Below are 144,061 nucleotides of genomic sequence, written 5' to 3'. Positions count from 1 at the left end.
TACTCAGAAGGAAAATCTCAAAGAGAAAGAAGCTTCCAGGGAAATTACGTAAGTCTTCCTCCAAAGAAGTCTATAGGAGTTTTGTGCAACTGGTACGAAATTACCAAGGAGTTGATTGATGATAGATTGGTGCTTAAGAGATCTGATACAATTAGTCACGGATACTGTGACATTAAAAAGTATTTGTGTACCATTCCGGATATTTCAGTCTCAATTGTTAACCTCCAAATATGCCTAGACCAAAAAATAATCTCTAAAATTAAAAATCTTAAATAAACTTTTGGATAGGCTTTTACTGAATATGCCAGCTTGCATTATTATTAGAAATATATTTTTGACGTGTGTAAAACGGTGTAAAATAATTACAGCATACAATAAATGAAATATTACATGCAAATTTAAATAATTTAATCACTGCCCTCCCCCCACAAAAGAGGAATTGTACGACGAAGATATCTTATATTAATGAACTTTTTCAGAGAATCTCTTCTCAAGATATAAATTTGCAGTTCCTCTTTCAAAATGACTTACCAAGTTATAATCTCTCTAGACCTTTTTAAGCTCCAAACTCTTAAATAGCTTATAACTATAAAATAAATAAGAAATCCACAAATCATCTTGAAATTTTGAAAAGCATGCACTTCGATAAACGTCAAGACGAGTATCCTGAGATTTGCGACATTCTTCGTAAAAACATATATGTCGACGACTATGTTGGAGGCACCTTCTCTGTGGAAGAAGCCTTAGAAATTCGGAGGCAATCCTGTGAAGTTATGAATCAAGCACGAATGAACCTTCACAAATGGGTATCCAGTTCAAAAGAAGTCATGGCCGTTTGAAGCAGAGAAGATGGTTCGGATCACATTACCGCCAAACAACTAAGTTCACCACTGAAAGTTCTTGGAATTACGTGGCACCCGGCTTCTGACACCTTTTCATTCGATAATATCAATTCATTAGTTCTCTTCTAAACCTCAGCTTCTCTACATCGCGACAAATTTTAAATTAAAAAAAAAAGGAGAAAGAATTGGAAACCAATAATAGCAATAAATCAAGTAAAAAAGTTGAAGAGTACTCTCGCCTTTTCAAAATGCACGGAAAAGTATAGAAACACCTTGTTCGTTAAAGGCTTTTTAAGTAGGCCTAAGTTATTTTAATTGCACAAATGTTTTTGCTCGAACCAAAGTGAAAACTACGTATTCTCACCATATTACTTTTCCCATTTTGTACAGGTAGGAGAGAAATTCCAAACAATGTATCTTTGGACCGATAGGCCTTAAAGAAAGAAGAAGAAAAACAAAAATGTTAAATTGATAAACATTATAAGAAGTCTTTCTTTAATTTGAAAATAATGCCCATGGTCACAAACTCTTTTTTTTTTTGGTGAAAAGTGGCCACTTCGATTTCCCGTACAAAAATTTACGGCTGCATTTTGCTGTAAAGTAGATTATTTCGAATCTGCAATATATTGCAATTAAACTGTAATATTCTGGAATAATACTGGAATAAACCTGAAATAGGTTCAACTTCAGACAAAATTAAGATGCATTCCAGAGAGCAATGCAGAACATTTTAGACGTTTTGCAGAAAAAAAATCTTCCGTTGGAAAACTCAGTACAGCAGTATACAAAATTTAGCTATTCTAGAGTCATAAAAAGAGCTACCTTACAGCTAGAAAACAGAGGGGAAATAGTAACTCCCGTAAGAAATCAGGATGTTTGAGGGCTCATTACAGGTACCTTCCAGATATTTTATATGCATGTTACAGTCGGAAATTGTTAAGTTTGTAGGATAATTGCAGGCGTGTTTCATATACTTTTTAGGATAATTGCAGGCGCGTTTCATATACTTTTCAGGACCATCACAGGCGCGTTTCCGATAATTTGTAGGATAATTGCAAGAGCGTTTCATATAATTTTCAGGACCATTACAGGCGCGTTTCATATACTTTTCGGGATCATTGCAGGCGCGTTTCAGATACTTTGTAGGATCATTGCAGGCGCGTTTCAGATACCTTGTAGGATCATTGCAGGCGCGTTTCAGATACTTTGTAGGATAATTGCAGGCGGGTTTCATATACTTTGTAGGAAAATTGCAGGTGCGTTTCAGATACTTTTCAGGATCATTGCAGGCGCGTTTCAGATACTTTGTACAATAATTTCAGGCGCGTTTCAGATACATTGTAGGATAATTGCAGTTGCTTTTCAGATAATTTTTAGGATAGTTGCAGGCGCATGTCAGATACTTTGCAGGATAAATGCAGGCGCTTTTCATATACTTTGTAGGAAAATTGCAGGCGCGTTTAAGATACTTTTCAGGATCATTACTGGCGCGTTTCAGATACTTTTAAGGACCATTACAGGCGCGTTTCAGATACTTTAATTTGTACAATAATTGCAGGTGCTTTTCAGATACTTTTTAGGATCATTGCAGGCGCGTTTCAGATACTTTTCAGGATCATTGCAGGCGCGTTTCAGATACTTTTTAGGATAAGGGCTGGTGCTTTTAAGATAATTTTTAGGATCATTGCAGGCGCGTTTCAGATACTTTTCAGGATCATTGCAGGCGCGTTTCAGATACCTTGTAGGATAATTGCAGGCGTTTTTCATATACTTTGTAGGATAATTGCAATTGCAGGCGTGTTTCAGATACACTTCAGGATCATTACTGGCGGGTTTCAGATAATTTTTAGGATAATTGCAGGCGCATTTCATATACTTTGTAGGAAAATAGCAGTCGCGTTTCAGATACTTTGCAGGATAAATGCAGGCGCTTTTCATATACTTTGTAGAAAAATTGAAGGCGCGTTTCAGATACTTTTCAGGATCATTACTGGCGCGTTTCAGATACTTTTAAGGACCATTACTGGCGCGTTTCAGATACTTTAATTTGTACAATAATTGCAGGTGCTTTTCAGATACTTTTCAGGATCATTGCAAGCGCGTTTCAGATACTTTTTAGGATAAGGGCAGGTGCTTTTCAGATAATTTTTAGGATCATTGCAGGCGCGTTTCAGATACTTTGTAGGATAATTGCAGGTGCTTTTCAGATAATTTTAGGATAATTGCATTAGCGTTTCATTTACTTTGTAGGAAAATTGCAGGCGCGTTTCAGATACTTTTCAGGATCATTGCAGGCGCGTTTCAGATACATTGTAGGATAATTGCAGGCGTTTTTCATATACTTTGTGGGATAATTGCAATTGCAGGCGTGTTTCAGATACACTTCAGGATCATTACTGGCGCGTAATCAGATAATTTTTAGGATAATTGCAGGCGCATTTCATATACTTTGTAGGAAAATAGCAGTCGCGTTTCAGATACTTTGCAGGATAAATGCAGGCGGTTTTCATATACTTTGCAGGATAAATGCAGGCGGTTTTCATATACTTTGTAGAAAAATTGCAGGCGCGTTTCAGATACTTTTCAGGATCATTACTGGCGCGTTTCAGTTACTTTTAAGGACCATTACTGGCGCGTTTAAGACACTTTAATTTGTACAATAATTGCAGGTGCTTTTCAGATACTTTTTAGGATAAGGGCAGGTGCTTTTCAGATAATTTTTAGGATCATTACAGGCGCATTTCAGATACTTTGTAAGATAATTACAGGCACGTTTGAGATACTTTGTAGGATAATTGCAGGTGCGTTTCATATACTTTGTAGGAAAATTGCAGGCGCGTTTCAGATACTTTTCATGATCATTGCAGGCGCGTTTCGTATACTTTGTAGGATAATTGCAGGTGCTTTTCAGATATTTTTAGGATAATTGCAGGCGCGTTTCAGATACTTTGTAGGATAATTGCAAGTGCTTTTCAGATATTTTTAGGATAATTGCAGGTTCGTATCAGATACTTTGCTGGACCATGGCATGCGCGTTTCACATACTTTGCAGGGTCATTGCAAGCGAGTTTCAGATACTTTTCAGGATCATTACTGGCGCGTTTCAGATACTTTTAATGACCATTACAGGCGCGTTTCAGATACTTTTAAGGACCATTACAGGCGCGTTTCAGATACTTGAATTGGTACAATAATTGCAGGTGCTTTTCAGATACTTTTTAGGATCATTGAAGGCGAGTTTCAGATACTTTTTAGGATAAGGGAAGGTGCTTTACAGATAATTTTTAGGATCATTGCAGGCGCGTTTCATATACTTTGTAGGAAAATTGCACGCGCGTTTCAGATACTTTTCAGGATCATTGCAGTCGCGTTTCAGATACTTTGTAGGACAATTGCAGGCGCTTTTCATATACTTTGTACGATAATTGCAATTGCAGGCGCGTTTCAGATAATTTTTAGGATTATTGCAGTCGCATTTCAGATACTATTTAGGATCATTGTAGGCGCGTTTCAGATACTTTTCAGGATCATTGCAGGCGCGTTTCAGATACTTTTTAGGATAATGGCAGGTGATTTTCAGATACTTTGTAGGATAATTGCAGGTGCTTTTCAGATAATTTCAGGATAATTGCATTAGCGTTTCATATACTTTGTAGGAAAATTGCAGGCGCGTTTCAGATACATTTCAGGATCATTGCAGGCGCGTTTCAGATACTTTGTAGGATAATTGCAGGTGCTTTTCAGATAATTTTAGGATAATTGCATTAGCGTTTCATATACTTTGTAGGAAAATTGCAGGCGCGTTTCAGATACTTTTCAGGATCATTGCAGGCGCGTTTCAGATACTTTGTAGGATAATAGCAGTCGCGTTTCAGATACTTTGCAGGATAAATGCAGGCGCTTTTCATATACTTTGTAGAAGAATTGCAGGCGCGTTTCAGGTACTTTTAAGGATCATTACTGGCGCGTTTCAGATAATTTTTAGGATAATTGCAGGCGCATTTCATATACTTTGTAGGAAAATAGCAGTCGCGTTTCAGATACTTTGCAGGATAAATGCAGGCGCTTTTCATATACTTTGTAGAAGAATTGCAGGCGCGTTTCAGGTACTTTTAAGGATCATTACCGGCGCGTTTCAGATACTTTTAAGGACCATTACTGGCGCGTTTCAGATACTTTAATTTGTACAATAATTGCAGGTGCTTTTCAGATACTTTTTAGGATCATTGCAGGCGCGTTTCAGATACTTTTTAGGATAAGGGCAGGTGCTTTTCAGATAATTTTTAGGATCATTACAGGCGCATTTCAGATACTTTGTAAGATAATTACAGGCACGTTTGAGATACTTTGTAGGATAATTGCAGGTGCGTTTCATATACTTTGTAGGAAAATTGCAGGCGCGTTTCGTATACTTTGTAGGATAATTGCAGGTGCTTTTCAGATATTTTTAGGATAATTGCAGGCTCGTATCAGATACTTTGCAGGACCATGGCATGCGCGTTTCAGATACTTTGCAGGGTCATTGCAAGCGAGTTTCAGATACTTTTCAGGATCATTACTGGCGCGTTTCAGATACTTTTAATGACCATTACAGGCGCGTTTCAGATACTTTTAAGGACCATTACAGGCGCGTTTCAGATACTTGAATTTGTACAATAATTGCAGGTGCTTTGCAGATACTTTTTAGGATCATTGCAGGCGAGTTTCAGATACTTTTTAGGATCATTGCAGGCGCGTTTCAGATACTTTGTAGGATAATTGCAGGCGTTTTTCATATACTTTGTAGGATAATTGCAATTGCAGGCGTGTTTCAGATACACTTCAGGATCATTACTGGCGGGTTTCAGATAATTTTTAGGATAATTGCAGGCGCATTTCATATACTTTGTAGGAAAATAGCAGTCGCGTTTCAGATACTTTGCAGGATAAATGCAGGCGCTTTTCATATACTTTGTAGAAAAATTGAAGGCGCGTTTCAGATACTTTTCAGGATCATTACTGGCGCGTTTCAGATACTTTTAAGGACCATTACTGGCGCGTTTCAGATACTTTAATTTGTACAATAATTGCAGGTGCTTTTCAGATACTTTTCAGGATCATTGCAAGCGCGTTTCAGATACTTTTTAGGATAAGGGCAGGTGCTTTTCAGATAATTTTTAGGATCATTGCAGGCGCGTTTCAGATACTTTGTAGGATAATTGCAGGTGCTTTTCAGATAATTTTAGGATAATTGCATTAGCGTTTCATTTACTTTGTAGGAAAATTGCAGGCGCGTTTCAGATACTTTTCAGGATCATTGCAGGCGCGTTTCGTATACTTTGTAGGATAATTGCAGGTGCTTTTCAGATATTTTTAGGATAATTGCAGGCGCGTTTCAGATACTTTGTAGGATAATTGCAGGTGCTTTCCAGATATTTTTAGGATAATTGCAGGCTCGTATCAGATACTTTGCAGGACCATGGCATGCGCGTTTCAGATACTTTGCAGGGTCATTGCAAGCGAGTTTCATATACTTTTCAGGATCATTACTGGCGCGTTTCAGATACTTTTAATGACCATTACAGGCGCGTTTCAGATACTTTTTAGGATAAGGGAAGGTGCTTTTCAGATAATTTTTAGGATCATTACAGGCGCATTTCAGATACTTTGTAAGATAATTACAGGCACGTTTGAGATACTTTGTAGGATAATTGCAGGTGCGTTTCATATACTTTGTAGGAAAATTGCAGGCGCGTTTCAGATACTTTTCAGGATCATTGCAGGCGCGTTTCGTATACTTTGTAGGATAATTGCAGGTGCTTTTCAGATATTTTTAGGATAATTGCAGGCGCGTTTCAGATACTTTGTAGGATAATTGCAGGTGCTTTCCAGATATTTTTAGGATAATTGCAGGCTCGTATCAGATACTTTGCAGGACCATGGCATGCGCGTTTCAGATACTTTGCAGGGTCATTGCAAGCGAGTTTCATATACTTTTCAGGATCATTACTGGCGCGTTTCAGATACTTTTAATGACCATTACAGGCGCGTTTCAGATACTTGAATTTGTACAATAATTGCAGGTGCTTTTCAGATACTTTTTAGGATCATTGCAGGCGAGTTTCAGATACTTTTTAGGATAAGGGAAGGTGCTTTACAGATAATTTTTAGGATCATTGCAGGCGCGTTTCATATACTTTGTAGGAAAATTGCAGGCGCGTTTCAGATACTTTTCAGGATCATTGCAGTCGCGTTTCAGATACTTTGTAGGACAATTGCTGGCGCTTTTCATATACTTTTTACGATAATTGCAATTGCAGGCGCGTTTCAGATAATTTTTAGGATTATTGCAGTCGCATTTCACTCAGATACTATTTAGGATCATTGTAGGCGCGTTTCAGATACTTTTCAGGATCATTGCAGGCGCGTTTCAGATACTTTTTAGGATAATGGCAGGTGATCTTCAGATACTTTGTAGGATAATTGCAGGTGCTTTTCAGATAATTTCAGGATAATTGCATTAGCGTTTCATATACTTTGTAGGAAAATTGCAGGCGCGTTTCAGATACTTTTCAGGATCATTGCAGGCGCGTTTCAGATACTTTGTAGGATAATTGCAGGTGCTTTTCAGATAATTTTAGGATAATTGCATTAGCGTTTCATATACTTTGTAGGAAAATTGCAGGCGCGTTTCAGATACTTTTCAGGATCATTGCAGGCGTGTTTCAAATACTTTGTAGCATAATTGCAGGCGTTTTTCATATACTTTGTAGGATAATTGCAATTGCAGGCGTGTTTCAGATACACTTCAGGATCATTACTGGCGCGTTTCAGATAATTTTTAGGATAATTGCAGGCGCATTTCATATACTTTGTAGGAAAATAGCAGTCGCGTTTCAGGTACTTTGCAGGATAAATGCAGGCGCTTTTCATATACTTTGTAGAAAAATTGCAGGCGCGTTTCAGGTACTTTTAAGGATCATTACCGGCGCGTTTCAGATACTTTTAAGGACCATTACTGGCGCGTTTCAGATACTTTAATTTGTACAATAATTGCAGGTGCTTTTCAGATACTTTTTAGGATCATTGCAGGCGCGTTTCAGATACTTTTTAGGATAAGGGCAGGTGCTTTTCAAATAATTTTTAGGATCATTACAGGCGCATTTCAGATACTTTGTAAGATAATTACAGGCTTGTTTCAGATACATTGTAGGATAATTGCAGGTGCGTTTCATATACTTTGTAGGAAAATTGCAGGCGCGTTTCAGATACTTTTCAGGATCATTGGAGGCACGTTTCGTATACTTTGTAGGATAATTGCAGGTGCTTTTCAGATATTTTTAGGATAATTGCAGGTGCTTTTCAGATATTTTTAGGATAATTGCAGACTCGTATCAGATACTTTGCAGGACCATGGCAGGCGCGTTTCAGATACTTTGCAGGATCATTACAGGCGAGTTTCAGATACTTTTCAGGACCATTACAGGCGCGTTTCATATACTTTTCGGGATCATTGCAGGCGCGTTTCAGATACTTTGTAGGATCATTGCAGGCGCGTTTCAGATACCTTGTAGGATCATTGCAGGCGCGTTTCAGATACTTTGTAGGATAATTGCAGGCGGGTTTCATATACTTTGTAGGAAAATTGCAGGTGCGTTTCAGATACTTTTCAGGATCATTGCAGGCGCGTTTCAGATACTTTGTACAATAATTACAGGCGCGTTTCAGATACATTGTAGGATAATTGCAGTTGCTTTTCAGATAATTTTTAGGATAGTTGCAGGCGCATGTCAGATACTTTGCAGGATAAATGCAGGCGCTTTTCATATACTTTGTAGGAAAATTGCAGGCGCGTTTCAGATACTTTTCAGGATCATTACTGGCGCGTTTCAGATACTTTTAAGGACCATTACAGGCGCGTTTCAGATACTTTAATTTGTACAATAATTGCAGGTGCTTTTCAGATACTTTTTAGGATCATTGCAGGCGCGTTTCAGATACTTTTCAGGATCATTGCAGGCGCGTTTCAGATACTTTTTAGGATAAGGGCTGGTGCTTTTAAGATAATTTTTAGGATCATTGCAGGCGCGTTTCAGATACTTTTCAGGATCATTGCAGGCGCGTTTCAGATACCTTGTAGGATAATTGCAGGCGTTTTTCATATACTTTGTAGGATAATTGCAATTGCAGGCGTGTTTCAGATACACTTCAGGATCATTACTGGCGGGTTTCAGATAATTTTTAGGATAATTGCAGGCGCATTTCATATACTTTGTAGGAAAATAGCAGTCGCGTTTCAGATACTTTGCAGGATAAATGCAGGCGCTTTTCATATACTTTGTAGAAAAATTGAAGGCGCGTTTCAGATACTTTTCAGGATCATTACTGGCGCGTTTCAGATACTTTTAAGGACCATTACTGGCGCGTTTCAGATACTTTAATTTGTACAATAATTGCAGGTGCTTTTCAGATACTTTTCAGGATCATTGCAAGCGCGTTTCAGATACTTTTTAGGATAAGGGCAGGTGCTTTTCAGATAATTTTTAGGATCATTGCAGGCGCATTTCAGATACTTTGTAGGATTATTACAGGCGCGTTTCAGATACTTTGTAGGATAATTGCAGGTGCTTTTCAGATAATTTTAGGATAATTGCATTAGCGTTTCATATACTTTGTAGGAAAATTGCAGGCGCGTTTCAGATACTTTTCAGGATCATTGCAGGCGCGTTTCAGATACATTGTAGGATAATTGCAGGCGTTTTTCATATACTTTGTGGGATAATTGCAATTGCAGGCGTGTTTCAGATACACTTCAGGATCATTACTGGCGCGTTTCAGATAATTTTTAGGATAATTGCAGGCGCATTTCATATACTTTGTAGGAAAATAGCAGTCGCGTTTCAGATACTTTGCAGGATAAATGCAGGCGCTTTTCATATACTTTGCAGAAAAATTGCAGGCGCGTTTCAGATACTTTTCAGGATCATTACTGGCGCGTTTCAGTTACTTTTAAGGACCATTACTGGCGCGTTTAAGATACTTTAATTTGTACAATAATTGCAGGTGCTTTTCAGATACTTTTTAGGATAAGGACAGGTGCTTTTCAGATAATTTTTAGGATCATTACAGGTGCATTTCAGATACTTTGTAAGATAATTACAGGCACGTTTGAGATACTTTGTAGGATAATTGCAGGTGCGTTTCATATACTTTGTAGGAAAATTGCAGGCGCGTTTCAGATACTTTTCATGATCATTGCAGGCGCGTTTCGTTTACTTTGTAGGATAATTGCAGGTGCTTTTCAGATATTTTTAGGATAATTGCAGGCGCGTTTCAGATACTTTGTAGGATAATTGCAGGTGCTTTTCAGATAATTTCAGGATAATTGCATTAGCGTTTCATATACTTTGTAGGAAAATTGCAGACGCGTTTCAGATACTTTTCAGGATCATTGCAGGCGCGTTTCAGATACTTTGTAGGATAATTGCAGGTGCTTTTCAGATAATTTTAGGATAATTGCATTAGCGTTTCATATACTTTGTAGGAAAATTGCAGGCGCGTTTCAGATACTTTTCAGGATCATTGCAGGCGTGTTTCAGATACTTTGTAGCATAATTGCAGGCGTTTTTCATATACTTTGTAGGATAATTGCAATTGCAGGCGTGTTTCAGATACACTTCAGGATCATTACTGGCGCGTTTCAGATAATTTTTAGGATAATTGCAGGCGCATTTCATATACTTTGTAGGAAAATAGCAGTCGCGTTTCAGATACTTTGCAGGATAAATGCAGGCGCTTTTCATATACTTTGTAGAAAAATTGCAGGCGCGTTTCAGGTACTTTTAAGGATCATTACCGCCGCGTTTCAGATACTTTTAAGGACCATTACTGGCGCGTTTCAGATACTTTAATTTGTACAATAATTGCAGGTGCTTTTCAGATACTTTTTAGGATCATTGCAGGCGCGTTTCAGATACTTTTTAGGATAAGGGCAGGTGCTTTTCAGATAATTTTTAGGATCATTACAGGCGCATTTCAGATACTTTGTAAGATAATTACAGCCTTGTTTCAGATACATTGTAGGATAATTGCAGGTGCGTTTCATATACTTTGTAGGAAAATTGCAGGCGCGTTTCAGATACTTTTCAGGATCATTGCAGGCACGTTTCGTATACTTTGTAGGATAATTGCAGGTGCTTTTCAGATATTTTTAGGATAATTGCAGGTGCTTTTCAGATATTTTTAGGATAATTGCAGACTCGTATCAGATACTTTGCAGGACCATGGCAGGCGCGTTTTAGATACTTTGCAGGATCATTGCAGGCGAGTTTCAGATACTTTTCAGGACCATTACAGGCGCGTTTCATATACTTTTCGGGATCATTGCAGGCGCGTTTCAGATACTTTGTAGGTTCATTGCAGGCGCGTTTCAGATACCTTGTAGGATCATTGCAGGCGCGTTTCAGATACTTTGTAGGATAATTGCAGGCGGGTTTCATATACTTTGTAGGAAAATTGCAGGTGCGTTTCAGATACTTTTCAGGATCATTGCAGGCGCGTTTCAGATACTTTGTACAATAATTACTGGCGCGTTTCAGATACATTGTAGGATAATTACAGTTGCTTTTCAGATAATTTTTAGGATAGTTGCAGGGGCATGTCAGATACTTTGCAGGATAAATGCAGGCGCTTTTCATATACTTTGTAGGAAAATTGCAGGCGCGTTTCAGATACTTTTCAGGATCATTACTGGCGCGTTTCAGATACTTTTAAGGACCATTACAGGCGCGTTTCAGATACTTTAATTTGTACAATAATTGCAGGTGCTTTTCAGATACTTTTTAGGATCATTGCAGGCGCGTTTCAGATACTTTTCAGGATCATTGCAGGCGCGTTTCAGATACTTTTTAGGATAAGGGCTGGTGCTTTTAAGATAATATTTAGGATCATTGCAGGCGCGTTTCAGATACTTTTCAGGATCATTGCAGGCGCGTTTCAGATACCTTGTAGGATAATTGCAGGCGTTTTTCATATACTTTGTAGGATAATTGCAATTGCAGGCGTGTTTCAGATACACTTCAGGATCATTATTGGCGGGTTTCAGATAATTTTTAGGATAATTGCAGGCGCATTTCATATACTTTGTAGGAAAATAGCAGTCGCGTTTCAGATACTTTGCAGGATAAATGCAGGCGCTTTTCATATACTTTGTAGAAAAATTGAAGGCGCGTTTCAGATACTTTTCAGGATCATTACTGGCGCGTTTCAGATACTTTTAAGGACCATTACTGGCGCGTTTCAGATACTTTAATTTGTACAATAATTGCAGGTGCTTTTCAGATACTTTTCAGGATCATTGCAAGCGCGTTTCAGATACTTTTTAGGATAAGGGCAGGTGCTTTTCAGATAATTTTTAGGATCATTGCAGGCGCATTTCAGATACTTTGTAGGATAATTACAGGCGCGTTTCAGATACTTTGTAGGATAATTTCAGGTGCTTTTCGGATAATTTTAGGATAATTGCATTAGCGTTTCATATACTTTGTAGGAAAATTGCAGGCGCGTTTCAGATACTTTTCAGGATCATTGCAGGCGCGTTTCAGATACATTGTAGGATAATTGCAGGCGTTTTTCATATACTTTGTGGGATAATTGCAATTGCAGGCGTGTTTCAGATACACTTCAGGATCATTACTGGCGCGTTTCAGATAATTTTTAGGATAATTGCAGGCGCATTTCATATACTTTGTAGGAAAATAGCAGTCGCGTTTCAGATACTTTGCAGGATAAATGCAGGCGCTTTTCATATACTTTGTAGAAGAATTGCAGGCGCCTTTCAGGTACTTTTAAGGACCATTACTGGCGCGTTTCAGATACTTTTAAGGACCATTACTGGCGCGTTTCAGATACTTTTAAGGACCATTACTGGCGCGTTTCAGATACTTTAATTTGTACAATAATTGCAGGTGCTTTTCAGATACTTTTTAGGATCATTGCAGGCGCGTTTCAGATACTTTTTAGGATAAGGGCAGGTGCTTTTCAGATAATTTTTAGGATCATTACAGGCGCATTTCAGATACTTTGTAAGATAATTACAGGCACGTTTGAGATACTTTGTAGGATAATTGCAGGTGCGTTTCATATACTTTGTAGGAAAATTGCAGGCGCGTTTCAGATACTTTTCAGGATCATTGCAGGCGCGTTTCGTATACTTTGTAGGATAATTGCAGGTGCTTTTCAGATATTTTTAGGATAATTGCAGGCTCGTATCAGATACTTTGCAGGACCATGGCATGCGCGTTTCAGATACTTTGCAGGGTCATTGCAAGCGAGTTTCAGATACTTTTCAGGATCATTACTGGCGCGTTTCAGATACTTTTAATGACCATTACAGGCGCGTTTCAGATACTTTTAAGGACCATTACAGGCGCGTTTCAGATACTTGAATTTGTACAATAATTGCAGGTGCTTTGCAGATACTTTTTAGGATCATTGCAGGCGAGTTTCAGATACTTTTTAGGATCATTGCAGGCGCGTTTCAGATACTTTGTAGGATAATTGCAGGCGTTTTTCATATACTTTGTAGGATAATTGCAATTGCAGGCGTGTTTCAGGTACACTTCAGGATCATTACTGGCGCGTTTCAGATAATTTTTAGGATAATTGCAGGCGCATTTCATATACTTTGTAGGAAAATAGCAGTCGCGTTTCAGATACTTTGCAGGATAAATGCAGGCTTTTTTCATATACTTTGTAGAAAAATTGCAGGCGCGTTTCAGGTACTTTTAAGGATCATTACCGGCGCGATTCAGGTACTTTTAAGGATCATTACCGGCGCGATTCAGATACTTTTAAGGACCATTACTGGCGCGTTTCAGATACTTTAATTTGTACAATAATTGCAGGTGCTTTTCAGATACTTTTTAGGATCATTACAGGCGCGTTTCAGATACTTTTTAGGATAAGGGCAGGTGCTTTTCAGATAATTTTTAGGATCATTACAGGCGCATTTCAGATACTTTGTAAGATAATTACAGGCACGTTTGAGATACTTTGTAGGATAATTGCAGGTGCGTTTCATATACTTTGTAGGAAAATTGCAGGCGCGTTTCAGATACTTTTCAGGATCATTGCAGGCGCGTTTCGTATACTTTGTAGGATAATTGCAGGTGCTTTTCAGATATTTTTAGGATAATTGCAGGCGCGTTTCAGATACTTTGTAGGATAATTGCAGGTGCTTTCCAGATATTTTTAGGTTAATTGCAGGCTCGTATCAGATACTTTGCAGGACCATGGCATGCGCGTTTCAGATACTTTGCAGGGTCATTGCAAGCGAGTTTCATATACTTTTCAGGATCATTACTGGCGCGTTTCAGATACTATTAATGACCATTACAGGCGCGTTTCAGATACTTGAATTTGTACAATAATTGCAGGTGCTTTTCAGATACTTTTTAGGATCATTGCAGGCGAGTTTCAGATACTTTTTAGGATAAGGGAAGGTGCTTTACAGATAATTTTTAGGATCATTGCAGGCGCGTTTCATATACTTTGTAGGAAAATTGCAGGCGCGTTTCAGATACTTTTTAGGATCATTGCAGTCGCGTTTCAGATACTTTGTAGGACAATTGCTGGCGCTTTTCATATACTTTTTACGATAATTGCAATTGCAGGCGCGTTTCAGATAATTTTTAGGATTATTGCAGTCGCATTTCACTCAGATACTATTTAGGATCATTGTAGGCGCGTTTCAGATACTTTTCAGGATCATTGCAGGCGCGTTTCAGATACTTTTTAGGATAATGGCAGGTGATTTTCAGATACTTTGTAGGATAATTGCAGGTGCTTTTCAGATAATTTCAGGATAATTGCATTAGCGTTTCATATACTTTGTAGGAAAATTGCAGGCGCGTTTCAGATACTTTTCAGGATCATTGCAGGCGCGTTTCAGATACTTTGTAGGATAATTGCAGGTGCTTTTCAGATAATTTTAGGATAATTGCATTAGCGTTTCATATACTTTGTAGGAAAATTGCAGGCGCGTTTCAGATACTTTTCAGGATCATTGCAGGCGTGTTTCAGATACTTTGTAGCATAATTGCAGGCGTTTTTCATATACTTTGTAGGATAATTGCAATTGCAGGCGTGTTTCAGATACACTTCAGGATCATTACTGGCGCGTTTCAGATACTATTAATGACCATTACAGGCGCGTTTCAGATACTTGAATTTGTACAATAATTGCAGGTGCTTTTCAGATACTTGAATTTGTACAATAATTGCAGGTGCTTTTCAGATACTTTTTAGGATCATTGCAGGCGAGTTTCAGATACTTTTTAGGATAAGGGAAGGTGCTTTACAGATAATTTTTAGGATCATTGCAGGCGCGTTTCATATACTTTGTAGGAAAATTGCAGGCGCGTTTCAGATACTTTTCAGGATCATTGCAGTCGCGTTTCAGATACTTTGTAGGACAATTGCTGGCGCTTTTCATATACTTTTTACGATAATTGCAATTGCAGGCGCGTTTCAGATAATTTTTAGGATTATTGCAGTCGCATTTCACTCAGATACTATTTAGGATCATTGTAGGCGCGTTTCAGATACTTTTCAGGATCATTGCAGGCGCGTTTCAGATACAGATACTTTTTAGGATAATGGCAGGTGATTTTCAGATACTTTGTAGGATAATTGCAGGTGCTTTTCAGATAATTTCAGGATAATTGCATTAGCGTTTCATATACTTTGTAGGAAAATTGCAGGCGCGTTTCAGATACTTTTCAGGATCATTGCAGGCGCGTTTCAGATACTTTGTAGGATAATTGCAGGTGCTTTTCAGATAATTTTAGGATAATTGCATTAGCGTTTCATATACTTTGTAGGAAAATTGCAGGCGCGTTTCAGATACTTTTCAGGATCATTGCAGGCGTGTTTCAGATACTTTGTAGCATAATTGCAGGCGTTTTTCAAATACTTTGTAGGATAATTGCAATTGCAGGCGTGTTTCAGATACACTTCAGGATCATTACTGGCGCGTTTCAGATAATTTTTAGGATAATTGCAGGCGCATTTCATATACTTTGTAGGAAAATAGCAGTCGCGTTTCAGATACTTTGCAGGATAAATGCAGGCGCTTTTCATATACTTTGTAGAAAAATTGCAGGCGCGTTTCAGGTACTTTTAAGGATCATTACCGGCGCGTTTCAGATACTTTTAAGGACCATTACTGGCGCGTTTCAGATACTTTAATTTGTACAATAATTGCAGGTGCTTTTCAGATACTTTTTAGGATCATTGCAGGCGCGTTTCAGATACTTTTTAGGATAAGGGCAGGTGCTTTTCAGATAATTTTTAGGATCATTACAGGCGCATTTCAGATACTTTGTAAGATAATTACAGGCTTGTTTCAGATACATTGTAGGATAATTGCAGGTGCGTTTCATATACTTTGTAGGAAAATTGCAGGCGCGTTTCAGATACTTTTCAGGATCATTGCAGGCACGTTTCGTATACTTTGTAGGATAATTGCAGGTGCTTTTCAGATATTTTTAGGATAATTGCAGGTGCTTTTCAGATATTTTTAGGATAATTGCAGACTCGTATCAGATACTTTGCAGGACCATGGCAGGCGCGTTTCAGATACTTTGCAGGATCATTGCAGGCGAGTTTCAGATACTTTTCAGGATCATTACTGGCGCGTTTCAGATACTTTTAAGGACCATTACAGGCGCGTTTCAGATACTTTAATTTGTGCAATAATTGCAGGTGCTTTTCAGATACTTTTTAGGATCATTGCAGGCGAGTTTCATACACTTTTCAGGATCATTGCATTTGCGTTTCAGATACTTTTTAGGATAAGGGCAGGTGCTTTACAGATAATGTTTAGGATCATTGCAGGCGCGTTTCATATACTTTGTAGGAAAATTGCAGGCGCGTTTCAGATACTTTTCAGGATCATTGCAGGCGCGTTTCAGATACTTTGTAGGATAATTGCAGGCGCTTTTCATATACTTTGTACGATAATTGCAATTGCAGGCGCGTTTGAGATAATTTTTAGGATTATTGCAGTCGCATTTCAGATACTATTTAGGATCATTGTAGGCGCGTTTCAGATACTTTTCAGGATCATTGCAGGCGCGTTTCAGATACTTTGTAGGATAATTGCTGGCGCTTTTCATATACTTTGTAGGATAATTACAGGCGCCTTTTAGATACTTTGTAGGATAATTGAAGGTGCTTTTCAGATATTTTTAGGATAATTGCAGGTGCTTTTCAGATATTTTTAGGATAATTGGACGCTCGTATCAGATACTTTGCAGGACCATGGCAGGCACGTTTCAGATACTTTGCAGGGTCATTGCAGGCGCGTTTCAGATACTTTGCAGGGTCATTGCAGGCGCGTTTCAGAAACTTTGTTGTGCTGAAATTTTGGATTTTCAATTAGTAAAATTAATAAATTTTTACCTCTCCGAGTGACGATGTCGTCACGGAGAGGTATAGCACTGTACGTGTCTTTTTGCGTGACTGTCACCTAGTTCGCAGTTGACAAATCGGAGCAAGCGTGTTCGTAGAGAGATACATTGGTTTCTACTCCACTATCGTCGTTAGGGTTGAGGAGTACGCGACGATCGCCTAAGGATACGAGAAACGATAGCTTCCAAATGGCAAGGCTTCCACCAAAGATTCACGCAATTGCGTGTTTTCTAATTTATTATTGTTAATCAGTCGCCTTATATACCAACTTTCCAAAAATTGCTAAAGAGGCTTACGCTTGAGTTCAAACATCAACAATAGCTATGTTTAAAATGATTTTAGGTATAAAGTTTCTTAAAACGATTTAACTAGAATTAAGGTAAATTAATGACGATTAAATTAATAAATATCAATTATATTTATTTAAATATTTAAAAATAGCCTCTTAATTGCGTCTCGACTTTGAGAGGTTTATTTTGGATTCCCAACTTGAACTCATCCCTTTCAAAAATATTAAGCTGTAATTCATCTGCATACACGCTTTTTTATCGCTCACGCTGCAATATGTATACATTAAGGCTACATTTTCTGCAGCTCAAAAAACGGGAAAAATTCACAGCATTTCTAGAACTGCAAATTGACTGCCGTTTTTACATTTTCTGTTTGTTAACTGTTAATTGTCTGTACTGGCAGAAATATGCAGCGCAATTCTGCAAACACTATGCAAAAGTAGAAATACCAGCTGCTAGTTTAAAACTGTAATTTGTCCGTTTTTATAGACAAGTTACAGGTCTGCAAAAGTTATGGAAATCTAAAAATCCAGCTGCTAATTTAGAACTGTAATTTGACCATTTTAATAGACATGTTACAGGTCTGCAAACGTGATAGAAAAGTAGAAATCCAGCTGCTAATTTAAAACTGCAATTTGACCACATTTATAGACCAGTTACAGGTCTGCAAAAGTGATGGAAAAGTTAAAATCTAGCTTAAAACTTAAAACTGTAGCTATTCCACATTTATAGACATATTGCAGGTATTCAATTCAAGTAAAATGTCCTACTTTTGAATACCTGCAATATGGCTCTAAATGTGGTCAAATTACAGTTTTAAATAAACGGAAATAAATGGAAAAGTAGAAATCCAGCTGTTTATTTAAAACTGTAATTTGACCACATTTAGAGCCATATTGCAGGTATTCAAAAAAAGTAGGACATTTTACTTGAATTGAATACCTGCAATATGTCTATAAATGTGTAATAGCTACAGTTTTAAATTTTAAGCTAGATTTTAACTTTTCCATCACTTTTGCAGACCTGTAACTTGTCTATAAAAATGGTCAAATTACAGTTTTAAATTGGCAGCTGGATTTCTACTTTTCCATCACTTTTTCAGACTTGTAACATGTCAATAAATATGGTCAAATTACAGTTTTAAATTGGCAGCTGGAATTCTACTTTTGCATTACTTTTTCAGACTTGTAACATGTCTATAAATGTAGTCAATTACAGTTTTAAACTAGTATCTGGTATTTTTACTTTTCCATAAGTTTTGCAGACCTGTAACATGTTTATAAATATGGTCAAATTACAGTTTAAAATTGGCAGCTGGGTTTCTACTTTTCCATCACTTTTGCAGACCTGTTACCTGTCTATAAATATGGTCAAATTATAGTTTTAAACTAGCAGCTGGTATTTCTACTTTTTCATCACTTTTGCAGACCTGTAACACGTCAATAAATATAGTCAAATTGCAGTTTTAAATTGGCAGCTGGAATTCTACTTTTGCATCACTTTTTCAGACTTGTAACATGTCTATAAATGTAGTCAAATTACAGTTTTAAACTAGCATCTGGTATTTCTACTTTTTCATCACTTTTGCAGACCTGTAACATGTCTATAACTGTGGTCAAATTACAGTTTTAAACTAGCAGCTGTTATTTCTACTTTTGCATCGCGTTTGCAGAATCGCGCTGCATATTTCTGCCAGTACAGACAATTAACAGTTAATTAACAGAAAATGTAGAAACGGCAGACAATTTGCAGTTCTGGAATTGCTCTGAAATTTTCGCGTTTTTCGACCTGCAGAAAATGTAGCCTTAATGTATACATATTACAGCGTGGTAGCGTTAAAAAAGCGCGTATGCAGATGAATTACAGCTTAAAATTTTTGTACGGGTTAAACTAGTAAGAATTGTCAGGGAATTGAGAATCACCCTTAATTATTCCTTTCACTGTCTTGACCACTCCCTTCGACTAAAAATTCAGTGAAGGTTTTACTAATAAGTTAGTAAAATACTTTGAAGAGCATTTTTACCACTCCATATGATCAGGAATAATTAGATCGAAAGTTTACGTTTCACATTTTTAAGCTCAGACTTTAGTTTTATCAGAAGTAGGATAAGGGACTAGAATTATTGAGGTAACCAAATTCTTCACTTGGCGAAAGTGAATATTCTTGATAACATACCAACGGTTGGCCCTCTAGTAGCGGTTTCTGAGTTTTCCCTCCAAAACGTGAGACGCTCGCGGTGGTAGACGGTCGAACTAGATTCAAGCATCCGCGACCGTGTTGAGCAGCTTTAGGTTGAGGGGAAGGGGGTAGGAAATGTTTTGGCCCTCGACAATTGTTTTTCTCTAGTGTATACGCGATTGAAGCGGCATAAAATCCTCAAATTTGTTAACTAGTGCCAGGATCTATTACCAATGCTTGAGCTCTTTACTTCTAGTGTCTTATCTTACTTCAGTTTCTAATAAGTTAGTTATGTCTCACAAAAGATTTTGAAGAGCATTTTTACCGCTTCATACGATCCGAAATGTTTAGTCCGAAAGTTTACGTTTCACATTTTTAAGCTCAGACTTTAGTTCTGTAAGTCTAATTTAGTAATTTTAGACTCACCGCTTTCTCCACAGCAGCAGCTGCAAATAGAGCAATTCCCTCGTAACCGACCATTGAAACGGACCAGAAAACAATCACGAGCTTTTGCACAATCTCCATTTTGACGCAAACGGCTTGATAAATTTAGAAGCAAAGAATAGGAGTGTGAAGGGACAAGACAATCAAGAGATAATACTTGAAGAACTGATCAGCCGCTTCAATGAACTTGGTGACTCGAAAATGAGCCTAGAGTTGATTGGTAAGAGATCGAAAGATTCAAGGCGGAAATTGTCACTGTCGAAGTTCTTTGATATTCCCTCTTCAATGATGTTAAACATGGCCCGACTTAGATAAGATAGGATCATGAACCATGATAGGCTAAGAGCCCATTGCGAAGCGGTGAAAAATCCAAGATTAAGTTGAAACTAAGCCAAAAATATGTCAAGCCATTTCCCTCTTGTTGAAAGAAAGCCACTAATGAAAGCGCCATTTGACTCATGACAAAAGCTATCACAAAGATGATTGAAACTCCAAGAACAATAACCTGAGAGAGTTAGAAAACGATCAATATAAAATTTCTTTGATGGACCAGCCATTAAGGGTAATCGGTGTAAGGCTGTACTTTCGAATGTACTAAAAGAATTACGTGCAATCTTTAAAAGCCCCGCCCTTGTCAGCGCTAAAATGTTTACGCCTAATCCGTAATCGGTGTACAAGAAATTCTCAGAGAGATTATCTACTCGAATATCTTTCATAGTCAGGACCCAGTAGTATATAGGTCAGATAACGTTAGACTTAGTTTTGTTATTTGAAGTCCAATATCTTTAGGTCATGTAAAGCTAGGCTAGATTGGTTTATTTGCACCCCAGTTGTCTTGGGTCAGGTTAGGTTAGGTTTGGTTTGGTTATTTCAACCCCAATAGTATAAGGTCAGGTTAGGTTTGGTTATGTGAAGCGAATAGGGCTACGTTCAGTAACTGGAAATCGGAAAAAGCCGTTACCGCTACCGATGTGTATTTTTCCGAACGCTACGTCAGAGTGACGTCAGACGTCACTGAACGATTTTTTTTCTCTCTGTGTTGCGTTTAATGATGGTTAACATGATGGCGTCTGCTAGAGATCTTGGATTGAATCGAAAACTGTTATTTTTGTTATTAAATGAAGTATCTATGATGATGAAACGGAATTAACCTTAATAGCAGTTGAATCGAAAAGATCTAAAAAAGAAAAATGTGTTATTGTTTCGCTAGGATGTCATACATGAACGCTTTTATTCTGCTCGAAAATAATAACCATAAAAACGTTTATCAGACAAAAGTCTGTAATTCAATTAAACCTGAAAGAATACAGTTAGGCAATACAAGATGGTTTAAATATTAGCCTCTGTTATGTTTAATATACAGGTCAAGGGTAGACGAGGTTTGGGTATCCTCCCAAAGAACCGGATTCCCAATGCGCCAAATAAGAAACAAAACTAGCGGAATGGCGGGTTTCGGACAACTAAGATTTAAGTAGAACGTCGATTTAAAATAATCTGCATTTAGAGTAAGTATAAGGAAACTGTAATTCACAATTACAATGAAATTTTTGCCTTGTATTTCATATAGGTTAGCGTCATTGACGTTCGTAATTGGCATTTAGTTTCACAATGTTATAATTTTATAATTTTATCATTTTCCCTATTGCTAGGTTAGGTTAGGTTTGGTGAACACGTCACTAAATTTTGTACAGTTCAGTTAGGTTATAATAACGAAGATCCATCAAAACTTGCAGAGGTTAACGGTAATAGTTAGCATAGGGCGCTGACGGTTAGCTGTGGCATAGGGGCTAGCCACCACTCCTCTACGCATTGTAAAGGCGTTAGATAAGTGGCAATAAGTCGCAAGATGACTTGGTCCAATTAGCTAGCTGAACTTAGATCAAAGAAATATATAGCAGCTTTCTACACGCATGGGTAAAAGACAATGTTTAAAAGTAAAGAACTGAAAAACAAAACCAAACAAAAAAAGGTAACCACATTTCATTAAATGAATCCCAATTCTAAATAGATGATAAAGTAAATAAAGAATAAACATTGTCTAATTTTCTAATTATATTTGTAATAACAGTTCCTCCTGTATAAATTTATTTTTAAAATGGTTGAAAAACGATAACGAATTATTTGTGTGGTTAAGATGTTTGGTTACGTCATTCAGCTACCATTTTCCAACATGGCGTCGGAGTCAAATAGAAAATCAAAAATCGTTCGCAAAGATCATTAACTAGTTCAGTCAAAACGGCCAAAATTTACAAACGCATCTCGTCAGTTTAATTCGATAACTTTCTAGTCTCCATCTTAAAAGATGATGGCATATCGTAACCCAAAAACTATGACGCTCTATAGTATATAATGTAGTGAACCATTATATTTAATGGGTTGCAAGGAAAGAATTTATTCTGCAAACATGCAGGTTCATTACATCAGGAGCAGATGACAAAGGAGTCTCGGACGCTAGCTTCCATAATGTAGAGGGCAATGGGATCCGCGAACGTCACGGTTATTAACCAAAATCATTACGCCAGTGCCACCTCTCGTAGGAAATTTGAGCTTTATTTTCCAACCAATAGCGTGGCTGCAAAGTCTCGAAAGGAGATCTGGGAAATCGCGTCTGGAGCCTCTCTTTAAAAATACGTATCGTCTGCTTATAATTAGCCTAGGCTTAACGAGTATTACAGTTAAAAAATGGATTTCAACGGCTTTTTAATCTTTTTTTTTAGACTAAAATTGATAATGAAAAGCCAAGCGAGTAACGTATGTACACTATTAAAAAACTAAAATGTGTTTCAGTGCCAAATTTTTCTAAATTTATTCTTGAATTAAATGATAGCTACAAAAGGTTGGGAAAAGAAATCACTCACGATCTTTTAAAACCCAAAAAGTAAGAGACAAAGATTTCGTTTCCAACCTCTTGTAGCAGTCAATTAATTCCTACCTTTAAGGTCACAAAATGTAGTCTTATCTTTTATCTTAATACCAACGATTACAGCTGTTTGAATAAAGTAATTATATTGTGTATATTTATGTCGCGATCGGGTAAGACGAACCTCAGTAGGTAGGATTTTACTTTACCTACCTAACCCAACCCACACTTGATTCTGATTAATTAGGCCACGGGGAGTTCGGAAAAAATAGTGAAAAAATTCTAAACCCGCCGCAAGTTGGTTAAAAAAATTTTTGAAAATTTGAAAATTGCATGTACTTACCGCCATTAAGACCGCTACGTGCCTAAACGCATTCTGCCCTCGATCTTGAAAAACTACTCGGGGGGGGGGGGGTAAATATAATAACAAGGACTCGCGACCGAAATCAAGGAGCACATACTGCTGAAATATAGCTATGAAATTTTAAACACCCACTGAAACATTTAGAATTCTCATACCAGGATAGAAAAATATTTGAAGCGAGCTCCAATTTTAAAAATAAACAACGATATTTTGCTAAATTGCGTAGATTATTTCGGAAGTAAATAAAGATAAACTTTAATATTTTGGAAAAGGCATAATATTATTTGGGAAATAAATGAAGATAAACCACAATATTTTGGAAAAGGCGTAACATTATTTGGGAAGTAAATGAAGATAAACAATAGTATTTTGGAAAAGGCATAATATTATTTGGGAAGTAAATGAAGATAAACAATAATATTTTGGAAAAGGCGTAACATTATTTGGGAAGTAAATGAAGGTAAAGCACAATATTTTGGAAAAGGCATAATATTGTTTGTTAAGTAAATGAAGGTAAAGCACAATATTTTGGAAAAGGCATAATATTGTTTGTTAAGTAAATGAAGATAATTAGCAATATTTTTGAAAAGGCGGCCAATTATTGGGAAGCAAATGATGGTGAACAACAATATTTTAAAAAGGCTTCAATATGTTGGAAGGAAGTGTATATTAAAAATTATACACTATTAACTGCAAAACTGTTTATACCGATGGCTATGCAGTAAAGTGTGGCACTTAGCGTTACCCGAGAAACACCACTTGGAGGTGGCCACACGTCGTTTCTCATGAGGAGTTTTGATAAGGCAGGCCCCCTTGCCTACTGCCGCTACAATCCAACCGGGAGTTTTGATAAGGCAGGCCCCTTGCCTACTGCCGCTATAATCCAACCGGGAGTTTTGATAAGGCAGGCCCCTTGCCTACTGCCGCTATAATCCAACCGGGAGTTTTGATAAGGCAGGCCCCTTGCCTACTGCCGCTATAATCCAACCGGGGAGTTTTGATAAGGCAGGCCCCTTGCCTACTGCCAAAAACTAAGAAAACGTTGCCTTATTCGTCAGTGAATTCGGCAGTGTTTTCTTCGTTTTGGCCAGCAATTAAAAATGCTGGTTCTGTCTCGGGATCGAGAGTAGCCAGCTCTTCCTCCGAGACCCCGATTTCAATTAATTCAAGGCCTTTTTTGCCCGGTCCAGGGTAGCAAGACTTTACGTCTTCCAAGAACCGAGCAAAATTGGTTCCAGGAGGAAGCCAGTTTCCATCCTGGTCCTTGAAAAATAGGCATCGGTACCAATAAGAAGCCATATAGCTACTTAATGACCTGTCTGTTCTGTGGGACTTAATGGCATCCTTCACGTGTCTATTTCGGTTCTCGATGTTGTTGGTATGGGCGCGAGAATCTTCCGAGTTGACAAACTCGTACTTATGAAGCACGGTAAGGTGCTCCCGAAAGCCCATTAACGTACAATTCATGTACATAGGGGCTCCGTCAGACACGATGATGGACCCAGGGGCTATATATTTTGCCATTTGCCTCCACAGAACAGCACGGGACTTATTTTTCACTTTCAAAAATAGACCATCTTTTGTATCCCGGCAATAAATTCCAAAGATACAAATGGTTTCCCCGGCTAACTCCGCCCCTCGGTTGTATTTGCGAGTATGAAGGTAGGTTTCGTCCACCTCCACAAACAGTCCTGGTCCTCCAATCTGAACTTTGTCGGCCCTATTAGAAATGACAATCTCCGTTACCTCACGACACATGGAAAAATAATCCACAACTGTTCGTGAGGAACATTCACTATGGGTTGTAGCGTCAGTGACGCTCATTTTACAAACCCAAAGGAAAACGAGGAAAAGATTGTCGGTAACCGACAAATTTTGATTATAGAACCATGTGTTTTTGGAGGGGACGAAAGCCTTCACACACTCGGAAACCAAATGATCGGGAACCTTTTTCTTCAATGCCCTTAAAGCCTTTCGCTTGTTGGCTCGAGATTGCCCAGTGGAACATCGGATTACGTATCCAAACCGACTTTGGTTGTTAAACACCCCCACAAGAAATCCATCGATAATTCCATCGTCGGATTTATTTCCGCAAGTACAAGCGATCTTTCTTTCATTGAAAGAAGTAACGCTTGGAACCAAGTCCAATGAAATCACCAGAGTTTTAGCGTCCCTTTCAGATTTGGCCCTTAACTCTTCGTTCATACATGGAAAAAATCCACCCCAATTTTTTAACGAAATACTGTGGAAAAACTGTTCCGCAGTTTCAAAATTAGGGTTTTCAAAAGTTGGATTTTCCATTTTTGAAACTAGGCCAGCCACAAAACCAAATGCTTCCCACCAAAAATGTGTTTCTTCCCACCAGAAATGTCTCTTCCCACCAAAAATATCTCTTCCCACCAAAAATATCTCTTCCCAACAAAAATATCTCTTCCCAACAAAATAATGCCACAAAATTGAGTTTTATTAAACCTCTCGCTTAGCTCGCTCAAACGCGTCTGATGAGCAATAAAGAATTGTCTTAAAAAGTCACCTGTTACCAAAAAACGGTTCGCGCATGCGCGAACGGTTGCCATGGCAAAGAAGAAGGTTGCCACGTTACCATGACAACCATTGTGCCGGCGGTGGGTTTGGATGTTTTAATTTTAGAACAAAAATTCATTTTCTCCACGTCAAGTGAAATCCTAAGCTATCCAAACCAAAAACCTAACCGAACCTGCTTCTGCCCACAATAAAAGGTAGATCTAGATCTTTTTTTTTTTTTCAAACCATTTATTGAAAAGGATTAACGGTTTGTAAAAATAAAAATTATCGAGTTAAAGTTGATAATTATGGCTTTCAAAAGTAATCGCGTTGCAGCGATGCGAAGGTTGCTAAATGGAAAGGATGTATCTGATTTTAGCAGCGTTCCTGAACATATTTTGTGTGCATTTTTTGACGAATGCACATATGTAAAAAGAATGCAAGTTGTAGCATTCTGCGTATTGAATGGAATATCGGAATACAATTTTTGGCGAATCATTCGTTGGAAAGATTGTTCAAGGCAGGACGAACGTAAGGTTGCAGATCTTTTCATTTACATGAAAAAAACGGAAAATCAGGGTAGACTTTATTCATATGATATTCATTCAGGACTTATAAAATATTTGGATGGGGCTACTAGATATTTTGGTTCTCGAATTGAGTCATCTTAATTAATTTATTATTTACCTATTTTTACGAGATTTGGTGGAATTTCAGTAAATATATACGGCAGTAGGCAAGGGGACCTGCCTAAACAAAACTCCCCATGAGAAACGACGTGTGGCCACCTCCATGTGGTGTTTCTCGGGTAACGCTAAGTGCCACATTTTAAGCAAATTGTATATAATTTTCCAAATAAGTGACCGCCTTTCCAAAATATGTTGTTTATCATCCCAAATAATGTTACGCCTTTTCCAAAATATTGTGGTTTATCTTCATTTACTTCCCAAATAATGTTACGCCTTTCCCAAAATATTGTGGTTTATCTTCATTTACTTCCCAAATAATGTTACACCTTTTCCAAAATATTGTGGTTTATCTTCATTTATTTCCCAAATAATATTATGCCTTTTCCAAAATATTATTGTTTATCTTCATTTATTTCCCAAATAATGTTACGCCTTTTCCAAAATATTGTGGTTTATCTTCATTTATTTCCCAAATAATATTATGCCTTTTCCAAAATATTATTGTTTATCTTCATTTATTTCCCAAATAATGTTACGCCTTTTCCAAAATATTGTGGTTTATCTTCATTTATTTCCCAAATAATATTATGCCTTTTCCAAAATATTATTGTGTATCTTCATTTATTTCCCAAATAATGTTACGCCTTTTCCAAAATATTGTGGTTTATCTTCATTTATTTCCCAAATAATATTATGCCTTTTCCAAAATATTGTTTATCTTCATTTATTTCCCAAATAATATTATGCCTTTTCCAAAATATTAAAGTTTATCTTTATTTACTTCCGAAATAATCTACGCAATTTAGCAAAATATCGTTGTTTATTTTTAAAATTGGAGCTCGCTTCAAATATTTTTCTATCCTGGTATGAGAATTCTAGTGTTGTAAATTTTCCGGAAAAATAAAACGCGGAAAATTTTCCGGAAAATTTTCCGCTAATCGGAAAAATATAAAACTAGCAATTATGTGAGCTTTGAGTCAATTTATCTAACTTTTAAAGGTTTAAAACATTCTCCATTTATTTTGCCATCTTTACTAGATCTATTAAACTACCACCAAATATTAGTGATTGATTTTCCCATAATTTGTGACTTTAAACAGGGTTAACAAACTTAATAACATTAAAAACATAACACCTCGTTTCCCTTACAATGACGCAGACGATCACTATCCTTTATGCCTGATAATTTTAGTTTCACTTGGGTCTCTTAACGGTTAGGTCTCGACTCTCTAACGCCTTATACCGTCATAAGAGCAAACAGTAACCCTATGCATGCAAGCGATAGCAAATGAGTGAGCTTTTCCTATAGAAAATAGGGGTCACTAGACTCTGTGCCGTTGGACAATTTTTTACCCCTCCGAATTCACCTAAAACAAAATAATGAATGTTTTGAAAAGAAAGGCAATTGAAAAATTTTAAAGTTTTAACTTTTTAATTGAAAAACCGGTAGCGGAAAAATACGGAAAATTTTCCGGAAAAATATAGCTCGGTCATTTTCCGGAAAATTTTCCGGGCGGAAAATTTTCCGACTTACAACCCTAGAGAATTCTAAATGTTTCAGTGGGTGTTTAAAATTTCATAGCTATATTTCAGCAGTATGTGCTCCTTGATTTCGGTCGCGAGTCCTTGTTATTATATTTACCCCCCCCCCCCCGAGTAGTTTTTCAAGATCGAGGGCAGAATGCGTTTAGGCACGTAGCGGTCTTAATGGCGGTAAGTACATGCAATTTTCAAATTTTCAAAAATTTTTTTAACCAACTTGCGGCGGGTTAAGAATTTTTTCACTATTTTTTCCGAACTCCCCGTGGCCTAATTAGTCAGAATCAAGTGTTGGTTGGGTTAGGTAGGTAAAGTAAAATCCTACCCCTCAGTAGCCATCGTTAGTCCGTTATTAAAAAAAATTCCCAGCAGACTTTGGTGCCAGATATAATTCACCAAAAACATCGTCTGCTATTATGTCTGATAGCGCCTCTATGGCAAACGATACCGCTAGTCCGCTACAGGTGACGTACGCGGGTCCCATTGCCCTCTAGATTGTGGAAGCTAGCGTCCGAGACTCCTTTGTCATCTGCTCCTGATTACACTTATGGTAGCCATTTTCAATGATAAGCGGCGATTGAGAAAATTTATTTTGATGGGCGCGTTTTACTAAACAGCAACGTCACAGCAAAATTTCAGCTTCCTAGGTAAAGCTGTATGAGCTGGGCGTTGATGAAAATGTCAGTCTAGACTTTTAATTTCGTAGACGTAGATGAATGCTTCAAGCGCGAAATATTGCACAAACAATCATTCAGAAAAAAATAAAATAAAAATTATAATAAGTCTACAGCGCGGAGTTAAATGTTAAAACAATAACAGAGGAATAAGCGAACCGAATAGATTGAAATTTAAAACTAGAACTGTCGGGCTTACTTTTCGTTCCGTAAAATACGTTGCCGCGCTTGCGTTTCTCTTCTATGGATAATGGAAATTTGAAAGAATGCTTTCAACATTAACCAAGGAAACCTAAGGACTGGTTTGACCCTCTAATAGGAGTCGTATTTTCAGTAGTGTTAAAGGAAATATATTGCACCTCATGTTATTTGAAATTATGTAAAGGTAATGTGTCCACTGGTAAAACCAATAATACTTGAAGCCACTTATTTTACTTCCAAAACTAACTACATTTCACCTCGTTTACTTCTGGTGAAAAGAAACCTTTACTCAATTGATCTAGTACACAGGTTCCCTACAAACTTGAAAATTTCAGAAACGGAGTCCCTTTAATTTAATGACGTCACGAAAAAGCAACATGAAATATTAACGTTTTTAAGTCAGTAATAGGGCGACTCCTCTTGTTTATGGCCGGAGCCTCCGAGATGATTTAGGCCCGTGCGTGTCGATTTTTATGTCCAGTTTCGTAGAGGAAATATTTTCACCCCATATGTGTACTAGAAGGCGCTTTTTTTACAGTTGCGAAGGGGGGGGTCTTTCATAAATTGTCGTTGATATTTAAGGGGCCAATTATCAAAATTTTATGAAAGAGAAAGGTTTCACCCTTAAAATAACGTAATTGTTTTAGGGGCTATTTACTTTTTTTACTGAATCTTTTGGTTAGATTGTGTGGACAACAAAATTAATTATGAGATTTTAACATTGCTGTTTCTTTTAGTAAAACAAAACTTCTTGAAGTTGCTAATTCACAGTTTTATTATACCATAAGAGGATTTTTTTACACCTTCGTAACCTTTTTTAACCTTAGCTTTTTTATCGGTTACTTCTTTGGCATGATTGTTTAATAAAGGTCTTCGGAAATTTTCTAAAACGTTCTTTTACTCTCCGCGACCTCGGCTTCACCGTTCTCGTCTAAGCCTTGCCCTAATATTGTAGCAGTCGACGGGGTCACGAGTCTGAACTTATTTTTATTTTACAATACTAAAAGCGCCCCCAAGCGAAAAAACAAGGCGAACTAAATCAGTTTAAAAATATTCTCGCTTCGCGATAGGCACGGGCCTAGATCATCTCGGAGGCTCCGTTATGGCATGCCAATCAGAACCAACTTTGACATAATATCTTAATGAACACGTCGATGAAATCGAATGTATACGTTAAAAGATGGAATATGTCTAACAAAGCAACCGGTGGTTTCATTCCATTTCGCACCCCAATCGTTCTATCAGCATTCTAATTTACCTGTCTAAAACATAGCCTCTCCTCTTAACTAAGTTATCCACGATATATAAGGGCAACAGATATTTAACAACTTTTAATCACCTACCGTCTGTTTAAAACCAGAGAGCTGGAACTAGAGAGTTAGTTTTCTAACTTCATATTCAGACAAGTTGATTTTAACTGTAGACGTGACTTAAATTGTGTCAAATACAGATAAACAAAAAGAAAATAAAAGAGTGTAAATATGATAATTTGAATAATATACCCATGGTTTTAGTTGGAAACTTGGAATCAGATAGTGAAAAGTGTTTAACTATTCTACATCATTTAAAGCGAGGGAAAAAATAAAACAACGTTATTGGTTAGTTACGCTTTTGGTGATTAAAGTCAAAATATCCTGAATCAACAAAGCTCCGTCTTCGAAACTTAACGCCTTCCTTAATTCCGGTAAGATATTCTCGTCTGGTAATGGGCTTAAGGACATTTTCACCAAAATGTTCACTTTGCGATTAGATTTCGGAATCTGCTTGTAGAATATACTTGTGTAGTTTTGTTTACGGACACGCGTTTGTGTTGATAAGATTATCTAAAAATTAATTATCGTGTGAAGAAAATTCCGATTTCTTAGAAGCTATAAAATATGGAGATGTGGAAATAATTTATTCCAAAGATCAGTTTGCACCAAAGAGAATATTCTCTTTTTTCGCACAACCTCTATGCTGGCAAATGACTTTGAACGGACTTGATTTTTCAAACAGACTCTTTTCAAGGGTCGGGGGTAAATGCAGTTAAGAACATTCGGTATGATATATGGCTTCAAACAAAATGACTTAGGTAGACTGGTAACATTGAAGCCCTCTATAACGTATTTGCGCCATACACCAGATGTCCCGTCTTAAACGTATATCAAGCTAACGATGCTACCACCCACTTTTAGAAAATGCTTATTTAATGTCTACGGCCCTTCTTCTGTAGTTGCCATAGTTTGATCAGTAAGCGTTGGACAAAACTTACATCAGAGATAGATTTAATTTTAGAAGAAGGAGGAATGGACAACAGAGTAATCTGGGCGCGCCTCAAGGTCCCGGACCCCCTTCCTCGGGACGGGGGTATGAAAGAAGAAGCGGGTCATAGCTAAAAAGGAATTACTCATTTCTCACCGTCCCCTCTCAGCAACGCCATCAAAACGTAGTTTAAGTGAACCGATAAATTAATTTAAAATTTTCGTTACGTGTTGGAGGGAGGTGCTATATACTGGGTTATGAGTCGGACTGAAGTAAATATAAACTGTTTTCTTTTCCTACTTCTAAAATTAAATCTATCCCTGCTTCCATATTGTTATGGAAGTACATTACTCTATTACATCAACGTATTAAATGGGAAGCGAACGCTATACTTTTGCCAATTTCTTCTTCCTTCAAAAATGGATGCGGTTCATCCATTCTATCAAACTTGTCTGCCGGATTTTACAATCGACCGCAAAAGTGTCGTTTCTGATAATTATAAAACCACACGTAACTTAATTCGAACCAATCTACTACGGAATAAACTGATTCTCGTGCAATGTGCTGTGAATACTGATTGCTTATAGTTAAAGTATTAGATCATAAAGCACGAAATAAAGAATGATTAACCAAGGAACAAAAATATTGCGTAGTAAAATGTAAAAGCAAGGGTTTTGAAGTACAGTGTGGGATTTAAACTTCTGACGAATAAGAATAAAATATACATCCATTAAATGATGTGACGTAAAATGAAGAAAAACTGTTTAGTACTGGCAGAAGATATATTTAATCACTTGAACAAAAAATTACTTGGCAAAATGACAAAATCGCACGTAAACAAATAGAGATATGTAGACCTTTACTTAAAAGACTCACTTTCATCTTCTCACTACGTTATTTGAATCAGAACTGTTTCTGGGCTATCGACAAGTGGTCCATCCCAACTTTGATTGCGAGTGACCATTCCGATTTGTGTGAGTCTTTGAAAATCTTAAAAGCATTGTCGGAGCTATCTATTTTTACCAAGATATATTTCAGTTAGTGGGTGAAATTATTTTATTTTCTAAGCGACTAAGCGAGCAGCATCTCTCTTCCATTCCAAGAAGAAGCCCTGAAACTTTTATTTACTCTTTAACGGCTTCGTTTACTTCTCGGTCGGACTCTTAAAACATTTAATGGTTTTTACCTGAGTTGGCCTTTGCACAAGTTTGGTTGTACCCTTCATAGCATTAAACCAACCAAGAATAGGTCTGTCGTTTTTTTGGGTGCTCTTCAAATCATCAATTGTATTCCCGAAAGTTTCTTAGGTTATCGGTCCAACATCTGTTCTATCATTGATCTAATAGACCCATTTCAAAGGAGTGGCTGTATCGTCTGCAAATAGGGGCTGCGACGGAACATCCGGAAAGTGGATCCAAAGACGTTAGATATTGCATCAACCATGGATTAACTAACGCTATGGATTGTTCACTAACCGTGTTTCCCATGTATTTCTATCGCCAACTACATGTTCCGAATTATTCCTTGATTGCCCAATTTATTGGACCAAAACGGATGTAGATACAGCGCCATCTCTAGGCAAAATAAATCGTTTTCGCGGATTTTAAAGTTGGCGGCGCCCAATTTAAGCGGGAATTTAATTTTGACGTCATAGGACACGTGAACTTCAGGTTAGGGATAGTAGCTGCTGCTAGAGGATGTTTGGAACATGCATACTTAATCTTTTAGGGAGAACGAACAATCCCTATAGCGTTAGTTAATCCATGCATCAACATTACCTCTGCGCCAAAAGCCTTTTCATAAAAAGCAATATCTAGCGTCCTAGGATTCTCATACCTAACGCCGCGTCTTAAGAAAACCATGTGGTCTCTATTTTACCCCCGACATTTGTAAAGAGTTTTGATGTTTTTTCGGAACTTCTCTGCGACACCATGAGAGTCACAGTATTTTGGTCACTGACAAAGCTTATCGTGCCTTCTTTGTCTATATATACATCTTCTGTATAAGTGGCGACATTACCTTACAGCGTAGTCGATAGTAGAACAAGTACCCTTGTCAACCAAGTGCATCGTCCCTCTAACAAGCTTTTTCCAAGGTGCTGTAAGTCATGTTTTCAACCACTTTCTCGTGGTGATGCCAGCACCATTACGGCACCTTCGATGAAATTTTAGACTTAAGGCAGATAAATCAAAAGGGAGGTATGGAATGGCACCGCAACAGCGCACGTAATTTGCGTATCTCTTTGTACAGAGAGAGTTTTAGCTTCGATAAAATCAGAGAGATCATTCATTAAATAGTCGCACAATGGTGTGTTTATGTCAATTACTGTTGCTTATTTAATATTATACAAACAGAACAATATGAGTAAGAAGGCGATCCTATCCGCCATTTGAGCTTTCGTCTGCTGTCTAACAACAGGAAACTACCACTCCACTGGGAATCTAATACCGTATTTGGCGTCCTATTTCCGACGTGAAGTTAATCCCGCAATAGAATTGAACAACATGATTTGGGTGCTAAGCATTTCCGAGGCTTCCCTGAATTTATTTACTTTTGCCGGCAGTTTCTTAATAGATATATTTTGCCCTAGAAAGGTGGCTCTAGCGGGAACACTAATTTCAAGGTAGATGAAAACATTTCAAGCATAAAATATTGTCCTTGTATAATATTCATTACCCTTTATTACTAGTGGTTTTCTTTTCATTTCCTTCTACACCATCCGAGTAAGTTATACATTGTGGTTATTGACTTTCTCGTTCCTTACCTGGATAGGAGGAGGATTTCTGTACATTGCCGCATTAGTCACTATTTCCAATGTAAGCATTACTCTGAAGAGTAGGTCTTCATTATCAAAACTCTCTTTCATTTTGGTCATGCTGATGCCGTATATGGTGTTTATATTTGAGAAAAACATTTACGCACGAAAACATTTTTTGCAAATATTTTCTCCCTACTAAAATCTAGTTTGTTTCTTGCCAGATTAGGCTTATATCATCTATTTTCGTAACGATATTTCATTGTTCAATTATCTTGAACAACCTGCGTTGAAATTTTCAGTGGTTTCCTAAAAAATTCGGTACCGTTTTCGGCGTAGTTAGCTCAGGATATGGACTCGGAGGTATAATTTGGATTGAAATTCAGACATCATTGATTAACCCAAGTAATATTTTACTAAACAAAACTTCGTCAAATCAAGGGTAAACATACTTAATTAAAATGAAACATTGTAATTTAAGAAAGCAAACCGTTTTCAGGTATTTTGTTGATGAAACACTGTTAGATCGCGTCCCAAGTGTACAATGGAAGACTGCGATTATAGTTTTTGTTTTAAGTGCATGTGGATCTTTGCTTTTATTTAACAACCAAACTTCAACGGTAATAAAGGCATTAAACAAATAATTGGTAAGACTTAATATGTCAAAAGTCGATATCATTTCAGATCAAGTCGGACAAGGATAAGAACGTCGTCCAAGAGTCATTTGCTTCATACTTGAGACGGAGAGAACTTTACATACTTTGGTTAATAAGTTTCTTCCTGACTCTTACGACCATTTACATTTTGGCTTAGATATATTTATTACTCGCCTGAAAAGTGTTTAAAAAATGGCATGTTTATTTTGTAACTAGCATCACAGGCACCTGGCGTTCTCCGTCAGACCATCGGTATTTTCTTTATAAATTTTCGTGTTGCCAATTTTCACAACGGTTGCAAATTAGACCGCTGAAGACTTAAGTCCATATGTAAGATGTTGGAATCCAGTGTACTAAATATTAGTTAAAACGGTTGAAACACGCGGACGTTATTCCATGAAAAAGGATTTATCTACATTTCAGGCCAGTTTTTTTTAACAATGGCGCGGATGGGTAAACATCTTTCGTACGCGTAGCTACTGCGTCCCTACAAATTTTCAAGCTTCTATGTAAAGCGGTTTGGGCCCGGCGTTGATTTCAGTCAGTCAGTTATATATTTTGACGATAAGTTGCCAAAATGGTATGTTCCTTTTCAACCGAATTCCCAATGGACAGAAATCCCATTCGACCGAATATCTCGCAATGAATTTTAGCCCAATGGCTATATATAAAAAGGACTTAATTTGCCCAAGCCTTAAAAACAAAATGATAAGAGTTTTTCCAGTTGACTGAAGCGCGGATATTTTTTTTTCATATAATTTTAAAGACAATCCGTATTTTACTACTCTTTAGAATTTCATTCAATCTCCTGATTTTACTGGTAATGGATTTAGTTCCTATAAATTAATTGAAATAAAAAATTACTTATCTCAGATTTTTCAACATCAAATGTTTTAGGAAAATGGAATTGTTGTTGAAAAATCTGAGATAAGTAATTTTTTATTTCAATTAATTTATAGGAAATAAATCCATTACCAGTAAAATCAGGAGATTGAATTAAATTCCAAAGTGTAGTAAAATACGGATTGTATTTAAAATTATATGGAAAAAAAATATCCGCGCTTCAGTCAACTGGAAATCTCTTATCATTTTGTTTTTAAGGCTTGGGCAAACCAAGTCCTTTTTATATAATATCTGTTAATTCAGTCTTTTTTCGAATTAATCTATTATAATGAAGTATAGTATTAGTGGAAGTTCCAACAATGTCTTTAGGTTTTTTTCATTCAGAAAATTAAAATATTAATATCTTGGTTTCGGGTAGAGTGGGTTAGGTTAGGGTTAGGTTCACCGTAGGTAAAACGCAGTAAAAATAAGAGCAATAATACAATTTCAACTCATATTAATAAATTGAAACTTTGAATAGCTTTTATATTTATAGAGAGTGAAATGAAGTTAAAAAGTCATGTTTAAGAAAATATTGCTTAAAGAATGGATAAAGATAAAAATACATTTAATTCAAAACCACATACTAGCTTTTCTTCCAGTTCATTAGAATTTCGGTCGAATGGGACTATATTATAACGAAACTTGCACCTTTTGGCTACGATCGGTAGATTGGGACACCACCAAAAACCCTTCTGTCGAATGGGAATTCGGTTGAATGCGACCAAAGCGCAAAAAGAGCCTCTCCATTTAACTGTACAAAACATGTCGTTTCTGTTTAATCTTTGTTCTGATTACGTTGGTGACGTTACGGCAAAAAACATGTATATCCTCTTTACCCTGAAAAAGTTACCCGTACGTTCTTTCCTACCTTCGTTCCGTAAAAGGAACCCAATGAGGATTGTTGTAAATTCTTGCTTATTTTAAATAAGTAAGTTCCTGATTTTGGTATTTTCAGTCTTTCGGTTTACACGTCGTGAATGACGATCATCTAATGACATATCTTGTATCTTTTGCCTCAATTGGAGTGATATTGGGGAAAATTGTTATTGGCATAATAGCTGATAAAACATCCTACAAGGTAAGAACATATTCATGTTACTGGTGCAAGAGGCAAATTGGTTTGTTAAATCGAAACGCAATTTCGTTTTCTTTACAGGTTGCTCTTGTTGTGATTTGTTTATGTTTGGGGCCTTTCATTCAATTGCTCACATTCTGCGCATACCTTTCTTCGGGACCTTTCTTAGTTTCATTTTCAATCTGTGGGTTTGTGGCATTCTCAGCGGCCAGTAGTACTTTTACTGTGTTTCCAATATGTGCAGTTGCACTGTTTGGTCAAGCCCATTCTGGAAAGGTTTCTGGTCTTTTATTAACTTCACAGGTGATTTGAAAAGGTTCCCTTGATGTTTGGTTCACAGAACTATTTTTGCTCAATTTCGTGGTTTTTAGATTCTTGGCAGCCTTGTATCGAGCGCGATAAGCGATCCTTTGCAAGACATATTAGGATGGAATTGGATGTTCTTTCTGCAGTTAGCGTTTTCTGTTACAGGTATGTCGTTTAAATAACCAGGAAAGGACACAAAGCTTTTTAGATTTTAGAAATCGAATGACTTTGGAATTTGGAAGAGTATATCAAATAGAGCTTTTACCGTTACCATTTCGCTTTTCGAATAATCATCTATGAAATTAAATTTGAGTATTTCCCATTTCTGTTAAGCATATAAATTTCATCTTCTGGGCCTTGTTGAAAAAAAGGGACTGTGTAAACATGACTATATACTAGACCTGCAATTTAGAGCCACCTCCCATCCGCGAGTGGATCACGTATTTGGAGACCAGCTTTTTGGCCAAGTTTGGAATCCATAACATGTAGTATTTGTACATATCCATGTTGTAAATCGCAGGATATCTTATTATTTTTAATTTACAACTGAACGTTCAGCTTTTAAGGACATTATAGATATGACGATTTTTTCTTCACTCTTTAGTACATAGTTTATCTTTAATTTTCAAGTCATTCAAATACTAAAGCGCTTTTCGATTCGTTTTCGCTTAAATTTTGGTTGTAAATTGATTTGTCGTTCAGGGCATGTCGATATGATACTAATGCTATTGATCTGAAGTTTGTTATAACCCTCTTAGTGAGAAAAACTTGAAACAAATGTTAAATCAGATAGAATTTCAGCTGAAAATTATTATTGAGAATAGATAGAAAAACTCGCGCTTACTTAATAACATACCCTATCTTTGCATAACTCACTCAACTGACAACTTTCATTTCTTTTTTCTCCAAAACTTTCAGCACTGTTCATCACCATATTTCTTCCTGCTCAACCGAAAGATACCAAATCAGCCATAGAAAGCTTGGAAACTCCAAAAGCCAGTGAAACGTTGAAAAACTATTTTCAAGCCATTTATTTTTCCTTTTAAACCATAGTTAATAAAATTTGGTAGAAATTTTGAAAGGATTAAATAAACCAACAATATGTCTGACGATTGTTGGGTGCTTTTCTAATCGTCAATCGTGTTCACGAACGTTTCTTAGGTTATCGCTCCAACATGTATCATTCATCTAATATATGTAATTTTCAAAGAGGAGGGCGCAGAATCGTCTGCTTATAGTAGGTACGAAGTATTATCCGGTAAATGGATCCAATGACATTAGATATGGCTTCAACGTTACCTGTGTACCAATTCCTTTTTACCTCTCCGAGTGACGTATGTCACGGAGAGGTTCTGTAACGATCGTGTGTGTCTATCTGTTGTTACACCCACGTGACTGCGTTCGCAGTTTCCAAATCGGAGCAAACGTGTTCGCCATTTCCGAACTGCATTCACAGTCACGGAAATGGCTCCTCTACTTGAGTTCTCACACCACCATCTTCTGGTCTTTGTCCATCCCACATGGACACCAGTCTGTACATACTGGCTTCTAATCACCACCATCTTCTGGTCTTCGTCCATTCCACTTGGACACCAGTCTGTACATACTGACTTCTAATCACCACCATCTTCTGGTCTTTGTCCATCCCACTTGGACACCAGTCTGTACATACTGGCTTCTAAACACCACCATCTACTGGTGTTCCGTCTATTCCAAATAGACACCAATCTGTCTCATTGGCTTCTAACTCCATCGTCATCGTTTGGTTTAAGACATTCGCGGCGATCAGCTAGGGTTACGAGAAACGTCTAGCCTCCCTACTACACGTATTTGAAACTAAGGGCTAGAGGTCCGTGCACTCGAGCTAAAAAACTCGCGGATATTTTAAATTCTGAAGATTCTGAAGTTTTTTGTCTCTTGTCAGCACGCACAAAGCTAAGTTGCATAGAGACCTAGCTTTGGGCCTGCTGACAGACGATGTTGTAACAGAGTATATACAGAATAAGCTGTCGTTCGAGATAGGGAGTTGCCTATCCTGTAGAGTGAAAACAGATTTCCTCGCGCGCATTCTTTATCCATGACTAAACGCTAAAACAATTGAACTAATCATGGGTATTTATTTTATATTTTCAGCTTAAAAATTTGGTCAACGCATTGTTTGCATCTTCTTCTGATCGTGCAAAAGAATTTATCATTGATGGCACAGAGTTTGGTTGGCAACAAATTATTGATTTGAAAAAACGAGACGATCAGCGTAGTGCCAAAAGCATCCCAAGATTTGTTCCAAAATTGCTTCAAAGCTATATCGACCGAGATGCTTGGACAAAACTTAAGGTCAAACCAGCCCGGATTTTACAGGTGAGGATTTCAAAGTCTAGCATGTAGCTCTTGGTTATCATCTCCATTTCCTTACTATATATTCTGATAAACTTGCTTTATTCCAGCAAAATGATGTTCTATCAGAGCTATATGAATATGCCAATCCGAAGGAAGGGAAACCTGATGACGCTCCCCAAGTTATGAGCACCCACGCATATTTGAAAGCTTGCCAATATTTATTTGAAGATGGAATGCTATCCAGAATGAAAGTTAAAAATATTACTAGCCCTACTCTCGAAAATCTAAACAAAGGATTGAATTACTTTACTGAATGGCTCAAACAGATTCTCAGTAAGATTGGGGGGTGCGATTGAACTTAATTATCGTAATGTTCGGTTTTTTGTTTTGGTAGATGATGGTCCAGAGTATAATCCGAGTAACCCTCGTCAAAAGAAATTTCTTTCTTGGCAGGTGTGTGATAGTTTGGTTAGTTGTTTTAGAGAAGGAAGATTTATTTTTTCAATTACTTTTCTTAGTTTCGGGCTTCATTTCGACATAAACATTTTACAATATTATGTTTTTAGACTTGGGCTCTCTTAAGAATAATGGTTTTTGGGATGAAAAGCTTGGCTGAAGAGTTTTTCAAAACATATACGGATGGAAACTATTATTTGTGTCCACTAAGAATCAATGGAAGTGCGGTAGAGACGTTATTTTCTCAATATAAACATAGCGCAGGAGGTAAATTAACAAGCGTTAACTTTAATACATCCCGAAAAAATGTTTTAACAACTCGAGATGTCAAAGGACATCACAGTGGAAAGGGTTATCGCGATGTTCCTTCATATGTACGAGAGGCTTTTGACCAGAAATTTAAGACAAACAAATAAATGAGGTGGATTTATTTCACTGTATCATTAAAATGAATTATCACATTTTTTGGAATATCACATTCTTTGAAATATCACATTCTTTGAAATATCACTTTTAAATGATCACTTGTTTAAATGAATACAGATTTTAGACATCATTACTTTAAAATTGTACATAATTTGATAAGTGAGCTGGAGCTCTTTTCTTCCTTTTTCCTAGAGTACTTCCAGACTTTTGTACTGGACTAGTTTGGTGGGTGACTAAGCTATTGGTACCCGTTGGGTTTTTCTCTGGAGAATTTCTAGTTGAGGAATTTTTAGAAACTGCTTTCTTACAGCTTTGTTTAGGAACATGCTTTTCAGGTACATATGTGGTTGAGGAGTTTTCAGGACGTTTCTTTGGATTATTTTTAGAAACTACTTGCTTACAGCTTTTTTAGGAACACGTTTTGTGGTTGAGGAGTTTTTAGGAACTTTCTTTTCATTATTTTTCATCCCATTTTTATCAATGACAAAAAGCTCGTCTCTTAATCCGTTTGCACCTTTGAAATTGTAATCCCTTGCTGTTAAAAATTCATTGCAAAGCGCGTGTGTAAATTTTCTTTGCAGTTCTTTCTTAATCAAAAGAGCTTCTTCTCCAGAAACCAGATTCTCAGCGCAACCCAAAAATGTTTCCGTTAAAATTCCATCATTGCTTGACACAAAATCTATAACAGCCTAATCATTAACAAGAACACTGGTTTAACCCTAACCTTAGAAAATTTGTCTACTTACAAATAATAAGTGCATCCACTATTATGACATTACTTGTACAATTTTGTGTCCGTGGCGTTTAACACCGGCTTCACACAACTCAGTCCTGACTACTCTGTTCAATAATATGAAATATGGATTCAGTTGAGCTTTTGGAATGAAGAGGCCTCCTCTATCTCTAATTTTTATCCCCTCGAAAGTTATTTCGCTTTTTTCTGCGGATGTTTGCCGTATATTTAGTGCGGCTTGGTATAATTTGTTCGATTCCTCCACTTGGTCATCAGATAGGTTTTGAACCTTTCCGGACATGACTCGCCTCTTGCTGGTACGCCATACTTCACCAAGTGTCAAAAGTGATCTCGCATAATCTTTTTCTTCCTGCAACTAAACATAAACCGTGTCAAACCGTGAACCTAGATATTAATTAACAAACTTACGGTGGTTTCTTTTAGTTCCGTAACAGGAAGTTCTTTACGATTATTCTTTTTTAAACACCAAAATTTAAACACTTCCTCTGCGTAGGTGTTAATTAGCGCAAAATAATCATCTTCGTTATACGTCAAGCCCTTTAATATTTCTTGAAAATTTGCGAAATTCTCTCGAACACTTTGATACCATTCGAACGTTGTTTGCGTGCTTTGAAATTTGGAATCTTTGGTGTTACAGTCTCTCCTTGGTTGGTTTTTCTTAATTATTTCCTCAAACTTTGAACTTAAATCACCTACAATGGTATCTAAAAGGGCCCGCTGATAATATTTTACTATGGAGATTAGTTTTTTTAGTTCCCTCTCCAAAAGTATTTATCACAATTGAATTAAAATTATCACTTATTAAATCCATAATAAATTCATTAATTCTGCTACTCCCGTATATCGCCGTTGCCGAAACTTTTTAAGCCTTGTTTAGGATCAAAACATATGCCTGAACCCTGAACTGTCAATCTAGTAGGCGGAGCTATAAGCGGATAGCGCGGAAGGATACTATTATATCCGTTTTCTTGACTGACGTGTTTTCGATTAAGAGTTTAGCGATTACGCAATTGCTCTGCGACAAACTATCATTAACAAATGGCTTGGTCTGACACACTTATCTCTTTATCCACTTATGGTGTTATTTAACGTTAACATTCATGTTGGCAAACTAAGAATATTGTTGAGGTGAGACGAGACGATAGTGTTTACACTGCAAACCAGTTGTGAATGTAGCTATCAGAATATACGGTTAACAGCTGAAGCGTAGACTTCATTTCCTGTTCTTTTCCCCATTAACTGATTTCCATGTGTCCAAGATTTATCCTTATTGGATGTAAAATGTCGTCTGCTTTACTGTATATTCGCTATGCTTGGAATACTGCTTTAATATTTCGTAAATTTTTACTTCAAAAAAGAGAAATAATTCCATATCTAGGTAAATAAGTTTGTACCCGTACAAAAATTTACGGCTGCATTTTGCTGTTAAGTAGATTTTTTTATAATCTGCAATATATTGCAAATAAACTGGAATATTCTGGAATAATACTGGAATAAACTTTGTAGGGTCATTGCAGGCGCGTTTCAGATGCTTTGTTGGATAATTGCAGACGCTATTCAGATACTTTGTAGGATAATTGCAGACGCGTTTCAGATACTTTGTAGGGTAGTTGCAGGTGCGTTTGAGATACTTTGTAGAATAATTGCAGATGCGTTTCAGATACGTCGCAGTATCATTGCAGGTGCATTTCAGATACTTTTCAGGGTCATTGCGGGTTTTCTTATCAATTATTGTGAATCAGTCGCCTTATATACCCTAAATTTCCAAAAATTGTTAAAGAGGCTTACGCTTGAGTTCAAACGTCAACAATAGCTATGTTTAAAATTATTTTAGGAATAAAGTTTCTTAAAACGATTTAACTAGAATTAAGGTAAATTAATGACGATTAAATTAATAAATATCAATTATATTTATTTAAACATTTAAAAATAGCCTCTAAATTGCGTCTCGACTTGGAGAGGTTTATTTTGGATTCCCAACATGTACTCATCCCTTACAAAAATATTAAGCTGTAATTCATCTGCATACACGCTTTTTTTATCGCTACCACGCTGTAATATGTATACATTAAGGCTAAATTTTCTGCAGCTCGAAAAACGGGAAAAATTCACAGCATTTCTAGAACTGCAAATTGACTGCCGTTTTTACATTTTCTGTTTCTTAACTGTTAACTGTCTAGCCTGGCAGAAATATGCAGCGCAATTCTGCAAACGCTATGCAAAAGTAGAAATACCAGCTGCTAGTTTAAAACTGCAATTTTACCACATTTATAGGCATGTTACAGGTCTGCAAAAGTGATTGAAAAGTAGAAATGCAACTGCTAATTTAGAACTGTAATTTGACCACTTTTATAGACATGTTACAGGTCTGCAAAAGTGATAGAAAAGTAGAAATGCAACTGCTAATTTAGAACTGTAATTTGACCATTTTTATAGACATGTTACAGGTCTGCAAAAGTGATAGAAAAGTATATATCCAGCTGCTAATTTAAAACTACAATTTGACCACATTTATAGACATGTTACAGGTCTGAAAGAGTGATGGAAAAGTAGAAATCCAGCTGCTAATTTAAAACTGCAATTTGACTACATTTATAGATATGTTACAGGTCTGCAAAAGTGATGGAAAAGTAGAAATTCAGCTGCCAATTTAAAACTGTAATTTGACCACATTTAGAGCCATATTGCAGGTATTCAAAAGTAGGACATTTTACTTGAATTGAATACCTGCAATATGTCTATAAATGTGGAGTAGTTACAGTTTTTAATTTATATTTAAGCTAGATTTCAACTTTTCCATCACTTTTGCAGACCTGTAACATGTCTTTAAAAATGGTCAAATTACGATTTTAAACTAGCATATAGTATTTCCACTTATCCATAAGTTTTGCAGACCTGAAACATGTCTATAAATATGGTCAAATTACAGTTTTAAATTGGCATCTGGATTTCTACTTTTGCATCACTTTTTCAGGCTTGTAACATGTCTATAAATGTAGTCAAATTACAGTTTTAAACTAGCATCTGGATTTCTACTTTTCCATCACATTTGCAGGCCTGCAACATGTATATAAATGTGGTCAAGTTGCAGTTTTAAACTAGCAGCTGGTATTTCTACTTTTCCATCACTTTTGCAGACCTGTAACATGTCTTTAAAAATGGTCAAATAACAGTTTTAAACTAGCATCTGGTATTTATACTTTTTCATAAGTTTTGCAGACCTGTAACATGTCTATAAATATGGTCAAATTACAGTTTTAAATTGGCAGCTGGATTTCTACTTTTCCATCACTTTTGCAGACCTGTTACATGTCTATAAATATGGTCAAATTACAGTTTTAAATTGGCAGCTGGATTTCTACTTTTCCATCACATTTGCAGGCCTGTAACATGTCTATAAATGTGGTCAAGTTGCAGTTTTAAACTAGCAGCTGGTATTTCTACTTTTTCATCACTTTTGCAGACCTGTACATGTCTATAAATATGGTCAAATTACAGTTTTAAATTGGCAGCTGGATTTCTACTTTTCCATCACATTTGCAGGCCTGTAACATGTCTATAAACGTGGTCAAGTTGCAGTTTTAAACTAGCAGCTGGTATTTCTACTTTTTCATCACTTTTGCAGATCTGTAACATGTCTATAACTGTGGTTAAATTACAGTTTTAAACTAGCAGCTGTTATTTCTACTTTTGCATCGCGTTTGCAGAATCACGCTGCATATTTCTGCCAGTACAGACAATTAACAGTTAATAAACAGAAAATGTAGAAACGGCAGACAATTTGCAGTTCTGGAATTGCTGTGAAATTTTCGCGTTATTCGAGCTGCAGAAAATGTAGCCTTAATGTATACATATTACAGCGTGGTAGCGATAAAAAAGCGCGTATGCAGATGAATTACAGCTTAAAATTTTTGTACGGGCAGACACTCCGTAAAAAATTCAATATCCCCAATATTGGAAATTTATGCTTCTTAAGTTGTAAAGAACTAACTAAGCGCAACTCTAATACCTGGTAAGTGGTAAGTATTATTAATCAAAATATTTAAAATCTAACCATAAATATTATTAAAGAGTTTTAAACAATTTTTTTAATCGGTCATGAATGTGTAAATGTGTTAGAAATTTAGAAACAAATTATATTTAAAGATAGCGAAGTCTATAGCTCTTTAAATAATTAACGCTTCACATCGAAGCTATTACAAAGTGACTTCAGTTGGTGGGATTAGTATATTTTTTAAAACTGAACTAGCATTAATATGCAGTATTGGGGATATTGAATCATACGGGTTTTCAAATTTAATAACTGTTTTAAAATAGTTTTTAAGTAGTAATTAAAATGTGGAAAATTGTAACTTCGAAATGTTGAGAATTGTTCCTGTTACGTGAATTTATTGATTACACAATGCAAATCTTAGTTAAATTAGTTTATTAAGTTAAAGCATGTTACTACTATAAAAGTCGAGGGAGAAGTGAGTTGCCTGATTAAACCAAACCTATTAGCTAACCTCCGTCAGGCCTATACATTGAGCGCAGCACCCCCTAATTTAAGTGTTATGACAAAGTTCAGTTTAGTTCAGTTCATACTAATTTCACTCCCCCTCTTTGACATAACAAGAAAATACATAAACAAATCAATCATTTAGTTTAAGTAAAGTTACACAATTATTAAAGCTAGCCTTTTCTAAAGTTTAGTTAGAATATCAGCAATATTATTTTTCGAATTAACAAATTTTAAATCAAACAGTTCTTGATCAAGAGTTTCTCGCACAAAATGATACCGGATATCGATGTGTTTCGACCGTTGATTTTTCTACACTATTCTTCGAGAAAAATATAGCTGATTGGCTATATTTTTTATAATAAATTGTTGGTTTCTCAATATTAACGTCAAAGTTCTTCAGTTCATCGATAATTGGTCGCAACCACAAGAATTCCTTCGTTGCTTCAGATAACGCGACATATTCAGCTGCCATGGTGGGAGTTGCCACCGACTTTTGTGTTGCAGACCGCCACATTTCTGGTGAAGAGCCAAGCCGTACCACATACCCGCTAACCGATTGTCGTGTATCACGATCTGTCGCTCAATCGCTATCATTATATAATGTTAGTCCAGGATTTTCGTTAGGATAATAGATGATTCCTTTATTAGCTGTTGTCATGACGTATCTCGCGAGTTGGCAAAGTCTACTCCAATGCGTATATCCTGGGTTACTGTTGTATTGGGACAGTGTGATAACCGAGAATAAAATGTCAGGTCGGGTGCGTTGCGCTATAAATAGTAGACATCCTATTAGTTGTCGATAAGGAAAGGACTTCATGCGTGCCTTTTCGTCTTCTTCCGTCGGTGAATCGTGTTTCGTCAATACGACACCAGCCGCCATCGGTAGGCTAACGGGTTCTTCCAGCGTTATCTTAAACTTGTCGCCACGTTGTGAGGCATACGTTGTTTGATGCATTTTCAATGATCCATTTTTACGAAAGTAAAACTCAACTCCTAGAAGTTTACTTATTGGTCCAAGTCTTGTAATGTCGAAACGTTGAGTTATGGTCTTGTAATGTCGAAACGTTGAGTTATGGTCTTGTATATATCGTCCAAAATACTGTCATTTTTCGTCAATACAATGAGATCATCCACGTAGACGAGTACAATTACTTTCATTGGTACATACATAATAGATACAATTGGTTCCTTTTAACTTGCTGTAACCCATGGCTTGGAAACTTTTGTCGAGTTCCATAAACCAGAGTCTACCACTCTGAGGTAATCCGTATAATGAATTAAGGAGTTTCAGGCAATGTGTTGAAGTGTCGGCAACTTCAAATCCAGGTATTTGTTTCATGTAGACGGCGTGCTTCAAATTTCCGTAGAGATAAGCATTTTTCACGTCCATATGACAGTGTTTCCAACCCAGACAAATGACAAATAGTGCGATGAACAACCTGATAAGACTGGTGCGAAAGCGTCATCATAGTCTACGCCTGCTACTTGATTGTAACCCTGGGCTACAAGTCTGGCCCTATATATATTAATCCGTCCTTGATTATCTTCTTGACAGCATATACCCAGCGACATCCAACGATCTTTTCCGTTGCGGGTTTTCCTACGAGTTTTGTGACGTTCCTTTCTGCCAGAGTATCAACTTCCTTTTTCATCGCTTACCTCCATTCCTTCGATTGTGGTGACTTGGTCGCTTGCTCGTACGTTTCAAACACTATTATATCACAGAAATGTGCTTGACCAAAATCTTCCTCTTGTGATTTTGATTTGTCCAGTGCTGTATCCTGATGTACTTTCTGCGCTGCAGGATACTTTTTCATTTAGGACCTCGAACGTACTCGTTGTCCATCTGGATTATAATAATAGATATCGTGCTCTCCTTTCGTTTTTCCCGCTTGCGTTATTTGGACTTCCCTTCTCCACCCTCCTGGTAAGTGCTGAACTTCAGCGATTACTTTATCAGATACTCTATCCTTTTCTTGACATGGAATAGTCTCTTTGGTCAGGTCTGCTGATGCTTCCGAAAAGTCCTTAATATCTTGATCTTCTGACGAAGTCTCTTCATCTGTTCCCTGCATGTTCTTGGTCGCAAAACGTCGATGGTTTCGGTTATTATCCAAGTGATATTTTCATAATGATCCGATGGATGCCACTTAAAATGTGTAACTCCAGGCATCCTTTTGTCAACTTTTACGTGTCTATTTTCCACTACGTTCTTCTCATCAGGATACCTGATTCTCAGACCTTTAGTTTTCATGGCATAACCCACAACAACTCCAACTTTAGCTCGTCTCTCTATTTTGCTCTTTCGTCGGGGATACGGAATGTGAACGTAGGCTATGCTTCCGATGCGTCTTAAATGTGTTGCTTTAGGTTTGCGTCCCATCCACAATTCGAGAGGAACTTTATCGCCGAGTTTTGCATGTTTGGAATGATTCTTCATGTTACGTCTACTCCACATAAAAAACTATCACTGTATAGAGTAGGAAAAAACTAGAATGTATATAGTAAAAAAACCAATGTATCAGCCAACTATAAATACTGTAGACGAAAGGCGATAAGGGGGATTCGGAAAGCCGACACGAACGATAACAGTTTTACCATAATTTGTAATTAGATTTTAATCAGTTGTATCGAATAAACATTAAGTGTATCAACCGGCAGTTAATTACATTATTCGGGAACACAACAGAATGTCGACGGACGCGAGATCTTGAGGACTTTGAACGCGTACGACATTACCGTGTGAAGTTAGTCAAGACAACCCGCACTCGCGTAAAACTACGTTCCGCGATGGCAGCAATCGGACGTTTAAATATCTTCGACAGTCACAATGAATCCTGGGAGCAATACGCTGAACGCCTGACCGCGTACTTCGTTGCAAACGCTATAGAAGACGTCGGAACAAGGAAAGCCGTTCTCCAGACGATACTTATTCCCGACACGTATAAGCTTTTACGGGACCGGATACGGCCTGCGACGGTACAGGACAAGACCTACGACGAGCTGGTAGGCGTTTTACATAAATATTTTAATCCCACACCTTTGCGGTGCATTGCCCGGCTACGATTCCATCGAAGATACCGTAAAGTCGACGAGTCAGTGGAAGCGTATATCGCCGATTTCCAGAACCTCACAGAGCACTGCAAATTTGACTAAAGGGACGAAATGATTGTTGACCAAATCATTTTTGGGATCGGAAACGATCCAATGCAACAACGTCTCATAGCTGAAGAAGAAGAGAAGAAGACAATCACCCTGACGCCCGCTACTACACTAGCAGTGGGGTGGCGAAGCGGTTAGCGCTTTCGCCTCGCAGCAAGAGGATCCCGGGTTCGATCCCGGACTGTGGCACCGGGTGAAAATCTGGGAACAAATCCTTCTGCTTAGAGTTTGCAAGTTCTCTCCCCGCTTGTTCAAAGGAGTTTTCCTCCGCGGTCTAACCCGGTTTCTCCTTTCCATCAAAAACTTGCAGAGGTTAACGGTAATAGTTAGTATAGGGCGCTGTTGGTTAGCTGTGGCATAGGAGCTAGCCACCAACCCTCTATGCAATGTAAAGGGACCCACCTGTAAACAAGCCACAGGCTTAGTGTGGACATCCCTTCTTAGACAAAGCCTAGACTATTATTGGCAATGGAGAACTCGAAACGGAGCATTGGCGAAATTAGATCCGAGGACACGGCTAAGGCATCCCAGATTAACGCCATCCATACCACGAAAGGGGCACGACCAACGAGGGATTGGCATTCTCAAAAGGAACAAAAAGGAAATCGACGGTCAGCAAAGAAGACCGATAACAAGAAGCGGTGGGACACCAGACCAACTCCTGATCTCAGCAAGTGTATAAGATGTGCAAGTCCTGACCACTACACCCGGAACTGTCCTTACGCCAATGCAAAATGCTCGAAATGTGATCGGATCGGACACCTGGCCCGGGCGTGTTTACATCCACCGGATAAACCGGTAACGAGGCACAATCCAAGGAAATCGCATCAAGCTAACTTTGTTCAGACGGGAAACCATGATGAGTCAGTCCAGATTCACCATTTCTCCGAATATGATGTAGACGTTTGCCAGATCCGGGAGCGACCGGGAAATTCAGGTCAAGTGGCACACATTAGAGAGGCCAAATCTCTAAATCTTGGAACAGACCAGCAAAAATCATCCTGGACTGTCAACGTCGTGCAAAACAGGATCGGAAACAGAGAGGAAGTACCACCACCCGTCACCATAACCCTGGGCGTTAATGGGACGGACGTCACGTTTCAAGTCGATAATGGCTCGGGACACACCATGATAACCCAGACAGAGTTTCAGCGACTTGTTCCTACCACTCAAGTCACACAGTTTTCCCGAAAACTGGAGTCGTACACAGGGAACGAAGTGAAAGTTGTTGGAATAACAGAAGTCCGAGTCAAGTATGGCGTGCAAGAGGAGACGCTCCCGATGCTGATTGTGGACACGAATGGACCGAATCTCTGTGGCCGAAAATGGCTCTTTCGAAGCTAAACATACTTCCATCCGTCCGATCACCTCGCAGAATGCCAATTCACGCAATCCAGGACGAGCCAAATATAGAGAGGATACTCGAGAAACATTCCGAGCTCTTCACACCTGGGCTGGGGAAAGTCAAGAATATCGAAGCCCATCTGCACATAAAACCAGAAGCGAAGCCGAAGTTTTGTAAAGCACGCACAATCCCATACGCTCGCAAAGACGCCGTCGAAAAAGAACTTCGTCGGATGGAAGCAGAAGGAATCATCGAGAAGATAGATTACTCAGCATATGCATCTCCGATTGTAACCGTTCAAAAACCAAACGGCGGGATAAGAATCTGCGCGGACTTCAAATCTACTCTCAACCCGATGCTGAATATCGACACGTACCCGCTCCCAAGGGCCGAAGAGATATTCGCTACGCTGGCTGGTTGCCGATTCTTTTCCAAGCTAGATCTGAAGGAGGCGTATAATCAGATACAGTTAGACGAGGAATCCAGAAAATACGCAGTGATAAACACCACACTGGGATTATTCCGCTTCAACCGCCTCCCATTTGGCGTAGCCTCGGCGTCGGCCATCTTCCAACGCATCATGGAGACCATATTCAATGACATCCATCAAGTCACGCCGTTCCAAGATGAAACGCTCATAGGCGGGCGTGACAAACAAGAACACCTCAGAGTCCTGGACCAAGTCCTTCAAAAACTAAGGGACTTTGGCCTCAAACTGAAGAAAGAGAAATGTCAATTCCTCAAGACTGAAATTGAATTCCTCGGACATACTCTCGACGAATACGGTATTCACCCACAAAATCAGAAGATGACCGCCATAATGGACGCGCCTACTCCGCGTAACGTGGAAACATTTAGGTCATTTCTCGGACTACTAAATTACTACGCACGATTCATACCGAAGAACGCCACACGACTGGCTCCGCACCATGGATCTGGAGTGAACGGGAAGCCACCGCATTCCACGAAGCAAAGGAAGCCATCAGATCGTCCGGCGTGTTAGTCCAGTATGACGTAGAAAAAGAAATTACCATAGCATCCGATGCCTCTCCAACAGGAATCGGGGCGGTCATTTTGCACGTCATCAACGGCGTTGAGAGGCCCATCGCTTTCGCGTCGCGGAGTCTGACAGCGGCCGAAAGAAACTATTCTCAGCTAGACAGAGAGGGGTTAGCCGTGATATACGCAGTAAAGAAATTCAAGGACTACGTCTACGGAAAAAGATTTATCATATACACGGACCACCAGCCTCTCATCACGCTCTTCGGTGCCAATAAACCAGTACCTCCTATGGCGGCAGCAAGGATTCAAAGATGGTCATTGATCATGGCAGCATATTCGTATGAGATACGATTCCGGAAAGGCTCAGCCAATGCAAATGCTGATGCCCTAAGTCGGTTACCTCTGCCCATTGGGAATATCACGGACACTCCAGCACCAGTGGAATAATTTCGCCCTCAGAGATACCACGATCAACGGCCCGGTCACGGCTGAAGAACTGGCCGAATCCACAGTTGCTGATCAGACGCTTGTTACCCTACGAGGCTATATGACCCTCGGATGGCCGAGATCCAAAGCTTCGTCAGAACTGGAATCCTTCCGGAAACGCAAGAACGATCTCTCAACCTTCTGAGATATCATCCTAATGGGAAATAGAGTTGTCATTCCCCAGGCGATGCGAAAGAAGTTCCTTCAAGAACTACACAGTTCCCATCAGGGTATTTTGGCCATGAAGACAGTTGCGAGATCCCGGTTCTGGTGGCCCCAAATTAACAAAGATATAGAAGATCTCTCGAAATCATGCGCTTCTTGTCAGCGTCACGCCAGCATGCCCGCAACTCACTATCATCCGTGGCCGCCACCTTGCACGCTTTATTGCGCTAGCGTCATTTTTAAAACACCGATGACCGGAGAAAAACTATGACGACAGATCTCACCGGTAAACGTTTTCCAAAATCCGCTGTCATTTTGGGGAGCTCTGCTGGACGCAGCCCAGACCAGTGAAAGGTCTGATCGTAATCGGATTATAGCTTCGTGTTTTCATGCTTTTTATGGTGCGCATTTACTTTCAGTGTGTGTAGCCACAAATAAGCTGGTATGTTATCGATTGGGCGTGTTATCAAAACAGCATTGTCAAAAACGGCATTTTCATAAACGCGTTTGCCATTATAGCCATTTCTCGTTTTAGCGCATTTTGATTACAGCGTTTATATCTTGAGCGTACGAAAGTACGCCTTTTCCAAAATATTGTTGTTTATCTTCATTAACTTCCCAAAATAATATGCCTTTTCCAAAAAATTATATTTTATATTTACTTCCGATATAACATTACTCCTTTTTGCATAATATTGTTCTTTGTCCTATATACTTAATATAATAGATATTTCCCTTCCTATCAATCACAGTTTGGGCGGAAACAGCAACCGCTGTTTTGGGAAATAGCGCTGTATTGAGAAACGCGGAAACAGCAACCGCGGTTTTGCAAACCGCTGTTTTAGGAACCGCTTTATTCCAAAACGCTCTTTTGAAAACCGCTCAACCACCCGTGAACCAAATAAGCTTTGGTGTTATGTAACGTTAACAGTCATGTTGACAAACTAAGAAAATCGTTAAGGTGAAACGAGAGGATAGTGTTTACATGGCAACCCTGTTGTGAATATGGCTTTGAACATAGAGGGTATACAGTTGAGGAGTAGACAATTGGGCCTTTACAAAAACGTAAAGGTAATATCCCCCCAAAGTTTAGCTCTTCATTTCCCGTTTTTCCCCCATCGGATGATTTTAATGTGTACAAGTATATCCTTATTGGATGTAAAATGTCGTCTGATTTACAGTATATTTGCTATGCTTTGTATACTGCTTTAATATTTCATAAATTTTAACTTCAGTATTTGTTCTTAAAAAAAGAAACATTTCCATATCTGGGTAAGTAAGTTTGTAAGTAGTCCTCCTCGGAGAGGTAATATTTTGGTTTTCCCAACTTGTTCATTTTGTAACGCGTGGTTTTATTTTCTATTGAAAATTTCCCTCGCATCTTACTGAGCTTCTATGAATAGGAGATATTTTCGCTTTATGCACGACCCCTCCATTTTGTCCATAGCTCAAAGGCTGCGTATCTCGAGGGGTGCTACCTAAAACGATGTTAGGTGAGTTTACAATTTCACGGCCGCGTTGACGGCTTGTCACGGCTGTGACAACAGAGATATGGAATGCCTCCAATCTTTAATTGACTTAATATACTCCAAACTAACTTTGCACCAAGTTTCACGCTTTCTTGAAAAAGTGCACGATTTGGTTGAAAATCGACAGTTATCCTCCAGACTAATTGCTGAAATATAACATTGAATATGTTCATATATTTATTCTTCATGAATGGAGGAAATTAAACTCTTAGCCTTATCTTACAATTTCTTTGTTTATCTTTAGCAAAATCATGTACATCCTTTTCTTCTTGTTCTTTTGTTACGTGCAACCAAATTTCTTTCATTGAATTCTTTATTTCGGCCTCTTTGTCATTGTTTGAGGGTAGGTCTTTTAATAGGTTTTCTAATTCTGCTTTGAAATCAGTATTTATTATGCTTGTAACGTCAGTCATTTCTTTACTCTTTTTCTCGGATAAATTTAATTTTAATTTGTCAAACTTCTCCGCAAGTTTAGAGTTGACTTGAAACAATCTACGTTTTCTAGCTTACTCTTTTCTTCGACGTATTTTTCATGTCCTCGGAGATAAATATTTTAGTTTGTGTTTTGCAGTTGGTGAAGACTTCTCCTTCACACCCTCATTTCGAACAGCATGTAAACTTTGGACCTTTTTCATACTTAATGTTCTACAATAACGGGAATGATAACTGCAAGCACTGCATCGATTGTTGCCTGATTGCAGTTCCGCAATAGGATCATTTTTTGGGGGCTTAAACCAGACTAAGCACACAGCAGAAAGGCAGTGCTCCAAAGGGTAGGATAACTTCACTACTGTTAGAGGACTGAATAGTAATTGATTTTAAATATTTAATTGAGTCTTCAGTCAAACCCGGGCACTATACCATGATAAATTTTCATGTCTAAAATTGAGTAATTATGTTTAAAAATTAAACACGACTTGTGAAAATCATTTTAAAATTATTAAGCAAGAAATGCTAAAATTTTTAATACAGATGAATATAAATTGAACAACGCTACACCCACTTGAGAAGAGTATATAAACGGAGGAGTAAAAATAGAAAACTTCATCAAATTTTGAATCCCGATCAAGAAAGATCTGGTAATTTAATGCTTTGTATATCGAGTATTTCTAAGTTAGCTAGTTTTAAACAGTTTAATGGCTTTTTAAGAGCGTATATTCGCTCATTTTCAATCAAATTTAATTAGAGTTAACGGTGGTTTGAGAGGAGAAGATATTGTTCTTTATGCCGAGATAAAAGAATCTGGTGCTATTTTTGTTATTCCATTGAATGTATGGACAATTTTGATGAGAAACGAAACCCTCATTCTCGCTCCTTATAACGAAAATAAGGAATATTCGGTTGTTTTTTTGCGAACTCATCCAGAATACTTTGAAAAAATGCTTGTAGATTTTAAATTGAAAATAGAAAAAGATGGAGTTCATTTTAGACATGAAGTTCTTCCTGTGTCTCAGAAAAACGGGATTTCGAACCATGTAAAAGACTTCTTCATTGACAGAAAATGTATGGAAGATTTGTTTGGTTTTCGAGAATTAATTAACAATCACATCACACATGTCGATTTTATTTTTTTTTATTTTCTATTGAACTACATACAACACACCATGCCTGATTTTATAAATAATACAGCCGTATCTTGTACATTGATTGTTTTTACAAAATACGATCGTTTTACTTCTACATACTGTCACCCTGATGTGGCTCACATCGTTGCAGTAAACACACATCAAAACGTCGCCCGTTTTGGGCACTCGGCAATGCCCAATTTGGGCTAGTTGTAGACACTGCAAAGATAAAAAACTTTTGATCCAATTGCTTTAACTTGGACTAGAAATATATCTTAAGCTAAATCTATTTAACCACTGAACTAACACGAGAGTTTAAATTAAAGTGTTCGGAAAGTTAAAAATAGACTGTACTCAGGTCTTATAGGTGTTTGCGCTTCTGTATCAGCTCTATCAGCTCTCTGAAGGTCCCTTAACTCTTCCGGCCCATTAAACTCCTCAAATCTGTCCTCGCTAAATTATCAATAGTATCGCAATCAGTTATAGATTTAATTGTAGAGATAAAGCAATCAATATACAATAGGGGGGACGCCCGAGATAAATTCTCCACAAACTCTCGAAGAATTTCGTCTCCTCGCAGAATGGGATGTACAATCTGCGTTCTCCGCCTAATGTAGAAAAAAATGGTGTTTGTCATCTTATAGCTGTATTATTTTAAAACTTAAAATTTCTTTACTCACAAAGAGATTGATTGGGTGGAAGAGCTAATAATGAAATAAATAAATTATAATCAAATATAGGGATATTTCTTAAAATAATTAGTCATAGATAATAATAAACCGTACACCTTCAGTACATAAGTTATCTCCTTACAAGATTTAGGAAATAATTGTTAGAAATATTTTAAACTTACCATTCATTTGATTGAATATTAGACATTTTTATTTATTTCAGATTTGGTAAATATACTGTAACCATCTTAACTCAAAAATCAAATTAAATTTTCGATTAATCTGTAAATTAATAGTGAAATACCTTAAATGAACATTATAAAGATATTACTAGCCCTTTAAACTTAAACCTATCCCTTTAAAAGAAACTGAAAAGAAATTGTTTCGTACAATAGATGAGGAACTAGCCCCTCAATGTTGACACAGAACGTTCTAGAACTATCCTATACCCCTATATCCATAGTGCAAAATGAAATACCTAGCAACGAAAACTCTTTCCAAGAACCCAGAGAAATGTCACGCTGATTTAGACCCCAAGCAACAAGACCTTGAGTCACTATCCTGGTACCTGGCCCGAGAAACTTCTAGAACATTTTTTTAACCCTTAAACTGACCAATACGTATTGGATCCCAAAACAAAAAGTTTTGCCTATTCGCTGTTAACATGAATCCGCCCGGCTACGTCATAAATATGGTCCACTATTCGGTAAACCGAAGTCAATCAACAAATGTCATTGTCCCAGAGATCCTTGCGAGAAACTAGAAGTTATATATACGAAGTCCCTCCTGTCCCACCCTCAGTCGATAGCTGAAACCCTTAACGAAACCCTGTCGGCTCACCCTTAAGAAACCCTTAGAAGTCCAGAGTATTATTTTACATCGAAGATTTTATTTTATTCATTTTGATACCTTTATTTTTCATCAATTTGAATCCCTAATTTTTGGAAGAGAATCGGTGATTTTTTTATTCATTTTGATACCTTTATTTTTCGTCAATTTGAATCCTTAATTTTTCGGAAAAGAAACTCGGGGACATTTTTTTTAACCCTTAAGTTGAAGAAGAGAAGGAACGCGAGTGCGCGAGATATTAAAAGAAAAAAAAAGAATAATAATTAACCCTTAAATCGCGAGAAAAGAAAAAAATCATAATTATCTCTTAACTCGAGAAAGAAGAAAAAAGAACCCTTAACCCTTTAGAAGAATATGGAAGAGGAGCAACTTGTCGTAAGAAATTAAAAACTTGAAACTATTTTGTTAAACTGACTTGAAACTATGGTTAAAGAACTTAGATTATGGTTAACGGATTGATTCATTTTTTTTTAAATCTTAATTTTCTATTTTTGAATATTATTGTTTTTATTGCATAACTGCACGATTTTAACCCAAACACCCCTAAAATTTAAATTTGAAACTAAAAGGAGACATTCCATAGAGGTTATAAATTGAAAACCCCCCTTTTGATTTTTGTCGAATTTTTTATTTTGACTCCCATAAAAGTGTGTGAAAATTTATGAATAAGATTGAATATTATGTTGAATATTAAAATTTGGATTAGAATCTATTTTGACTCTCAATTGACACATACCATCAAACGCGGTCACTTTTGATTCAGAAATTTTATGAGCCCCTCGTTCCCGTTAAAAGGCCTTAACTCTCCACAACTGACTGCATTCTAACATCTTGTCTCGCGTTAGCGAGGTTGAATCATAAGTGAAAAGAGGTAGGTGTTTTGTCTTGCATCTTCACCCCTTTAGTAAGACGTAGAACACCCAACCCCACCCCCATAAACAATAAGTGAAAAAAGGCAGATTAAGAAAAGGCTTATAATACTAGAAAAATAATTTGTGATGAAATATACTGATTTTCTTTAGCTTATATTCCTTTTGAAAAACCCTAAGGTATAATAAAATACTAGTTCTAACTTAAATTACCTGGAGTTATTTCAGTTATTGCGAAATTTTACTATAGTAAAAACGAATCCACCCCTTGACACAAGAAAAGGCGGTTGGTTTTATGCAGAATACCAAATTAAAGAATTTATTTTGATAGCTGAGAAGGTAAAAAAAATTTATTTGACCCTTGACATAAGAAAAGGCGGTTGATTTTATGGGGAATAATAATTTAAAGAATTGATTTTGAAAGCTGACAAAGAAAAATATTTTATAAAAAGTAATTACAATGTTGCAGTTATAATAAAGTTTTTATCATATTTTATATTCCAATTAAACTAAAAATATATATAATTTAACGCTGGTTTAGCGAACTATTTTAATAATATATAATTTAACACGGGTTTAGCGAAGTATTTTAATAATATCTTTTGATTACAGATTTATACGAAAAAAAAAATACTTTTAATGGATTTAAATCTAAACCAACCGCTAACATTGACAGCTTTAGCCATGGACTATATCGAATCAAATAAAATCACGCATTACGGTTATTCGCAAGAAGACGCTTTAAATATCCTTAAGAAGTTTGGTTTACAGAATGCAAAAACACTCACTGTGGCTTTCGAATTCATTCTCCAGAGCGGTAGAGTAAGTAATGTTGATATATTGAGAATTATATTATAAACTACTTGAACAACTTTTTTAAATCTCGTCTCTTTTACAGAGCTTTCGCCATAAAAGTTCCGTGGCGCGTTGAAATTCCTGTTTGGAGATATTGAAACTCTTACGTATATGGTAAACCAAACTTCTTAATTGTATTAATCTAGTCTATTGTGTTCCAAAAAACGCTAAGACGAACGTTAAATTAATTAAGAAGTTTGGTTTACAGAATGCAAAAACACTCACCGTGGCTTTGGAATTCAATCTCCAGCGCGGTAGAGCAAGTAATGTTATTGAGAATTATATTATAGACTAGTTGAACAACTTTTTTTCCCTCTCTCACTCTTATACAGCGCGTTCGCCCTACACCTCCGTGGCGCGCTAAACTGGTTTGGATTACTTTCGCTTTCTCTCCGAAGTTGACCGAGAGAGCGCGTGGGAGGAAATTTCGAACGGTTTAAAAGAAAATTCTTGAAACCATGTATAAATTATCAATAAAAAAATGTTTTATTTTTACTAAATTACGTATTTGATTTCGGTACAGAGTAAAAATTCATACGGGTGACATATTTATAATACTCGTGACTTAAACAAAATAACGAATCGGCTAACCAATACGGTAACAAAGTTACTTTATTTAATATCTCGTAGATGATGTGACAAATAAATAATAATGGCGAAAAAAATACTAGTAGAAAATATATATCGTTTATTAGCAAGGCTATTACGAATGATATAGGGATAGTAATTGGCATTAACAATACCAAAAACACCACGATAGGATACTTTGACGGTGTGTTTAAAAGCATAATTACTATAATACCTACGGATATTAATACATGCTCAAAACAAAAATCAATTGGAGCATCTGGTGAACCTTTCATCTTGTCCTGTTTTATCGATGAAATGAGGCTTTTCACCAAAATCCGTCACTTATAGTCAGGAAAAATATCTACCCCGGGGAGGTGGGCTCGCTAACACGACACTTGTTTACTTTGGGGGCGTGGTTGTTTACTTTACTCTTAAATTACAGGGTTTAACTTGGGAAATAACTTTGGAATTTTCTTAGGGAATAACTTTGGAATTTTCTTAGGGAAATAACTTTGGAATTTTCTTAAGAAATATCTTTGGAATTTTCTTGGGAAAACTTTGGAATTTTCTTGGGAAATAACTTTGGAACTTTCTTTAGAAATAACTTTGGAATTTTCTTTAGAAATAACTTTGAAATTTTCTTAAATATCTTGGGAATTTTCTTGGAAAATATCTTTGGAATTTTCTTGGGAAATATCTTTGCAATATCTTTGGAATTTTCTTGGGAAATATCTTTGGAATAACTTTGGAATTTTCTTGGCAAATATAGGGAAGATTATGGGGTAAATTATTTTAACCCTCTAGAAACGAGCATAGTTCTCACATGCAGAACCATATCCCAATGCAGGGAGTTCAATTCTTATATGCTGAACAACACCCCTTATAGCGCGGGCAGTTCTCGCATGCAGTGCGAAACTGCTTACAAAGTCAGACATTTAATCGACTTAAAAACATCCGAAAACGGCAGAAAGTTATAACCTTGAGCAAATGTATAGGGTACTAAGTGGGTTTTGGAGGCTTCAATGGTCAACAGATGTTGTTGTTAAGTTTAATAATACATTTTCACTTAAAGTTTTTTGCCGTTTCTAAGCGATACCACTTGGTATAGCTTAGAAACGCCAATCAGTGACTGCAAAAACGAGGCTCGGAGAGACCAAATTATCCAGGAGTCAAGGGGGGGTTGGATGTTGCGAGGAGCCCCGCGGGCCTATCACTCCTATAAAACTCTATATCTTTGAACCTGTCCCGTGTTACCCTATAATTTCATGAAAGGTCCTATAATCTGCTATATATTTTTGACTTAGTTGAAGTTATTCTACTAGATCCATAAATAGTAATTTCGTGTGGAAGACTTGAAAATAACGTCATACGAAAGAAAAGAACTAAATTTCGTGCATAACATCATGGAGCAATTAGTTGAAAGATATGGACTCATTCATATGAGGATTTTTTCTCATATATTTTCCTATTAAAACACACAAGAGAGTAAGGGTGTCGGTATAAACCCAAAAATTTTACCCCCCTTCCTCCCCCCTTTCAGGGGGGGGGTAAAATTTTTGGGTTTATACCGACACCCCTGGGGTTGGGGGGGGAATTGGGGGGGGGGGTTGATGACGTCACGTGATGGTGTTGGGGGAGGAGAGGGGGGGAATTGAGGGGGAGATGGGGGGGTTAATTGATGACGTCACGTGATGTTGTTGGCTGGAGATTTGAATTGTTGAGCCACCTGGTGGTGGTTTTCTTGATGACGTCACGTGGCTGATACCTGTAGGGATAGGCTTATGCTATGGTTGATCCTGTAAGATAGGCTTATTATTATTATGAATCAGATTTTAAACCAAAAAAACATTTAATTAGCGTGATAATAACATACATAATTAAGTTAAATTAATAATAAATTGGTTAAATATTTAAAAAAAACCTCCTTAAACTTGATTCAAGCCGTATCTGAAGATGTTTTTTTCTATACCGGACTAATAAAGCGCCGTTGGTAGGAAGTCGAACCCTGGAATGGAAACTCAAATGTTGTTGAAACAACACAGAGCTGGACGCATTACCACCAGGCAACCACACGGTTTGTTAATAAGCTCCTTTTACACTTTTTTAGTCGCCGTATATGATTTTGATACTGTTTAGCAATTTTCATATCGTTACTTTTTCGATTTGCGGTAAAAGCTTTTAGGAAAGCTTTCGTACTTTTCTTCTTACTTCTATGAATAAGATAGAGGGCGCTATACTGCCCGCATACGCTACTTTCTAACCTCTGAAGTTGTCGATTACCAAAAGTCCATTTTCTGCAGTTTAAAGATAAAAATCTTCTTATACTAGGCAGAAATGGTGGCAAACCGTAGCTATCGAAATAATAGCCTACACGAGCTCCGTCTATAAATACCGATACCCAGTGAGACCCCTTTTCATAGTGCTGATCTAAATTTATAATTAACGATGAGGGATATCTGGTAACCTTAGGTAACCTATTTGACGCGAAAACACCCAAAAAGTTGGGCGTATCTGATAAAGCGAGAATCAAGTCTACGGTGGTGGTTGCTGACATTTTAATAATCTACAATTACGTTTCTATTTTTATCGATTTGAATCATGCTTTGAAATTCGGCGTATACAATGCAGACTGCGGCTTCCGACAAAGGTTTAGCGAATCCCATGTCCAATCTTAATTGTCCTTGCTTAACGGGGTTCCAGTGGTTTGTTTCGCTAGCAGATAGGTCCGGTGTCAGATCAAAAGCGTAGAGGGTTAACCCGTTGGCAAACTCGTTGGGAGTAATATCGTTACCGTCGTCTTTATAATGAATACCCGTGCCCGCGAACAATGTTTGATAAGCTTGTATATACAAGTTTTTAGCGAAATCAGGAGTCAACGGTTTCGAAGGTATTTGTTCGTTATCGAGGTACAGAGACAAAAAATTTAAATCCCAAGTTTTAAAGTTAAAGGGATTCAGAGCGTAACTGCCCTTGAACGCCGCGTTGGAAACTATTCCAATAATGACGCGATTAGTCTGAGGGCCTAGATATATATTGTTAAAACTCTCGGTGCTACTTCCGGTAGAGATAGTTTTAGTTTTAAGTTCGGTGCGCGTAAAATTATATTTGGCAGTACCGTTATTAAGCGCGGCTTCATGCGCTAACAATATTTTAGGACTGAGTTTAACTTTACGTACCGCTAGTGCTGCGTCTAGTATCTTGACTTTACAGTTTTTGAGAGTGGCTGTTTCTTCACACATTAAGGCAAACTCGTCCTTGTTGCGAGTAAACACGACTTTAAGGTCCACCCCGTTTAAGAGATATTCGGGAATATTAAACACGTCACTAAACACGGGAGTAAAAAATTCAATCACGGCCGATTTAGCAGTTTTAGCCATTCGAGCGACGAAACCTTTATTTGAAAAATCGTCGAACTTTCCGGCTTCGTCCTTTTCCCATCCGGCCATCATGAGGTGAGATTTTTTGGCCGCGGGTCCGTAATTTGAGACAGTTTCGATAAAAGAAGTGAAGGCGTAGTTTTGAGCGGCTGAAGAAACTCGGGTATTGTTCAAGAAAACGTCGCAAGTTCTCCACAATGCGTGGCCAGCGTTGTTTACGAAAGCTACCACGGCTGCATCGGGAAGATCACTTCCATCTTCGTTGGTGATTTTGACTTTGTTGTAATGCATGGTGTGGGCTACATCGATGTAGCTATCTCCATTGCCCGAGATGAGGTATTCGAGGGTAGAGCTATCACCAATGGCCGCCAAGGGTTTGGCCCATACACCTTGAGCATGTTCGACACTAGTTTGAATCGGCACAGGGGCAAAAATGTCCAATTCACTCTTAAGAGCTTGGAGAGAAAACATGATTTTTTTTTAGGAGCTAAATATATCGCGTGGCGTCTGCTTTGAATGACGGTGATAAACTGACAGGCGTTTAGCTTTGCGTCTCTTTATCTTTAATCCTGAACCTTGCTGTGCAGCAGTCATGTTCTCATAAGTTTCCTGCAATCTCTTTTTCGCTGCACTTTTCACATTCTGACCTTGCATTACGTCACCAAGAATCTTTTGTCCCGTACTAATGGCTCTAGGTGCCAGAAACTTTGCACCTCTAATTAATAAGGGGCGTGCCCATCTAAATAACCCTTTCAGGGCGCTTCCTATTCCGTGTCCTTTTTGGTGTGGTGTCCCGACAAATACTTTTGACACCCCTCCACCCCCTACCTGATCTAAATAATACCTCCTATACTCGCAACGAGACTCTAATGTTTGGGGTTTTGGCATGGTCTAAAGTGTAGTTTACAGGTCGACGTTCCAAACTCGAATGACGCGGCTTGGCCTAAACTATTCCTTATATCAATGTCTATAGTATCAAAGTAACGTTTAGCAACTTTAACGTAATGGGGAGAGTTAAATGATTTAGTTATAGTCGAACCGTGAGGCTTTTCGCTGTCTACGCCTACTATACGAAGTAGCGGGGCTACCGTATCGCCTATAAATTCATTAGCTACTATATCGGAATAAATAAACAATTGGTCGGGAATATAATAATTTAAATTAGCGGGAATAGAGCTTTTATACGATTGGCTGGTTTTATCTGAAGGGCAAGAGAAAGACGTACTTTGGCCTTTTGGGGTTTTAAATCCTAATATCCTTTTCAAAGTGGGAGAAAGAGCCAAGATACCGTTAGGTTGAATAGTTAAAGAAATGTAATCAGAGAGGGGATCCGAATCAAATTTAAACTTTGAACCGTATTGAAAGCCGTTTAACCCGGAAGCTATTTGTTTAAGTAGGGCTTCTAATGATTTGTAAAAACCCCCGGGAACTATAAAGGCCTCGGCTTTAACAATAGGCTGTGATTTTCCGTCCCGACCTTTTTTATTTTCATGCGAGACCACCTGCACATGACCTTCCTCACTGGGTATGTTAAAAAAGGACATTGGGTACAAAACTTCTACTAGAGCAACCTCCCAGTCATCCCCGATCAGTTCTATAGCCTGGGGCAACTTGGTAGTGTACGAAGACGTCTTGTTGTTGTCATAAATTTTCATGCTAGCGTTGCTGGGGAGCGTTAGGTAAAAGGGAGACTGCATCTTTAGCCGGAATCCAAGAATTCATAGAAGGGGGATAGCCTAGCCACTTTACAAAGAGCTCCTTTTGTCCTCTCCTAGTCCGCTTACGAATTACTTTCTCGATCTTGTACGTCTCGGGTCTAGCTACCGACTGAAGTTCCATCCCGTAAAACACCCCCTTTATTGGTTCCCCGTTTAAATCTTCTAGTTTGAATACAGGAGGGCGTCTGTATATTTTTCCCACTATTTTAAAAACCTCTATTGTGTACGTTCGCTCGTACCCTTTTTCAAAAATCATCTTATTTCTACTTACTCGGACGTATTCGCCCACCTTTAATTTTTTCCCGTAAACTTTCTTTTCGCTAAAGTACTTTCCGTAAACATTTTTAAAAACCTGAAGGACATTGGTACCAGTAACTTCCAAAGGAGTCATTTTTATCGCGGAATGCACCGAGTTATTGTAAGCCTTAACCAGGTCATCTAGAACATCTATATATCTATTGGTATTCTTTTCTGTAAAATACCTGTACATGCGTGACTTTAAAGTTTGATTTAATCTTTCTACCATACACGCTTTTATATCGTCATTCTCAGTTGTAAAAAATATAACCCCTTTCTCATTCAAGTATCCTTGTAATTGGGAATTTCTAAATTCAGTACCCTTATCCGTTTGTAATTTCCTAGGAACCCTCTCTCTAAAGACAGACTTAAAAGCCTCAACCGTTTCAACACCGCTTTTGGATTTTAAAGGTACGGCCCAGGCTTTTCTGCTAAAGCAATCTATTACGGTTAATATGTATTTGTACCCGTCGTTGTACTGACTCAAAGAACGCATGTCGTTCAAATCCGCCTGATATTGATCTCCTATGTTAGTTACAACCACCTTGTTTCTTTTAAACTTTCTAAAAACTCTCTTATGTAGAGTGTACGCGTCTTTTCCCTTTAACCAATCTAGTACCTGTTTCTTACTAATACCCTTTAATTTCACTGCTAAATATAATTTTTCAGCACCCCCGAAACTTGCAGGGTGGGAAGGGTTAAAGTAGATACCTTCTAAAATTTTGGAGATTTTACGTACGCTACCCATTTCGGAGACTCAGTTTTAAGTTTTTTAGCTGCTGTCTTAAGACTTTTCTCAGATTTAAGTTTTTTAGCTGCTGCCTCAAGACTATTCTCAGATTTAAGTTTTTTAGCTGCTACCTTGACACTAACTTTGGGAGCTCTAGTTCTTTTGATTTTAATTTGTTGGGGTATTGTATACGAAGTTAGAGGGGAAAAACTAGAAAGTAGGTTTGTAAATGCGTAAAAACCTCTAGGTTTTGGGTCTTTGTTAGAGGAAGGCTTGACAAATTCTAAAGCTATATCTCTAATACTCGAGCCGGGTATTAATGAATCATTAACTATAACTTCCCCACTATCTGTCCACCTAAGCTTTTCAGGGTTAGTTGAAATCTGATCAACGATACTATGTACATGCCCTATATATTTAAGGGGGATATCGTCTAACCAAGCCAAGTTAAAATAGTTGGATGTTGGTTGGGGGGCCGTGGGTATAGGTTGCCTAGCGATATTATGTAAATTATTATATCTCTGTACAGTCTGTTCGTATAAGCGCCATTTTGAAGCTTCGTCTAAATCTTTACGAGCTAAAATAACATTCATTTCATTGTCCAATTCCGAAACTACTTGTTGTTGGGGGTGTGGGAACGGGTCGCTTTTAAAGGTAGAGCTAGGGACAAGGACCATTTTCTGAGCGTACTGCATATTTTACTGACTACCTCCTGTTATAGCGCCGATAATAGAGGAAACTAGAGGGAAAAGGAAAGAAAAGAAACTACCACCTTCCTGAACTAATATATCACGTTTTGTTTTCCAAGATATTCTCTTACTAGCAATTTTTCTAAGTTTTGCGGAATGCCTAGCTAATCTAGCTTTTTGACTTTTATTTAATTTAACGTTACCGTGTAAAGTATTTTCAACACACTCTGCGATTGCGTCGATTAAGGGCTTCTTGGCGTTACGTAAAATGATTCTACGTTGTTTTCGAGGGGATTTGGCAATAACGGAGAGCAAATTTCTTTGTGACCGAACGGCATAAGGCATAGTGACTAAATGAAGAGATGGCTAAACACCCATCTACTATTATAATTATTTGGGGATGTAAACTTCGCAAGGGTTGTCGGGAAATATTCCTGTCCTAAGTCTATGATTCTCGGGGCATCTTTGGTGTAGATCGAATAATAAATATCCGAAAGGTAAACTAGTAGCGTCACGGTAGGCGTCGACAGCGAAACGCCATTTATCGGCAAACATTTGTCTAGCTATTATTGAACTTTGCAATTTGTCTCTAGGAGATTTCATAAGTATAAGATAATGAGCGTTCAAAGAAATATCTCTAGAGTCTTTGGATCGATGGAATACGTTTTGGACGATATAAATCACGCTCAAGTTGCGATGATGCGTTCCCTTGGTAAAAAGAGACCCAACTTCTCCTTTGTTCTCGGTCATCAAGTCATCGATGATTAAAAGGCAAGGCTTACCGCCGGTATATTCTGATAAATCTGGCATACCTTGTTTGAAAACCACAAATTTTCTCAAACTTTCGAAAAAAGGTTGCCATTCACCGTAGAACCAATGTATTTCGCTTATATTAGGGGAAAACATGGCTTCCCTGTTCTCTAATATTTTTAAAACTAATTGAGTTTTCCCGCTTTGAGAGGGCCTGCTATCACCATGTTAAAAGGATGGTAGAAAGGATACATGACCTTACACTTTGACTTTCAACGAACTAATGAGATAAAGATTGTAAAGTGTTTGTATATATATATATATATATAGAAGAGATCGACACGAAAATGAACAATTGCAATTTCGAAAATACATGGGATATTTAAGGAAGCATTGACGAAAAAATTTGTTAATCACAGGACATTTCACCGAGACGAAAATGACTAATTGATAATATTGATCAAAAAACAATATGGCTAGACTTTATATACATGCCGACTAGATAAATAAATACATAAATAAATATCACCGGGACTGACTAGATAAATAAATAAATAAATAAATAAAAAAGAAGAGACCCCTCACAGAAACAGATACTGTCGAATGTGCTCAAACTCGATAACCGTAAGGTAGCGTGCGGAAATCTTCAATCAATCTGACCTTATCCACCACAGTTCTGTAAACCTTGGACTGGTCGACACTTATAACAGTGTGATCAGCTTTTCGGCGTATTTGCTTGGGGATTGGTACTTGGATTGGTTCCGCCGGCGGTTCGTAAATGCCTATAAGCCCCATTAACCTATCCATGTTAACCAAATCTTTGGTGGTATGGTTAAGTCGGAACCCCTTAACCTTCATCTCGACGGCTGTCGATCCGGTATCAGGGTTCACAACTCGGTATGCGTAGTTCTTACATCCACCACTCGCATATTCTTCGATGTAGGCCTGGGGTCCGTACTTTTCAAGCTCATTGGTCATTTCACCGAGGAAATTCCCAGTTTCGATTTCTACGCCCCCTGGTGTGTAAACGTACAGTATCGAATCAGTGTCTGTATATAAAACAGACTCACCCAAGCGGTCTAAGTAGGAATAAAGCTTAATCCGAGCTATGGCCGTGGTGTACGCTGCGATCGGAACACTGACATTTTTATTAATTGGGTCAATCTCGTTGATATAACACCACTTAGCAACGCAAATGTCGTCGCTAACTGGTATCAACGTCTTGACCTCAATTGCTGGGTCATAGAACAAGTTAAAGAACTTCTGTGGATCATTCAAGACTTCTACCTTGTCAAGGCGAGTCCTCTCACCAAATTTGCCCCAAAACGAATTCAAACACAGTTTGGCGATGGTACGCTTGCCAGCGTTCTTCTCGATACAGCTAGGATCAAGTTTTACCCCTTCCTTTTCGTAGTACTCGGCTACGTATTGATCTTTCTGCCGCTACTTTCCTGTTTTAGCTTCAGAAAGCAGTTGACGTAATTGTTAAAAAGCCCGCCACTTTTTGTTAAGGGGTCGTACTGAGATATTTTGTACGACCAGGCTTCGTGGATTTTAACAACCACGTAACCCTTTCTAACCGCTAAATGGACTTCGTCCGCCACAAACGTCCCCCTAATAACTCTTTCCTCGTCGGAATGTGTGCAATCCCCCTGATATTTGTTTTCAGCGCACAGCTGACACAGGGCAAAGCACAATTTCCCCCCGATCTTTTGGGGTAAAACGGGGTGGAAGAGGTTACGAGGGGGCAGGATATCCAGTTTAATAAAACCTTCAATCTCGTTAATGGGTGGGAAGTTGTCTGTCAAGATCGTAGGGTGGCCGTAAGGTAGTTTACCGTATTTGTTACACCATGGATATAGACTAGTGACGTCGACATATCGAATCTCCTCTCCCAGCTTAACCTTGTGATGAAGACAAAGAGCGGAAGTACGCCCCCCGAAAAATGCGTTACGGGGATTAAGTGGTTCCCACGCGTCGATTTGGATATGGATGGAAGATAGAAAGGTGTTAATTTCGGGCTTTTGCTCCCTCAATTTGTGGAATTCGCATTCCCACATTTCGATTACCTTATACCCCAGCTCCCTAAGCCTCTTATTACAGTTCAAAGTATCAGTATAGCGGGAGTGTAAAGTTTGGGTGACGTCACCGTGCAAAACCAGGTCTCTGTTTACCGGGAAACAGGCTCTACACCCGTGCCAAAAACAACCTTGGAATTGGTAGACGACCTTTTGATCTGCGCCAAGATCGTCTACTAGAAGCCCGTCGACTTTAATGTTCAAAATTTTAGGTTCGGAACCGTTAAAAGCCGACTTAATTATGACCCCGCGCTTATGGGCTTCCCACCTCAGCCACTCGATGGCTACTTTAGATTGAGGGTCTTTCATTCTATAGCCGTGAGGTGGAACAATTCCAATTGAATTTGGCGCTAGGTGGTCCTTCCTGAAAACGGCGTTGCAAAGCCCGGCAATTGTCACGGCAGTGTTAAAAGGGTTAACGTCCGCAATCTTCTCAAAAATCTCCCTGTACTTTAAGCACCCCTCTCTTAAAATCCTAACGTCCAAACGGCAATAATGTATCAACTCTTCAACATAGTTGAAACCTTTTTTGGCTTCAACTTGCTCGTTGTACCATGAAATTAAAACCGAACGTTGTTTTTCGGTTAGCCTGTCTGGCGCGTAAGATTCTAAAAGAGGCATGCTTTCCCTCAAGACATAATTTGTACTCGTAGGATCTTTTGGATCAAACACGTGTTCGGGAACAAAGTTGAAGAGCAAGTGTGGGAAATGTCCCTTATTTAAATTAGGGTCTAAGCCAAAAGTGGATACAAAGCTAGATAAGGGGGATGGGATGAAATTTAAACTATCTATAAATGTCAAATTCTCATATCGAATTTGCATAATCTTCGTTCCCGTCATTATCACTTGAGGGCGCCATGCTTTGATGGCTAACATGGCTTTGTACAGAAATTGTAAATCGTAGCCCTTCGCATTATGAGCTATAACCGTTATTTTGGGAGAATTGTGGAATTCTTGAAGTTAATTTAAAAAATCCAGAACAGGATCATTCCCGAGAAACACCCGTTCTCGAGGGCCGCAGGTGGCGCAAGTAAATTGATCAGATTTCTCGAGAATGCATTGATCACCGATTTTTTGAGAAATACATAAGATAGGAGTGTGTAGGAAAGCATTAGGGTTTGAAGGGTCTGGGGTATTTTGAACACATTCGAGATCATAAAAGATAGTAACCGAAGGATGGGTCTTAGCTTTTTTAGCCGCAGGGTGGGCTTTAGAGTCGGTAACCTGCATGAAACAATAGTGGGGGTGTGGATTGAATTTATTGCAGATGACGCAATAGACTTCACCGCAGTTGTGAAGTGACTTGCGTTTCCCCATATCTATTGTTTTCGCGCAATGGAGGCATTTAAAAACCCTTTGGCATACGGATAAAGTTTTGCTTCCACTAGCCGTATGGGCGCCAAAGCATTCTTGCCCCCTAAAGTCGCGATGGCAGGTCCCGCATCTAATTTCTCCCCCCTCACATTCCTCGGCCCTTTGACAGGAGTAGCAATACTTATTGCAAGCGTGGGTGAAGTCTAAATGATTATATCCCACAAGGCACCTCTCGCAGAAAAAATTAAAATGGAAGAGAGGTCTAGGTTTGGTTATGACGTCAAAATGATTTTCATAGTTAAAAAGGTATAGCCGCGGCTTTGGATCACCATCGGTACCGGGGATAAAATCGGGTTCACCGAAAATACGGTAGGGGACGTTTGCTCTAACCTTAAAAACGATTATTTGGTAATCAACCAAGTATGATTGAAATCTAGGTAGAGCACCCGCCCCCGCGCATTCGTCCAATGGTATCTCCGCCGCCACGGCTAATTCCTCCGCCATCTTCCTAAGCCTCTCTCCTGCCTTTTTCCTAATATCGCGGCGGCATAGGGCTTTGCAATCCGCCTCGAGGCTTTTGTCAAGAGGATGCATTGTATGATCCCTATGTATTTTAGCTAAAACTAAAGCATTTGGGAGACATAGCCGATCGTTGTTTTTGATTTGTATAATGCATTTCTTCTCCCTGGCAAAAGTCTCGAAACTACAAATTCCTAACCGTTTCGAACGGTAGGCGCCTTGGGGCAATCTCACCCGCTGTATGGTTATTCCTATAGGACCGAGAAAAAACTTTGAACCCCCTTCAGAATTATAGGCTTTATCAGCCACTACTTCTAGTATGAATCCAATATCTATTTGATCCCTTCTTCTAAAACTAAAGTCTGCGGTTTGAATGCCTGGATTATTAATGCTTATCATCGAAATTGCAATCATGTCATCGGGTAAACAATCGTCCAAAACGTACTCTAGGAAGTCGCTTACAGATTCGACGATGTTATTGTCGAATTGTACCTCCATTTCCCATCCATCAAGATTAAAATTGGGGAAGGACACTACCCCGCTAGAAAGTACGTTTACACCTGGTGGTGCAACTAGCGGAGATGGGGGTGGAGGTGGAGGAGTAAGAACCCCACCCCCTACCTGTCCTTCCCCTTCATCCATTGACTCGTTCTGAGATGGAGCTATAGGAGGGGTAGTATAACCGTATAAGAAAGAAACGTCGTCGTTTTGAAACGCCTCTTCTAGAGGGGACAAAGGATGAAGAGCGCTATTGTTTGCCATAGACAGGGTGGGAGACGGAGATCTATTATTAGACGGGGGTGTAGAATAGTTTGCCATAAACGTGTCATCGGCATTTAAAAAGGCTATTTCTAACGAGTCTGGAAAGTCGACTAAAAAACTATCAACTTCAATAGGGAGTTCAATTTCTACATTAGAGTTGGCCATTGCGATAATTTAAAAATACAAATACCACAAAATACTAATAATAAATCTGAATAGGCCTAAATAATAATACTAAAACACAAAAATATACTAAAATACTAAAACAGTAATGTACTTATAAAAGTCAAATACTAAGTTAAAATGAAAGTATTTATAAAAAAATTTAAAGTACTTATAAAAATTGAAGTACTTGTAAAATACTAAGTTAAAAATACTAAAACACTTGTAAAAAATTGAAAATACTTGTAAAACTAAATGAAAATACTAAAACACTTGTAAAACTAAATGAAAATACTAAAACACTTGTAAAAAATATAAAAAATTGAAAATACTTATAAAAAATACTTGTAAAAAATTTAAGTTAAATTGAAAACACTTGTGAAAACTAAGTTAAAATACTAAGAGTCAAATACCAATACTAACAGTTAAAAATACTAAAGCACTAGGATATGGGCACGGAATAACTCACAAGTTTTGTTTGGGAGCAGAAGTAGCCTAGACTGATCCGCCCTTTTATACTTTCGTGATACAATTAGAAAAAAAAATAGATCCCCCTCAATGTCATAAACATGTCTTAACACGTTTGGGCTAGTCATAAAACACTCTAAATATAAATTCCATTGATAACAATACAACTGTTTCGACCACGCCCCCTTTTAAGGTACTAAAGCACCTGGTGTGGGGTCCAATTAAAGAATTGACAAAATAAATTCTTTTGTTCAAGTTCAGCCCCTTTTAAAGGCCATAGAAGTCTTGAAATGACCCAGAAAGACAAAGGGAATAGATGCTTTTGTTCAGCCCCCCCCCCTTTTCAAGGTCATAAACCAACCTGTGGGGTGGCCCAATCAAAGAAAAATAAATTCCCACGCATCTCAGGGACCCGAGGTCATTCCCCCCCCATCCCTAAAAGCCATAAATAATTTTGAGGAACTCTCAAGACTGAAAATAGGAATGATTTTGATAAATTTAGTTAGAATTTATTTCAACGCTTTAAACATTTGAAATGTTTTTTTCAAATGACGCTTTTCGTGTCAGTCAATTGCCACGTCCATGAATGATTTCGTGTCGGTGGATTATTCAATTTCACATGTATTCCTATGGGATTTTAAAAAATTTAAATGACGCGTTTCGTGTGTGTACAATGCAATGTAAATGTTCAAAAACGTTTTACTTTTAACACGAAATGTGTTGAGAAAAGCTAAGTAACACCCTACACTATCACCACTGAAAAGGTTTTGTCAAGACTGTAGTAGGTATAATAGTATTACAAAGAACAAATTAAGGAAAAAAATTATATTTATTTCGAGTTACATTTCAAGTTTTTGACTGGTTCTTTTATAATTTATAAAACGTAATATATTCCATACCTTATTACAATAATAGGATCTAACTTTCATGTCGCAAAAGTTCTTGAATAAACATTTCAATTATAGCTTTCTCGAGATTAACGCGTTTAATTCTTAGTACAATATCGTCATTCGGAGTAAGTGTTGTTGGTATGGGTTGAGTTGGCGGAATGACTTTTTCTTTCTCCCACTCTTCTTGAGGGACATCTCTGTACTTTCTGTTTGGCGGCATGTCTTTAGTCAATGGGTTTTGGATGAATATAGGTATGTTATTTGTTGGTAATCCTTGAAGTAGTGGACAGTCTGCCTTGAATTTCTGACGCTCTTCGAAAACATTGTCGTTAGGTTCCCATCCTCGTAGCGTTAAGTCACAAAAATGGCATTTAACAGCGTCCGTCCCCGAACTTAAATAGTAAAACCCATGACGGGCTAGTTCTGACGGTTTTACAAACGTACTCGCAAATGCGCCAAACGTTTCTAGACGTGTAATTTCTCGATTCATCTTATCCTGGCGGTGTCTAACAATCAAATGAGGTCCTGACCAAATCAGACGCTATTTATATCCCAAATAAGGGGATGAAAGGTTAGATTGTAATGGACGCGGTTACTAAGCAGACGTTAATTCGCGAAGCTCTTTCAAAGCCAGGGAAAATACTGGCCGTTACTTTCATCCTAGTAACTGTATTTCTAGTTGAATTTGCATTTTGGTATTTTAAAAATATTACTTTAATTTCGGGTAACGCAACAAAGACATAACATGTTGAGACTTGTCAGGATAATGTCTTAGGGGCAAACACCTGGAAACAATTAAATGTTTCGTGGTAGGAAGAGTCACCGACTAACAAAGCAATAAATCCGAAAATAGATTCAATTCATAACAATACAACTGATTCGACCATACCCCTAAACCCATTAAAACACGTCTTTATAGTAAAAATAAAAACGGATGGGGATAAATTCTTTTGTTCAAGTTCTGCCCCTTTTTATGGCCATAGACCAGTCTGAACGATGTTACGTATAAATATTACGTATAAATAAAAAGCCGATGGAATGTCTTAACACGTTTGTGTGAGTCATAAATCACTCAGATTCCATTGATAATAATACAACTGGTTTAGCCACGCCCCCTTTTATGGTCCTCAACCACCTGACCAATAAAGGGCAATAAAAAAAGAAAAGCATCAGTCAATATACCCTCAGGCTAATTATCAACCCCGCACTCTAGAAAATCACGCAACAAAGATCATTCAGTTGTAACCTTTTAAACCGTAAAGACCTGCCGTAAGGATGTCCGCCAAAGTAGGAGTTTACCGCGTGAACGCCCGTGTTAGACTAAGTAATGAATGCTATGCCGTTTTCGGTGTAAATGGATTCGAGCCAAGCTTACTTTTCACAAAGAAGGACGGGACTATTCTCACAATCTCGGAAGACGTTTTGAGGGAATTTATGGAGGAGTGGACGGAGATCTATTCAGCTTTGGAAACTGGCGACCTGGGTAATTATCGTTACTTGAACTTGAAAATAAAAATAACCGTTATGGAGGGGAGTATAGTATTCGACGATGGCAGCGTATTCACTCTAACAAAGGCCGAGGCAGGGAAACTGAACGAGAAATTTAGTTTTATGAGATTTCACTTCAAGCTTTTAAACGATCAAGCCGAAGTTATTAAATGCATGTACGAAGCTATTGTAAAACGCATGAATGATATATATCAAAAATATTATGTAAGTCGCGGTACTATGTCTCACAATGATTACGACCGTGTTAAAAATTTCCTAGCAGCGTGTATAGTTCCTTCGAGCATTTTCGAAGATTTTTGTAACTTGGTTCGTGACAAAAACTTGACGGGTAAGCTACAATTATATAATTTATTCTACATTTGCTTAAATAACGACGCGTACATTCGCGAATTAATTGGAATTGATTGTGTTCATTAAAAGTTTTTGACTAAAATTCGATTCGTAATAATAATAAGCCTAGAATAACCTAGCATAAGCCTATTTTTCAGGATCTACATTAGCATAAGCCTAGCATAAGCCTATCCCTATAGGTACCAGCCACGTGACGTTATCAAAAAATTAGCCGTGACGTCATCAAGAAAACCACCACCAGGTGGCTCAACAATTCAAATTTCAGGCCAAAACCATCACGTGACGTCATCAATTTCCCCCCATCTCCCCCCTCAATTCCCCCCCTCTCCTCCCCCAACACCATCACGTGACGTCACCAAAAAATTTTACCCCCCCCCTGAAAGGGGGGGAAGGAAGGAGGGTAACATTTTTGGGTTTATACCGACACCCTTACTCTCTCACACACTTTTTCCTTTAAAAACCTATAACTCCCAGGGTTGTTTGATTTAAATCGGTTTGATTTAAATCACTGATTTAAATCAAGAGATTTTTTTAAAAAAAATCATTTGATTAAAATCAAGAATATATTTTTATTTTTAAAAAATGTTTTCTAAGATTCCAAGAAGTAGTTTAAGAAACTCGAGAAGAAACTTAACTAGAAAAGACCTAAAATTAAAAATAATCATGGTTTTGGTATATTTCAATGTAAGTTTTTCCCAGAACTCCAGTTTGTCTTGCTGGAAAGGCTAGGAAATGAAATAGCGGTCAAGCTAGACTTTTTATACAAGCATTTGAATAGTAATAATATCCAATAGCTGCTTAAATGTCATGATTATTTTGCTTTTGTTTAATTTTGACTCAAAAGTTTTCATGTTGGTAATTTACTATCTATTAGTTCAATAAAAATCAAAAAAATCAAATAAATCAATTAAAATCAAAAAAATCCGATTTAAATCAAAAAAATCGATTTTTTTGATTTTTTTGAAAAAATCAAAAAATTCAACAACCGTGATAACTCCTATCTCTCTGGTGTTATACCTTGAACACAGCGCCCACCCCCCCCCCCCCCATGGAAAAAAATAATGATCGGCGCCTGTGGGAGGATAGTATTAGTATTGAAACTTCAACTTACCGAAATAGAATATGCTTAAAGGATAACATTCAGTCAGTTCCGTCTTGCGAATTTAAACCTTTTCTATCTCAACCATTTGATCGGTTAAGTTTGACGTACAAAATTTGTCTCAAAAGTATGATAATATCAATAAATCGTTAAGCACTTAATTCTTATGATTGAACTACATGTTTCTATATTAATTTCAGACCATCACACTCGACCTGCCCCATGCAACTAGTATTGAATTACAAAGAGGCACCTCGAATATTTTAAGCGCAATTCATAATTTAAAAAACTAGTTAGTTTAGTACACTCGAAATTAATTTTTAAGCGTAAGTAAAGGTTAATAGTCATAATGAAAAAAATTAATTGATCAATAAAGTGACGGTGACGCAGGGCCGTCTTAAGACATGGGCTATATGGGCTATAGCCCAGGGCCCCGCGTGAAGTAGGGGCCCCAAAGTTCTTGTTTAAGTAGTAGGCAAGTAGACATTACATAACTATCACCGCCATGTTTCGAGGAAAAATTAAGTTGTGAACAAAGTTTCTAACTAGAATCTCCGTGAACCTCCATTTCAAAAGTGGTTTCTAGCCTTCACTAGGTACCATGGCTAGAACTTAGATTCGCACATGCGCACAGAGAAAAAGTAGAGCTAAATTTTCCGACCGACTGAAAAATCAAAACCATAGTCCCCGATCGTTCAAATTAGTAACAAGTCACTCAGTATTGCTTTAGCCGAAGTCAAACTGTTCACTAGTTCCAATCAACTCAATGTCGTTCAATCCAAACTGTGTTTTCACTTTACTTTTCTCAATCAGTTACTTTATTCTTTAGCATTAATTTTTCTGAAGTATCGAAACCTTTTCAATATCTTTTCTAATTTTTCAGTCTTTTCTTGGTATCTAAAGCTCGAATCCTGGTAATTTTCTCGATTTTAATTTTGCTAATAATCTAGCCTCTATTTTTTCCGGCTTTATTTTTCACTCCATTAACTGCGTTTTTTTAACAAAACCGGAGACAACATCATCGGGATCGAATTCTCATTTACACCAAAAGGATAATGTATCTCAGGATGTGGCAGAAGGAAGTGGTAGTCAAAGAGAATCTGAAATCCATGAAGCTGCTGGTCAGCCGACACTCATTGATAATCAACCAGGATTCCATGATAGAACGGCAGAATTAGCAAAATTGCTTGTTATAACTTAAACTGACCCTGCACTGTGGGGACCAATAACGAAAGAAGTTCAGAATTATTGGGTAAATCAAGGTCCGTCAAAATGCCAGAATTATGACAGTGACTTCAGTGAATCTATGCGCGTTTACAAAAATCATGCAAGGTACCTTTCAAAGTCATTTTTCAAGAGGAAATTGCACAATGGAGAAATTTTTCATCGTGAATAGTTACTGTATTCATCATCCAATGGTTCTTCATACTGTTTCGCTTGTAAATTATTTTCAAACGCAAATTTACAATTCTCTGGATCTGGTTTTGAAGACTGGAAACATGGTAACGCTCGTATTACTGAACATGAAAATGGTCTTGAGCATTGAAAATGCATGTTAGCATTTTGTGATCGACAGAGAGATTTAGGAAGAATTGATTCTTCAATGAGCAAACAATTTAACGATGAAAAACGTTACTGGCATGAATTACTGTAACGAGTTGTTTCCGTGGTTAAGTTTATTGCTTCAAGAGGCTTGTCATTTCGTGGGAGTAATCAGACATTAGGATCTATGGAAAATGGAAATTATTTGGGAATTTTAGAATTATTAAGTGACTTTGATCCATTTCTAAAAGAGCATTTAACCAAATATGGAAACTCTGGAAAGGGCGTACCCTCGTACCTTTCGGCAAACATATGCGAGGAATTAAATAATAATAAATAAATAATTATTGAATTAAAAAGGGCAAAATATTACTCTTTGCGTGTAGATTCAACTCCAGATGTAACTCATACTGACCAAATGACATTTACTGTAAGATACGTTAAAGAAGATTCTCCGGTAGAGCGCTTTTAGAAATTTGTTCCAATTCATGGTCATGGTTCAGAATATTTGTCTACAGTAGTAATAAACTTTTTAAAGGAAAAAGATATTTCTCTGTCAGATTGTCGTGGACAATCTTATGACAATGCATCAAACATGTCCGGACAGTATTCTGGCTTGCAGACGCGGATCAGAGATATCAACAAAACTGCAACATATATTCCTTGAATGGTCATTCTTTAAACTTAGTGGGTGTAAAGGTTGTAGAGAGCAATTTTCAAGTAGTAGCATATTTCGACTTCGTGCAACGACTACACTCATTTTTTTCTGCGTCCACCTATCGTTGGCATATACTAGTTGGTGCTTTAGGTCCAAATCAGAGTATTGTAAAGCGACAATCAGACACCCGTTGGTCAGCTCATGCTGATTGCACAAAAGCGCTAAACAACTGCTATTTTCAAATCCAATCAGCTCTTGACACTTTATCTCAAGATATCATTCAAACCAGGAACACTGATCACGAAGCTCAAGGTCTCAGCAATAAAATGAAAAAACTTGAAACCATGTTTTTAACCTTTCTATGGAATGACAAACTAAGTCATGTTGACAAAACAAGCAAAGAACTTTAGAAAGAAGACGTAAATTTGTCTGTGGCTGTAAACATTTTGCAATCACTTACTTTGTACATTCAAGAGTTAAGAAATCAATTTGAAGAATATGAATGCAAAGCCAAAAACAAAATACCCGATACAGACTATGCGGATAGCAATAAAAGAATAAGGCAAAAATGTCGTCGCATCACGTACTTCGATGGTGCAACCCCCGACACACAACTTCAGGGAAGCCAAAAGTTCAAAATCGAAACGTATTTGCCAAATGTGGATTCATTAATTTCTAGTCTGAAAACCCGAAGTGAAGTATATGCAGATGTTAATGAAAAAGTTTCTTTCTTACAACGACTAAATCGTCTAGAAAATAAAGATTTTTTTTATTATTGCGAATAACTTAGTTCATTTTATAGCGATGATCTTATGAAAGAAGAACTGATTTCGGAATGTCAACAGTTCAAGCATTACACGTCTTCTGACGTTGAACAATCACTATCTGATATTTATTTGAAACTCAAGAGTGATAAATTAGAATCCACGTTTCCAAACATAGAAATTGATCTCAGAATCTTTTTTTCAATGATGGTAACAAACTGTAAAGGTGAAAGGTCATTTTCTAAACTAGAGTTGATAAAGAACGAGCTCAGAAATAGCATGTTGCAATCAAGATTAAACAGTTTTTCACTAATGAGTATAGAATGAAACATCCTGCATCGTATTGATTTTAGTGATGTCATTAAAGCTTTCTCAGAAAAAAAGGCTAGAAAGAAAATGTTTTAATGGTGACGATTTTTCTTGAATTAGTATATTTTTGACGACATAAAATTATCTTATTAATATATTATGCTGTCTCGAGTCTTTTACAACTGAATATTATTTAAAATTTTATGTTCCTGAAATAATTAGCCCAGGGCCCCATGACGTCTTAAGACGGTCCTTTGTCGTATGACAAAGCAGTGAACTTACATTCCTGCCAAGTTGTGGTTTTTTCTATCGTTTGCATTTTTTATGGTAATCATGATATTTTTTCCCACTGTCAATATACTAACAGCTAGTTGCCGACTAAATCTTACTGTAAATTCTTCCAGCGTAGTTATTGACTATACTCGCGCGTGCTATGAGAGCGTCATACGACTCTTGCGTCCTTAGTTAGGGTATAAGTGTTGGGATCGGAGTGGTACAACCAAAAACGACTGTTTTAACTGCCGTGGTGGTATTTATTAACGCTTAAAAACTTAAACCAGAAGTAAGTGAACCGAAGTTGTCAAACTCATATTGTTTTAATGTAAAGGGCAATTGCCCATTACCCCCTCTCCACCCCGACCCTCTTTCGCGCTTTTCGTGAAGTCTTTCCATCGCGCCGTTTTTAAACGGCGCCCTCGAACGGTCGAGAAAGTTTAGATTAGAGTTTGCTTGAGTGAATTAAAATGGCGGCCTTCATAGTCGGGGTTTGTTCAACAGTTGGTAACGCAAGCTGGCTGAATGAACTTGTAAGAATTAAAAACGTGAATACACAATGTAATTTTAATTTATTGCCCAAGTGTCAACTAACAATAAAAGCTAACGTGTAAAGTAGGAGAAATTGCTCTTAAAAATAAAGATTCGGGCAGCAAAGCTGATAAGCCTTTGAAGAAAATGGCATTGTAGAGCATAGCTTCATCATGACTACTGTTTTAAGTAATGAAATATTGTAGTATTGTAAGTATTGTACAGTTAATTCTGCCATTGAACGATTCGTTCTAATTTTAGCTTTGGTTTCAAAACATTTTGGTATGGGTTGACTAGATATATCCTAATAAAAGACTAGTTTACGAAGAAATACTCATGGTAAACAATGAAACTTTATTAGGTGTAAAAATTTCTAATAAAGGTGGAGAGCTTTCGACCCGAGGGTCTTCATCAGTCCAAGCCAACTGTTGGCTCTAAATTATCACAGAAATAAAACCTATGACGTCATCTCGGTTTTTTGTTAATCAGATTGCGCCCTCTTACGGCTAAGATGTTTATCATCGATCACACCCCATAGTGTTGATTCACTACTACCCTGATTTAAATTAAGTGTTCCAGATTTTTTGATAAATAGACCTTCGATAAATTTTCTTTTTCGCCAATGTTTTTCATGATATAAAATTTTTGGTTCTTTAAAGTCTATTATGTGACCTTTCGACTCCCAGACGTGTGTAACTAAGCCATTCTCCTTATCAAAATTTTTTATACATTGTTTATGTCCATTAAATCTATTTTTTAGTGTTTGTTGGGTTTCACCAACATAAGTTTTACTACAAGTTTGGCAATTTACTTGGTAGACTACGCAACGGTTCTCTAATAAATTTATGTTTTGTTTTGGTCTATTTTTAACTAAGTGATCTCTAACCGTTTTCCCCCCCGCATGAATTAATTGAATACCAAATTTTCCCTTTAAAAGTCTACTTAATTTTTCGCTGTTTCCTTTTATATATGGTAGTGCTAAACACGGCTGGGAGTCGTTAGGGTTACTAATATTATTTTTCTTGATTATATGGTTCTTAAAAATAGAATCAATTAAATAATCTGGATAATTACTATTGATTAATTGCTTTTTAACTAAGGCTTTATCTATGTCAGGTTCGTCGGATATGTTTTCAATACGATATTTTAGACTTTTTACTATACCAATTTTTACGTTGTGGCTATGACATGAATTAAAATTTAAATATTTTTTACAATGTGTTGGTTTTTGATAGAGAGTGCATTTTAAGCACAAGTTATTTCCTGCTCTTTCAGTTAAAATATCAAGGAACGGAAGAATTCCATTGTTTTCAAGTTCTATTGTAAATTTAATTGAATGATCCAAACTGTTTACTAAGTCTAACAATAAATTTGTATTATCCCTGACATTTTTTAAAATAATAAAGATATCATCGACGAACCTGACCCATAGTTTGATATTTCGTGCCATTCTTTTATGATTAAATAATTTTTCTTCTACAAATTAAAAAATAGAACTAATTTATCCGTTAGTTCAATTGTTGAACTTAGTCGAATATGCATTGAAAACACATACTTCAGTTTTGAGGAAAAATTCTACGTTCAAACTAAAGGCTTAGCCATGGGCAACCCATTATCTAGCGTTTTGGCAAATCTATACATGGAATTTGTAGAAGAAAAATTATTTAATCATAAAAGGATGGCACGAAATATCAAACTATGGGTCAGGTTCGTCGATGATATCTTTATTATTTTAAAAAATGTCAGGGATAATACAAATTTATTGTTAGACTTAGTAAACAGTTTGGATCATTCAATTAAATTTACAATAGAACTTGAAAACAATGGAATTCTTCCGTTCCTTGATATTTTAACTGAAAGAGCAGGAAATAACTTGTGCTTAAAATGCACTCTCTATCAAAAACCAACACATTGTAAAAAATATTTAAATTTTAATTCATGTCATAGCCACAACGTAAAAATTGGTATAGTAAAAAGTCTAAAATATCGTATTGAAAACATATCCGACGAACCTGACATAGATAAAGCCTTAGTTAAAAAGCAATTAATCAATAGTAATTATCCAGATCATTTAATTGATTCTATTTTTAAGAACCATATAATCAAGAAAAATAATATTAGTAACCCTAACGACTCCCAGCCGTGTTTAGCACTACCATATATAAAAGGAAACAGCGAAAAATTAAGTAGACTTTTAAAGGGAAAATTTGGTATTCAATTAATTCATGCGGGGGGGAAAACGGTTAGAGATCACTTAGTTAAAAATAGACCAAAACAAAACATAAATTTATTAGAGAACCGTTGCGTAGTCTACCAAGTAAATTGCCAAACTTGTAGTAAAACTTATGTTGGTGAAACCCAACAAACACTAAAAAATAGATTTAATGGACATAAACAATGTATAAAAAATTTTGATAAGGAGAATGGCTTAGTTACACACGTCTGGGAGTCGAAAGGTCACATAATAGACTTTAAAGAACCAAAAATTTTATATCATGAAAAACATTGGCGAAAAAGAAAATTTATCGAAGGTCTATTTATCAAAAAATCTGGAACACTTAATTTAAATCAGGGTAGTAGTGAATCAACACTATGGGGTGTGATCGATGATAAACATCTTAGCCGTAAGAGGGCGCAATCTGATTAACAAAAAACCGAGATGACGTCATAGGTTTTATTTCTGTGATAATTTAGAGCCAACAGTTGGCTTGGACTGATGAAGACCCTCGGGTCGAAAGCTCTCCACCTTTATTAGAAATTTTTACACCTAATAAAGTTTCATTGTTTACCATGAGTATTTCTTCGTAAACTAGTCTTTTATTATAATATTTTTACCATGGCAAAAGTAAAGTTTAATATTTAGATATATCCTCATCAGGATTAGGCATATTAACTTCAGAATCGTCTTCCAAAGTGGCAAACTGTCGTTCAACAGCTCTTTTTCTGGGTCTTCCTCTTTTTAGGCGTTTGAGGCTTACATTGGGTTTTTAGCTTGTTGTACAAAGCGACCAAATTTTCCACATATCTTTTCGCAGTATCAGAGTTTATTAATTTTAGGTACGAAGTCTCGAAAGCACGAAAGGCTGCTAACATTCGCAAGGTATGCTAAAATATCTTTCGGCAAATTTCCTTCCATTTAAAAATGAATTCAGTTCATCTACAGCCACAGACTAAATCGAAAACTGCCTAAAGAGCTAAGCCTAGCAATAGCAGACGCCAAATTTTTGTAATCCCGATCTCCATAGGTCTCTCTCAGATGGCGAGTCAAACCAACCATTGTACGACCTTTCTCAGTAGAAAATGGGGAACAAATGCATCAATGTTTCAACCCCCATCGACGGGGCCAATGAATTTGGTTAGTTATCTTTTTCCTAAAATCAGAATACGAAGAATTGTAGTCTCAGTAGGGCCTGAATGGTCACTCTCCTGCCAAAGCGGAGCAACAAAAAAAAATATATAGTTAGAAAAAGTTAAAACTGAATTAAAAACTTAAACTAAAGCTATATCAGTTAACACTTAGGTTAGTACAATAATATTGGGGTGTTTTCAGTCCGCTGCAATAATATTCAATCTCCACCCTTAAAAACATTTTAAGCTGTAATTCATCTGCATACACGCTTTTTTTTCGTTCCCAAGCTGAAATAGGGATACATTAAGGCTACATTTTCTTCAGCTCAAAAAACGGGAAAATTACACAGCAATTCTAGAATTGACAATTGACTGTCGTTTCTACATTTTCTGTTTGTTAACTGTTAAGTGTCTAAACTGGCAGAAATGTGCAGCGCAATTCTGCAAACGCTTTGCAAAAGTAGAAATATCAGCTGCTAGTTTAAAACTGCAATTTTACCACATTTATAGGCATGTTACAGGTCTGCAAAAGTGATGGGAAAGTTGAAATCCAGCTGCCAATTTAAAACTGTAACATGACCATATTTATAGACATATTGCAGGCATTCGAAAGTAGGAATTTCTATCCTGCGGTATTTAGGGTGACGCATGGGTAGATTTTTTTCTTTGGGTTATTTTTCGGGATGGTCGAGCAAGATAGAAAGGGGTGATTTTTATTAAGACTGTATGTTTTCTTGCTCGGCCTTTGACCCGTTTATTTTAGAATTTTTTTATTTTTAGGGTTTATTTAAGGGGTTGGTAAATTCTTATATTTTTTAAATTGTTTGTTCGAATTTTTCTACAGTTGATCCCCGCCTACATCTTAACCCTAAAGCTAGATTCCCACTCGACGGAAAAGACGACGGCACCCTGGCAGAAAGGGGTTCGACCGAAAAGTCTTTACGCCGAGCCCGACAGAATTACCGTTCGGTCGGGTGCAAGTTGTGTTCTATTTTTTCGGCTGCATTCGGCGAATACGTCGGTGTTTCAGCCAATGGCATTATCCCACGTCATAAATTTCATGAGCGCACGCATACGCGGCATTTTTTTGAGAGCTATTACAAGTAGTGGCTGACCAAGGCTTAACGGAAAGAAAAAGTAAAGTTTAATTAATGGAAGTAAAAAGATATTAGATGTTAATAAGGAAGATTTTATTGATGAGGTTAGAAAATATCCATTCTTCGTTCGAGTGATAATATATAAAACATTGATTGAAAGGTTGATATAAGGGTGAACTATAGAATTTTAGCATCTTTAGCCAATTTATGAAACATTGATTTTTCATTTTTCAAGAGAAAATGCGGTGAGTTGAATTCTACAATTCGGCCCTGATCTAGAACCATCACCCTATGAAGAGTTAAAAGACAACCATGTGGCCGCATTGTTTAAGCCAGTATAATTACTAGATATACTAACTTGTCGTACTCCAAGATTGTGTTTATTCTGTGCGCGATGGTGATGATGGTAGAGTTGGCGAATTCGTTCTTGATGGTCTCTTGAATGAGATCGTCGGTGTCCATGTCGACCGAGGCCGTCGCTTCGTCCAATATAAGAATCTTAGAGTTCCTCAACATGGCACGAGCTAAGCAGACCAACTGACGCTGTCCGACGCTCAGATTCTGTCCTCCTTCGGCCACGGGGTGATCCAGCCCATGCTCGAGTGATTTCACGAAGGATTTTAGGTGTGAGTGTTCGAGGGCGGCCCACAGTCGCTGGTCGTCTTGTTGCCCAAAGGGATCCAGGTTGAGTCTGAGCGTACCCGAGAAAAGGACGGGCTCTTGGGGGATGATGGTCAGCCGCGATCGTAAATCGGACAAGCCCAATCCCTCCGTTTCCACTCCGTCTATGATAATCTGACCGCGCACCCCCTCGATGAGACGGAAGAGCGCCAGCGTCAGTGACGACTTTCCGGAGCCTGTTCGCCCCACGACGCCCACCTTCTCTCCGGCTTCTATTCAGACATTTATATCATTCAAAACCAAATCCAATCCTTCGCGATATCTGGTGCTATAATTGCGGAATGTAATTTGTCCTCGTTGAGGCCAATCAGATGCAGGTTGAGATTCTGGTTTATCCCACTCAGCCTCAGACACCAAACGACAGTATTCGTCAATTCTTTCTATGGAGACGACATTTGATTCCAAACCAGTAGAGGCAGCGATAAAGAGTTTCAGAATTTGCAGTAGCTGTGATTTTTAATATATTAAATCAGTACTTGTTAGTAGACAATAGACAAAAAAGAAAAATCTGCGCAATGGCTTTTCAAAATTCAGGAGATATTCTCATTAGCCAATTAAAGAATATATTATATTTGAAAGATAAGACATGATAACGACTTAAGTGTATAGATAATGGTATATCACCAAAAGTATATACATTTAAGTCTCGATCAAGCAGAGGTAGAGTGCTAGGTCATGCCCGCGTCCTCTATTTCCTATCCACCTTCGGGCCGTCCTACTTCGAGTCGAGGGACTTGGCTATATAAAGTCGGGTCAGCTGTGTAATAAAGTGAGTGTACAGGCTCATCTTGTTGCAGTCTGTTCAACAGTCTGGTTCATTTAGTCATCATGATAGTATCCTGTTAAGTGGCAGTTATCACGGATGGTTGTTGGTGTTAGCTGAGAGTTAATTAGCTAGTGCGGTAGGCCCATTCACCTTCTAAGCTAAGATCTGTTTAGTTTTAGGGTATATTGACCTTGTTAGATGCAATCCAGTGATTAGGTCCTTTATGACTAGTTTCCGCTCGTTAACGTTCTCAGTTCGTGCCATCACTTCAGTAGGCCTAAGATGGAACACAATTGGATCTACTTTCACCCTAGTAAGTGTTGCTTTTAGCTACCTCCGAACGGCGCACCCCTAGTCTGGCGCTCTCACTTACCATCCTATCACATGCATTGTAATTAGCCATTATCATTATTATTTACTTATTTCTTCATGTAACAATTACTAACCCTAATGAACCTGAATCAAGAGATCAAATTTCTTTATTGGTCTTGAGCTCATTGTTTCAACCTGTAACCTAGCTTTTACAGCAAATCGGTTACACAAAATTTTTTAATTTAAACAAAAACCTACAACTTAAGATTCTTTCGTCATCCTTTTATATTAGTTAGGTTTCTTTAACTCTTAACTAATTATTATGAATGGTTCTGTTGAGCATTAATTAAGAATGACAAACAACAACCACGATTCTCGGGTGCCATATTTGATCTATGGTTTATTACAGCTTGCTTTGAAAAGTTCGTTAGCGACCCGTAGCGATGAGTATAAAAAATCATTTCAACCGAGAATATCACATATGTCAATTACGTAACATGGTACTAAATATTACTTTGCACTAAAATGTACTTTGAATGAAAGAATATTGATCAAAGTATAAAACGTGCAGAGGAAACTCGATCTATCAGTAATCGATCAAATAAAGTGATATGAGTGTGAATCGCAATGAGAGAAAATTCAATAAAATCGACCAAATAAAAGGAGTTTTCACAAAAACACAAGTTTTTGAATTTTGTAGGAAGGAAAACATGGTTTCACAAATAATCGAAGTACGAACAGGTTCTTTTACAGTTTCCAGCCCTTTCTCACTAAAGATAGTGTAGAATATATTCTTATCGAGTAATCGGTTTTACCATTGCTAAATGACCTAAATAAGCTTCTTAGATTTTAGTCTTAAAACGTAGCACTTCATCAGTGTAGTAACGCGAGTAAAGTTCTGAAAAGTGTTTTTCAATGCCGCGACTTGAAACGACAATTAAAGGTATTATTGATAACGTAACAGCCCCACTTACAAGTATAGTGGAAGTAATTGTACCTAACCTAAAATTACATCGTCACTAAAGATGATACAGCGATATTAATCTCCCATTCGAACCCCTACATGCAATTCCACCTCGAGATATTTTTTGTTAATTCAGTATCCATTAGTCTTTTTGTACCGTCCCACTTTAGTGACGTTTCACTTTCACGCTAAGAAAAGCATTATCAGGAGTTAAGCAAAAAACCAGCGGGGATTTTAGCATATAGCAAATATGTTGGTTTACTCGTTTGGTCATCATTCGTAGAGCTTACCCGATCGGCATTAGCCAAGATCAATCCTACAACATCAGCTGACAGAGTCCCTTTGCTCATAATTAAGAAAATTGCGGTGCAAAACATCAAGCAGTTTCCCAAGATATTGTAGCGTACTGACAGCCATCTGTAAAGAAACTGTAATTTATTGAATAAGAGTTGCGATTTGGAATGCCCGCTTTGCTTTTCAACGTAGTGTTTATGCTGAAAAAGCTGTCGCTTCAAAATGAAAAATAGGAGATTGAAACCAGGCTTTAATTACAAAATTAGTGAACGAGATACCTTTGCGCCATGTTCATCATATAATTAGAGGCAGTACATTCGTCGATCAGTTTTAGGAAGTGTCGTTCGAAGTTCTCTCCAGCGTTACACGCCCTGATGACAGTGGCGCCACCCACTGATCCTCCCACGTGCGAAAACAGGAAGGAATTTCTCAAGCTTGTTATCCGCTTGAGTTGACGATTGCTCGACATCAAGAAACGCTACGAAAGATAAGGGAAAATCTTCAGTTTATATGCCATATTACGGAGTATTTCCCCCCGGGAGTAGGCGCCTACATGCCTTCTACAACATTTTGAAAAAGTCCTGACTGACTCACTGATAATCAACGCCCAGCCCAAACCGCTTGCCCTAGAAGGATGAAAATTTGCAGGAACGATACAAATAAGTAGTAGGCACGTACTAAGAAATATTTTTCCAATCCGCCACCATCTTAATAAATGGCGCCCAGAAATATAAAAAATCTTCTCTATTCAACAAAGTCCGTGCAATTCAACCGATTTCACAAATATTAAATATACTGGTTTCCTTTAACCCATAGACGGGCTGAATGGTCTCTGGGTTCGATTTGTTGCCATCTTTTTAAATGGCTGCCAAAAACTTAAAAACCCATCTTTATGGAATAATGTCCGCGTGAAAAGTGATAAAAAATGTCCCGACTAGCTGACGGGCAACGCCGCAACGCTGACTGCCTTTGTTCCTAGGGTGCTACAAAAATATTAGTCATCAGTAAATTCTACCCATTCTTTATATCATTTTGATGGAAGTTCCTATTACACACGAGCGATGCCGCGGGTAACAGCTAGTAAAATATATTAGGCCGAAACACTTAAGCGCTTCAATATTTCAATGATTTGTAGTATTTTTTTTATTTAGCTGGGTGGAAAAGTCTCAGTACAGTCGTGGCGCCAAGGCCCCTTTCTCGTCTCTTTAAGGGCTCTTCTACAGGGTTCATACAAACCTGGAAAACCGGGAAAACCTGCAAAAATCAGGGAATGTTCATAAACATACCCTTCATAGGATTAACATTACACTATACTTTGGAGGCTCATAACTCTGGTTATATTACAGATACGGGGATGCCCTTCAATTATGTAATAGTCATAATTCCTCCCCCTCCTTCGTTAACATTTGCTCCATAGGATAATCCCTATACGGGAAGAACGTGGAAAATTCAGGGGAGTATATGGGGAAAAACCTGGAAATCTCAGGGAAATTTGTTTTCCAAAGATGTATGAACCCTGTTCTACGCTTAATAAAACATTATAAAAATAAAAATCATGTAAAATTCCTGCTGTATTCGGAAAATTTCGATAATAATCTTAAATATGTTTAATGTTCATTGGTATGTTTCTATTTTTCAATAGTCTCGGTTCAAGAGTTCCAAGCTATAAAATGCAACCAACTCTAAGATGATTTAAAATCAAAAGCTGCCATCTCTCACTCGATAGGAATTCCGTGTTTAACCACGACTATTAACAATTGATATTAATAATTACATATGACATGAGATGAAAATCTAGTTCCTACCTGAAGTAAAACGTATCCAACGACAACAACAATGCAGGGAATTATGAATAATGGTAAGTATATCGCAATTCCAATCGTGAAAGCCACTAAAAGTACTAATCCGCAATTGGTTACCCATAAAACTGGAGGTAATCGCTGGTCGAGTGCGTCGATATCTTGGGAGAAACGATTGAGTATCCTTCCTACGGGAGTCGTGTCGAAAAAAGATATGGGAGAGCGAGTTACGCTGTCCAGCATTTTATCGTGTAAAGATTTCGCCACCCTTAGACAGTGAAAGGCGTTCATCATTACCATAAGAAATCCCGTAAAGGATTGGCCTAGACCAAGAAGGACTAAAACCGTTATACGGGTTGTCTTTAAGTGTGGGTTAGCCTTAAAATCTTCCTTAGAGTCGGCGCACCACAGAGAAAGCCAGTACACTGCCGCGAAATTAAAGATTGTAGCACTGGTGTTTACTACTTCGAATATCGCAAACCTTGTAATACCATATGCTTTAAAATATTGTTTGTATTGCGATAAGGATATCTGCAAACGCCCAAAGTGAGCAGAGTTTTTAGTTCTCAAGAAACCAAGATAATTCCAAATTCACCACGTATATTAAAGAGTACGTACATTTCCTTCTTTGAGCGTCTCTTTTGTCATGAGTTTTGCCTCATCTTCATCCGAGGCTTTTCTTTGGGATGCAAGATGAAATCTCTCATCTTTGACTTTAAATGTACTACAAAAATTGAATTTCCAAAATTCATAAACAGCTCTTTAAATTTAAAATAAGGGCTATCTCTACAAGTATTACACGCCACATGGCGTTTGTCCCAAAATATTCCAGTCGAGTATTTAGTAATTTTTAATTTAGCTTGCGGTAGAAAGTGTAGATACAGGTTGAAATTCACTTACGACCGTTCTTCTTTGCTCTCTTCGCTCATGTGTTGCGCGAAATAATCTCTAGCCATTCCCTGACGACTCATGATTTCGTCATAGGTTCCCCTCTCGATGATTCGTCCGTTGTTCATGAAGAAGATCTCGTCCACTTCTCGGATGAAGCTCAAGTTGTGCGTAACCAAAACTCTGGTCTGTAAGAGATTGAATTCCTATTTGTAGCCTGTTCGAGGAATTTGCGAATAGAGGCAATTTGTGTCAGTGAGTGATTAACAGCAATAGTATATTTTGTTCATTTTGAGCCACTGTTATTGGAGTTGCGCGGATTTATATCAAAATCTACGTGGCTTACGAGATGTCAGCTGATATTTATATCTCAGTAAAGAAAGGAATTGCTATCCGGCTTGCTATATTGAACTACTATCGAGATTTAAACAACGACATGTCGACCACACATTTTGATTGATCAAAAGCGCTTTCAAAGAAGATATGAGTTGCGTTTTTTACTTTTTTTCTAAGCAATCCCTTTGGTCCGAGGACTTCATTGAAGAGATGTTTGGCTACGTGCGAGTCAACCGCCCCCAACGGGTCATCAAAGAGATAGACATCGTCATTTCGATAAATTGCTCTGGCCACGTTGACCCTTTGCTTCTGACCACCACTCAAGTTGATACCCTATCACGTAAAATTAGTAAACTAAAGCATTTCTAGCGAAATCTATGGAACTATGATTATAACGTTGCCACGCCAGGTTTTTAAAGTACAGCGCATTATGTTTTAGAGTATTTTTCCGCAGCTTACCGTGAAACACATCTTATATGGAATGCGTTCGATAAGATCCACTGTCCTCTGTTAAGCGCGACACCTTTCATCATTATTAGCGTAGCCAAGGAAGACAATGTAATCGTGTTAAGCCACACTGGATGGAAACAGTCTTACAGTGTTACATCCTATGCTTTTTAATATCGCATATTCATTCGCTTCTGCCTTCCCTCTCCCATTTAATAACGCACGTTTGAGCTTCATTTCAAAAAGTGCTTAAGAAGCAGGATGAAGCTATTTTAAAACCCCACCTTCATTAAATGGCAGTGCCATAAATTAAGGAGGAGTGGAAAAGGAGACGTAAACTATGTTCGCATTTACATGGGAATGTGTTCAGAACTAGTTCGCCCAACTCGTTTTGAAACCGTCTTCATTACCAATTGGAATTGATTTCAACAGCCTCGGTTCACACTTTAAGAAGCCTGATTTCTATTAATCTGTCAACTAGGACTTCCATTAGTGTTGTCTGCTAAATAGTTGAAACATCCTTAACAATAGTCTCATATCAAGTAAAATATCCCAGAAAACTAGTTTTTTCCCTTTTGAAATAACCCTGAAAACTAGAAACAAGCCTTCAAAAATTCCGAACCCATTTAAGTTTGTTTGCGGACCAATTTCCAAAAACCGCGTTCATAATTAGTTTCTTGAGTATTTAGGTTTGTTCACACTTAACTTTTAAAGCGTTTTGAATCGATTAAAACCGGTTTTCCATGTATGGGTGAACATGGATGAATTGTGTGCTGAACTAGTATTCTACAGCGCGAGCCTAAACTCGAAGCTTGCTAGAAACGAGGGCTAACGGGATTCATTTGGTTCCTTCTTGTCACGTGTTTTACTGTTTCTATATTGAGATACTATTTGCGCTCTCTCTCCAACACAAAATGTACTATTTACAAAACACCTCTTGCTGATTGTGCAATTGGAAATCTGATGCCGCTTGCCAAAAGATAAGTTAGAAGCAAGTGTTACACCATCCCCCTTCCTCCCGTTGTGGGAGTTAAGATTTACGGTTGTCATTCTAAAAAGCGAGTACAATTCTCCTTTTCGACTCCTCCTTGCATAAATAGACGGATATTGAGGATTGCCAAATCCAGATTTCACTGCTTTTTGTTTTACTATTAATGACTTTAGCTCCTTTTTTTAACCCGACGTCACTTTTCAAAAACCGAACTTTGGTTGACAATTTAGCTTTTTTCTTACAAAATCTTTGGGTTTCAATGATACATACTCTTTCTCCAATCTCAGTTTCGTCGTGAGCGGGTAGCTGGTCGAGGTCTTGTTGGAGGGCGCATGCGCGTATGATGCTGTCGTATCTTTCCCGGTCCATTTCGTCTACGAAGAGTATATTCTCTCTGAGTGAGGTGTTCTGGATCCAGGGCTGTTGAGTGACGCATCCCACTCTCCCGGCTACTCTGACTTCCCCTTGCACCTTCCGCATCTCGGAAACTAGAGCGGACAAAAGCGAAGACTTGCCACAACCCACCGGACCAACCACGGCCACCAAGGAACCACGGGACACTCTCAAATTTATGTCCTGAAGAGATCCTGCTGCTTCGTCCTCCAGGTTCCAATGAAATATTCCCTTCTTAATCTCAATTGCTGAAAGTTTCATAGAAATGAATTGATGTTAAGGTTGTTCAAAATTGACCAGTGGTTAGAGGCTAGTTCAAAAATATCTAGAAACTATCAAAAAGGGACTTCAGGCGTGTAAATCATGTTGATTAGCCTTTTTTACAAATAAGATTTTTTAATAGAGAGAGATAGTTGAGTCTTTCCGGGGTTTTCTTTGATAATTAATTAAAGCACTAATCCCAAGGATATCCAGCCCAGAATACGTTTTAACCTGCGGTATAAAACTACTATGTGAAAACAACCTGATGATCAAAGGAGGATTTTTATATATCAATTCCCCGGATTGGTTGCTCTAGTTCTGAAGAAAATCTTTAAATTCTACCAGTTGATTTTTGAGATGAAATTCATCTGCTTGTGTTGGAATAGTTGCCGGAAATAACTAAAGACGTATCTCATTTTCTCAAGTCCCTAGTTAATTAACATACCATATTGGGCGTCGCTAGCCATCTGCTCCACGTAATGCTTGGTTTCTCCACGACTCAACAAGTTTGCAATTCTTTTTACCGAGACTTGTGTCTGAAAAGAATTTCTTTTTGAATTTGTATTACTTAGAAATGTTTTAAGAAAAGGAAAGGTCAACGTGACAATCCTGTATCATTCTTTTTCTATGAAAAATACCAAATTGTTGGGGAATGTTTTGTAAAATGAAATTAGTTGTTATTTAATTTCATAACTTTGTTTTAGAGTAGCGCGATGGCAATCGAATGATTCGCAACATCATAAGGACATATTTATTTAAAACGAAAAGGCTTTCGCTCAACTCGTCGAAAGGGTTCATGTCAAACTCGTGTCCCCAACTTCCTACCCCCATTTGTTGTACCTACGGTTACTGGTATGTTGTGCGTGAAATCTAAGACCAGAAAACAAAGATGGACTTGAATTATAAGCTAAAACCGCCGTTCTTCTAATGGCATCTCCTTTCGTCGCCCCTAGCTGGAGAGTCCCGAAACTTTTTGAATCATAGGTCATGTTATGCCTATGATTTGAGACGAAAAAGTTTCTATATTGGTTGCAGCGTGGTGCTAGAAAGGCGCTTCCCTGAATAAACCACGCGCTATATCTTCATTCCAGTCCACCTATGTTTAATGATCTTTCGTGAAATCGAGCGAAAAAAATTGCCTAAAAGTTAGGATGATTCAAATCAAAATATAACGGCTCTTTTTGAGTTGATTTGTTTTTTGAATAGAAATTCCTTCCTACTAGAATTAGGAGCTTTAGTAAAAGACATTAAATTCTTTAAAAAAATTGCACGTAAAAAAATATTTCGCGTCGCTCACCGGCTCAATCACTCAACCAGTCTTGGAAATAGCACAGGTCCACAGGTCAAAAACCAGTTTATTAATTGCTCGGACCAGCTTTTTTATTCGAAATCCGGGGGTTGCTGGTCCTTGGAACCAGTTTATTAATTGAGAATATTTATGAAAATTCAGGAGGGACCAGTTTAAAAATTCTAGTCATTATAAATTTCTACTCCACGGATATAGACTCCTAGCCTTGACTGGATCTCATTCTTGCCTTCCTTGCTACAACCACAGCTCACTCGATCACGCTTTGGCTTCACACGCTATAGAAGCCCTTCCACACAATGTTTTTCCTATGTGAAAGCGCGTGTTGGACTGTTGGTAATTTGGGGCTTTTTCGCTCGACAAATCCAAGGAGCCAGCTTTTAAGATGACCGGCTATGGGAGGAACACAGTTATTTAGCCCTAATTTTGAAACTACTGGTTCAAATCTCTTGAAATTTTAAAGAGATGTGCAAAACAACGTTTGCTATTTTCTGGAAATTTTCAAAATTTTCCCTTTTATAGTTTTTTGCATAAATATTAGAACGAAAGTTAGCCCTACTTAAAGGGCTTTGTCTTCGAACCGTTTTATAAGTTTCTTCCGTTTCACTCGATCGAATGTCTTGAAATTTTAGTGAGAGGCATATTGAACGGTTTTAAATTATGATGCAAAGTTTCGAAGTTTTTAAACAAACAATTCACTTCCGGAAAATTCATTAAAATTTTGTTTGTGAATAATCCTACAACCTATTTTGTCGCTTAGGGAAATTTTAGGAAAAGAACTATTCGTTTTAAAACTTCGAAATTTTGTACGATAATTTAAAACCTTTCAAGAGACTCGAACCAGTGAAACTGAAGGAAACAAATTTAAACTGTTTGAGACTAAGCCATTAAATTATGGTAAATTTTCGTTTTAATTTTCTTATTAAAAGCTTTGTAAGAGAAAAACTTTGCACAAAAATAGCAAACTTTATTTTGCAAATCTCATTAAAATTTTAAGAGATTTCAACCAGTATTTTCAAAATTAGGACCAAAAAACGGTGTTCCTCCTATTGACGGCAATGTTAAGAGTTCACTCTGATTTTTGACTTAATTTTGCTTCTATAGCCCGATCGAGTGGGCTGTGCGTCAACGAAATAGGATTAGGACAGGTTTTGGACCTGTAAACCACTTTATTAATTACTCAGACTAGTTTTTTTGTTCAAAAACCGAGGGTCACGAGTCCTAGGGACTTGTTTATTAATTCTAAACTTTGATAAATATTGAAAGGGGACCAGTTTATTAATTAAAGATTTTCGTCCAATTTCGACTCCTTTCTCATTGCAAGGAGTCTTAATCTTATTTCCTAATAGATAGTTTTCACTCAAGGAGGATTCATACCATTTACACCAGGAGGCCGGGCTATCTGGAGGACAAAAGCAGACGGGTTTTTGTCCTCCAGATAGCCCGGCTTCCTGGTGTAAATGGTATTAATCCTCCATGTGTGAAAACTATCTATTACCTCAACTCCTAGTCGTAGTGTCAGGTTAGTAGTAATCAGTACAGCGTTGCCAGACGTACGATAATTATAGTACAATGCGATAATTTTATGAGTTACTATAATTATGACGCTGTACTAGTAGGCTAAATTCGATAATTCGGCTTCGGCGTACGATAATTGTACGATAATTTAGAGGGAAATCTGGGCACAAAAGGCTCGCTAGAGGAAGAAAAAGGTGAAATAGGATGAAATTATTCATGTTTTAAATCCAAAGGCAGGATGGAAGAAACGTTTGGAGACGTTATTTGTCCATCTCCTTCAGGACCCTTGTAAATATTATTAAGTTGTACCGATTTTAGTATAATTGCAAGGTCAATCAGAACACCGCTGGAGCGTATGATAATTTTGGTTGAAAATCGATAATCTTTTGGCTTTCGTACGATAATTTAGTCAAAGATGGCTAAATAAAATTATTAAAAATGATTTGGGACCATGCAATTTTATATTTATAAATAAATTTATAGTGGGACCAGTAGTAAAATAAATCGCACAGGGGTAACTGGTCTCAGGGACCAGTTTGAATATTGTTGATGTCGGGGTCACTGGTCCCGAGGACTATCTGAAAAAAAAACCTTATTTCCATGGCTGATTGGGATAAGGATTAGTGGAAATACTACTTTCGTGAGGGCTTCAGCCCTTCCAAACTTGAAACCCTGGCGACGACACTGACTATCGGAAAACAGGTAATTTATTTAGTAGAAGAAGCACATACTAGATTTATCTTTGACCCTCCCTGACACCGTTCTTACCAAAACTACTGTATTTACTAAATCCGGGAAGGAAAGCATTGACGTTGCTAGTAATCGTACCAACTGAAAGGAGACGAAAGCTTTCCTCGAGGTGAGAACGTTATCTTCGTTAACCAATACGTACATGGCAAAACACGGTGATGTAATCTGAATATTTAGAAACAATAATTGTAGGAATGAAGGTAAGAGCGTGTGTAGGCCATGAAGTTCAGTAGTTTAATAGAGATGACGACCAACAGATAAACATCTTTAACCAGTCTAATTTCGTCCCTGGATTGTGGCATTATCGTCTATCTTGAGCCTTTCGGAAGCGTGGATATTTCAGGGGCATCTGACTTTTTGAATTTAGTTTGAGCGCTTGGTGGGTACAATTGCATTGTTATCTAGTCACGTGAAATAACAGTCTCACCCATTTAGAACACGTGGAGTGGTAGGTTCCGGTAAGGTTGGGAGAGGCTAGATTAAATTTTGATGGTTCAGGTTAGGTTAAGTTTGGTTAGGTTACGTAATTATTTTCTTTCGGGTAGTCTCCGTGATTTAAAAATAGACTCGACTCGAATCAGTTATGTTTGATTATCCATTAAATATAATTATATCCTAATGAGATTTCAAAATAGTTTTTCATCAACTTACGGCGGAAGAAATATTTTTGAACTTGCCTTGCTCCACATAGTCATATGAGACAGTTAATTTACGTGACTAGATTCAGTGCAATGCTTCCGTTTATTTAACCAAAGAATACGGAGCTGAAATCTCTACAGCTCTGTGTGCCTGGTGTACCTTGCATTAGCAGTTACTGAAATAGCACCCGCGATTCCAAAACAGCGGTATTGTTCAAAACTGCTGTTTTAGAACTAGCGGATTTTGTTTTGGGAAAAGCAGTGTTTAACTATAGATTTGAACAATTATCAACTTTGCAGTTTACATTACCTATTAAGTTCAAATAGATATTCATAGCCTAACCTTACCTAATTGGGGTTCAAAAAACCGAGCCTAGTCCTTCATAATCGACTACCACTTTTCACATCCCGGTTGTACTACTCTTTACTGAACTGCTGTAACGGTACACCGCGTTTTCAAGAACCGCTGTATTGGGAACCGCCGCAATTGGTAAACTGTGTTTTAGGGAACCGCGATTATGAGAACCATTAATATTTGATCTGCTCATACTGGAACCACTTATATGAGGGCTTCAACATGTCTGATCGATAATAATAATACACTTATAATAAATGTTTTACGTTCGTACCAAAATTGGTATGAGACTAGATATAAATATGTTCATTCCTTGTAAGAGGCCTTGTTTCTTCATGAGTGCAATTTCTTTCTTCCTAATTTCAAGGATGATTCTGTGGAATGATCTCTCCCAAGCGTACAATTTCAAGACGCGGATTCCGTTCAAGATTTCGCTCATCATTTTCATCCGGTTGTCCTTCAGCTTCATAAGCTCAATCTAATAAACGAGATCACAAGGAGAATAATCAACATCAAGGTCATATCTCTCCACCTTACGGATGAGGGTATTGTGTGTCAGTTTCTCGCTGACGAACGTCTCATCTCGAGTGTTCAAAAAAGTTAACATCCCAAAGCAAGGCCGAACGTATTTACTGTAGAGTAACTGTAAACGGCATATGAACAGCCAAGTTTTTCTATCCTAACATATTTTCTCGCCCCAACTAAAGTCCGCCACTGAAAAATTTCGCCACCCCCCTTAAAGGCATGAAACTTAATTTTTGGATTGGAGGTTGATTCTGCACGTGAAGAGCTATTCGGCCAATAGGGAGACGGAGTTCTTAGCAGACGATCGGAGTTTTTGTTTTGGCAGATCGAGTTAAAATAACGAAACAGATTCTTTTAATATGAATTTTGCTGTATCTTTTTTTCTCTTCTAATTTATCCATTATTTTAATTAAATACCGTCTTTAAAAAACATTAGCATGCCACACGATACGCCGTCGCCGTAAAAAATGTAAACACCGTTCACATGGATGAGCCCTCCATGCTTGAACTTACGCAGCCTAAAATCAGCCCCACCTACGTTAGTTCGAGTGTCCACCGCTGTGGAACGCTGCTTCAAAAGCTTGTTCTCAGTTCACGCGAGCTCGGTTGGAAATGTAAAAGAGCTCATCGTCACAACTTTCAGACCTAGAGGCTATGACAAAAAGCCGGAAATAGGACCTTGATGTTGATTATTCTCCTTGTGACGAGATATATAAAGAAACCATTCGCGAAAACTCCGAATATGGTGATATTGCAGTAAAAATTAACATTCGTCTCAGTAAAGCGCAACGGGCGAACTGTCACGCGAGCTTAAGTTCGAGCGTGTATTTGAGGAGTTTGTTTATTCGAGTGCGGGTAAAAAGCTCTATAATATCTCGAGGGCCTCAAGTTAAGGCATCTTGTTTTTTTTGGCTCTGAATGCGTTACGTAAAATTTACCTGCAATTCTTTGTATTTCTTTGTGCTGAGATAGTTCAGTGGAAGAAGAACGACAATAGGTACGATGCCAGCAAAGGCTGAATAGCCCAGTTCTTGATACACGAAGGTGAAACACAGTACTGTTTGTACCGGCACCGACCACAAGAGGCCCAGTTGCGGCGACAGAATTTGGAATCTGTTCGTGTCGACGTACATCGTGTTCAGTATTTCGCCCATTGTTAGCTCACGCCGATCGCTGCTTGTCAAACGAAATGTCTGTTTCGACCAATCTCATCAATGAACTAGCGTCCCACTAATCCACGATAATAACTTACTTTTTTGTACAGAACATGCATGGTGGCGGATCTGAGTCTCAGTCCTAGTTTGGTGTGAAAAATGGCGCTCCCTTCTTGCAAAAAAGATTGCGCGAGACCGGCCAGACCGTAAAGGAAAGCGTAAAAAATCCCCTTCCATAATGGATCTTGACTCGTCGAGTAATCAATGATGGTACTGTAAACGTGAGTAAACTGGTTAACTCGGTTCCAAAGTTTACTCAATTCTTTGTCAATCTCAGCCTCTAATAGAATAAGTTTTAAATAACACGGCTGACCTACAGAAACAGAAAATGTTTTTGTTCGTGAGGTTGGACCTTTCTCTAAGCTTCAGTATGAACAAAGAACCAATTGAAAGCGACAAACGAACTTAATTTCACGCTTTAAGTGAAAACAATGTAGATGTCGCTCTTCTTATTTCAATTTAAACTTATATTATCGGTTTACCAAGGGAATTTTATTAATTCTGAGAGAGCGGTAGCTCTCTTAGATAAGACTTCATACTGCTTTTAATGTATAAGGAGGGTTTTTTGTTTGGATGTAGTTTTTTTTGTATTGTATTAATTCATTCGAAAACATTCCACAGAACTACAATTCGGGCCCTTAATATGTGGTTAAAATTTCAAAGAGATCCATAAATTAGTTTATTTTATAAAAAATAAAGTTGCTAAGGGTGGTTTTCATTTCCATAAAATTAATCACACCTTTTGATGAAAAACAGGAATTTTTCCCATAGAAATAACATGGGAAATTTTTCGAAAAAAACAAATCGGTTATTCGTGATTTAGGAAAACTATACGTTGGTTAGTTTTGGGAACGGTCTTAAATTAAACTTTAAACCTTTTTCTAGGACCATTTTTAAGGTTTTTGAGAAAAATTAATTTTAAGTATGTTTAATTTTAAATTTCAAAAACTACCCCAATCTGCGATATTTTGGCATGGATACACTGTTTTATTAGCAAATATCAGCGCAACCAATATTGGCCTTTTTTTTACGTATAGTTGCCTCATAATAATCCGATTGTTTATTCTTAATGCCTTTTGGTTGAAATGGCCTATCGATAGTGAGATAAGACTGCTTTAATAGCTTTTTTCCCCTTTTTCACCCCGTTTGTGGCCGCCATTTTTTTAAGGTGAAAAAATTTGATAGTGGGTCCTTTTTCGTTGTCATTTTCATATATTTTGAGGATTTGCTCATGGATGGATTTTAAATATAATATAAAGTAGGTTTCAAGCTTTAATATAAGCCCAATTTCATAATTTTCCACCTTTTTATTGTCCCACAATCTATTTCTAAACTTGGCACTTTTTTTAAGGCGGTGAAATTGCGCTAAGCCTTGGCTTTCCGTTAATTTTTGCCGTTTAAAAAAATGTTTATTTCTCGTTGCCCGTTACTTCGCCTTCTCGTATCGTCGTACTTTTAAAGTTTAGACTTTGAAAGTAGTGCTTAGTTTTCTTAAATATTACTTAATTGTATAAAATTTTAATATTATAATTGCGTAAAACGAATTCAATGTTTTTTGTTGATGGAACGCGCCTTGCATTTGAATTTCGTTCCCTCGAAACTACCCCCTTTAAGTTACTGGCCGGACTCCGCCGGAGGCTTTTTCTTTATCGCGGCGGTCGCTCCTTCAGCCCCAAAAACAGCTGTAGTGAGAATTGTTATTTACTAAAATGTTGTGTTTGCATTTTAATGCTTCTAATCGTAATGCGTGTCGAGGTTTACGAATCCAACGTGTGTTGCGAAATGAAAATCAAGGGTGGATACTGAAAATCAAGGGTGGATACTATATGATCTATGCTTTAAAAGGAATTTGACGGCGACATGCAGCCAAGCAAAACGGTATTAGGCCTTGCCAAAACTTGACTGAGCTAGTGCACCTTGTCAGATTATCATGTCTATCTATCAATGATATAATAAATTCACCCTCGGATATCCTGTGACGAGGAGATGGTTTTAAAGTTACTAACACTCGATTTTGGAGGTAGATATTGTCTTGTGACACTTGAAGTAACGATTTAATCTTATAAACAAACTAACATTATGAGCCCATATCGTAAATTAACCGATGTTGATATTAAAGCTTAATTGAAATATAAAAAAACGTCTTGGTTTGGACCAAGGCCGAAAAAACAAACGATATGTGTGAGGTTTATCAATTGGCTGAAGTTTCAGATATTGCAATTTTTTTAGTTAAATCAATATTAAATTCAATCAACTGATTTTACTCTTAATCGATCTATTCCCTCTAAATTTATTCAAAAAATAGCATATCTCCGCTTTTTCAAGAACAATTCCATTTTCCGAAAACATTTTATCATGAAATTAATTATTTTGAAGGGAGTACGTGTTGAGGAATTTAATATTGAATATTTGAAATACTAGCTGTGTCTAAAAAGACCAAGCGAACTTTGACATAATTCGAAAGGAAGATGTAAATATTTAATAGTGGATGCCAAACCAGGGTGTTGCACGAATTCATACATTTAATTTAGTATATCGAAATGCTACATTTCTAATGTCGCGACTGTGAAAGAAAGATTGCACTGCAATTTCTCTCTTCGTACTTTATACTTTCTTGGGGGGGGGGCGGGGTTAAGTTAAGTGTGACCTTCTTCGTTTAACTGGTAATGAATGGAAATGAATACAAAACTGAAACGTATTTCTTTTTATGTAATCTTTACCTATACCTTTGGTTATATTTATACCGATATCAAATTTTTCCAGTGCTACAGATAGCTACCTTTTACAAAAACCTCACAGGATAAACGATGTTGCTTTGTCTTAAGTATACGGCATTCGTTTATTAACTAGTCTGAACAAAATAAATTTAAATTATCATATTTTTTTTAACATCAGTCTTCTTAGCAACTTACCGATTTAAATTTTTTTTTGATGCAAACTTGAAAATTTGTCAAGCCAGCAACAATTAAAACTATGTCCGTCAAGGTGCTTACACGAAATCCCTTCAAAATAATTAATTTCATGATAAAATGTTTTCGGAAAATGGAATTGTTCTTGAAAAAGCGGAGATATGCTATTTTTTGAATAAATTTAGAGGGAATAGATCGATTAAGAGTAAAATCAGTTGATTGAATTTAATATTGATTTAACTAAAAAAATGGCAATATCTGAAACTTCAGCCAATTGATAAACCTCACACATATCGTTTGTTTTTTCGGCCTTGGTCCAAACCAAGACGTTTTTTTATAATATCTGTCACTTCAGTCTTAATGTAATTAAATTTTGAATAATTATGTTTGCTTTACCGTCATACATTTGGGGTTGATCTATTTCTAATTGCTTAAAGAAGTACTTCAGTATCGTTAATTACATTTAACTTATATCCAATAACATTGATTTCGATAAGCATATAATGTTGCACTTTATTTATGAAAGAAGCTTAAAAACGACGGTATTTCAAATATGGAAGAAAAATATTTGTTTCGTACACTGTACACTGTATACATATACAGTGGTGTCGAGATCAGACCAACAGCTTCCTTTATGTACAACCCCCAATACTGCCAACGGGTGATGTCATACTAAATTATACAGGGTGTAAATAAATGTTTAGAACTCATGTTTTATTGTATGCAAGTGACAACGAGAATACTGGAGAATGCAACAAACTATTTTAAAGCACTGTCCTACGATTAGTCTTAGAACGTAGGCCTCAAATTACAACCTCTTAACTGTTTGGTAAACACCTCAACGTAAATATTCGACGTTTCTACCATTGTGGTTTAGGCACTCTTCCAGACGACTGTCCATGTCTTGCAATACATTTGCAAGCAGTAAACTCATGACGCATGGTAAGACTAATGGTATTGCCGTCTTACGAAATCCTCGTCCGTTAAGGCTTGATGTAGGGGGTATGATAATGCCGGTAATGATGCCCTTGTAAACTGGCACAAACAGTAGAATGGCTTAGTGCAACTTCTTGTTCCACCGCTCTACTATTAGCATGAATTGGCTTCAAAACGTGCTACGATGTCAAAATCTATATCCTCATTACAGACTATACAGTCTCTTCTACGTTCACGATCTTGCACTACCGAAATCACGAAGGTGCTCGCCAATGTTGGAAAAGGTGCTTCGCACCGGAAGTTGTCGGTGTGGAAACCGTTCGGCATAAAGCACTGCCTTTAGTTGAACGTTACTGCGACCTTCACCCAAAATAAACATCCTGTCAAATTTGTCCTGGTTGGAATAGGTTGGCATTTTGCTAGGAAACGAGACTGACTACTGTAATTCTACTACTTAAAGGGCTCCTTCGGACCCTTAGACACATGGCCCCGCGGATTTCCGAACCCCTCTACCTAGCCAGAGAGAGGGAGAGTACTGAGGAAGATCGTCTATGAAGAGGGGATGGAAATCCGCGGGGCCATGTGTCTAAGGGTCCGAAGGAGCCCTTTAACTCCCACACTGAAGACCATGTATATGAAAAGGGACCGGAAGTACCTCAAAGTTGAGTTTTCAAAGATTGTCAGATTGAGCAGGTCATGGGATTTAAAGTGATGAAGGTCGCTTTAACGTTCAACAAGTGACACCGCGGTATGTTTTTGGTGCTCCAATGTCCTCACCCGATAGGTCCAAACAATTACCATCCCGTTTTTTCGGCCCAGCGTTGCGGTATTGCCGGTCCCATTAGAAATACAAGGTCTGTACTGTTACAATTGTAACAATACTCCTGTTAAAAAGGCACACATACTGTACCCCCCCCCTCCCCCCAAAAACACTTTTAAATTTCGCGCCTATTCAATAGCTCTCTTTTCAATATGGGAAAAATGATTTTAAAAGACAATTTATTTAAGTGTAAGAATTAAACAGGAAAATGGAGGCTGAGTGAAAGATAAGTGTAGTTTTAATTATAATTTGTTAGTTTAATTATAAGGTATCCATGAATTTACCAAAAACATTCCTGTTTTGGGTTAATTTCACATTAATTATACTTAATTAAGTTTAATTTAACGGTTTATCTAGTGTGGATTTAGTTTATAATACAAGTTTCAATGAAATAATAACTTTAATTGCAATTACTCTAAAACATGTATGCGCTTTTGATGTATTTTAATGATGAATTAATTCAATTCGAAAGTGAAATAGGAAACATCTGTGGCTGTGCGAAAAACTTGTGTTGTTTTAATCTTAATTTGAGCGCAGTTCGGGAGAATCGATTAAGCTTAAAAATATAATTTATTGGAATTTTTTACCCTAATTGGAACGTTTTGTGCAGTTTAACATTTTTGCCACAGTCATTATTTTACCCTAAACTTTTGAATTTCGCGCCAATTAATGTACTTTAAACATAGTTGAAATTAACCGAAGTGTGAAATAGAAAACATCGGGATTTACCAACGGCTTGGGTAGTTTTAATCTTAATTAAACAGTTTATTTAAAAGTTATTTGAGCTTTTTATCCAAAAAATGAATATTTTTGGTTTAATTTCACGTTGCAACGGTCTACCCCGGGGAAAATTAAACTGGCCGATCGTAAAAAAAGGGGGATTTCCGTTACAGGACGTTAGGTAGCCCTAATTTAATTAAGGGGGACCTCGTGACAACGTTAAGTCTTAAAAACGGGAATTGTAAAGATAGGCCTAATTAATTAACTTCCTCCCGTTGGAATTCAATAAAAGAAATCATCATACCTTCTGCTCATGTTGAAGTCAAACGAATTTAATACACTTTTAAATTTACAAAAGAAAACTTTCACGACGATTCCCAAAAGGACGACAGCGCGAGTACAAAACTAATTTATCGCGGGTCGCGGGACGGAGCTTCTTCCCGAAGACGGCTTCCTTGGAGTGACGTGAAGAACAGGAACAAGAGTCAGAGAGAGAGAGCCGTGGGTCTCACACGTGTTTATATACAGAAATCATAAGGGGGTAGAGAGAAGGCAGAAGGAGGTGACGTAGACGACGAAAGGAGCGGACATATTCCGAGGAATAAGTCTGTCCCTTTTGTCGTCTGCAACGATTTCTGGATGAAACCGTTGCAAACGCCCCCTCGAAAAAAAGAATTTTGAAAATAGGTGCGAAATTAAACATAATACAGATTTTTACAAATTGAGAAACTAGTAGCAAAATACTCCGTTATGCGGATAGCTAACAATAAGATTTTCATTATTTTGTTCACGTGAGGTGTTTCAATTCTAAAAAGAAAATAAATAGAACATAATTAAAGAGGTCCATTGGGATCGGAGGTACACGGATCGCAATGTTCTTTTGATTTCTTTTCTGTGGCTAAACTGCCGTTAACACTGTTCTCCTTGGGTGGGCTAGTCTAATTCTTTCCCAAGGAGGTTTGGCGATAGGTACTCGTTTGAAAGTAAAATCTTCCGGTTCTATATCTACGATTCCTTTCTCTCGTAAATATTGGGATATTTCGTTTGGAGAGCGTAACATGCGGCTCTTTGGCCCTGGTGGGTAGTAGTACACGTCCATATTCACTTTTCCGGGTTGGACAGTGTGGCGATAGCATAACTCGCGAACCCAGCCCTTCTTGAATGGTTTCTCATAATTTGTTGCCCGATAATCGTGAATGGTGGGAGCTATGAGAGGTTGAGTGTCATCTTCGCTAGCTGAGGATTCTGAATGTTCTATGATTGGAATTATCGAAGGTGGAGGTTCTCCTTCCGCACTTGTCGATAGGGTATGCAATTTTGGCGTCTTTTTTCTTGGTCTTGCCGAAGAACTTCCTGTTGTCGGAACTCTGACTCGTTTTCTCCTTTTTTCTCTATCGGCGACTCGGTCTGTTTCATCTGATGATGAACTTAGTTGATCTGGTTGTTGGGCTTGCGGCCGTCTTTCTCTTCTTTGAATAGGTGGATTTTGAATAATTAAGGGTTCTTTTGTAGTGGTATTACTTGATGACTTTCTTAATTGTTTCTTCTTTCGTCCTATGGAAGAAGATGTGGTCGTTGGGTGACTTCTCTTTCGGAGATCGGGGATCTCAGGTTCGTCACTGGAAAGACTGCTACTTATTGATTTTCTTACTGGTCGTCTTTTAGGTCCTGGAACGGCGGATGAGGTAGTCGGATGACCTCGTTTTTCCGGTTCCGGTTCGGACATTCTATCGTCATCAGTAGAAGTGCTCAGTTTTCGCAGCGTTTTTCTTCTAGGTCTGATTCCTTCTGTTGTCGTTGTTGTGGGGTGATCTCTTTTCGGTCTTTCGACTATCGGAATTGAAGGGGGATTCACTTGAATTGTCGCTGGAGGAGTTAGAGGTCCTTGAGGCAATGGCTCGGTTTCTGGATGCGTCTCTCCTTGATTGACAATGTTGTCCTGTAATTCCACTTCCGGCTGGATTTCTTCTGGTTGACGTATTTCTGGTTCTTGAGTTTTCTTTTTCGGTATTCTGTCAACAAATCGGAATGGGCCTATCATTTCTTCTACTTCCTCAAAAGACTCTGAGGAAGGCTGAGGTCTCTCTTCTAGTACTTCTGGGGGTGGTAACCTTTCTGGAGACTGATTTCTTGGTCTTGGTGGAGAGGGGATCTCTTTTGGTCGAGTAATTTCATCTTCCGGGATGTTTTCCTCAGGGATGTTTTCGACCTGTTCGATTATTTCTTCTCTGGGAGTTTCCGAGTCTTCATTCTCCTCTAGGGGAACTTCTGAAGTTTGGTAAAGTTTGAGTTGAGCTATGTTTATGGGACCTGTTTTCTGTCCAGAGATCATGTCTTCGAGGATGTACACAAGGGGACTCCTTTTTTCCACGATCTTGAAAGGTCCAGTCCATTTCGGGCATAGTTTTCCCATCCTTCCAATATTTGCGTTAGATAGGGGATGAGTTAACTTCCATACTATCATTCCAACGTCAAATTCGAGATCTTCTCTTCTTAAGTCGTAGTATTTTTTCTGTTTGGCTTGAGCCAATTTCGAGAAGTCCTTAGTCAACTTCCATTGGTCCTTTAAGATCTTCAAAGTCTCGGATCTGTCTTCAAATTCCTCTAATGGCATTCCAATGTCAATGTCCCATGGGAGTCTTGGTTCTCTTCCCATGTTGAGGTAAAATGGAGATCTCCTTGTCGTTTCATGTGGAGCTGAATTTATCGCGAAGGCGAGAGCGTTCAAAGTTTCGTCCCACGTTCGGTGATTGTTTTCCACGTAGATTGAAATTGTTTCTCCAAGAACGCGATTAACTCTCTCTGTGATGTTTGACTGTGGATGATAGGGAGAAGTGTGGATTGGTCCAATGTTGAATAGCTTGCAGGTGTTTTTCCATAGAGAGGACACGAACTGGGTTCCTCGATCGCTCAGGATCTGTCTTGGCGCTCCCCATCGGCAAACAAAGTTTTTTAGAGCTAGGGCGCAAGCATCCGCTGTTATTCTTTTCAGAGGTACTAATTCGACGAACTTGGTCATGTAGTCTGTGAACACGAGTAGGAATTTGTATCCTCTTCGGCTAACGGGAAATGGCCCCATGATGTCTACTCCTATCTTGTCGAAGGGTCCAGTCGGGACTGTGGATATCATAAGCCCGGGAGTTTTCCTGTTGCTTATCTTGTATTGCTGACATAGGACGCATTCTCTGACGTACTGTCTTACGTCCTTGTCCAGATCGGGCCACCAATATCTATGTCCAACTTTTTCCTTTGTCCTTTAGTTTCCTCGGTGCGCGGAAAGTGGATGGTCGTGAAGAAGTCTCATAGTTTCTCTTCGGAGTGATTTTGGTAGGTAGATTCTTGCTGGACGGGTTCCAGACGCTTTTCTGTAGATCAAGTTATTGACCATCTCGAAGTCTGGGTGTTCCGGAGGATTGTCCTGTCTTAATAGTTCAATGAGTTCGCGTATAATGGGATCTTCTCCTTGGGCGGTAATGATGTCATCGCGGTCGAAGATGTGAAAATTTGCGTGTGGGAATGGAGGAAGAATGTATGCGTGGTGAGAATGATCCGAGGGGACATTCGAGTTTTCTGATGACGTTTCTTGATTTTCCTCTTCAACGTTGGAGGCGACTGACATAGCAAACAGTCCTAGTGGGGCTCTTGAAAGGGCGTCGGCGACAATATTTTCGACTCCTTTCTTGTGTTGGACCTTGAAGTCGAAGGTTTGGAGATACATGGCCCATCTGACGAGTTTAGAGTTCGGCTCCTTGAGTCCGAATAGCCATTGTAGTGCTTTATGGTCGGTTACGACGGTGAAAGGTCTACTTTCCAGGTACGGGCGGAAATGTCCTATGGCCCAGTATATCGCGAGACATTCCTTCTCGGATGTGCTGTAATTTGCTTCGGCATTTCTTAGGTTTCTGCTGGCATAGGCGATTGGAACTTCAATTCCGTCTTGGATCTGTGATAGCATTGCTCCTAGGCCCGCGTCTGAGGCGTCCGTAGTTAGGATACTTGGCGCATCTGGCTTGTAGGCTGCTAGAGGCGGGGAACTGCAGATGGCTTCCTTGATTTTCTGGAATGCTTCCTCTTGAGCGGGACCCCATTCGAATTTGACTCCTTTCTTTTTCAGGTGGTTGAGCGGGGTGGCTATCTTTGAGTAGTGTGGTATAAATCTGTGGTGCCATCCAGCCATTCCAAGGAATCGTTGAAGTTGTTTTAACGTCTTCGGTTTTGGATAGTCCTTGATGGCTTCCACTTTGGACGGATCGATGTAGATTCCAGTTTCGTTGATGACGTGTCCCAGGACTACTGCTTCTGACTGGGCAAATCTGCATTTCTTCAGTTGAAGAGTGAGGCCTGCGTTTTTCAATTTGGTCATGACGTATTCCAAAGCGTTCTTCTGCTCCTTCCAAGTTTCGGATGCGATCAGGATGTCATCTAAGTATACGACGATAGAGAAATTTTCTCCATCTCGGAATACCTCATCCATCAGACGCTGGAAAGTGCTTGGGGCATTGCAAAGTCCAAATGGGAGAACGTTGAATTCATATTTTCCGGCGTGAGTGATGAAGGCGGTCTTTGGTGAACTTCCTGGCTCCATTTCGACTTGCCAGTAGCCTGATTTCAGATCCAACGCTGTGATGTATTTGGGTTTCCCCAACTTACTTAAGGTTTCGTCTATACGAGGAATAGGGTAGGGATCCTTGGCGGTTATAGCGTTCAGTTCCCGAACGTCGATGCAGAAGCGGTACTTCTTTTTTCCTGTTCCGGATCCGTCGTCTTGTTCCAGGATTACGACTGGTGAGGCCCATGGTGACGTGGAGGGTTTGATGATGCCATCTTTTAGCATATCGTAGATGTTTTGTTCGATGATTTTCTTCTTTTCGTCGCTAACGCGGTATGCTCTTTTATGTATAGGCTTAGCGTTACCTGTGTGTATTTCATGGACTACCAGACTGGTCCTTCCTAATTTGTCGCTGAATAGTTCCGGAAATCTGAGAAGGAGTTCCTTCAACTCTCTCTTCTGCTTGTACGAGAGAGAGGTTGAATCAACTGCTTCGTTGACGTTATTTACCATTTGAGGTGACGGGGGCAATTTGTCCTCTGACACCTCTAATAGTTTAAGTGTTAGTCCATTTATAGAGCATGTTAAAGTTCCAAAATCGATAATAGTATTCCAATCTTCTAGGAAATCTTGGCCTAATATTGCGTCACATAGGAGTGAAGGGACAATATGAAACTCTTGACTAAAATTCCTAATGATGTCTTGTTCAAATTTTATTTCAAAGTCTAATACTGTTGATCCTTTAGTAAAAGAGTACTGTCCGTTCCCCATGACTATGCATTCTGATCTTTCTGACTTAGGTTCTAGTTTGTTTTCTCCCCTAAATCTTTGTATGGCCCTCCATTGGTCTAGGCTTATCATGGATACTTCAGCACCATTATCGATTCTTGTATGTAGGATTGTGTGTTCAAATTTTATTTTTATTAAATGAGGGTTCCTCTTTGGGAGTCCTCTTCTTTGAATTGTGGCCAAGTGAAGTGGCGTGGTCACAATTCGGTCTTCTTTTTGATGGACTATTGAGTCGCGGGAGGGAAACGTCCTCTGATATTCCCCCCCGAGTTGGAGTTTCCCGGAAACTGACCTCGATTTCTTTCCATTCTGGCTGACGGACACTCGGTTGCGTAGTGACCTAAGCCACCGCAGTTGAAACAGGTTATTTGTCGTGTTCCCTGGTTGTTTACCGGAGGGTTTTGTCCTTCCGGGTTCTGGTCCTGTTGACGTCTGGGAATTGGTGGAAGGGCTAGCTGTCGAGGTTCACGTTCCCTTGGTTCACTAGTTTGATTTCTCGATTCAAAGACTCGTGTTCGGCGAGGATATTCGTCTCGTTGTTGGTTTTGTTGTCTTGGTTGATTTCTTGTTTCGGGGTTGGATTGCCTCGTTTGGGGATTGGGTCTCGGGAAAGGAACTCTATAATGTTGAGCTGGGTAGCTTTGAGGGACATATGGGACGTGGAAAGGATTTTGGGATCCTTCCGGAAGAGGGAGGGTAGTGTTCCCATGAGGGATGTACCGCTCAAAGTTTGTGTCCGTATTTGAGTAATATGGTCCAATTTGCGGGATATACCCTTGGGGAGTTGTTACTGGCGTATAAACTGCTGTTGGGGGAGCTACCTGCTGTATAACTGGTTGTGGGGACATTATCGGGGGTTGGGGTATCACTTGAGATGGGGAGACTATTTGGGGTTGTATCTGATATACTGGTTGTTCTCTGATTATTATGGGTTCCTGATATGTCTTGACTTGAGTCTCAGGGATTTGTTGAGCTTTTTCCTCATTAGGATTTGTCTTACTTGGGGGTTGACTAACTTTGGGTTTATTTAAGCCTAAGGTTTGTTCGATTTTTAAACAAGCGTCATGTAAATCCGCGGTAGTGTACAGGGGGATAAACATTAGAAGCCCTTTTAATTCATTTCTTAAATTCCGCTTTATCATTACGAGTAATTCATTATCCGGTATTGGGGGATGTAGATTTTGGTTTACCCTTGCAAAATAACCGAAAAATTCGTCTACTGACTCATTGGGTTTCTGTAGCCTATTATTTAGATCTATTCTAACCTTAGCTTCCTCATCCTCAATTTTATAATGTCGTTTCAGTCTCCCTTTAAATTCGGGCCATCCCATTCCTTGAGGGAGGGAGCGAAACCAGTATAGGGCATTTTCTCGTAAGAGGAGGGGCATAACATGCATTCTCTCGTCCTCGCTAATTTTGTGGAAAGTCGCGTATTCCTCGAACTGTCTGAGAAACTCCGGTACACTTTCGTTTTGCCTGCCGTAAAAAGCTAGTCTATCCGGGGGATCTAAACCTTTTACGCCGCCTTGGCTAGCGATGGCCATATTTGCGAAAGATTGTAAAATAGAGGCTAGAAATGCAGCCTGTTGAGCACCTCCACTACTTGTATTATTCTGTTGGGGTTGAGGATTTGACATTCCTGGGGGCTGACTATAGCCTGGACCAGGAGGGGGTTGTGAAATCCCTTGTGGGATATTAAGTGACTGTCTAGGGGGTCTCTGTGTTTGTCCTACAGATACTGGAGTAGCTATATTCTGTCTAAGAGAGGCATTTGTGTATATCACCGAACTAGTATGTGGAATGGTTCCACAAGGAGGGGTATTAGGTACTGTGATTGGTATAGTAGACATAATTGGGTTATTCATTTGACTAGTTGGGGCCCAATTACTCATAATCTCTTGGCCCTAGTATATGCGTTATCTTGAGCTACTTCTACTCTGGGTGTGGGTTGACTAGTTTGTAGGGGTTCAGGTACATTTACCAAGTCAGGGCTACTCCCTCCATACCTATTTTGAATGTTATTTGCCCTATGGGGGTTGTAAACTTGGCTTGTGCGACGGAATAAGGCTAAGTTTCTAGCGCGTTTATTCGATTCGTCCTCAACTGACTTGGGAATTGTTTCCTTTTGCGAGGGATTGTCTATCCTTTCTTCTTGGTTGTATAAAAATCTACTTAAATCATAATTACTATCCCATAAGGGTTCCTCATTTTGGTTTGCCGCGTGTGCCATGCTCGTTTCAGTTAGTCGAGAGGGACGTAAGATATTACCGACCACGCGGTTTGGCTTAGCTTCCGGCCACGTGTATCCCGAATTTTCCGATTCACGGGAGGAAACCGAAGAAATATCCGAATCCTTGCGTTCGCGATATAATTTTAACTTTGGGCACGATTCGGGATGACTCATTAAAATTTTCAAAAATATTTAAATCCAAAAATCTATCTATTCGAAAAATAATTTGGGATATCACAAGAGTTTATTCTAAAAATAAATAATACTAATCTAAATAAATACTATAATAATTAATTTCGATGATTGAAATCGATTTGAAAAATGTGGAAGCACGCCTTCGAATGTTCGAGAAGGAATGTTCCAAGATGGCGGCTATCTAACTCAAACTAGAACTAGCCTGTAACTAACACACGAATCGGGCCCGACCACCCCGCCGACGAAGAAAAGCGACGGGACGGGAAAAACAATAACCGAGGGTTCAAAAAGACGGGCACGGCACCATTTGCAACGGTCTACCCCGGGGAAAATTAAACTGGCCGATCGTAAAAAAAGGGGGATTTCCGTTACAGGACGTTAGGTAGCCCTAATTTAATTAAGGGGGACCTCGTGACAACGTTAAGTCTTAAAAACGGGAATTGTAAAGATAGGCCTAATTAATTAACTTCCTCCCGTTGGAATTCAATAAAAGAAATCATCATACCTTCTGCTCATGTTGAAGTCAAACGAATTTAATACACTTTTAAATTTACAAAAGAAAACTTTCACGACGATTCCCAAAAGGACGACAGCGCGAGTACAAAACTAATTTATCGCGGGTCGCGGGACGGAGCTTCTTCCCGAAGACGGCTTCCTTGGAGTGACGTGAAGAACAGGAACAAGAGTCAGAGAGAGAGAGCCGTGGGTCTCACACGTGTTTATATACAGAAATCATAAGGGGGTAGAGAGAAGGCAGAAGGAGGTGACGTAGACGACGAAAGGAGCGGACATATTCCGAGGAATAAGTCTGTCCCTTTTGTCGTCTGCAACGATTTCTGGATGAAACCGTTGCAACGTTAATTATATTTAATTGATTTAAAATTAACGTAGGATTGTGTTTCGGCAGTGTACATTTAGGTTATAATTATAAATGACTTTCAATATATACTTAACCTTAATTGCAATTTTTAGTGGGTTTTGAATCTTATTTTACCTTAAACTTTCGAATTTCGCGCCTATTAATGTACTTTAAAGATAATTTAAATTAACTAAGTATGAGATAGAAAACATGGGGCTATACTAACAGCTTGTGCAGTTTTAATCTTAATTTAGTATTTTCTTTCAAAGTTACTCGAGTTCTCATCCAAATATGTATATTTCATGTTTAAATTCACGTTAATTATACATAATTAAGTTGAAATTAATGAAGGATTGAGGTTTGGCAGTGTTGATTTAGCTTATAAAATGAGTTTCAAATCACCTTAATTGTAAAGTTTAGAAGAGTTTTTCATTCTTGCCAACACAATGTGTTCAATTTTTATCATACCACGTGCTAAATTTGCAGTAACATAAAGATCATCTATAACATATGTTAATGAATGATGTGATTCTATAGTTTAGCAACTTTGGCTTCAATAACAGTAATTAAATTAAATACCTAAACAATTCATAGCAATTTAGACAAATAAACAAACGGCAATGTGAACTGTGGAGATAGCCAACAACGTAACCCTCCGTTGCTGACGTGGTTACGTTGGAAAAATCTGCGCCAATGAAAACATGGAAATTATTTGACTAATTAAATTACATAACGACACTGTCCTCCTGGATTGATCAGCACCACTGTTACTTATATTTATGAATTAACAAAATCCACTGTTGGTAACAAACAGTTAAACTGCGCTAACGTAAACACCACGACTCTTTAACTGCCGTAACGAAAACATATTAAACTTTTTGTCATCTTACCAGTAGTATTTTGAACTTTTCGATCTTTTCACAGGGTGTAAAGCACTATCTTTATTTCAACACGTTAATAATTTGAATAGGTATGCCATTTTTTACATCAAATTGGAAGCGCAACGGTAAATACAGCATAAAAAACCTAGGGTTAACCCGGTTAGGCCATGTTTCTAGCATAAAATTGAGCAGACTATACATATACAGGATTCCAAAACAAATGAGAGCCGGAAATCAGCCTTTTTAATAATCTTCAAAGAAAGAGGAAAGACACTATATGAGACTATAATTACATAGAGTAACTAAAATAGGGTAATGGCAGCCCTCTGCCTTCGACTGTATTAAGCTCTATGAGGAAATAACATGGGGTGCCATTAGTCTATACAACTTAAGCCTTGGCCGTAAAGAACGTCGAAAAGCTTACTTTAAATGATATAAAAACTTCTATTAACTGTAATTATTTACCTGAATTACTTTTCTAGACGAAAATTCGACCTGATGACGACGTATTTCTTATTAAGGGTGCTACAGTTAATTAGAAAATACATATAAAGGTGCTCAAGCTCGGATGAAATACCAGCGTCTACTGCTAAGAAATTAGGAAAATCAGCAAGAAACCCAACATTTGAAATTTGTCAACGTAACTTGTTAGCACCCACAAACCTAGGCCCTTCTAGTTGTCAACGAGAACGAAATGAAGAAATAGGTTTAAGAGCGCTATAAGGTTAGGCTGACATCTGACCCAAAAGTAATTTTTTGACGTACTATCTTAATTAGTTAAATTACAAAAATTAGAATTCATTAACTAACAAGTTGGGAAAACCAAAATATTACCTCTCCGAGTCAAGACGACTACTTACAAACTTATTTACCCAGATATAGAAATGTTTCTTAAGTTAAAATTTATGAAATATTAAAGCAGTATACAAAGCATAGCAAATTTACTGTAAATCAGACGACATTTTACATCCAATAATGATATACTTGTACACATTAAAATCATCCGATGGGGGAAAAACGGGAAATGAAGAGATAAAACTTTGGAGGGATATTACCTTTACGTGTTTGTAAAGGCCCAATTTTCTACTCCTCAACTGTATGCCCTCTATGTTCAAAGCCATATTCACAACAGGGTTGGCATGTAAACACTATCCTCTCGTTTCACCTCAACGATTTTCTTAGTTTAACAACATGACTGTTAACGTTACATAACACCAAAGCTTATTTGTGGCTACACACACTGAAAGTAAATGCGTACCATAAAAAGCATGAAAACACGAAGCTATTATCCGATTGCGATCAGACCTTTCACTGGTCTGGGCTGCGTTCAGCAGAGCTCACCAAAAAAGACAGCGGATTTTGGAAATGTTTACCGGTGAGCTCTGCCGTCATCGCTTTTCTCCGGTCATCGGCGTTTTATAAATGACGCTAGCGCAATAAAGCGTGCAAGGTACCAAGGCTTAACAAAAATTGTAGGATAACATATTTATAGAGATAGATAACAACTTTTATAATTAAAATTAGAAAATAACATGTCTCTTAAAATTCTCGCGTGATCAACTGGTTTCACGCCAATTAAATAGCTATATTCCCATAAAGCTATCCAAAAAGCCGACTATTTTCTTTGAAGACCGCGCTAGCCCAGCGCTAAGCACCGTGACGTCAAAATTCAAAAGCAAAATCCCGTTATGTAGGACACTGCTAGCAGCGCTGGGCTCTGCTGAACGCGGCCCAGATTTCCACCATGATTATAAAATCTAAGCCTAATTATTTAAAAGTGTATTTAACTTTCGTCTCACTCTGAACCGTTAATGTCTCAGCATACAGAAACGAAAACCAAACCCAAACGTTTACTTTTTGGTTCACTAGTCCTATTGACAAATAAAAGTTCATTTGACCAACATAGCAGCGTTGTGCTTGTATTCACTGTGACTTTAGAAAGGATTATGCTATAAACAGATGTAGTATAGCTTAAGTAACATATAAACATCCATTTTAAATAATAATATTAAACAAAATCTTTGGAATATCAAAATGAAACGGAGCTTTAAAGCTACAAAAGTACTAAATGCATCATAATTACGAAAAATATTTCCACATATTCATTTTATATTATAGAAAACGGGAATATTAAGGTTCTGAAGGATTTCTTTACACATCAAAACACAAGGAGTATAAACCTATTAGTGGAAACAGTATTTTTATTCAAATATGAAACAATCCCGCTTATGTTTATCATCTCTGGGCATTGGTAAAAATTCACTCCATTACTCCTAGGTATTCACAGGATTTTAGTTCTTTATAACTGAAATTCATCTGATTATGTTTTAGAAAAATATTTTTCCTTATCATTGTGGTGTTTCGCGACGGTAAAAAATATTTAAATACGCCGCTAATAAAATATATAGTTTCAACTTCTTAATTCTTTAAGAAAAGAAATTTAAAACACCCAAGGAGTATGAACAGAGGTGTGGAAGTTTCAAATATGGCCGTGGATTGAAAACATCTTTCTAATTGTGTACCAACAACGCGAATGTGCCCAAAACACACTTACGATAGTATCGCACTTACCAACCGTTACCTCTCTAACTGAGACAGTGACACAACAAACTGCATTTGTTATTTATCCTAATTCAACTCCTCTACTCCGTCTCTATTAACATCAATACTCGACCTATTTTAATTTTCTAGAGTTTCCATGATTAGTAATACAGTGGGCGAAATTCTTAAATACTCGCTCTATATTAACTATGAAATGTGTACAGTGTATCGACTTTATACGCAATCTTCATTACTCGTCCTATATAAACTTTGACTATATGGCTTTAGTTAGCACAGATTTTAGTTAAATAATTTAATAAATATAATTAATATTAAATATTTTCTTCGTTAGTTGTTCGCCTTATTGAGCGTTACATCGCGTTTATAAAGAACAATTAGACATTCTTGAGAGACTTGACTAATATTGGCGTTTGAAATGAAGCATACGCCGGTTGCATTACCTTACTCAAATAGGTAGTATATAAGGGTGTCGAACTACAGCTAATAGCAAGAACAACCGCAATTGCGAAAACCTTTGGTGGCGATCCCATCTTAGGGAGGCTAGACGTTTCTCGTAACCCTAGCTGATCGCCGCGAATGTCTTAAACCCAACGATGACGATGGAGTAGAAGCCAGGTGTACAGACTGGTGTCCAAGTGGAATGGACGAAGACCAGAAGATGGTGGTGATTAGAAGCCAGTATGTACAGACTGGTGTCCGTGTGGGATGGACGAAGACCAAAAGATGGTGGTGATTAGAAGCCAGTATGTACAGACTGGTGTCCATGTGGGATGGACGAAGACCAAAAGATGGTGGTGATTAGAAGCCAGTAAGTACAGATTGGTCTCCATGTGGGATGGACGAAGACCAAAAGATGGTGGTGATTAGAAGCCAGTAAGTACAGATTGGTCTCCGTGTGGGATGGACAAAAACCAGAAGATGGTGGTGTGAGAACTCAAGTAGAGGAGCCATTTCCGTGACTATGAAAGCAGTTCGGAAATGGCGAACACGTTTGCTCCGATTTGGAAACTGCGAACGCGGTCACGTGGGTGTAACAACAGACACACAGACACACAGACAGACACACACCCACACACACACACACACACACACACACGTCGAAATTAGAACCTCTCCGTGACATACGTCACTCGGAGAGGTAAAAATCGAAACAGGGAAGTTTCTCATTTAAGAAATGCTTGTTAATTTAGAAGTATTCCGAAAACTAACTTCGCTATACTTTTTCCGTATGTCCTATGACCATTTCGCTAATTAAACGAAAATTTTTTAATGCTTTTTCTATGGGACGCTAACCCTAAAAACTGTGAATTTTCCTTTAACATTACGGAAGGGTGTCATGTCATATCTACAAGGGCCTACCGGCCCTGTAGAATACTGATACCAATTTTTTTAACTCAATGAATCTTTAATATAAACATCAATAATTATCTACTGAAAGAGATAACTACTTATATTCCATTCAAATTTCTCGCAACATTTCAAATTAACGGATAGAAATGTGCAAATGAAGTTCAAACCGATTAATTGGGAAAATTGCTATATTGGTCACCGTTACCGATCACAGATAGATTTGCGTCCTTCAGTAGTGTTTATTATGCTTGTGAAATGGTAAGCGAAATCTGCGATTAAAGTTTAAAATAGACATGAGCAAAAAGGGCTTTATTCATATCAACTCGATTACCGAATATCTAAATTTGACCAAAATTAACAAAATATTCTCTTCGTGATTAAAAATCTTGTTTGAATCAGCAAGCCATCTAATCCTTATTTACCTTCTTTTGAAAAAAAGTAGGCTGATACCTCTTCAGTAGATGATTGATTGATATTTCAGTTTCATTGAGTTTAAAAAAAAAATTGGTTCCACCATTGGTTAAAATACAATATTGACCAATCGACAATCACAAATTTTATTAACTAAATTACAAAAACCGGTTCAAAACTTTATTAGTTTTGAAGCGAGTTAAATTCTAATATTAAACATATGTACTAGTTAATTCCTCGTAGGTAATTAATTTATTGCCTTAGTGAAATTAATGCTGACAAAATAAATAATAAATTAACTTCTAAAATTCAAATGTAAAATGTGTGCATTATTTCCCAATTAATAAAAGATATCCGCCTATTTTTCATTCAAATTAATTTCCCACTTAATATTAATTTAGGCCTAATAAGCTTAAACTATCAAATTAAGAGGTTTCTTAATTGTACATAATTATTACAATCTAACATGCCAAAATCCAAGGCTTAAAAACATTTTACTTTTATATTAAACGTTCAAAAGAATTGCCCAATAAACACTAAGTAAAATTGTAATGAAAGAGGAAGTGAGGTACATTTGGTTTGGATAAAGGTTTGGAAGGAGATCCAAATGTAGATTTGGATTTGGGTTAGAGAATACGGTTTTAAGCGCCCTGTCCAAATGGAACCGATCCAAACGTTTAGATTTGGATCCTCGTCCAAATGATTTCAATACTTAGAGAATAGGGTCCCAGGCAATTTTTAAACTGGTCATTTGCCCTGTGTCACCGCCTTATTTCCCACGCTGGCGCGAGTTGCTTTGCGTTGTCGAGTGCGTGATGGAATCGGCTATGCCTGGAGTCCCAATCCCAACCCCCGCGACTTTCAACCACTAGCATAGCCCACTCGATCACGCTCTCTTTTCCCCGGCTACATATTTTGAAGATGGCACTTTTTCGGCGTATTAACAATCTTGGATCATCTTTGTGGACTTTAGGGTAGCCCTGACTATATTGTGTTTAAGGTTTTAAGCTTAATATCAAACAGACGTTAGTTAATGCTACAAAAAAGTTCGAAATTGATAATCTCGGATCGTCTTTGAGAAGTTTTAAGGATATCCGAATTTCATATTGGGCTTATGAAAAGTTTGAGCTAAAGGTTAAACAGACTAAAATCAGCGTTTTAAAAAATTGTGTAAAACTGTCAATTTGGTCCTATTTGTGGAATTTTTAGGGGGACGCCTCGCGTTTCAATAAATGATTGTAAAAAATTGTATTATGTTAATTACAATAAGAATACAAACTTTCAATGAGTTACGTTTTTATTTTTTGGAGTATCATTATAAATAAATGACTGATTGAGCTAAAGTTACGGTCCCTTTTATATATGTTTCTGCTTAGTGTAGATTTTGAAAATGTAAAACAGTTTCTTAACAATCTTAATTAAAATGAAGACTGAAGGAGCAGATATTAACCAAAAATGTCTTGATTAGAATCAAGTCCTAAAAAGTATCGATAAGACTGAGGTTATCACTTGACTGAAGGTTCAGATATTAATTTTTCTTTTTAATTGAAACTTAAAGGCATGCTTAAGAAAAAACAACGTTCCATTACCGTTTTCCGTTGAAATAACTTATTTTACAGGTAATCAATTTCAAAAATTTACTTATCTCGGGTTTTCGGGCACAATTCCATTCCCCCAAAACATTTTATCATTACATTAATTACTTTTGAGAGATAACGTGTCAAAATAAGCTTTAAAACAATAAAAAACTGAATGAGCGGTCTGTTTAGCCATGACCAAAACCTTCAAATCAGTGTTGCTAATGTTAGAAAGTGGATTTTCCCACTTCAATTTTAAAAATTTGCCGCATTTTAACACCCCCTTTTATTTATCTGGACTATTTTATCATACTAAGTTTAATATGGAATATCACTCCGCATGGCTTTGACAATATGTACAAATGCTATAAAGCTTTAAAATTCTCAAAATATGCTTTCTTTTTTTTTTCAGTGCCAAACTTAAAATCACCGAATTTATTTCAAAATGTCGCTTGAAATTATTAAACCGGATAAAATTTTCGAAAATGCACTAATTTTATCTGTGCAGTTAAAATTTGTGCATTTTCGAAAATTTTGCACTATTAACCCTTGAACAGGAAAATTCCGACATTTGATTGATTTCGGAAAAATATTACTTTTTCCCCACAGAGCCTAAAACTAAACCTAAATTTCCCACGATGTGGGAACCACACATTGGCAACACTGCTTTAAAAACTTACAACAAGCACCCTTTCGAGACATTTTCTGAACAAATTAGTGCTTAACCCGCTAATAGTACGACCACGGAGAATTGATGTAAACTGTAGTTGAAATATATTCATGTGCGACCTGCGGCACTGAATGGTCTCTAACCATTGTTTGAAACTAGAGAGAAATAGTGAGCAGCATTAATCATGTCCTGAGCTATGAGAATGAACAGTATGACTGTTGACTGAAGTACACTAGACATTATATCATTTTGCATAACCAAGAGTAAAAATCTAACTGTCCCTACTTAATTTTCCGCCATTGTTTTAAAACGTATCCACTGCGAAGCATGCCGGGCACAAATGAGGGAACCTTTAAAACTCAATGTCATACACGTACTCTCTCAAAAGTAATTAATGTAATGATAAAATGTTTTGGGGGAATGGAATTGTGCCCGAAAACCCGAGATAAGTAAATTTTTGAAATTGATTACCTGTAAAATAAGTTATTTCAACGGAAACGGTAATGGAACGTTGTTTTTTCTTAAGCATGCCTTTAAGTTTCAATTAAAAAGAAAAATTAATATCTGAACCTTCAGTCAAGTGATAACCTCAGTCTTATCGATACTTTTTAGGACTTGATTCTAATCAAGACATTTTTGGTTAATTCACTGATGATGTAATGCAGTTTCTTATATGGCTGACAAAATTAAATGGTTTACCCTGTCAAAAGGGCAGGACCAACTGACACTACGTCGGATAGAACTTGCAAAAACACTCCAACAATCAAGATAGGCCCGACTGTTCTCACCAAGGACCAAGCGATTGACTTGCTTTGATATTTGGTTCCGTTTCGTTCTTCTGAAAAACTTTTCATTTCCATTTCATCGCCGTCACTTTTGGTCTTAGCTTCTTCAGGTTTCCAGTATTTTTCGAAAAGGCGTGAGACAGTCAGCGCTCGCTCCGAGTCATTCAAATCGAAGACATCCGATGGCTCCAGGTTTTTTCTCCAACCTTTCCACAGGAAGCTAAAATTCGTTTAAATTTAAAAGAACAACTTGATTGATAGAATAAAAATACAATGAGCTGCTCTGTTATAACTTCTTCAAGTAAGGGCAATAATATAAGAACGTACACTCCTAAAATAAGCGTCATTTTGTCACTCAAAAAGTATGGCGACAGTTCAATTTTAAACGAGCCTCTATTGACGCAGTCAGGTTTAACAAGATGGATTAAATTTTGAACAAGGAGTGTTTTACGCCGTCAAAACTAACCATGAGCATTCATTTTTGAACAAACTACCGTCATATCAATCAAAACTTAACTCAAGCATTCACTTTTGGTTTTGAACCGCTTCTATATTACCATTCAAAAGTGAATCTTAATCTCTTTCAATTTTGAATAACCGCCATACGCTAATGACGCGTTTAGACAATCGTTGCGGCGTTCTAGGGGCGTTAAAACGGGCGTGTTTTTGGCTTTAAAACAAAAGCATTATAGGCGTTCAAACGGGAACGTTTTTGGTGTTCCACTGAGAGTGTTTTAACCTCTCCGAGTGACGTTAAATTAAATAGGTAGTCCCATCAGATTCCGCAAGCAATACTATATTTGTGTGTAGAATAATCCTTGTTTAGAGACTTCAAAAAAAAAAACACTTCGGCTTAGACTGTTAAATCAAGTATTATCCGTAATAGGTCTAGTGAACCAAAAAGTAAACAACTGACTCCCGAGGTAAAATAAAATATGGAATTTGATTTTTGTGTTTGTAATGTAACGGGTCAGAGTTAGTCGAAAGTTAAATACACATCTAAATAGTCCGGTTTAGGTTTTATAATGGAAGGAAGCACCATGGTGGTAATTCACTGAAAGGACTAATAGTAATCGGGTAGTAGCTTCGGAGTTTTCTTTCTTTTTATGATGTGCATTCACTTTTAGTGCTTCGAACCACAAATCAGCTTTGTTGTTATATAACGTTAATACTCATTTTGGCAAACTAAGATTATCGTTGAGGTGAAACGAGAGGATATTGTTTACACTTCAACTGAATTTTGAATGAAGCTTTGAGAATGTAGGGTAAACAGTTGAAGCGTCGAAAAATGGGCCTTTAGAAAGGAATAAAGGTAATATCTTTCCAAAATTTTTACTCTCCATTTCTTATTTATTCCCTGTTGACTGATTTCCATGTGTCCAAGTCATATCCTTATTGGAAGTGAAATGTCGTTCGCTTTACTGTATATTCGCTATGCTTTGAATACTGCTTTAATATTCCGTAAATTCCATATCAAGATAAATAATTTTGTAGTAGTAGTCCTACTCTTGACTTTGAGAGGTAATAATTTCGTTTTGCCAACTTGTTTAATAAAAAGCAACTTTTCGTCGTTGTTAATGTTTAAAAATAAAATATTTGTTAATGTCGTTTTTACAGGCACTATATTACGTTCTTTGAAGTGCACCAAGATCGCTCTTGTTTGAACGCTAAAAACGCTCTCGTTTGAATGTTAATCCTATTATAACACAAAAACGGTTACGTATGGATAAAAATTTTGTTCTCGTTTATGGCCAAATCGCTCACGTTTGAACGCCAAAAACGCTCTCGTTTTAGTGATTATGCAATCACATTTTAATGGCAAAATTAGGCCTACCTAATCTGAATTCTTCATTAGCGTGCATTTTTTAAAATCAATATTAGCGTTCAAATATGAACATTTCGTAAATGTGTACAATTGAATACAATTTATGCGTTCAAATTTGATTGCTAATGCGTAATACCACAGTGGCACGATATTCAACGCTGAAATATTGAATTTCGAAGGTTTTTTTAGAATGTGAGAACGGGAAAAGATTTACCTGGTAAGCCATGAAAGAACCACGCGTGAACAAAACGAAGCTTCGTCTTCCCTTGATTTCTTAATATTTTAAAATAATCATCATTTTAAGGAATTCTAATTGAAATATTTTCATTTTTTGTTCCATATAAGGAATACATACAGCTAATAAGATTCATTATTTAGCCATTGCTGCCATTATCTCATGTTATCTAAGCAGGTTCTGTGAGAAGACGAAATTGACCTCGCCAGAAGTAATATAAGAAACCTCCCTAAAGTTTACAAGGGCGAATATTTCCCGACACATCCTGTATATACCACTTATACTGCCGTTAACAAAGGTTCAAAAATAGGGCCGCGTAGAGCGTAGGAATACATTCTCTGATCTCATTGTAATTTTAAACTTTTACAAAGAAGTAATTCATGCCGCATTTATAGATTTTGATGATAATCAACCTATAATAATTTGAAATTTCACAGGCAGTGACTAGGGTATGAGATTTTCATAGGTGTTTGCATAAAATTTGAATTAAACCCTTACCTTTCCTAACAATACAAAGAGAGATTTTAAAATGGTGCCATTATCTATCTCGATATAATAATCTTCTATTCATAATTTTCATCTTCTTGGCTTCATAACAAACTGGATTTTCGTTTCGAAATAACAGTTTTCGAATATTTTTTAGCAAAATCTGGATTCTTATGTTTCTTACGACAGATGGCTCAGCAGACTACAATAGTTTGAAGCGCTGTTTCCTCTATCCCTTTCCAACTTAGGACATAGATCTATCGTACGTTGAGAACTTGAGAGCAATAGTGTCTGAATATGGTATTTGGCGGTTCGAGGATGTATTGCCAGTTTTAACATTACACCTATGGCGGCTTGTATACTTCCCTCGCGTAGGGTTGTTTATTATATTACTTCTGCCTCGTGAATTGCCTTTCTCCCTGCACGTCGAACCTTAAGCGCGTGTGCCTGACCGCGAGTTACTACTAACCAATGAAATCACACATAGAACACGTTAGATTTATGATGCTCAATCCTGGCCAAAGAAAACTGCCTTAATATTAACATGGGATATATGGGTGCACAATTCTTCCTATTTGCTGTAAATTTTCCTTTTCATAAAAATGGCACTAAAACCCTACTGAGAGAACGGCAGGCGAGAAAACAAACAACTAGAGCTCCTCACAACCAGTGTTGAGCTTATATTACAAAAACCAATTATCATAACAAGCAGGGCAAAAATAATTTCGCAATACTCCGTGTGGTTTTCAATGTGCTGGCTAAAAAAGTGGGTGAAATGCCTGCCTCAATTCAATATTGGTGAGATTCGGTGTCAGCGAAACTATAAGGTGCCATTTCTCGTTTAGTGTACATTTTTCTATTTCTAAAATATTAGCGCAAGTATCGAAAACCCTTCGATTAACAAGTTTTAGAGTTTCATTTGCACGAATACTAAAGCCATCGATTTAGTAGTCTATTGAAGGATTATCAAGAATTCTATGGGATTTCTAGAGCAACCCGACCGCGACTAATCGTCTCAAATTTAGTGGGCTTTCAATCAAACTGCCTTCACACTAGACACTTTGAAACCGCATTGAACCGTTTTGGAAAGCGGTGAACTATACCATAATTGCATTTGAACATAAAATATCTCTATGATAAACAATAAATTGTTACATTTCAACATTTACAAAACGGTTCAAACGCTTTCAAGGTGTCTCGTGTAAACGCAGCTTTATGCTCGCTGAAATTCACCTAGAAAACCAAAATAAGCACTGCCACTTTAAACACACTTTCTTGCATTTCGTAAATGAGTTGGAAATTGATTGAGAATCTTTACTTATCCAGTTCCTTTTCATACTTTTTTCCCTTACCCGTAGCAGGCAAACAAACAAACAAACGAACAAATCGTTGTCATCGGTTAAGTCATTGCATAACAACACGGACTCGTAAAAATGTGGAGTTTTACCATTTTGACTTCGATTGTGTGCGCATGTTTTCCGTACTGCGAAGAGATGTCACTCAGTGCGTGTAATACGAGGGTAACTACTACTAAAGGGTAAATAAGCGACTGAATTACCAGCCCAAAATAGTCATCTTTGTCGTTCTGAAATATTTCACCAATTAATTTGCCGTAATATTACTGTAAAAGGGAAATAAAACCTTCGCTTACCTGTAAATAGTATTTCATGATGGTGGATCTCATTGTGATAGTATGCGTTACTGTTAAGAGGAACCAAAACATTGTCAGGATTCCCGACAATACCGTGCCACCCCATCTGCCGTAAACTACGAGAAATAACGCCAAGATCTGCAACACGCGAGTTCAATTTAGTTCCTCAAATCGTCAGATATAGGGTTTATTAAAATGTCTTACGCAAGTTACAAATTCAAGAACGACCGCTAAATTGTCGACGACTTGATAATTGCCATAGTATATCTGTTTACCAAACTTTAAGACGCTAATTGCGGCAAGTAACAAAACCAAGAGCTGAAAACACAAACAAAAGTGTACCAAGGCTTTAGGAACTTTTTGGACATTCAAAAGATTATTCCCGAGAGGAGGAATAATCTATGCCAAAAACGTGCTCATCCTGTACAGTGCATTTGTTGCGGTACAACGATGATTCTTGTTCAAAAAGAACATACTCTTTTCATAATACACAGATGAGAACAACAGACACTTCGCCTCTCCGACTTTGCGATCAACGCGACTTCCATTGGGAGAAACAACCAGAGTATCGCGCATGGCACCCAGATCAGGATGGTCTTTTGAAAACAAGGAGTCAAGTCCGGATCATCCGTGTACCACGTCAAATTGGCGTCCTGTTGAAAATAGTAACATATTTCGTAATTAAACAAAAAGGCCATCAATTATTATAATTATTCCTCTGGTCAAGTATTGTATTTTGTAACATACCCAAAATGGAGATTCGCAAAAGTTCTCCAAAATTAAGAAACCCATTAATGATTAACACAAAAATATTTGCTATAATAATAGAATAAGAGCAATTCATTTAACAGGCCTTACAACGTTTTTCAATAAACCGCAGAAAACAGTACATACAGACCTTGATCGAGTCTCGCTCGCATAACACGTGGGCTTCACAACGAATGCGTCTACAGTAGAGCTGAATATTAAAATGCCAGACTTCAGGCGATAAATCGTTCTTTTATGAACTGTACATTTGAATATTTGCGGGGAAGATTAGGATTTCTGATTACGGATTATATTTGTTGAACTTAACGACTATATTTTTTTTATCAGTTTATCCTTGTTAAGATAGTCTAATCTCAAATAAAAATACAAAACTTCGTCAAGGCTGTAAAGAATTATAAAAAAGTCTTGGTTTGGACCAAGGCCGAAAAAACAAACGATATGTGTGAGGTTTATCATTTGGCTGAAGTTTCAAATATTGCAATTGTTTTAGTTATTTTTATCCATTTAATCCTTAATCAATATCAAATTCAATCAACTGATTTTACTCTAAATCGATCCATTCCCTCTAAATTAATTAAAAAATTACATATCTACGCTTTTTCAAGAACAATTACATTTTCCGAAAATATATTATTATATAATATTATATAATAATTATATAATATTGAATATTTGAAATATTCTACTGACTTTCTAAAAAGACCAAGCGAACTTTGACATAATTCGAAAGGAAAATATAAATATGTGTGTGTGTGTGTGTGAGAGAGAGAGAGAGAGAGAGAGAGAGAGAGAGAGAGAGAGAGAGAGAGAGGACCCCAATGGCGGCATCACCCTTGCGTTTTAGTTTCTCTGTATGTAATTTACAAAATGTACTACTCACTTACAAATGTACACCGAATACACTGAGTGATTGGTCTTTCAGTGTCAAGTTATAGCCATAAGCATGCATGTACAAGAATGTTCTATAGTGTTAGGTTAAGGTTGGCGGGAAAGCCCACAGAGTCCTGTACCGTATACTAATGTGAAAAGGTTTCGAACTATATGTTAATATTGGCTGAGGGTGTTGCGACGGCTCAGATGACTCATACACTAGAACCACTGGTGATTTTAAAATTTTATATATTGGGAAAATAGAGAAAGGGGGATCGGAGTTGAGTGTGACTTTCTTCGCATAACTGGTAATGAATGATATTATACCCATATTATTTCCGCAGGAAATGAATATAACAAGTCATTGGTACTGAGAAGTATTTCTTTTTATGTAATCTTTACTCTTATCTTTGGTTATATACTAGAAGTATTGCGGTAACCAAATTCTTCACTTGGCGATGGAAGTGGCATAAAATCCTCCAATTTGTTCACTAGTGGTAGGATCAATTTCCAATGCTAGAGCACTTTACTTCTAGTCTCTTATCTTACTTCTGGTTATATTTATACCGATATCATATTTTGCCTGTGCTACGTTGTTGCTTTGTCTTAAGAAGACGACATTAGTTTATAAATTACTTTGAGCAAAATAAGTTATTCATCATATTTTCTTGAGCATCAGTCTTCTCAGAAACTTACTAGAGATTTAACCTTTTTTGGTGCAAACTTGAAAATTTGTCAAGCCAGCAACAATTCAAACTATGTCCGCCAAGGTGCTTACAAGTTAGTGAGTATCGACACGAAATCCCTTAAAAATAATTAATTTCATGATAAAATGTTTGAGGAAAATGTAATTGTTCTTGAAAAAGCGTAGATATGTAATTTTTTTAAATTAATTTAGCGGGAATGGATCGATTAACAGTAAATTCAGTCGATTGAATTAAATATTAATTAAGGATTAAATGGATAGAAATAACTAAAACAATTGCAATATCTGAACTTCAGTCAAATGATAAATCTCACACATATCGTTTGTTTTTTTCGGCCTTGATCCAAACCAAGACGTTTTTTAATACTATCTGTCACTTAAGTCTTAATGTAATTTAAATTTGAAAAATATTATTTTTGCTTTACCGTCATACATTTGGGGTTGATCTATTTCTAATTGCTTAAAAGAAGTACTTAAATATCGTTATTACACATTGCGTTAAATTTTTATCATACCCCGTGCTAAATATCTCGGTAACATAAAGATAATGTATAAAATAATAATGAATGATGTGATTATATAGTTTGGCATGAATACCAGTAAATAAATCAAATACCTAAACAATTCATAGCAATTTAGACAAATAAACAAACGGCAATGCGAACTGTGGATGTAACAAACAACGTAACCCTCTGTTTCCCAAATGGTTACGTTGGAGAAATTTACGCTTATGTTAACATGGAAATTATTTGACTAATTAAATTACTTAACGACACTGTCCTCCTGGATTAACCAACGACACTGTCCTCCTGGATTAACCAACACCACTTTTACTAATATTTATGAATTAAACAATACACTGTTGATAACAAATAGTTTAGAAAATTATACCGTAACAAAAAATCCTGACTGGTTTAATCGGGTGAAATGTTTTTAACGTTTTATCTTCTACGTTGGTTGAGTTTCAGGAACTATATCACACACCATCACAATTAGTAAGATTGACCAATGATGAAACACTGTATACTTCATATGGGAATTTTGAATTAACTGCGCTAACGTAAACACCACTGCTTTAACTGACATAGCGAAAACACATTAAACTTTTTGTCATCTTTTCAGTGGTATTTTAAAGTTGTTGAAATTTTCACAGGGTGAAAACACGATCTTTGATTTCAACGCCTTAATAAATTGGATAATTATGCCATTTTTTACTTAAATTGCAAGCGCCAACGAATATAAATAATAATAATAATAATAATAATAATCTAAGCTTTTTGTCTATGAAGGGATATCCACACTAAGCCTGTGGCTTGTTTACAGGTGGGTCCATTTACAATGCATAGAGGGGTGGTGGCTAGCCCCTATGCCACAGCTAACCTACAGCGCCCTATACTAACTATTACCGTTAACCTCTGCAAGTTTTGATGGAAAGGAGAAACCGGGTTAGACCGCGGAGGAAAACTCCTTTTAACAAGCGGGGAGAGAACTTGCAAACTCCACGCAGAAGGATTTGTTCCCAGATTTTCACCCGGTGCCACAGTCCGGGATCGAACCCGGGATCCTCTTGCTGCGAGGCGAAAGCGCTAACCGCTACGCCACCCCACTCAGTGTAAAAATTAGGGCTTGGATATATTTCTAGCATGAAACGAAGCAGACTATATCCATTTCCAAAACAGAGATGGAGATCAGCTTTTTTATAATCTTTAAAGAGGAAATACACTATATAGACTATATTACATGGACTAACCCAAATACAACTTAAGCCTTGGCCGTAAAGAACGTCGAAAAATTACTTGAAACTATACATAAACCTCTATTAACTGTAATTATTTACTTGTATTACTTTTTAGACGAAAATTCGACCCGATTAACAAAGTATTTGTTTTTAAGGGCGTTATGAATAATTAGAAATTCCAAATAAAGGTGTTCAAGCTGGGATGAGTTACCAAAGTCATTAATTAGCCTTGACTAACTGTAGTCTGCTATAATATAAACAACAACGGATTTATGTACTAAGAACGTCGGATCATAGCTTTGGCCTCTAGACTCGTACCATCCTCGCATACTTTATTGAGAAACCTCGTCTGCTTATATTTTGACTCCACCCACAAACTATGTACATAGCGACTTCTAGTGATCGAAAATGACATTCTTATCTCTATTTTCGTGGTTAAATATTTTTTCCGACAACAATGCGATATAACTCCCGATTTAGTGGAATTAAGTTTCAAAGTTAAGAATATATATAATTGATGTTTCTTTAAATATTTTCTTAAAGTATCTGGTTTTTCTTTCTTTTTACTAACTATTACCGTTAACCTCTGCAAGTTTTGATGGAAAGGAGAAACCGGGTTAGACCGCGGAGGAAAACTCCTTTTAACAAGCGGGGAGAGAACTTGCAAACTCCACGCAGAAGGATTTGTTCCCAGATTTTCACCCGGTGCCACAGTCCGGGATCGAACCCGGAATCCTCTTGCTGCGAGGCGAAAGCGCTAACCGCTACGCCACCCCACTCAGTGTAAAAATTAGGGCTTGGATATATTTCTAGCATGAAACGAAGCAGACTATATCCATTTCCAAAACAGAGATGGAGATCAGCTTTTTTATAATCTTTAAAGAGGAAATACACTATATAGACTATATTACATGGACTAACCCAAATACAACTTAAGCCTTGGCCGTAAAGAACGTCGAAAAATTACTTGAAACTATACATAAACCTCTATTAACTGTAATTATTTACTTGTATTACTTTTTAGACGAAAATTCGACCCGATTAACAAAGTATTTGTTTTTAAGGGCGTTATGAATAATTAGAAATTCCAAATAAAGGTGTTCAAGCTGGGATGAGTTACCAAAGTCATTAATTAGCCTTGACTAACTGTAGTCTGCTATAATATAAACAACAACGGATTTATGTACTAAGAACGTCGGATCATAGCTTTGGCCTCTAGACTCGTACCATCCTCGCATACTTTATTGAGAAACCTCGTCTGCTTATATTTTGACTCCACCCACAAACTATGTACATAGCGACTTCTAGTGATCGAAAATGACATTCTTATCTCTATTTTCGTGGTTAAATATTTTTTCCGACAACAATGCGATATAACTCCCGATTTAGTGGAATTAAGTTTCAAAGTTAAGAATATATATAATTGATGTTTCTTTAAATATTTTCTTAAAGTATCTGGTTTTTCTTTCTTTTTACTAAAATTATTATTGTAGCACAATTATTAGTTATTACTATTATTTACTTGCCTTATGCAGTATCTATATTTAAAGCCCAAAATATAAGAGAATAAGGCCGATAGAATTTTGAAATTATAAGCCACTCCCATCAATACATACAAAGAAGTCGAGGATGGGTAGGGAATTTGCTACGTTCAACGTTCTTCTTACATAAATCCGTTTTTGATATAAGGAATTCTTGGCATGTAAGCAAGCCTTTGAAATTTTTAAACGAAACTTGTTAGGCCGTATAAAGCTAGGCCCTTGTAGTTATTAAAGAGAACGAAAATGGAGAAATGGATTTAAGCGCGCTATCAAGTTAGGCAGACTTCTGACTCAAAAAAAAATTTTCGGTGTACTTTTTTAATTATTTAAATAACAGTGCTCAGACTTCATTTATTAAAAAACAAAACTGGAAAGTTTCTCATTTAATAAATGCTTGTTAATTTGAGAATATTCCGAAAACTAACTTCGCTGTAGTTTTTCAGTAAGGCTTGTCTCGTTTTCCTTAAAAACTTTAAAATTTTAATGCTTTTTCTAAGGGACTCTAAACCTAAAAAGGTGTTTTTTTGTTTAGCATTACAAACGGGTGTCAAGTCATATCAACTAGAGCCTACCAGCCCTGTAGAGTTTATGGCATGTTTATCAGGGACAAGCAGACACTATATATATATTTTTGCAATTTTCGCCTGAAATTATGAGACCGCAATATTTTTTATCGTTAGCGTAAGTTCAAGGCTTCAACCAACTCGGCTCCACTCTGCTGGAAAATTAGCTAACACAGTTACGTTTTATCATTAAAAAAAATGGCATAATGGTACCTATAATTGAATTCATTCTTTAAAGGAGGCATTGTCTAGTTACGGAAAGTTGTTTTATTATAATAAAGCCATTCTTTCTAAAGATGGATTTCACAGCTATTAGCCTAAAGCCCTAAACATTAAAACCGTAATCGAAAAATGTTTCGCACACTAGGCAATATTGTTCAGGTTTAAGGTGTTACTTACCGTCGAAAAGAAAGTGTTTTTACCTCTCCGAGTGACGTATGTCACGGAGAGGTACTAATTTCGACGTGTTTGTCTGTGTGTCAGTCTGTTGTTATTGACTTACACCTAGGCCTGTGCGAGTCCAGTTTTTTAGGGTTCGAGTCGAGTCTCGAGTCCTTAAAAAGCTCTCATACAATCTCGAGTCGAGTCTTTTAATTAGTATCGAGTCCTCGAGTCCTTAAGTCAGCTTAAGAACTAGGTTTCGAGTCCAGTGTCGAGTCCTGATAATTTATGGCAAGTCCCGCTCGAGTCCTATTAAATAATTTCAATTAATACTATTTTTATTTTAATTTACTTACTTTAATTTTACATAATTAATAATACAAGAAGTATAATAAATTAATTTCTAATAAGGATAAATTTTACTAGCAAAGTATAAATTTCACGACGAAAATGACGCGGAGTAACAATAATTTTAACTTTTGGTTCTGGTTAGCTGAAATCAAAGTTTTGTCCAATCACCGGTCTATTCTAAACTTTAAATCGATTAAACCCCACTAGATGCGGCACTCTACTTAAAATTCTGTGTCACCGAGAAAATATTTTTGGACTTGATAAGGTGTCCAGTCTCGGTTCGAGTCCTCCTCGAGTCCAGTAGTGAAGATTTTAAAGGACTCGAAATAATTTTCAAGTCCTAAAATTTTGATTTTCGAGTCTCGAGTCGAGTACTCGACTCGAGACTCGATCGAGTGCTCGTCTTCATTCGAGTACTCGCACAGGCCTAAGTTACACCCCAGGGGACCGCGTTCGCAGTTTTCAAAACGGAGCAAACGTTTTCCCAAATTCCGGACCGGAAATTTGGAAAATTGTATTCCACTTATAATGCCTATACTCCATTGTCTGTCTAACACCCCTATCATCCGGTCTTTTGTCCATCCCACATGGACACTAGTCTGTACTTACTGGCTTCTACACCACCATCATCGGGTCTTTTGTCCATCCTATATGGACACCAGTGTAAAATCCTTTGCATAAAACTTGTATTTTTGATCTATTTTATCTATGAAAATAATTGAAACATTTGTAACCTAAAAATAACCTGACCAAAAATATACTGTATAGAAAAAACCACCTGCAAAATATCTCCTTCAAAATCAACAATACCTTGTCAATACTCAAAATAACAAATTGTAAAACCGAAAACCGTGAAAACACGCCCTACTAAATTCCCTCCGAGAGCAAAAAACTCTTAACACTTTGACCTGACCTAACCCTAATACAGGAGGAACATGCTGACCAAGGGGGAAGGAAGTTGGGCGCGGATTTCATGATTTTCACGTTATCGTCGATGTAAAAAAGAGTCACTTCGCAACTTCGCTTCAAACTCCGAACACCTGAAGCAACCCGAAACTCTGTCCCTCCCTGACACAGAGCAACTAACAATGTAACTAGAATTAAATAAACCTTTTATTAGTTGTTTAACTTAGTAGTTTAATTAACATATCACGCGCTCACGATTCACACGAATTAGGAATTTAGATAACTTTAAAACCAACTCATTTCAATGAACAAAATATTCAGTCTAACAAAATAACGGATAAACGGGGATCCTTAAAAAGTGAACTATTAAACCCCCCGCATGAAATAACAACCAGTCTGTACTTACTGGCTTCTAAACATCACAATCATCCGTTCTTTTGTCCATCCCACAGGGACACCAGTCTGTACTTACTGGCTTCTAAACACCAGTATATTCTGGTCTTTTTTCCATCCCACATGGATACCAGTCTGTACATACTGGCTTCTATTTCCATCATCATCGTTAAGGTTAAGACATACGCGGCGATCGGCTAGGGTTACGAGAAACGTCTAGCCTCCCAATGGCGGGGCTTCCACCAAAGGTTCACGGAATTGCGCTGTTCTTACCTATATCTGCGATTCGAAACCTATATATACCTATATTTGAGTAGGGCGTCGTTATTAGTCAAGTCTCTCAAGAATTATTAATTGTTCTTTTTAAAACGATGTAACGCTCAATAAGGCGAATAACTAACGAAGAAAATGTTTAATATTAATTATATTTATTTTAGAATTTAAGATAATCTTATTTCTCAAATCAAAATTAATATGAAAAGGGTTAAAAAGCAGTCTATGTGATTGTCTGTGTGTGTCCGTCCGTTGTTGTACAATTCTCAAATTCGAATAGATTGAATGTTACGCCATTAACATTCAATGCTGCCAAACCCGTTGGCGCGGCAATTGCCACGCTAGCAGGATTTTGAAAGCGTCGCCTTACGGCGTTGGCGAGAGTGTCTATAAGAAACGATTTGCCAGTGCCACCAGGTCCCGACACAAAAAGGCACTTGTTTCCAGATTTTTCTCCCTCTTGGGAGAAGTGATCCATGATGTGATCATAAATTCTCCTTTGATCCAGTGGCGTAGGAACGGGGGGGTACAAGGGTACATTGTACCCCCCTAAAATTTTACTAGGGCGCCTAAATGGATCAGAAAGGGCGCCAAATTTATAATCAGAGGGCGCCAAAATGATTCTGAAGTAAAAAGAGGCGAATAGACCATTTCGGTATTAGGCGCAGCGCCGTTTTCCGTCGTAGAAGCCAAGCCCGTCTTGGGTAAGGCATAAAAAGGTAGACAACTTTTTCAGCTTATCAAAGACAGCTTCGCAAATTTGGGGCGCTGAAGACCGTTCGTGCCTGCGCAGAGATGAATACCGAAATGATCTATTGTGAAAATAAAGCGGACACGGAGAAACCTTTTTTTAAAGGCAATGGTAGCAAGAAAGTATGCAGGACGAAACCTAGTCTTTTGCATCTTAATCGTCTGCTTCTTGTAGTGCCTGCCACTTACGCTTCAGCACCCAGAGATCCTATAATTCCAATAAAATCAATATTTTAGAAAGTATCCTACAATTTCACAAATCGTCCTTTAAAGTCCTGTATTTTTGGGATTTTGAAGTAATTATTTATAATCCCAGTTGCATGACGTTTTAAACGTTGAATTAGCGAGATCTCATTTGGTCACATAAAAAAATCGCGGAGCTTGCTTCGCTCGCTCAGGAGATTTTTCCCTTCAATGTTTCCATAATTGAATTTAAATAATTTTTAAAGTATATCAATTACTTTGCATTCTGAGCTGCGTTCCAATTGAACTTTGCCTAACACCTTTCATCTAAAATGTCTTAGTTCACAGATTAAACTCAATTAGAGCACAGACTTTTAAATTATCTTTAATTATAAAAAGAATTTTGTAAATTAGTTTTCTCTGGAAATTATCTTTTCCTACCTGACCATTTAAATAGCTTGATTTGGTAATTTTCAGTCACTTTGAAGTCTCTTTTTGCTTATTGTTTTTTTTAATCATTAGTCTTTTTTAAAAGTAAATCTGAATGGGTCTTCTATGTGAGCCCTTGAGTATTTGATTAGATCAAGATGTGATAAAACGCACTTAAAGGAATCTTACATTCTCACTAAATAAAATTATCCGCACTATGGGTCTTATCATTTAAGAGTCCTATATAATCCTTTAGTTTTATGAATTCGGTCCTATAAAATCCGATATTTTGAGAAAGGAATCCTATTTTTCGTATTAAAAAATTCTCTAAAAGAGTTGGTGCCCTGATATACGGGAAAAATTACTCAAAAAGAATAAATCATTTAGTGATTATCTAAACATATCCAGAGCGGATTGATAAAAATATATTGTGCCGAACATTATCCACAAGCAACAACTATCGGCCACCAGTTTCTGGAAAATCATAATAATTCACCATTTCACATTTCACTGTAACTAAAGTACCTTAATTGTTAAATGCATTTTTCGACATTTTTCTTTTCTTGGGGGAGGGGGGCGCCCAAATCCACATTTAGACTGTACCCCCCTAAATTCGAAACGTTCCTACGCGCCTGCTTTGATCCGAGTTTAGTAACGCCACATTGTCAACAACAGTCTCGAAATTCATTTCCATGGCAGCTTCCACATCAGCCATGGCATTCTCAATTTCAATAACAATTTCTTTCCCTTGCAGCGCATTTTCATCGTCGTCACTTTCAATCTCAGAGACTATGGTTTCAGGCTCTTGCGCCTTTTTAGAAGCCTTCCGTTTCTTTTCAAATGCTTTGGAAACCGAGAGTTTTTCGTGATATTCTCTCATGTCTTTCAACACTGAAAGCGAGTTTTCGAAAGCATCCGCGTAGGTTTCAAACTCGCCCAATAGCTTACTTTCGTCGCGCCACGGTTTGAAAAGGATCAGTAGAGCGTGACAATACTTTTCTTTCTCCTCTATCGGGTCGTGAATGTAGTGCTCTACTATGTAGGGTTTAATTCTCTTTCTCATGAAACCCAGATTGTTTTTCAACACGATTACACTCGCATTTTTCTCGACACCTTCAGAGTGCTTCGCATAATCGTAAAACTGACCAAATTCCAGCAGACTAAGATTTTCCAAGCTGTCGGGACGATTCGGATACTTGTCGTCGACGAGCCCTTTTTGGCAAGTGTCCTTGTTTTCGGGGTCAGTTTCCCTCAAACGTGCGAGTTCCTTGTAACCTTTCAAAATTCTCGATCGGTTTTCTTTTAAGTTTGTGTTTATATTTAGTGCTGTCGGATTTATTGTAAAGGTCTTGGCCCAACATAAGATCCATAGCTTCGTATATGCCTACTGACTTAGAAGTCAGTGATTTCAATCTATAGGCAAATAATCTTTTGGACAAACTTTCGTGCCCTAACTCGGCAAAAGTTTGGTCCATGTCGCTCGGTCTCCCTTTGTCACGTACGCCGTGACATAGTTTGCCACTATTTCCGATTTGTCAGCGACAAATTGCAAATCCATATTGGCTTTGGAAGCCAAAAGTAGCGCGGGATTATAATCATTGATTAAAACTTCGTGCTGTTTTCTCGGCAAGTCGTACAGTCGTTTCTGCACCTTTTTCATTTTACGGAGACGAGTAACTGATCTAACAGAATTCATAGTAGCAATGTTTGTTACGTTTCGAGGGAAACCGTAACGACACACTTTCAATCCTTTTTTAGAATTTTTCACCTTCTTATAAGAACTGGAGGTGCATTTGTGTGCTTGGAATTTTTTTACCAGCCGGTGCAGTTCCGGACTTACCGATGCGCTTGGCATCGAACACGTGACGTGTTTTTGCACGTAATCCAAAATAGTCTCGGTCGAAGAAGTTCCGATCTTTGGAGCGTCCTTGGCCCACAATAGCATGTGGTAGTGAGGTAAACCTCGTGATTGGTATTCAACCCGCCAAAAATGATGTTCTATCATGCCAAGAACTGGATTTTGCTTACACAAAACAAAGTTGTTTAGCAGCGTACGAACTTTGTTGTGAAAGTGCAAATTGACGCTAAGTGGGTCGAAATTCAACAATTCAGCCACCGTCATCGATTCTACTCTTGGAACGTCTGAATGAATTTTTCTCAAGTGATCGTGCAGTTCCAAATCATCGTATTCGGCCGGATTAAAAGTCAAGAGCCACGTGGGAGGACCAAATTCCCGTATCATCGCCAAAACGCACCTAAGGACCTTGTACCAGTAGTCCTTAGTTCCTCGAATATGACCCAAGAAAGTGGCTAAATTACTCTCAAGTTCTTTATCGCCGGATTCAACGCGACTGAGCAAGTTTTCAACCGCAATTGCTATGGGTTTTTTAACACGAAGAACGTAGTTCAAACTGCTAGAGATCGCCTTCATTTCGCATTCTTGATAAGAATGAAACATATAGGCGTAATCTCTTCTAAAAATTGAACTTTTGTTCAAAGACGAGATAAACGATACTCTGTTTCAGTTAATTTCCCAAATGGTCTATGATCGTGCTTGCCGTAGCGACCCTTGGGGAACAAATGAACGAAGCTCAAGTACTCCAAGTTTTTGTCCCAAGTGCTAACTGGCTCGGCTTCGACGCGCTTCATTTGGTAAGCGGTCAATAAATCTTTCGGTGGTTGGACGTTCACCGGATGAATAGAGTAGTGATCGTACAGATCATTGGCTTCACCCTCAGAAAGTTTTCGCAACAAAGCCTCGGGCTGTGTTAAAATTTTGTAGACGTTGCCTGGTGCAAGGCTAGACTGATTTTTATCCAGCTTCTGCATGTTCGAAGCGTTTTGGTCACGTTGGACGTCGTGAGGACTATCCGCTGGCCCTTCTGTTGGAAGCGCAGCGGAAGCGCGTGTCACCGCATCAGATCCATCGTTAATCATCGCAAGTGGATCTGTTACGCTCGGTAATTCATGGGGGGTCAATGAATTTTCATTTCCATCAATTTCTTGCGTTCCACAAATATATTCCTCGTTCATTGTAGAAATATCAATGTCTTTATACAAAGGATTAATATTTTTCAGCACAGTGAACGCTTTCAACACTTTTTCGAGGCAAACAACCTGTTGCCAAACCTTTTTGTCCGCAGTGGGAACGCCGTTCACCAAGATATGGAGTTCGTGATTTTTGGGCAATGTCTTGGGAATCATCTTCAAATTACTCTCCACGGGTATTGGAAGATAAATTACTCTTCCCTTTAAAACTTTAACCGTACCGAACTGCATGTTGGAATTGGTTTTAGTACCTAACCGCACCACAGTGTGGAAGGGCTTCACAAGCTGAATTAAAACTTTCTCAAACATGTGTTTAAATCAGTGACATCTTGCGGAGGACTGTCAACCAACAAGTTGTTCAGGAAGCATCTGATGGGAACTTTTCCCTTTCGTAAATCCGTAGAGCAGTAACGGCATAGAATCTTGTCTGCCTCTCTAGTTTCTGAATTGTTCATTATCCATCCAGCTCTTAATATCAGATAGGCCTCGTTATCGAAAACAGCACTGTCTACCATTTTTTCTATTGCTCTTAAATCAGATTTTTTGAACAATCTTTGGCAGCAGTCACAGGGAGTGTCATGAAATTCGTTATTATTTAACGCCGCTCGAACGAATTGAGTTTCGTAATGATTCAAGATTTCGCTTTCATCAAGACTCGGTCTTGGAGCGTTTTCGCTCCCTGTGGACGCGTTGTTTTGCTCGTTATTTACATTTTTTCCTCGTGCGGCAAGGATTTTTTTCAATTCAATTGAAATTTATATTTCTGTGACAAAAGAAATTGCCTAGAGACTATGTTCTGAAACAATTAAAGCAAGGGAAAGAAGAAAAAGATCACAAGTGGATGCTCGAGAGAAGGGAAAGGTTCTCCGGCTTGACGTGATAATCAATATATACGTACACAGAAAAAAAGGAGAAGACTGGCCACTAAAAATCGTATATTATCTTTAATCGTCAAATTTCAAGGGTAATAAAATTACTCAATATGTAAACGACACTGAAGAATTAGCGTTTCAAAGACATGTAAAATTGCTATGGATTTGTTGTCTGGCATTTAGCCCAGATGGTGTTGTTTTTAAGAAAAGGTAACCTGCATTGTCTTTGGTAATAAAGTGTCACACAAATGGAGCCACGCTTTCAATGGCTGAGTTAACAAAACAAAAGGAGATTCCAAATTTAAAAAAGGAAGAAGACAATTATGGTTTGAAGAAAGAAAAAAATATTACAGACTGGTTCAATCAGAATAGCAGTTTTAAATTTGGAACAATGCCAATTGGTCACTTATAGCAAAAAATACTAGGACCTACTAGACCCGGTAGCAAAAAAAAAGGTATTAATTTTGTTTTGAAATTTAAAATACATTTATTTTTTTGATACCGAAATTAGTGGAATAAAATTGAGTCACAAATAAAATCATTTAATTTTTTAAAAACCATATATCCATTTCATTAAAATTTAACTTCATCTAATATTGGTGATGACAAGTTAACAAAAACAGCTGCAATTAAAAACATAGGGTTAATGAAAGGCATCATCTCCCAGTCCAGTTTTTCTTTAATGATTGAAAAAAGTTTTAATCTTTGTAATGCTCGCTCTACGTGCACTCTTGCTTTTGCTATTTTGAACTTTTCGAGTGTTTTTGCTTCCGTAAACTGTTGAGATTTTTTCGGAAATGGTGGCATAAAAATCTCAATTCCTTTTTCTAAACATTCCTTCTCTATTCTGAATCCTTTATCTACCATGCACGCGTCAACATAAGGTGTTAACTTTTCTAATACTTTACTGTGCAAAGTGATAAATTTGTTAGTTGCTCTTCCTCTATAAGCTCTACTCAAAATGTAATCAAACCAGCAGGAGATACGCCAACCAAAACTTTAATAGTGTGGTTACCTTTATAATAAGAATAAGACAAGACTCTACATTTAAGACATTTAGGATTCTCTATTGGAATTTCGGTACAGTTCAATACCACCACAGTTTTTTCAAAGCCTTTAAAACATTGGGGCATGCTATTAATGATTTCTTCCTTTGAGGGCCATTTGATTGTGTATTGAAAAACATCCACGATAATAAACACCGTTTGTTTAAAGTATCTGCGGCAACTGCTATCAGACATATTAAACATAGTAGAAAGAACCACGCACGACAAGTTTAGTTTAATTTTTATTAAAACGAGAAGAAAAAGTCTTTCTATTGGTATCTGTGCTTTAAAATTTATTAACATTGTCATAGATTCCACAACGGAGTAAAATAATTTGAAAGTAAAGATACCAGTCATACGGCTTAAATCCTCAGTTTTAACTGAATTCATAATACTAAAGGTTTCAGAAAAGTAAGTGTTTAGTTGCACTGAAACATCTCTTCTCTCTTGATGTAAGAGCCGAGAAACCTCAGTTTCGGGAGCATTCAAACCAAATTCAATATTTGGTTGTTTGTCAGTGAATCCTGGGGCATCTTCTATTTCTCCTTCTGAACTCGACTGGCTATAAGTTGAAGGTTCTGCATCACTTTTAAAGTTTCTTTGTCGATTATCAGCTCTTTTCTTCCTGTCATTAACTTTTCCGATGGTATCTTCGGAAATAATTTTGTCGTGGGTCAATATAGGCAAACATTGTGAAAGGCAAGTTCCAAGCTTAAGTTTCCTTTTCCCTGTCGGTATATCTGAAGTAACAAGTACATTAAATCCCGGTCTTCAATTCTTAATACTTAAAGAAGAACATACCAGGAAAAAAGTAATCAGTCTTCTTGAAATGTAAACTGCATACAACCATGTGATTTGAAATAGGTTTTCCAATATTTAGGACGTGTTGCCACTCTTTACGCAAATTGATTTCTTTTGGGAAACTATGCATACTTAACCCTGGGATATTTAATTTTAATGTAGAATTACACTGAGGGACACAACAATACTTATTGCTAGGCGCCATGTTTAATGAATATGATACTATGATATCTTATGCCTAACGGAATGGAAATTTCGCCTTCCTATATAAACTTACTCCGTTAGAGCAGTTACCACAGCAACTGCTAGGTGTCGCGTCACTCTTTGGCGATAGCCAATTGGACCAGAGCAACGTTATTTAGCCCTAATTTTAAAAATTAGACTGTTTCGTTGAAAGTAAGTTCTTATATAACTTATTTAATATGTCATAATTTCCCATTTTTTTTAAACTTCGACGTAAAATTAGAATTTACAACACTTAATTTTGTTGCCAAGTTTAAAAAAACATGGGAAATAATCCCTTTTTTTAATATTTTAACATAAATAATTTTTCGATAATTGATTTAGGCTTAGCAAAATGGAAACAGTCAAAAATGAGATTAAAGGGTGCAAAATAACCATGATATATGGAGGAGGACGTGGTGGCGGTGGACGACGCGGAGGAAGGGGTGGTGGACGAGGTGGAAAATGGCGAGGCGGTAAGGGGAAAAGAATTTGCTAACTGTGCAAACAACCGGGGCATATTGCCCGTAATTGCAAAAATTCAAAAAGTAGGTTAAGAAAATATCTATATGAAATTTTCCGTGGGTCTTCATGTGTTTAGACGCAACTGTTAATGTTTTTAATCTAAGCATTTATGATACCATAAGTTCATAAGATATGTAACGTAAGTTTGTCACTAGTTGCTGAGAGCTTGTCATAAAAGACGTAGGCGAAACGTCAGATTATCGTAAAGCGACGCCTAATGAGGCGCTGTCAAAAGCTTTTGTACAGATTAAATAGGTGGTTGAAGTGCAAAACCGCATGAATTAAGTTTTCGCGTCGTTCTCGAACTAGCTCTCAGTAAGCCTCTAACATTACGAAGTAAATGAAGTATCATACTTATGGAACATATCTTATAAACTTATGGTGATATTAGTAGACGTACGCGTTTAAAACCCATTTTATGAATGTTTAACGTAAAATCCATAGATAGAGAAAGCGATTGAGGAAATGTTTTCACACTATAGGATATTCAACTGCCTATCTCGAGGAACAGCTTATTCTGTATATTCTCTGTTCCAGCATCGGTTGTCAGCACGCGCAAAGCTAGGACTCTATGCAACCTAGCTTTGTGTGTGCTGACAAGAGACAAAAAACTTCAGGATTTTAAATTTAAGTGAGTTTTTTAGCTCGAATGCACAGACCTCTAGGTCTTAGTTTCAAATACGTGTAGTAGTATGTAGGCAATTTCACACGTATTTGAAACTAGACCTAGAGGTCGTGCATTCGAGCTAAAAAACTCACTTAAATCCAAAGAACCCTGAAGCTTTTCGTCTTTTTTAGCACGCACAACGCTAGGTTACATAGAGACCTAGCTTTGCGCGTTATGACAAGCGATACTGGAAGAGAGTATATACAGAATAAGCTATCGTTCGAGATAAGGAGTTGCCTATCCTATAGAGCGAAAACAAATTTCCTCGCTCACATTCTTTATCCAGGGTAAAACATTTAAGAGCCGTGTGATTTCGGTGATCTCTGACTTTTACCTTACTTAATATAAATGCTTAAGATTTCCTGACTTTTCTCAGACTTTGTTAAATTCTTATTTTAAAATTCTCTGGCTTTGTTTGAATTATTTGACTTACCCCAGTTTTTCAGAACCGGTATTTTTCACCAATCTTAACTACTGGGCTTTAGGAAATTAATCTAAGGTCATGTTAATTAAGTTATATTGATTAAAAAGTAGACGAAAAAAAGCCCGAAGAGGAAAAAAAAAGAGGGCGAAGAAATGGAGGCATCTGAAACCCCGACCCCGGCCAATGAAACCTCCACCGAGGAAAACTCAAACATTTAAAAAAAAAAAAAAAATATTTTTCTTAATGTAAGTCACGGATATTTTTTTCACTCAAATATAATTTCAGTTTTATTGCAACAATAATAATGTTGAGATTTTGTTTTACGTAGGTTCAAAAATTACTTTGAAGAAAAATAACTTTCTGTGAATTGTTTTTTTTTAATTTTTTGTTCATTTTAATGTTTTTTCCCCTCCTTATTTTAAAACTTCTTAAGAAATAAAAGATATTAAAAACATTTCTTGAATTTTATTGAATTTGAAATTCTGAATAGCTCCCTCATTTTACATCAGTTCTTTGAAAAAAAGCTTGAATATGGATAAAAATGCGCGTCAGAAAATTGGTTTTCACGTAAGGATTTTTTTTAAACTAGTCCTCGGGACCAGTGACCCAGCGTCTACAATATTAAACTAGTCCTCGGGATCAGTGACCCAGCGTCTACAATATTAAACTAGTCATCGGGACCAGTGATCCAGCGTCTACAATATTAAACTCGTTTTTGGGACCAGTAACCCTATCCCTAATTTATTTTTTACTAAAACTGTGTTCCCTCTATAGATGGCCATGTTAAAAGCCGACTCTGATTTTTGACTCAAACTGTGTATTTCGCTACTATAGCCCGTGAAGCCAAAGCGTGATTGAGTGGGCTGTGCGTCAACGAAATACTCCCTTAATTTGTCTCCAGAATTAGTAAGAAATAAATTATGGATAGGGTCAGTGGTCCCAAGGACCAGTTTAATATTGTAGACGCGGGGGTCACTGGTCCCGAGGAGTGAGGACTAGTTTCAAAAAAAATCCTTATTTCCAAGACTGGATTCATTTGACATGGAAACATTTATCGTAAGCGAGAATGGCCATCTCTGTTGTGCAAGAGACAGCCTGGCAGCCTGGTATTTGTTTACCTCTCCTCTACGGACCTACGGCTATACAATAGAGGCGGCAATGGCTGATCAAATCAGCTGATTTAATGTTTATTACTTCTATGTGACGTAGCTGTGGTGCATATTTAACATAAACCAAAATTAATACCATTTAATTAAACAAAGTAGTGTTACAAACGTCTTTAAAAAACCGCAACCTCAATCAAAAATATTAAGCTCCGATTATTTTTCAGAAACCTAATAAAAAATTGTGTTACATATTTAAACAGAATTGGTATTAATTAAACGTAAAAGCGTTATAAAATAAGAAGCCTGAGATTTGGATCCCCTTAAATCACGACCCATGAGTGTAAGTTTGAAACCATTTTTGGTAATGTGGACTTGCGTTCCTTTCATATTTACCAACGATAATTTCAGAAATTTTTACTTCTTTAAATAGGCTTAGTAGTAAAAACCACTGCAACACTGAACAGTGTTACATATTTAACATAAATTAATATCATTTAATTAATAAAAATAGTGTTACTAACGTCTTTAAAAAACGCAACCTAAAACCACAAAAGCTACGTTCATATGTCAAAAATTGGGAATGCATGTTAAAGATCCAATAATCATCAATCGTTTCCACCTTTAATACAGAATTTGAATTTAATAATATAAATATAAAAATTTGTTAAATGAAAGAATCTGTACAGTTCTGTTCGTCATTATTTACCTTGAAAGTTATCACTAACGTTTAATGAGATGAGGTTTGATCATTAAGCTTGGTTCTAATCAAGACATTTTTGATTATTAATATCTCTCAGCTCTCACAGATAACAATGTAGTAATTGATTAATAATTAATTTGTTTATAATTTATTTGAACCCACCGACAG

The 144,061-nt window shown here is 37.5% G+C and overlaps 4 protein-coding genes, 2 long non-coding RNA genes and 1 pseudogene across 11 annotated transcripts; 2 read left to right on the top strand and 5 right to left on the bottom strand.

Moving 5' to 3' along the window:
• The first annotated feature begins 48,239 nt into the window (after window positions 1-48,239).
• Window positions 48,240-48,749, top strand: LOC149596216 (uncharacterized). Its single transcript, XM_089861314.1, has 2 exons — window positions 48,240-48,544; window positions 48,608-48,749. Exons 1-2 carry the CDS (start codon window positions 48,240-48,242, stop codon window positions 48,747-48,749), a joined length of 447 nt encoding a protein of 148 aa, XP_089717440.1.
• Window positions 48,750-54,712: 5,963 nt separating this feature from the next.
• Window positions 54,713-57,575, bottom strand: LOC149596215 (uncharacterized). Its single transcript, XR_016379401.1, has 3 exons — window positions 55,222-57,575; window positions 55,058-55,156; window positions 54,713-54,922 (listed from the first exon to the last, which is right to left on the bottom strand). It is a non-coding gene; the product is annotated as an uncharacterized LOC149596215 (long non-coding RNA).
• Window positions 57,576-57,611: 36 nt separating this feature from the next.
• LOC149596214 (uncharacterized) lies at window positions 57,612-58,023 on the top strand. The gene is made up of 2 exons (XR_016379345.1): window positions 57,612-57,914; window positions 57,991-58,023. It is a non-coding gene; the product is annotated as an uncharacterized LOC149596214 (long non-coding RNA).
• A 25,801-nt stretch (window positions 58,024-83,824) lies between these two features.
• Window positions 83,825-84,649, bottom strand: LOC149596213 (ATP-binding cassette sub-family C member 2 pseudogene; annotated as a pseudogene).
• LOC149596212 (multidrug resistance-associated protein 1-like) lies at window positions 84,649-104,002 on the bottom strand. The gene is made up of 14 exons (XM_089861260.1): window positions 103,880-104,002; window positions 98,229-98,403; window positions 97,915-98,169; window positions 96,726-96,929; window positions 95,477-95,623; window positions 92,330-92,420; window positions 91,501-91,871; window positions 89,958-90,125; window positions 89,469-89,644; window positions 89,187-89,292; window positions 88,575-89,099; window positions 87,048-87,247; window positions 86,766-86,892; window positions 84,649-84,880 (listed from the first exon to the last, which is right to left on the bottom strand). The coding sequence occupies exons 1-14, from the start codon at window positions 103,888-103,890 to the stop codon at window positions 84,650-84,652; spliced, it is 2,787 nt and encodes a 928-aa protein (XP_089717386.1). The 5' UTR covers window positions 103,891-104,002; the 3' UTR covers window position 84,649.
• A 5,132-nt stretch (window positions 104,003-109,134) lies between these two features.
• Window positions 109,135-114,380, bottom strand: LOC149596211 (uncharacterized). Of its 6 annotated transcripts, none has more exons than XM_089861262.1 (3): window positions 113,088-114,380; window positions 112,777-112,882; window positions 109,135-112,698 (listed from the first exon to the last, which is right to left on the bottom strand). In XM_089861262.1, exon 3 carries the CDS (start codon window positions 110,803-110,805, stop codon window positions 109,138-109,140), a length of 1,668 nt encoding a protein of 555 aa, XP_089717388.1. In that variant the 5' UTR covers window positions 110,806-112,698; window positions 112,777-112,882; window positions 113,088-114,380; the 3' UTR covers window positions 109,135-109,137. The 6 variants fall into 6 exon arrangements, with proteins under 6 accessions (XP_089717388.1, XP_089717390.1, XP_089717389.1 ...); XM_089861264.1 differs by having other exon boundaries at window positions 109,135-112,671; XM_089861263.1 differs by having other exon boundaries at window positions 109,135-112,882; window positions 113,088-113,329; window positions 113,544-114,380.
• A 9,993-nt stretch (window positions 114,381-124,373) lies between these two features.
• On the bottom strand, window positions 124,374-125,701 carry LOC149596210 (ATP-binding cassette sub-family C member 3-like). Its single transcript, XM_089861267.1, has 6 exons — window positions 125,529-125,701; window positions 125,378-125,446; window positions 125,107-125,283; window positions 124,835-124,948; window positions 124,631-124,768; window positions 124,374-124,564 (listed from the first exon to the last, which is right to left on the bottom strand). The coding sequence occupies exons 2-6, from the start codon at window positions 125,420-125,422 to the stop codon at window positions 124,379-124,381; spliced, it is 660 nt and encodes a 219-aa protein (XP_089717393.1). The 5' UTR covers window positions 125,423-125,446; window positions 125,529-125,701; the 3' UTR covers window positions 124,374-124,378.
• Window positions 125,702-144,061: the final 18,360 nt, after the last annotated feature.

The sequence above is a fragment of the Phalangium opilio genome, unplaced genomic scaffold, assembly GCF_054372755.1.
Source record: "Phalangium opilio isolate 3A_F unplaced genomic scaffold, DU_Popi_V2 ptg000390l_1, whole genome shotgun sequence".
Taxonomy (NCBI): Eukaryota; Metazoa; Arthropoda; class Arachnida; order Opiliones; family Phalangiidae; genus Phalangium; species Phalangium opilio.
This window is presented reverse-complemented; position numbering and strand designations above follow the sequence as displayed.

What these genes read in the sequence shown, in the direction of transcription:
- LOC149596211 (XM_089861261.1), bottom strand. Translation starts at nt 110,805, where the DNA reads ATGAGTAATTGGGCCCCAACTAGTCAAATGAATAACCCAATTATGTCT.
- LOC149596212 (XM_089861260.1), bottom strand. An exon ending in TGCATGTTCTGTACAAAAAA is followed by an intron (nt 98,170 to 98,228) that starts GTAAGTTATTAT and finishes TGGTCGAAACAG; the next exon opens with ACATTTCGTTTGACAAGCAG. An exon ending in TCTTGGCTAATGCCGATCGG is followed by an intron (nt 84,881 to 86,765) that starts GTAAGCTCTACG and finishes TAAAAATCACAG; the next exon opens with CTACTGCAAATTCTGAAACT.
- LOC149596216 (XM_089861314.1), top strand. Translation starts at nt 48,240, where the DNA reads ATGGCAGCAATCGGACGTTTAAATATCTTCGACAGTCACAATGAATCC. An exon ending in AGATACCGTAAAGTCGACGA is followed by an intron (nt 48,545 to 48,607) that starts GTCAGTGGAAGC and finishes ATTTGACTAAAG; the next exon opens with GGACGAAATGATTGTTGACC.
- LOC149596210 (XM_089861267.1), bottom strand. Translation starts at nt 125,422, where the DNA reads ATGGGTTTCTTAATTTTGGAGAACTTTTGCGAATCTCCATTTTGG. An exon ending in TTTGCGAATCTCCATTTTGG is followed by an intron (nt 125,284 to 125,377) that starts GTATGTTACAAA and finishes TATTTTCAACAG; the next exon opens with GACGCCAATTTGACGTGGTA. An exon ending in TCATGAAATACTATTTACAG is followed by an intron (nt 124,565 to 124,630) that starts GTAAGCGAAGGT and finishes GAAATATTTCAG; the next exon opens with AACGACAAAGATGACTATTT.